The 144,179-nt window shown below is 46.3% G+C and overlaps 1 protein-coding gene across 1 annotated transcript; it reads right to left on the reverse strand.

Moving 5' to 3' along the window:
• Positions 1–29,529: 29,529 nt before the first annotated feature.
• LOC137364639 (G-protein coupled receptor 39-like) lies at positions 29,530–71,136 on the reverse strand. The gene is made up of 7 exons (XM_068027716.1): positions 71,037–71,136; positions 61,346–61,539; positions 59,872–59,926; positions 58,915–58,987; positions 54,525–54,617; positions 52,588–52,853; positions 29,530–30,449 (listed from the first exon to the last, which is right to left on the reverse strand). Exons 1-7 carry the CDS (start codon positions 71,134–71,136, stop codon positions 29,530–29,532), a joined length of 1,701 nt encoding a protein of 566 aa, XP_067883817.1.
• Positions 71,137–144,179: the final 73,043 nt, after the last annotated feature.

Here is a 144,179-nt window from a genome sequence, read left to right on the forward strand (position 1 = left end):
TGCCTGCAATGAATTTGGCCTAACCATCAACCTCAAGAAAACGAACATCATGGGGCAGGACGTCAGAAATGCACCATCCATCAATATTGGTGACCAAGCATTGGAAGTGGTTCAAGAGTTACCTAGGCGCATCTATCACCAGTAACCTGTCTCTCGATGCAGAAATCAACAAGCGCATGGGAAAGGCTTCCACTGCTATGTCCAGACTGGCCAAGAGAGTGTGGGAAAATGGCGCACTGACACGGAACACAAAAGTCCGAGTGTATAAAACCTGTGTCCTCAGTACCTTGCTCTATGGCAGCGAGGCCTGGACAACGTATGTCAGCCAAGAGCGACATCTCAATTCATTCCATCTTCACTGCCTCCGGAGAATACTTGGTATCAGGTGGCAGGACCGTATCTCCAACACAGAAGTCCTCGAGGCGGCCAACATCCCCAGCATAAACACACTACTGAGTCAGTGGCGCTTGAGATGGCTTGGCCATGTGAGCCGCATGGAAGATGGTAGGATCCCCAAAGACACATTGTACAGCGAGTTCGCCACTGGTGTCAGACCCACCGACCGTCCATGTTTCCGCTTTGAAGACGTCTGCAAACGCGACATGAAGTCCTGTGACATTGATCACAAGTCGTGGGAGTCAGTTGCCAGCGTTCAGCAGAGCTGGCGGGTTGCCATAAAGGCGGGGCTAAAGTGTGGCGAGTCAAAGAGACATGGCAGTAGGCAGGAAAAAAAACAAAGGCGCAAGGGGAGAGCCAACTGTGTAACAGTCCCGACAAACAAGTTTTTCTGCAGCACCTTCGGAAGAGCCTGTCACTCTAGAATTGGCCTTTATAGCTACTGCTCCAATCACCACTGACCACCTCCAGGCGCTTACCGATTGTCTCTCGAGATAAGGAAGCCAAAGAGAAATCACGATTCAATGTATTATTGCCCTTGTAAATGTGGGTATTTGGAAATGGCATCCATTGTTTTCAGTCCTGATCTCAAACTCCGTTCTTTGTCCACCAACCCCCTCACTCACAGACATTATCTGAGGTTGAACTACAATATTCACTATCTCGCTGATCTCTTTGCCTCTGAGTTTAGTTCAGATATACAGCACTGAAGCAGACCCTTCAGCCCACCGAGTCTGTGCTGACCATCAACCACCCATTTATACCAAGCCTTCATTTCTACCACATCCCCACTTGTCCCTATATTTCCCTACCACCTACCTATACTAGGGGCAATTTCTAATGGCCAACTTACCTATCAACCTGCAAGTCTTTGGCATGGGGGAGGAAACCGGAGCACCCGGAGGAAACCCATGCAGATACAGGGAGAACTTGCAAACTCCACACAGGCAGTACCCAGAATTGAACCCAGGTAGCTGGAGCTGTCAGGCTGCGGTGCTAACAAGTGCGCCACTGTGTTGAGTTTCAATTCCATATCATGCCCATGACCTATCCTATCTGCTACCGCCTTCATAATCAAGGCAAAATACTGTGGATGCTGGAAATCTTAAAGAAAAACAAAGTGCTGGAAATATTTAGCATGTCGGGCAAAGTCTGATGAGAGAAAAAAACAGAGTTAACGTTTCAATCCTGTGACCTTTCATCAGAACTGGCAAAGGTTAAAAACGTAATAAGCTTTGAGCAACAATGAAGCATTAGCCCAGAAAGAGTATGAATGGTAAAAATATGAAAAGCTCTGTCCAAAAGCAAAATCATGAAGAAACAAATTTAAGGCAGTTGCATGGCTAAAAATAAAGTAAAATAAAAAAGAAATTATAAAGACAATCATACTCTGAAACTGTTGAAAACAATGTTGACTCCATAAAGCTGTAGAGTGCCTCATTGGAAGATGATGTGCTGTCAGATGAGCTTGCGTTGATGTTCGCTGGAACAGTGTAGCAGACCAAGGATAGAAATGTTGTCATGGGAGCAGGGTGGTGAGTTAAAATGGCAAGCAACCAGAAGCTCGGGGTTATGCTTGCAGACTGAGTGGAGGTGTTCAGCAAAGTGGTCATCCGATCTGCAATTGGTCTCCCCAATGGAGAGGCAAATGTATTCTGAGCAGTGAATGCCTTGTACTAAATTGAAAGAAGTACAAGTAAATTGCTGCTTCACCTGGGGCCTTGGATGGTGAGCAGAGAAGAAGACAATTGGAAGGTATTACACTTCCTGCAATGGCATAGGAAGGTGTGTGGGAAGGGGATGACGTGTTAGGCAATGGCGTGCACCAGAGTGTCGCGGAGGGAGCGATCCATTCAGAATGCTGACAGGGGATGGAGGGGAAGATATGTTTGGTGGCAGGATCACGCAGGATGTGGCAGGAATGGCGGAGGATGATTCTTTAGATGGGAAGACTAGTGGGGTGGAACGTGAAGTCTTTCACCTGGTCCATCTCCCTTCACTTCCTCGACTTTCCTGTCGCCATTGCTGGGGATAGGCTGGCCACTGATATTCATTATAAGCCACAGTTACCTCGATTACATTTCCTCACACCTTTCCTCCAGTAAGGACACCATTCTGTTCTTCACGTTTCTCCAACTCAGACACATCTGCTCTGATGATGCCACCTTCCACAGTAGCGCTTCTGATCTGTCTCCTTTTTAAATATAAAACGTCGATTACCCCGCCCACTGTGCTTGACAAGACCCTCAACCATGTACGACTATCAACATTGAGTTTAACAATTTCAGAGCATGACTGCCTTTTTAATTTGATTTAATTGTATTAAGTTTGCAACCATGGGCCTGACTTAAACTTGCCCTGCTGCGTATTGCCAGCAATTTCTGCTTTTATACCACCTCTATATCAGACTCTGCCTTAACATATCTGCTGCTCAAACCACCATCCATGCCTTTGTCAAATCCTAGACTCATTATCCAAATGCTAAACTGACAATAGACCCAGTTAGAAACCTTCATAAACCGCATCCCATCGAAAGGTCTGCTGCCTGTATCCTAAGTCAGGCCAAGTCCCGCTTACTGAACACCCCGTGCTCACTGACCTTCATTGGTTCATGGTCTGGTAGCGTCACAAATGTAATATTCCACATATTGTGTTCAAATTCCTCACTGACACCACGCCTCCAATTAGTCCCATTACCATGTCCGTTTCCCATGTTCCTGCAAAATGTTTCCCTTCGAGTATTTATCCAATTCACTTCAAGTGATTTTTTTTCTCCCTAGCTGGAATTCTGGGCTCCAGAGACCCACTGGTATCGATGCTATGAAGTCTAAAGAATTCTAAATGGTGGGGCTGCACTGATGTCCACTTGCAACATCTCCCACATGCTGCTACATGCGAGTCAAGCTGTTGCAGCAGCTTTGGCGCAAGTCTTTGAAACTTGGTCTGTGCATGTCCACTGACTGCCTGTGTCAGTCACTGTCAGCTGAACATACATTCAGCAGCATGTGGAACTCCCTCTAGTGTTATTTAAAAGGAACAGACATTCGACTTACAGGTGAGGAGCTTTTGACTTACTTCTGCTGTTGTGAAGTTAGTGAAGGTGCTGTGAATGGTTTTCTGGAGTTTGTGTTGTGAGCTGCTGCAGACATTCAGGGACTACAGAGGATTTGGTGACCCAATTCTGGACGAGCTCTGGGGACTGTAGTTACAGTGTATCTGGGTCGGTAACATGACCAACAAATGGAGCAGAGGCTGCAGAGAGGGGATGCTCTGTAAAGACGGAGGAGAAGGGTGCTCTGCCCTACACACCCTGGGTTTTCCAAGAACACTTTTCCTACCTACACCTAACCCAGAAACAATGTGTGATGTGACTCTGCTTCAATAAGGAGGTGGTCACAGAGCTGTGTGACCTCTGGCAACATGGCCTGGAGCAGATTGATGGGGCGATAATTGGTCAGGTTGGATTTGTTCTGCTTTTTATGCACAGGACATACCTGGGCAATTTTCCACATTGCTGGGTAGATGCCAGTGTTTCAGTCGTACCTGAACATCTTGGCAAGGAGCGCGGCAGGTTCAGGAGCAGAAGTCTTCAGTACTATTGCTGGAATGTTGTCAGGTTCCAGAGCCTTTGTAGTATCCAGTGCCTTCAGCCGTTTCTCGATGTCATGTGGAGTGAATAGAATTGGTGGAATACTGGCATCTGTGATGCTGGGTACCTGAGGATGTGGCTGACATAGATCAACTACTCGGCACTACAGACTGAAGATGGATGAAAATGCTTCAGCCTTGTCTTTTTTTTCACTGTTTGCCACGTTGTACGTGGTGATATTTGTGGAGCCTCCTCCTCCTGTCAGCTGTTTAATTGTCCACCACCATTCACGACTGGTTGTGGCAGGACAGCAAAGCTTGGCTCTGTTCAGGTGGCTGTGGGATCGCTGAGCCTTGTCGATTGCATGCTGCTTACGCTGTTTGGTACGCAAGTAGTCCTGGGTTGCAGCTTCATCAGGCTGAGACCTCATTTTGAGGTAAGCCTGCTGCTGCTCCTGGCATGCCCTCCTGCACTCTTTATTGAAGCAAGGTTGATTCCCCGGTTTGATGGTAATGGTACAGTGGGGGATATGCCGGGTCATAATGTTACAGATTGTGGTTGAATACCATTCCCCTGCTGCTGATGGCTCACAGACTCTCGTGGATGTCCAGTATTGAGTTGCTCAGTCTGTTACAATTCTATCCCATTTAGCGCAATTTTAGTGCTACACAGCACGATGGAGGGTTACATCAATATGAAGACGGGTCATTCTCTGCACAAGGATTGTGCGGTGGTCACTCCTATCAATGCTCTCATCTGTGACAGGTAGATTGTTGACGATGAGATCAAGTATGTCTTTCCATCTTATTGGTTCCCTCACCAGTCCAGCGGCTATGTCCTTCACGGCACAACCAGTTCGGTCAGTGGTGGTGCTACTGAGCCACACTTGGTGATGGACATTGAAGGATTCCACCCAAAGTACATTTGGTGCCCTTGCTACCCTCAATGCTTCTTCCAATTGGTATTCAAAATGGAATGCACGAGTTCATCAGCTGAAGAGAGGGGCGGAGGGGTGGCGATAGTTGGTAATCAACAAGACGTTTCCTTGCCCACGTTTGACCTGATGCCATGAGACTTCATGAGGTCCAGAGTCAATGTTCAGCAAATCCCAGGGCAACTGCCTCCCGACTGTACACCAGTGTGCTGCCACTTCTGGTGGTTCTGTCCTGCCAGTAGGAGAGGACAAACCAAGGGATGGTGATGGCGGCGTCTGGGACATTGTCTGTAAGTTATGATTCTGTGACTATGGCTATGTCAGGCTGTTGCTTGACTAGCATGTGTGACAGCTCTCCCAAGTTCAGGACAAGCTCCCACATGTTAGTAAGGAAGTCTTTGCAGGGTCGGCATGTCTGGTTTTGCCTTTGTCGTCTGCGATGCTTACTTTGATGCCAGGTATTCCTTCGGTTTCTCGTGATTGTAATTTCTTTAAATTCCTCCTTTGCCTTTATCGCTCGATTTCCAAGTATTCTTGGGACGTTTTTCTATGTAGATATGCTTCTACAGTAAAAAAAAAACATGCACAAAATAACTGTTATAAAGTGCTGGAAATGCACAGCAGGTCTGGCAGCATCTGTGGACGATTTCAGGTCTATGACCTTTCATCATAACTGGCAAAGGTTAGAAAGGATTTTGGATTTAATCAAGTGATGAGGAGGGGGAGGGGAGAGAAGAAAGGGAAAGGTGTTTGATAGGGCAGGAGAAATTATAGAACAAAGCTGTCATAGGACAAAGGCAAAGAGTGTGTTATTGCTTGTGGTGAAAGAGAAAGCATTAGCCGAGAACGAGTGTAAATAGCAGAATAATGAGAAGCTCAGACGACATGAAAAGCAGGGACATGGTTAAAAATTAAAATGTTTATAAAAGGTCTGTAATACTCTGAAGTTATTGAACACAATGTTCAGTCCGCAAGGCTGCAGAGTGCCAAATCGAAAGATCAGGTGCTGCTCCTCGAGCTTACATTGATGTTCACTGGAGCAGGCCAAAGACAGAACTGTTGGCATGAGAGAAGGAGTGTGTGTTGAAATGGCAGGCAACCGGAAGCTCGGGGGTTTGCTTGCGGACTGAGCGGATGTGTTCCGCAAAGCGGTCACCCAGTCTACGTTTGGTCTCCCCAATGTAGAGGGAACGCATTGTGAGCAGCAAATACAGTATACTAAACTGAAAGAAGTACAAGCTAATCTCTGCTTCACCTGAAAGGACAGATTGGGGTCTTGTATAGTGAGGAGAGAGGAGGTAATAGGATGGGTATTATGCTTCTACCACGTCCTTCTTTCCCATTATCAATCATCTCTAAGCACTGCCAGTTCTAGTGAAGGGTCACTGACCTAAAATATTAAGTCTTATTCGCGCTCCACAGATATTGCCAGACATACTGAATATTTCCAGCATGTTCTGCTTTTACTTAACATTCTTTTCATTTTCTTTACTGTAAATATTACAATCAGATTATAACTGAGGAATCGGGAATAGAGATGTATTTGGATATTTCACCCTCTAGGATCCTTTGGAAACCAATCCAACTAGCTATAAATAGTGACGAGTATATCAATAGCCCGATCTATGCCATTCAGATCATTTCTGAGAACACAGGGTAATCTGTTCTGTCAGAAATATTGATGGAATCCATAATATCCATAATACAACATCTGCCTGTCTGCACTTTTCTGATTGGTGAGTGTGTTGATTTGCTGATCAGACCCTGGCGTACACAGAACAGTTAATGCACTCTGGATCCTGGATCTCCCTCCACCCCTGCACCAGTTGTTGGGCTCAGGATCCCGGATCTCACTTCTTCCCAGCCTCAATTACAGGGCTCCAGCCCTCACAACTATGCAGCATCAGTTACAGGGCTCTGGGACTCACTGCTCCACCGGCCTTGCTCACTTGGCTCTGGCACGCACTGATCCCCGGCCTCAGTTACTGCTCCCTGACGTCAGTTACTGAGCTCTGGAACTCAGTGCTCCCTGGCCTTGCTGACTGGGCTCTGACACTCACTGATCCCCTGCCTCGGTTACTGCTCCCTGGCCTCAGTTACTGAGCTCTGGCACTCATTGCTCCCAGGCCTTGCTCACTTTGCTCTGACACTCACTGATCCCCTGCCTCAGTTACTGCTTCCTGGCCTCAGTTACTGGGCTCTGGGACTTACTGGTCCCTGGTGTCAGTTACTGGGCTCCGGATCTCACTGCTGTCTAACTTAGATTACTGGGCTCTGGCTCTCACCGCTCCCTGGCATTGATTTCTGAGCTCTAGATCTCACTGCTCCCTGGCCTCTATTTCGGGGCTCTGGATCTCACCGCTCCTTGGCATCGATTTCTGAGCTCTGGATCTCATTGTTCCCTGGCCTTGGTTCCTGGGCTCTGAATCTCACAACTCCCTGGCCTCAGTTACTGGGTTCTGGCTCTCACCACTCCCTGGCGTCACTTACTGGGCTCTGGCTCTCACCGCTCCCTGGCCTCAATTTCTGGGCTCTGGATCTCACATCTCCCTGGCCTTGATTACTGGGCCCTGGTTGTTTCTGCTCCCCGGACTCAGGCACTCGTCTGTCGCCTTCTCCCAACGGTTGTTAATAATGATATGAGAAAGGGGTCTGCATGGCTGGGCAGAGGATGGATACTTTCGAGGGATCTGCTGCGTGTGAGTTCAGCACGGGAAAGGGAATGGATGGGGTGGCGTGAGGTTGGAGGGCATGGAAGAGCGGAGGGGGCACCATGGGAGAGGAAAACATATGACCATGCAAATTAGAAGCAGGGATAGGCCATTCAGTCCTCGTGTCTGCTCTGCTATTTGACAGGATCATGGCTGCTCTCATTGTGGCCTCAGCTTGACGTTCTTGTCCACCCCATTCCCTTTGACTCCCTTGTCAATCAGAAATCCATCTAACTAAAAGTATTCAATGACCCTGTCTCCACTTCTGTCTGGGGAAGAGCATTCCACTGACTAACCAGTATATGAGAGAAAAGATTATCCTCAACTCTGCCTTAAATGAGAGACCCCTTATTTTTAAACTGTTTCCCTTATTTCTATATTCCCCGCAACAAGAAGCATCCTTTTAGAATCCGCCCTGTCAAGCTCCCTAAGGATCTTATATCTTTCAACCAGATAACCTCTCATTTTTCTAAACTTGAATGGATACAGGCCTAACCTGTCCAACGTTTCCTCACAAGATAAGCCTTTATCCCAGAAATCAGACGAGTGAACCCTGTCTAAACTACTTCCAATTCAACAATATCCTTTTCCGTAGTGCACAAAGCAACACTGTTCACATAGTACTCCAAATGCGGCCTCATCAATGTCATGCAGAACTGGCACAAAGGTTCCCAACTTTTCTACTCAATCCCTCTTGCAATCAATGACAACATTAGGTTTTCCTTCCAAATCACTTCTTGTATCTGCATACTAACGTTTTGTGATTTTTGTGCCAGGACACCCAGCCGCCTCTGTACTGAAAAATTCTGTGATCTCTCACAATTTCCATTTTTCCTGCCAAATTGGGCATGATCACTTTTCCCCCTATTATTGCTCCATCTTCCAGATTTGTGACCACTCACTTAACATATCTAAATCCCTTTGTAAAGGCTGTCTGTCTTCTTGACACATTACGTTTTGTGTCCTCAGCAAATTTAGCATCCATACATTCGGCCCCTTCATCCGAATCTTTGATACAGATTCGAAATAGTTGAGGCCCCAGCACTGACCCCTTTGGCACTCCACTAATTATAGCATGCCAATCACAGAAATGCCTATTTTACCTTACTCTCTGCTTCCTGTTAGCTGACCAATACTCTATCCGTGCTAATATGTTACCCCTACACCATGAACTTTTATTTTGCCAAATAGCCTTTGATGTGGCTTTTGGAAATCCAAATTCACCACATATACAGATTCCCTTTTATTCACGTTGCATTTTACTTCCTCAAAATCTCTAACAAATTAGTCAAACACGACTCCCCTTGTACAAAACCTCTGTCTGATTGTGTTAACAATTTGTAGGTCCCCTGTTATAACATGTTTTTTTTCTTTGTTCGCGGGAGTCGGTAGCTCGGTGAGCATCTGTTGCACATTCGCAATTGCACTTGAACTGAGTGAATTGCTCGGCCATTTCAGATGACACCTCAGTAGTAAACCACATTGCTCTGTGTCTGGAGTCACGTCTAAGCCAGATCATTACCTTCCCTAATGGACACAAGTGAACTAGATGGGTTCTTGCAACAATGGGCAATGGATTCATAATTCCACATTTTTCATTTGACCTCAGTGTTCACAACATGCTGTGGTGGGATACAAACCCAGGTCCACAGAGATCATGTCTGGGGCTCAGAACTATTAAACCGCTGACATTACCACGACGCCAGCGGCTGGCACTTTAGAAGTGAGCTCCAGCATTTGCCCAATGGCAGAGTTACATTCACTATTTTCCAGAATAGTTAGACTTTCATTAATCTTGTCTCATTGCACATCAGCAAGTTCAGAATAGTCTGCTCTCTTGTTAGTTGTACAAAGTGTAGCTGGACGAAATTGTTCTGAAAACAATCCATGAACTCATCTTGCAGGCCAGGGTGGACAGTCTGGCAATGGGGAGAGGGGAAAGAGTGGCAGAGAAGAGAGGGAAACGAGTGGCAGAGTGGAGAGAGGGAAAGAGTGGTAGAGGAGAGTTGGAAAAATGTGGCAGAGGGGAGAGGGAAAGAGTGGCTGCGTGGAGAGGGGAAAGAGTGGCAGAGGGGAGGTGGAAAGAGTGGCAGAGAGGAGGTGGAAATAGAGGCAGAGGGGAGGGGACAGACTGGTAGAGGGCAGGGAAAGAGTGGCAGAGAGGGGGTGGAAATAGAGGCAGAGGGGAGAGGGGAATGTGCGCTCGAGCAGAGAGGGGAAATAGTGGCAGGGGAGAGGGGAAAAAGTGGCACAGCGGAGAGGTGAATGAGTGCTGGAGCTGAGAGGGGAAATAGGGGCAGTGGGGAGGTGGAAAGAGTGGCAGAGGGGAGGGGGAAAGAGTGGCAGAGCAGAGAGTGGAAAGAGTGACAGAGGGCAGCGGGGAAAGATTGACAGAGTGGAGAGGGGAAAGTGTTGCAGAGCGAAAGGGGAAATTGTGGGATAGTAGAGGGTAAAGAGTGTTAGAGTGGAATGGGGAAAGAGTGGCAGAGGCGAGAGGGCAAGAGTCGCAGTGGGCGAGGGGAATTGAGTGGCAGAGGGGAGGGGGAAAGATTGGAAGAGCAGAGAGGGTAAACTTAGGCAGAACGGAGAGAGGGAAATAGTGGCAGAGGAGAGTTGCAAAAGTGTGGCAGAGGGGAGAGGGAAAGGAGTGGTCGAGCGAAGAAGGGAAAGAGTGACTGAGCAGAGAGGGGAAAGAGTAGAAGAGGGGATGTGGAAAGAGTGGCAAAGCGGATAAGGGACAGAGTGGCAGAACAGAGAGGTGGAGCGAGTACCAGAACGGAGGGGGAAAGAGTGGCAGAGGGGAGAGGAAAGAGTGGCAGAGAGGAGTGGGCAAAGAGTGGCAGAGGGGAGGGGAAAGTGTGGCAGAGAGGAGTGGGCAAAGAGTGGCGGAGAGGAGGGGGAAAGAGTTGCAGAGCCGAGGGGCATGTTCTGCAGAGCAGAGAGGGGAACGGGTGGCAGAGAGGAGAGGGAAAGAGTGGCAGAGGGCAGGGCGAAAGTCTGCTGAGTGGGCAAAGAGTGGAAGAGGGGAGGGGAAAGAGTGGCAGAGAGGAGTGGGCAATGAGTGGCAGAGAGGAGGGGAAAGAGTTGCAGAGCAGAGGGGAAAGTTTTGCAGAGAGGAGTGGGCAAAGAGTAGCAGAGGGGAGGGGAAAAGAGTGGGATAGCGAAAGGGGAAATTGTGGTGAGCGGAGAGGTGAAAGTTTGGCAGAAGGGAATTGGAAAGAGTGGAAGAGCAGGCAGGTTGAAAGAGTGGCAGAGTGGAGAGGGGAAACCGTGGCAGAGGGTAGGTGGAAAGAGTGGCAGAGCGGAGTAGGGACGCAGTGGCAGAGCGGAGAGGGGTAAGAGTGGCAGAAAGGAAGTGGAAAGAGTGGCCCAGATTAGGGGAAAGAACGGTAGAGGGGAGAGGGAAAAATGGCAGAGGGGAGGTGGAAAACGTGGCAGAGGGGAGGTGGTAGGCATGGCGAGCAGAGCGGAGAGACTTGTAGAGCAGAGAGGTGTAAGCGTGGAAAGGGGAGTGGGAAAATGGTGGCAAGGGGAGGTGGAAGAATGGCCGAGAAAAGGTGAAAAGTGTGGTAGAGAACAGGAGGGAAAGAGTGGCAGAGGGAAGGGGAAAGAATGGCAGTGCGGGAAGGTGGAAAGCGTGCCAGAGCGGAGAGGGGAGAGTGGCAGATGGGAAAGAGTGGCAGAGAGGAGAGCGGAAAGAGTGGCAGTGGGGAGGGGCAAAGAGTGGCAGAGAGGAGTGGGGAAATTGTGGCAGAGGGGAGGTGGAAAGAGTGACTGGGCAGAGAGGGGAAAGAGTGGAAGAGGGGAGGTGGAAAGAGTGGCAGAGCGGAGGGGGAAAGAGTGGCAGAGGGGAGGGGAAAGAGTGTCAGAGGGGAGGGGAAGGAGTGTCAGAGGGGAGGGGAAGGAGTGGCAGAGGGGAGGGTAAAGAGTTGCAGAGCCGAGGGGAAAGATTTGTCGAGCAGAGAGGGGAACGAGTGGCAGAGGGGAGGGGGAAAGAGTGTCAGAGCGAAAGGGGAAATCGTGGTGAGCGGAAAGGGGAAAGAGTGGCAGAGGGGAGTTGGAAAGAGTGGCAGAGTAGGCAGGTTGAAAGAGTAGCAGAGTGGAGAGTGGAAAAGTGGCAGAGGGGAGGGGAAAGTGTGGCAGAGCAGAGAGGGGAAATAGTGGTCGAGAGGAGGGTGAACGAGTGGCAGAGAGGAGCGGGGAAAGAGTGGCCCAGAGTAGGGGAAATAATGGAGAGGGGAGGGGGAAGAGTGGCAGAGAGGAGGGAGAAGAGTGGCATAGGGGAGTTGGTAGGCGTGGCGAGGATTGGGGAAAGTTTTGTGGAGCAGAGTGGGGTATGAGTGGCAGAGGGGAGGGGGAAAAAGTGGCAGACGGCAGGGTGTAACAGTGGTGGAGCGAAGGGGGAAAGTGTGGTGAGCGAAGAGGGGAAAGAGTGGCAGAGCGGAGAGGGGGAAAGAGTGGCAGAGCGGAGAGGGGGAAAGAGTGGCCGAGGGGAGGGGAAAGAATGGCAGAGGGGTGGGGAAAAGTGTGGCAGAGGGGAGTTGGAAAGAATGGCAGAGCAGGGAGGTTGAAAGAGTGGCAAGCGTAGAGGGGAAACAATGGCAGAGGGTAGATGGAAAGAGTGGCAGAGCGAAGAGGGGAAGGAATGGCAGAGCAGAGAGGGGGAAAGAGTGGCCGACAGGAGGGGAAATGTGGCAGAGGGGAGACGGTAGGCATGGCGAGGAGAGGGGAAAGTTTTGTAGAGCAGAGAGGGGTAAGAGTGGCAAAGGGGAATGGGGAAATGGTGGCAAGGGGAGGTGGAAAGAGTGGCAGAGAGGAGAGGGGAAAGAGTGGCAGATAAGAGGTGGAAAGACTGGCAGAGAGGAGTGGGGAAAGAGTGGCAGAGAGGAGTGGGGACATTGTGGCAGAGGGGCGGGGGAAAGAGTGACTGAGCAGAGAGGGGAAAGAGTGGAAGAGGGGAGGTGGAAAGAGTGACAGAGCGGAGGGGGAAAGAGTGGCAGAGCGGAGAGGGGACAGAGTGGCAGAACAGAGAGGTGGAACGAGTACCAGAGCGGAGGGGGAAATAGTGGCAAAGGGGAGGGGGAAAGAGTGTCAGAGGGGAGGGGAAAGAGTGGCAGAGAGGAGGGTAAAAGAGTTGCAGAACCGAGGTGAAAGTTGTGTCGAGCAGAGAGGGGAACGAGTGGCAGAGGGGAGGGGGAAAGAGTGCCAGAGCAAAAGGGGAAATTGTGGTGAGCGGAGAGAGGAAAGAGTGGCAGAGGGGAGTTGGAAAGAGTGGCCGTGCAGGTAGGTTGAAAGGGTAGCAGAGTGGAGAGTGGAAACAGTGGCAGAGGGGAGGGAAAATAGTGGCAGAGCTGAGAGGGGAAATAGTGGCCGAGAGGAGCGGGAAAGAGTGGCAGAGGGGAGGGGAAAGAGTGGAAGAGGGCAGTTGGAAAGAATGGAAGAGGGGAGTTGGAAAGAGTGCCAGAGCAGGGAGGTTGAAAGTGCGGAAGGGCGGAGAGGGGAAACAGTGGCAGAGGGTAGTTGGAAAGAGTGCAGAGCGAAGAGGGAAAGTGTGGTGAGTGGAGAGGGGAAAGGTTGGCAGAGCGTAGTTGGAAGAGTGGCTGAGCAGGCAGGTTGAAAGAGTGGAAGAGCGGAGAGGGGAAACAGTGACAGAGGGTAGATTGAAAGCGTGGCATAGCGGAGAGGGCAAGGAGTGGCAGAGCGGAGAGGGGAAAGAGCGGCAGAAGCGAAGAGGAAAGAGTGGCCCAGAGTAGGGGAACGAATGAAAGAGGGGAGGGAGAACAATGGCAAAGGGGATGGGAAAAATGTGGCAGAGGGGAATGGAGAAATGGTGGCAAATGGAGGAGGAAGGAATCGCAGAGGAGAGGCAGAGGGGAGGGGAAAGAGTGGCAGAGCGAAGGGGGTAAGAGTGGCAGAGAGGAAAGGGGTAACAGTGGCAGAGTGGAGGTGAAAAGTGTGGCAGAGCGGAGAGGGGAAAGAGTGGCCGAGAGGAGGGGGAAAGAGTGGTTGATGGGAAAGAGTGGCAGAGAGGAGACGGGAATGAATGGCAGAGGGGAAGGGGAAAGTCTGGCAGAGAGCGGTGGGGAAAGAGCAGCAGAGAGGAGTGGGGAAAGAGTGGCAGATAAGAGGGGGAAAGACTGGCAGAGAGGAGCGGGGAAAGAGTGGCATAGGGGATGTGGAAAGAGTGGCCCAGAGTAGGGAAAACAATGGAAGGGGGGGAAGAGTGGCAGAGGGGAGGGGAAAGAATGGCAGAGGGGATGTGGAAAGAGTGGCTGAGGGGAGGTGGTTGGTGTGGCAGAGAAGAAGGAGACGTTTTGCAGAGCAGAGAGGGGTAAGATATCAGAGGGGAAAGGGGAAATGGTGGCAGGGTGAGTTGGAATGAATGGCAGAGGAGAGGTGAAAAGTGTGGTATAGCAGAGAAGAGGAAGAGTGGCAGACCGGAGAGGGGAAAGAGTAGCAGAGGGGATGTGGAAAGAGTGGCCCAGTGTAGGGGAAATAATGGAAGAGGGGCGTGGGAAGAGTGGCAGAGGGGAGGGGAAGAGTGGCAGAGGGGAGTTGGTAGGCGTGGCGGTGAGTGGGGAAAGTTTTGTGGAACGCAGAGGGGTAGGAGCAGCAAAGGGGAATGGGGAAATAGTGGCAAGGGGAGGTGGAAAGAATGGCAGAGGAGAGGTGCAAAGTGTGGAAGAGAAGAGAAGGGAAAGAGTGGCTGAGGGGAGGGGGAAGAATGGCAAAGCCGGGAGGTGGAAAGAGTGGCCGAGTAGAGAGGGGAAAGAGTCGCAGAGGGGAGGGGAAAGACTGGCAGAGCAAAGGGGTAAGGGTGGCAGAGCAGAGAGGGGAAATAGTAGCCGAGAGGAGGGGAAAAGAGTGGCAGATGGGAAAGAGTGGCAGAGAGGGGAGGGGAAAGAGTGGCAGAGTGGAGGGAGAAAGAGTGGAAGAGGGGAGTTGGAAGGACTGGCAGAGGGGTGTTGGAAAGAGTAGGGAGAGGGGATGGAGTGGCAGAGCGGAGAGGGGAAAGCACGGCAGAGGGGAAGTGGAAAGAGTGGTCTAGAGTAGGGAAATAATGAAAGAGGGGAGGGGGAATAATGGCAAAGGGGTTGGGAAAAGAGTGGCAGAGGGGAGTTGGTAGGCGTGGCGAGGAGTGGGGAAAGTTGTGTCGAGCAGAGAGGGGTTAGAGTGGCAGAGGGGAATGGGGAAATTGAGGCAGATGGAGGAGGAAGGAATGGCAGAGGAGAGGCGAAAAGTGTGGTAGAGGAGAGAAGGGAAAGAGTGGCAAAGGGGAGGGGAAAGAGTGGCGGAGCGAAGGGGGTAAGAGTGGCAGAGACGAGAGGTGTAACCGTGGCAGAGGGGAGGTGAAAATAGTGGCACAGAGGAGAGGGGAAAGCGTGGCAGAGGGGATGGGGAAAGACTGGCAGAGAGGATTGGGGAAAGAGTGGCAGATAAATGGGGGAAAAACAGGCAGAGAGGAGTGGGGAAAGAGTGGCAGAGAGGAGTGGGGAAGGAGTGGCAGAGAGGAGTGTGGAAAGCGTGGCAGATGGGAAAGAATGGCAGATGGGAAAGAGTGGCAGAGAGGAGTGTGGAAATAGTGGCAGAGGGCAGGGGAAAACAGTGGCAGAGCGAAGGGGAAAGTGTGGTGAGCGAAGAGGGGAAAGAGTGGCCGAGAGGCTGGGAAAGAATGGCAGAGGGGTGGGGGAAAGAATGGCAGAGCAGGCAGGTTGAAAGAGTGGCAGAGCGTAGAGGGGTAACAGTTCCAGAGGGTAGATGGAAAGAGTGGCAGAGCGGAGAGGGGAAGAAATGGCAGAGCGGAAATGGGAAAGAGTGGCAGAGGGGAAGTGGAACGAGTGGCTGAGGGGAGGTGGTTGGAGTCGTAGAGGAGAGCGGAAAGTTTTGTAGAGCAGAGAGGGTTAAGAGTGGCAGAGGGGAAAGGGGAAATGGTGGCATGGGGAGGTGGAATGAATGGCAGAGGAGAGGTGATAAGTGTGGTAGAGCAGAGAAGGGTAAGAGTGGCAGAGCGGAGAGGGGAAAGAGTGGCCGAGAGCAGGGGAAAGAATGTCAGAGGGGAGGGGGAAAGAATGGCAGATGGGAAAGATTAGCAGAGAGGAGACGGCAAAGAGTGGCAGAGGGAGGGGGAAAGAGTGGCAGAGGGGACAGTGTGGCTGATGGGAGAGGGGAAATGGTGGCAGAGGCGAGAGGGCAATGAGTGGCAGAGGGGAGGTGGAATGAATGGCAGAGGAGATGTGAAAAGTCTCGTGGAGCAGAGAAGGGAAAACGTGGCAGAGGAGAGGGAGAAGAGTGTCAGCGCGAAGAGGGGAAAGAGTGGCAGAGCGGGGAAGGGAAAGAGTGGCCGAATGGAGGGGAAAGAATGGCAGAAGGGAGGGGGAACGAGTGGCAGATGGGAAAAAGTGGCAGGCAGGAGAGGGGAAAGAATGGCAGAGGGGAGGGGGAAAGAGTGGCAGAGGGGATAGTGTGTCAGATGGGAGAGAGTAAATGGTGGCAGTGGTGAGAGGGAAATGAGTGGCAAAGAGGAGGTGGAAAGGATGGCAGATGAAAGGTGAAAAGTGTGGTAGAGCAGAGAAGGGAAAGACTGGCAGAGGGGAGGGGCGTGCGTGGCAGAGGCGAGTAGGAAGGAGTAGCAGAGGGGAATATTGGCAAAGAGAAGGGGTACAGCGTGTATGAGGGAGTGAGACAGCATGGGACAGGGGAGAAGAGGCAAAGAGAAGGGGTACAGCGTGTATGAGGGAGTGAGACAGCATGGGACAGGGGAGAAGAAAAGCATGTGATTGCGTTGTATCATGTGAAAAAGGGGAAGGGGACAGTAATGGTGAGGGGGAGGGAAAGTGTATGAGGGGACGGATCATCATGCGAGATTGGTGCGGAACAGCAGGGGTGCAATGGATTGGCGGTCGGGAATGAGAGATAAACTGAGTTCAGGTATCAGTTCGGTGACCTTTCATCAGATCTGGGAGTGCTTCAGAATGGAACAGTTTTTAAACCAGGTATGGAGAGGAGGGAGCGGGACTAGCATGCTCATTATTGAGTTCAACACTTTCAGTATCATCCTTTTGTTATTTAACCTGTTCTTCCCTGCACCCTCTGAAAGGCCTTCCCATTCATCCTTTCATATTCAATCATTACAATGCATCACTGGGCACAGGAACACATTTGTAAAGCTCAATAAGTCCTGAATCAAACTGATAATTTCGCTTCAGCCTGACATATAATTTCCCTGTTTATTTCCCTTCCTCACAGTTAACTTGCTGACCATTCGGATCCTGTCTCGGAGAAAGTGCGGTCTCTCCAAGTGTGTCTTTCGCTACCTGTTGGCCATGGCAGTGGCAGATCTACTCGTCGTTATCCTGACATTGAGACACATTCCCATTCTTTATCGGGAACACTTTGAGTTCCTGTGGTCCATCCCCATGTGTAATATCCATGCAGTCCTGCTTTACACAGCCACAGACTGCTCTGTCTGGTTCTCCGTCACTTTTACATTTAATTGATTTGTGGCCATTTGTTGCCAGAAGCTGAAACGTAAATATTGCAGTGAGAAAGCAGCGGCTGTGGTTCTGGGAACAGTGACTGTACTGAGCTGTTTAAAGAACATCACCTGGTATTTTATGTTCACAGGTTAGTATCGGCTGGTGTACTTCCCCTGGTTTTGTACGGTCGCAGTGGGTGTTTATTACTCTCGTGTCTGGGGAACAATCGAGTTTCTTCATAACATTCTAACCCCGGCAGTCCCAATTGTGGTGATACTGCTGCTCAATACTCTTACCGTCAGACACATTTTAGTGAGCATCAGAGGACGCAGGAGGCTCCCGGCTCACAGCAGTGGGGAGAGTCGCAGAGACCCACAGATGGACAGCCGAAAGAAATCCATCAGTTTAGATTAGATTAGAGATACAGCACTGAAACAGGCCCTTCGGCCCACCGAGTCTGTGCCGACCATCAACCACCCATTTATACTAATCCTACACTAATCCCATATTCCTACCAAACATCCCCACCTGTCCCTATATTTCCCTACCACCTACCTATACTAGTGACAATTTATAATGGCCAATTTACCTATCAAACTGCAAGTCTTTTGGCTTGTGGGAAGAAACTGGAGCACCCGGAGAAAACCCACGCAGACACAGGGAGAACTTGCAAACTCCACACAGGCAGTACCCAGAATCGAACCCAGGTCCCTGGAGCTGTGAGGCTGCAGTGCTAACCACTGCGCCACTGTGCCACCCAGTTTACTGTTAGTTATCTCGGCCAAATTTGTCCTGTTATGGGCAGTGCTTCTAGTGCATTCAATATAGTGGCGGATGTGGATTTTGAGGTTAGAATCTGCATTTTAGCTCAGTTCCTGAGGGAGGCTGCATTCATGCTGCAGCTCTTGAGTTGCTGCACAAATACTGAAATTTATGCTGTGACCCAGACACAGTTCAGAGAGCAGTTGAAGAATATACTGGAATATCCCTTTTCTCCAATCGTTAAATTGGTTCAATGATGAGAGAAATGGAAACACTGACTATTTCTAGCAGGTGGGAATGGTATCTGTTCCCCATGGTGATCTTTATATACTTTGTAAAACTTCATTATCCTCTGTGACCGATTATCACCCTTGATAACACTTGGTAACACTTGAAGATTCTGTATGCACCTTATTAAACATTTCTAACCATTTTATATCGAACAAAATCGCTGCCACAAGCAGATAACACTTAAAATGTCCTCCATGGACGGTTCTCATTTCAAAATGGACACAGTGCATATCACTTTAAATGGTAATAATACATATCTCTTAAAATGGTCCCACTGCATATCACTTAAAATTGCCATAGTACATCTTGCTTAAAGTGGTTGTCCTGCATTTCAATTAAAATGGCCGCAGTGCATAACATGTAAAATAGTTGCCCTGCAGACCTGTTACGACCAGCTGGAAAATGTATCTCGGGATCGCGCTCAGCTTTCACCTGGACTTTCCATAACAGGGTTTATTTTAAAACACTCCGCGTTATCAGCTCCCCCCTTGGTGAATCTTGGTTCACTGCTTTCCAATTATAAGGTAAATAAACCAGCACAAACATGTTTTCTTGGGTTTAAAGAATAAAAGTTGAAATTTATTAAACTTAAACTCTAATTCGGATGATCCCAATGGATACATGATGTGCCCACGTTGGCATGCATACGTAATACGCACATGCAAATGGAGACAGAAAAGAGCAGAAGAAAAAATAAAGTGGTAAAGCTTGAGGCAATTTCTGAAGAGTTTGTTTTACGGTTCTTCGAGCTCACTGTAGAGTCCTTGATTGTAGGTAGATCTTGCTTTACGTTGGGGCCCAGTATTCTTCTTAACTGTTGGAGACTTTTCTCTCTTGGCGTTCATGTGGATTCAGAGGCTTGTGAGAAAGAGATGGGAGCAGACAGGAGAGATCTTCTCAGTCCAGGAGCAAACAGTCTTTCTCCTCAAACTCTCTGTGGCCAGTTCAAAATACCTTGGAATAGCCAGTTAGTCAAGTGATCAGCTGCTCCGCCCAGTCCTGGTACCTATAGATTGCATCACCCCAGCTGGCCCTGAAATGCGTTTTCCTGCCCCACACTGTACGGTGATAAACGTCCATTGTGTGTTGAAATGTGTCAGGGAATCGTCCTTTGTCGATGCAAGCACCGTCTGTTAGGATGTAAATGATTTTTCCAGCTACGGCTGATCTGTTCAACAAGTCATTTCCTCACTCCAGCAACAATTCAAAATCAATATTTACACGGTAAAACCAATATGCCTCATTGTTGGCAGGTGGGGGCTTGCATGGTACCTGCACACCCAGCAGAATGAAGTGCGAGCTGAGAAAAAATGTTATTCGTTAAAAGAGTCGATAGAAAATATAAGATATAGAAAAATATGCACGCATTTTTCTCAATCATTCCCATTCATTCATAAATCCTAAAACTTATTACAGCCTATATTTTCTTGGTGCCAGTGCCGATTTAATTGCCCCCTTTTTGGCATCCCAGTAAACATGTGATTCTTTGGGACATTTCATCTACTTTTTGCCCATTTCCATGGCTGCCTAGGATATTTGCGATGGTTAGGTTTAAGCATCACTGAGTTGAATTTATTTTCCAGGAGAGTCAGTAATGGGTGGGCCTATCCTGAACTCTCTTTCAGTTCTTTGCTGAGTCATGTAAAGGCTTTTGACTTCAGAGATGGTTGGTCCGTTTTTTGTCTGACTGTGGGGGAGGATTCTATGCTAATCTCCTTTTGTCCTCTGGTGCCTTCCTGCGTACAGGCATTTGTGCAGACTCCACTGCACTCTCCTGTGGCACTTCCACCAGGTGAGTCATCACCATTTACAGTTTACCTGACCCTAGAGATATATCTTTGTCACTGCAGGTTCCTTTAAATGTTGTCAACAACTCTGCTGGAGTTATTCTAGTGTCTGCATTTACATTGCAAGATGTGGGGTCTCACTTTTCACACTTTTTGAGGTTTGCTGACATGGCATTAGGCGCTTTTATCCGGGATTCCGCCAGGATTTCCTGTAATATGCCCTCTTGGTCACTTTCCCCCTTTCCCTGTCTAACCTTTTGCCAGCCTTGTGCGCACCTGACCCTCTTTAATTTCAGCTGGGGTCCCTTAAAGTTCACCAGCGCTCCGCTGGAGGGCTCTCCTAACACCAGTATGGGACTTAAGGGTGCTGGTTTTACTGTAGGCTGGGTTTCCCCCTCAATCTGGCACATGTGACAACTCTTACACTACCCCACCACATATTTGTGAAATTTTGGCCAGTTGCAATGCTGTCTGATATGGCCTTTGGTCTTTCGTATATTGGCATGTACAGCAATTTTAGTCGGTGAGCTTTTCTTAATATTTCTCCCTGGTACGTCTGTTGCACCACCATGTGTTGAACTACAGTCCACTCCTTGCTCTCAGGTCTTGTGGAGATGGCCTGGGAATCAGCAGGGCTGGCAAGACGGGTGGAGAAGGCATCGGGTTGGGAGCTGATCTGTGTGTTGTCAAATTGTTTAACTCTGCCTAGCACATGTTATTTCCACTGCTGGGCATGCATGTAGTCCTGTGTTGTAACCTCACCAGGCTGACACCTCATTTTTAGGTATGTTTGGTGCTTCTCCGAGGAAGCCCTGCTACACTCTCATTGAACCAGGGTTGATCCCGCGGCTTGATGGTAATGGTAGAGTGGGGGATGTGACGTGCAGGAAGTTACACATTGTGGTTGAATATAATTCTGCTGTTGCTTATGACACAAAGTGCCTCATGGATAGTCAATTTTGAGTTGTGACATCTGTTTAAAATCTATGCCATATAGCATGGTGGCAGTGCCACACAGCACAATAGTGACTGTACCTCCACTGGGTATCCCATTGCTCTGCCAAATCAGTTTAACCCCTGCACCCCACCCCGAACAGCACTAGAAAATCTCCCAGCAAGAGTATTGGTAAAACACACACACACTAACACATACACTCACCAATCAGACCACACGCACTGAGCCAGACAGAAAGACAATCACATACACACAGACAGACGGAATCGCACACATGCATACCGATCAGACCCCAGGCTCTGAGCCAGACAGATATACAAACGCACACACACACACACACACACACACACACGGGGATGGGAACCTTTGCAAAGAGTCAGAGGAGGGGCGAGCAAAGGCAAGAACTAAAGACAGTAAGAAGTTTAAGAAAAGTGATAGGCAGAGAAATCAACGGCCAGAATCAAACACGGCCACTGTGGAAAATAGTGGGAAGGGGCCAGGTAATGTTAAAAAAAAGACAAGTCTTAACGCTTTGTGCCTCAACACGCAGAGCATTCGCAATGAAGTGGAAGAATTAATCGTGCAAATAGATATAAAAGGGGATAATAGAGTCGGGATTACGGAGACATGGCTGCACCATGACCAGGGATGGGAAATTAACATCTAGGGGTATTCAGTATTTTGGAAGAACAGACAAAAAGCAAAAGGTGGTGGAGGTGCATTGCTGGTTAAAGAGGAAAAAACGCAATAGTGAGAACGGATATTAGCTCTGACGATGTGGAATATCTATGGGACGAGCTGAGAAAAACTAAGGAGCAGAAAGCGTTAGTGGGGATTGTGTATCGACCCAAACTGTAGTGGTGATATTCGGAATTGCATTAAAGACGCATGCAATACAGGAACAATTGCAATTACAGGCCATCCTATACTATGTATTGTGTAATGAGAGGAATAATTAACAGTGTAGTAGAGTTGAGAGTGACATTGTTGATTCTGAGACTAGGGTCCTCAAACTTAGTAAAGGAAACTACGAAGGTATGAGGCACGAGTTTGCTATGATGGATTGGAAAAAGTTACCGAAAGGGACTACGGTGGATGGGCAATGACAAACATTTAAAGAGCGCATGGATGAACTGCAACAATTGTTTATTCCTGTCTGGCGCATAAGTAAAACGGGAAAGGAAGCCAATCCACGGCTTACAAGGGAAATTAGAGATAGCATTAGATCCAAGTAAGAGGCAGATACATTCGCCAGAAAAAACAATAGACCTAAGGATTGGGAGCAGTGTTGAATTCAGCAAAGGATGACCAAGAGTTTGGTTAAGAAAGGGAAATAGAGTATGGGAGCAAGCTTGCGGGAAACATAAAAACTGACTGTAAAAGTTTCTACAGGTATGTGCAGAGAAAAAGATTCGTGAAGACAAATGTAGGTCCCTTGCAGTCAGAAACAGGGGCATTTATCATGGGGAACAAAGACTAACTAAATGCATACTTTGGTTCTGTCTTCACAAAGGAGGACACAAATATCATACTAAAAATTTGGGGAACACATGGTTTAGTGAGAGAGAAGAACTGAAGAAATCAGTATTAGTTGAGAATTGGTGTTGGGGAAATTGATGGAAATAAAGACCAATAAATCCCCAGAGCCTGATGGTATGCATCCCAGAGTACTTAACCAAGTGCCCTATAAATTGTGGATGCATGGGTGGTCAACTTCCAAGACTCTGTAGACAGTTGAACAGTACCTATAGAGTGGAATGTAGCTAATGTAACCCCACGATTTAAAAAGGGAGGTAGAGAGAAAGCATGAAATTATAGACCAGTCTGCCAGACGTCGGTAGTGGGGAAAATTCTAGAGTCCATTACTGAAGACTTTATAGTCGAGCACTTGGAGAACAGTGGTAGAATCGGTCAGAGTCAGCATGGATTTGCGAAAGGGAAACCATGCTTGACAAATCCACTAGAATTCTTCGAGGATGTAACTCATAGAGATGTTGAGGGGGAGCCAGTGAATGTGGTTTGTTTGGACTTTCAGAAAGTTTTCGACAAAGTCCCACATAAGCGATTAGCGTGTAACATTCAAGTGCATGGGATTAGGGTAGTGCATTGTGATGGATAGAAGATTGGTTGGCAGACAGGGAAAAAGGAGTAGGGATAAATGGGTCTTTTTTTGAATGGCAGGCAGTGACTCGTGGGGTACCACAGTTATCGGTGCCAGGACCCAAGCTATTCACAATACCATTGATGATTAAGATGAGGGAACTAAATGTAATATCTCCAAATTTTCCGATGACACAACATTGGGTGGGAGGGTGAGTTGTGAGGAGGATGCAGGAAGATTTCTGGGTGATTTGGAAATGCTGCGTGAGTGTATTCGCTGGAGTTCAGAAGAGTGTAGGGGATCTCATCGAAACCAATAAAATTCAAACAGGTCTTGACAGGGTAGATGCAAGAAGGATGTTCCCGATGGTGGGGGAGTCCAGAACCAGGGTCATTGTCCAAGGACACGGGAAAAACCTTTCAGGACTGAGATGAGGAGAAATTTCTTCACCCAGAGAGTGGTGAGCCTGTGGAATTTGCTACCACAGAAAGCAGCTGAGGCCAAAATATTGTATGTTTTCAAGAAGGAGTTCGAAATAGCTCTTGGGTTTAAGGGGATCAAAGGATATGGAAAGAAAGCAGGAAAAGGTTACTGAGCTTGGTGATCAGCCGTGATCATAAAGAATGGTGGAGCAACCTCGACGGGCCGAATGGCCTACTCCTGCTCTTATTTGTTCTATGTTTCCATGACACTCAAACACAGACACACCACAGGCACATGCACACACCGATGCAACCCCAGGCACTGAGCCAGACAGATATACAAACTCACAGACACAGACAGACAGACAAACACACACACACACACCAATCAGAACCCAGGCGCTGAGCCGGGCAGATATACAAACACACAATCACAAAAAGAGACAGACAGACACAAACACCCAACACACACACATTCACTAACACAGGCACACACACACTGATCAGATCACAAGCACTGAGCCAAACAGATACACACACATGCGCGCGCGCACCTATGATACCCCAGGCTGTGAGCTGGGGTGATATAAAAATAAATACAGCCACACAGACAGACACCACAAACCCACAGCCACACAGCGATCAGACTCCCGGCATTGAGGCAGACACACACACACACACACACACACACACACACACACACACACACACATCAGAGCCCAGAGACCGAACCAGACAGATATACAAACATAAAATAAAAGCAAAATACTGCGGACATACAAACACACACTCACAAAGAGAGACAGACAGACACACGCAGACAAACACACAGATCAGGCCACAAGCACTGCGCCAGACAGATATACATTCACACACAAACACACGCACACAAACGCACAGACACAAGCACTGATCAGACCCCAGGCACTGAACCGGACCGACTTACAAGCACATACACTCAAACACAGACACAAACCACAGACCCACACATACACACCGATCAGACCCCATGCAATGAGACAGATAGACATACAAACACGTACACACAGATAGACAGAGACACACACACACCAATCAGACCCTACGATACACTAACTCACACACATAAACAGAGACAGACCGCTAATAATTTGTAGATAGCTTTAGGGACTTCACAGTATGTGGGCAAGTGAATACCACATGCAGGGATTTTCGCTGTCCAGGTGCAGTGGAGATCTGAGCTAAATATAAGAGAATAATGATGTTCGTGGATCACTGGGTGCAGGGGTGGGAGGAAGGAGTGTGGGTAACATTTGAATACATCACATGTTTAATCACTTGCTCTCAGACTTCTTATGTTACTCGCTGCTTCACCGTGCAATGCCAGTCACCACATGGTCAGTTTTTGGTGTGGTCTCCAATTCTGCCTGCACGATGACAGAGCAGTGACTGGCTCGACAGCGCCATCTCCCAGTGTGGGCTCCAGGTCTGGCTGCTATCACAGGGCAGTGAGATGGAGATATGAAATATCTGTAAAAGAGGAGAAGTGCTCTTGTCATCTGTCAATGTGGCAGGAAAGAGGAAGGTTGATCCCACGGTAACTGCTGCTGTCATGTGTCGAAAGAGGATCTCAACACCGAGTACGAACCCGCACCTCCTCCAATTCAACTTGCTCGTCCATTACCAATGCCCGCTACTCAAAAACACAGGAGCGCTTTTCAGGTGAGACTCATGCTTCTTTAACAAACTCCCTTCTTTACACTCAGTGCAGACAGACAGACAGACATATAGACAGAGACAGACAGACACAGACACACAGACACACAAACACAGACACACAGGCAGAATGAGAGAGAGAGAGAGAGAGACAGGCAGCCACACACATACAAACACATAGAAACGCACACACACATAAAGACATACACACATACATACAGACAAACACACGCACAGACATATATACACAAAGACACACAGACACGCAGACACACAGACACAGAAACACATGGAAGGAGAGATCGATGGATAGATAGATAGAGGGAGAGAGAGAGAGAGAGGCATACACACACACAGGCGCACACACAGAGTGTGATACACAGAGAGACACACACGTACAGAAACGCTCTCTCACAACAAGAGAGACACATACACAGAGCAAAACACAAACACATTGACAGCGAGAGACACACACGCATGCACATGCATGTACAAACACACACACACACACAGCGACATACACCCACACATTGAAAGACACACACAGACACAGAAGCACACATACACACACTCACACAGACACAGACAGGGGGACACAGACAGACACAGAGACAAAGAGAGAGAGAGAGAGAGAGAGAGAGAGAGAGAAAGAGACAGACAGGCACACACAAAGCAACACACTGACCTATGCACGCACATACATACAGAGGGAGACACACAAACACATGCACACAGAGACATACACTGTGTGAGAGACTGAGAGAGACACACACAGCGGTACACATACACACACACACAAATGGAGAGAGAGACACACACAGAAAGTCAAAGAGAGAGGGAGACAGACAGACACAGCCACATACACAAACACAGACACAAATACACACGCAAAAAGAGAGAGAGACGTGCACACACAAACGCACACACACGAGCGAGACGAGCACACAAACACAAAGACAGAGAGAGAAAGAGGGAGAAAGAGAGAGAGAGAGGGAGAGAGAGGACGCATAGAGACATGTAGTCGCAGAGAGACATACACACAGAAGATACAGAACGAGAGCTGGACACCACAAAGACATACAAAAGTGGACGTACACAGTGGCGCAGTGGTGCAGTGGATAGCACCGAAGCCTCACAGCTCCAGCAACCCAGGTTCAGTTCTGGGTATGGCCGGTGCGGAATTTGCATGTTTTCCCTGTGACCGTGTGGGTTTTCGCCGGGTGCTCTGGTTTCCTCCCACAGCCAAATGCTTGCGGGTTAATTGGTCATTGTCAATATCCCCTAGTAAAAGTACGGGAATTGTGGGGATGTGGTAGGAGTATGGGATTAATATAGGATTAGTATAAATGGGTGGTTGATGGTCGGCACAGATTCAGTGGGCCGAAGGGCCTGTTTCAGTGATGTGTCTCCTAAAATAAAAACGACACAGGCATACACACAGAAAGAGAGATGCCCACACAAACGCATTGAGGCAGACACCCACACACAGAGACCAATGGAGAAAGAAACGTATGCAGACAGCGATCACACACACAAAGAATTATCTATATACAGAGAATGAGACAAAAACGCATTGAGAGACATAGACACACAGAGATACAACGCGAAACACAGATGCACGCACAGTGAAAGAGTGACACGCACACACAGCGACATGCAAACAAATTGAGAAAGACAAACACACACATTCAGAGGCACAAAGACGTATACAGACAAAGAGATGCATATGTGCAGATACATGCGGAGAGGGGCATATTAACGCTCACTGTGTGAATCACTGAGAATTATATATATATATATACACATACACACACCAGGCAAATGGAGAAAAATAAACAGACAGATACTGAGCAAGACGCACTCACACAGGCAACGACACACAAACACATTGAGGAAGAGAGCGGCACACATACAGACACAGGGACACAAAGAAAGACAAACATTTACATACGAATGTGCACTGTGTGAAAGACTGAGAGAAACGGACATTCACACACCAACAGGCACAAGGAGAGAGACGCATGCACGCAAACATAGAGAGAGGCAGACAGATAAACACACACTGAATCACAGAGAGAGAGGCACAGACACAGCCACATGGAGACACACACGCAAACAATGAAAGGTGCACATACACATGGAGCAAGATGCCCACACGCACCCTTGCACAGAGAGAGACAAACATGCAGACAGAGAGAGGGGGCCGGGAGACAGAGTTAGGGACGCACACGCGAAGTCACACAGAGGCAGAAGCAATCAAAACGACATAGACACAGACATGCAGAGAGACACAGACACATGGCCACAGAGAGAGACACACACACATACAGATATAATGAGACACAAGCACACACAGAAAATTCTAATGCCAAATTGATTTTTTGAAGTGTTAGCGAGTCTTTGATTGGCTGAGGTCATTACTGGATGAAAGAGGAGTTGACGTTTTGGATGTTGGACATTTTCCTTCCCTCATCGAACCCTGGAGGACGGCAAGTGGGCTTTAATTAACGGATTGTTTATTGGGATGTGTAAATCTGCAAGGACAATACATTTTCAATTTAAAATGCTGTTTTCTTTATCTTAGTTGTGTTTCAGAGTTTAGTACCTTTTTCCGAATTAATAGCTAATTTGCTGATCGAAAGATGCCTGGTTTGCTTGGCCTCATTCGGAGTTAATACGTGGTTCAAATTTAGCTGTGGTTTTCTTTAATTCAGAAAGCTTAAAGTGATATGTTCAGCGATTTGTGGAGCAATGGGGCTGATTTGACAGTGCGTTTCTGCCACCTCAATCAGTGTCATATATTTTGATTTGGGAGCTTCCACTTGAATGGTCGGTCATAAGAACACACACGCACGCACGGACGCACGCACACACACACAAACACACACACACACATCACATCCCAGGCCCTGAGCCAGAAACACAGAGACACGCACACATCACACACGGCACACACACAGACGCATCACACTATAGGCACCGAGCCAGAAACACACGTACACAGAATAACACACAGAAACATACAAACACAAACATACATCACACCCCAGGACTTGAATCGGATATGCAGAAACATCACACCCGGGGACTGGGACAGACACACAGACACAGGCACTAAAACACACATACAGACACTGACAGACACAGACACACACACAGATGCATCACACCCCAGGCACTGAGCCAGACACAGACGTGCACAGAACAACACCCACAGACATACACATAAATGACATCACAGACACTGATGCAGGCACACACACATAGGCACACGCACAATCACATACACAGATGCACACACATACACGCAGAGATTACAAACATGTACACACATCACAGACCAGGCACTGAGACACACACACGCATTGCACTCCAGACACTGAGCCAAACACATAGGTGCACAAAATAACGCACACAGAAACAAACAGCCACCCACCCACAACACACCCCAGGCACAGAGACAGGCACACACAGACTCACACAAACGGAGATCACAACCCAGGCAGTGACATGCAGTGAGGCCAGTTAAAGTGACATGCAGTGTAGCCATTTTAAATGATATTCACTGCGGCCATTTTAAATGATATGCTCTGTGGCCTGTTTGAAATGAGAGAAATCCACGGTGTTCATTTTATGTGCCACCTGTCCAGGACAGTCAATGTGTGAGATATAACGGGTTACAAATTTAAATAAAGGCTCATAAAGGGTATTAAATGGTTTCTAAGGGTTTTAAAGGATTATCAAATATTACAAAAGATTATAAAGAGTTGCACACGATCCTAAAAGATTGTAAAGTTTTACAAAGTATTATAAATAATTATAAAGATTATAAACAGATAACAAGGATTATGGAGAATTCTAAATGGCTATAAAGGATTATAAGAGGCTACAAAGCAGCAAAAGGGATTTTAAATGTTCATCAGATATGCCAAACGTTATGAATGTTTGTGAAGGATTATAAATGTTTACGAATGTTTGCAAACATTTATAAAGGATTCTCGATATTATAAAGCTCCTAAAGGATATAAATGATTACCATGGGGAACCGGTCCCACCCCCATTCCCCCGTCACCATGGCAGCATGCCCCGCTCCACTCTATCACCATGAGTATCAGGCTCCTCCCACACTCCCCGTCGCTATATGAACAGGGTCCACCCCCACTCCCCCTCACCATGGATAATTGGCTTCTTCCCAACAGCCCAGTCACCATGAGAACAGGTCCCCTATTCCCCATCACCATAGGAACAGGCCCCGGCCCCACTCTCGTGTCACAATGGGGAACAAGACCCGGATCCACTACCCGTCACTGTAGTTACAGGATCCGCCCCACTCTCCCGTCACCAAGACGACAGGCCTCGCCCGCATCTTCACCACAACCACAGACCCTCTACCCCTGATGACGGATATAGTCAGTGATTCAGTTCACCACAGCAATGAATGAATTTAAAAATTGGTGAAATGAGATATTTCAGCACATTCTTCAACTGCTCTCTGAACTGAGTCTGGGTCACGGCATAAATCGCAGTGTTTGTGCAGCAGCTCAGCAGCTGCAGCATGAAACCCAATTCCCGCAGAAACTCGGGTAGAAATACAGAGTGATAGCCCAAATACCACATCCGGCTCCATATCGAAAACACCATAAACACTGCCCATAACAGAATGAAATTTGCCGAGATAATTAACAGTAAAATGATAGATTTCCTTCGGCTCTCCATCTCTGGGTCTCTGTGTCTCTCCCCACGGCTATGATCCAGGAGTCTCCTGCGTCCTCTGCTGCTGACTAAAATGTGTCTGATGGTGAGAACATTGAGCAGTAGAATCACCATAAATGGGACAAACGGGGTTAGAATGTAATGGAGGAACTCGATTGTTCCCCAGACACGAGAATTCCGAGCATCCTCGGTTGCATCACAAAACCATGGGATGTTCCACAGCAAATACCGACCTGTGAACATAAAATACCAGGTGATGTTCTTTAAACAGCTGAGCACAGTCGATGTTCCCAGAACCACAGCCGCTGTTTTCTCACTGCAATATTTACTTTTCAGCTTCTGGCAACAAATGGCCACAAATCGATCAAATGTGAAAGTGACGGTGAACCAGACAGAACAGTCTGTAGCAGCATAAAGAAGGACAGCGTGGATATTACATATGGGGATGTAATACAGGGACTGAAACTGTTCCTGATAAACAATGGGAATGTGCCTCAATATCAGGTCGAGGATAATGACCAGTAGGTCCGCCGTTGCCATGGCCACTAGGTAGCGAGTGACACATTTGGAGAGACCGCACTTTCCCCGAGATAAAGTCCCAATTGTCAACAAGTTAACTGTGAGGAAGGGAAATAAATAGAGAAATTAAACATCAGTCGAGGAGCCAAGTTACCAGTTTGATTGCGGACTTATTGAGATTTACAAATGCGATCCTATATCCAGTGATGTACTGAAATGATGGAAGCTGAAAGAACAAAGAGAAGCGTTGTAATAGGGTGGAAGGCAGGAGAGGTTAAATGAAAAGTGGACGATGCTGAAATGTTAAAATCAATGTTGATCATAATCCTCCCCCTCCCTCCTTTCCCTCTCCTGTTTAAACTCTGATCCATTTCTAATCTCTCCCAGTCCCGATGAAGGGTGATTGACCTGAAACAATAACTCGGTTTCTATCTCCACAGATGCTGCCAGACCTGATGAATATTTCCAGCATTTTCTGTCTTTATTTCAGATTTGCAATGTCTGCTGCACATTGCTCTTGAGTAGAAAATTAGATGTTGGACTGGCTGGGAGATTCCCTCACCTGTGACCGGCAGCACGGAATTTAATGATTTCAAAACAAAAATTGAGAATGAGTCCACTGAAAAATCAAAAAAACAAGTAATCTCAACCGTCAGTATGTCAAATGTCAACAAGGGAAATTATCAGGACATTTTCCTCCAGGTTGGGAGCATAAACAACAGTTTCAAGGAATTTAGGATGACATTTGCCCATTTGCTGTTGCATTCAGTGGATATCAAATTTGTTTACCAGCGTCAGGAATTTCTGCCGAAGAATGGAAGCATAGTAGGCTGGTCCAGAATGTTCCAACACATGGGATCCAGTGTGACCAAGCAAATTAGATACAAAATTGGCTTAGTGATAAGAGGCAAAGGGTCGTAGTGGAGGGTTGTTTTTCAGATTGGAGGCCAGTGACCAGTGGTGTGCCACAGGGATTGATGCCGGTCCCTCTGTTGTTTGCCATATATATTAATGGCGTGGATCTGAATGTAGGGGGCATGATCAGTAAGTTTGAAGATGACACCCAAATTGGTGGTATAGTGTACAGTGAAGAAGGTTGTCTAAAGTTACAACAGGATATACATCAACTGGGAAAGTGGGCAAGGGATTGGCAAATGGAATTTGATGCAGACAGGTGTGAAGTGATGCATTTTGGCAAGTGAAACCAGGGCAGGACATATACAGTGAATTGCAGGGCCCTGGGGTGTGTTGTTGACCAGAGAGACCTTGGGGTGCAGGTACATAGTTCCCTGAAAGTGGCAACACAGGTAGACAGGATAGTGAAGAAGGCGGATGGCATACTTGCCATCATCGGCCGAGGCATTGAGTACAAGAGTTGGGACGTCATGTTACAGTTGTAAATAACTTTGGTAAGGCCGCATTTGGAGTACTGAGTGCAGTTCTGGTCGCCGCACTACAGGAAAGATATGATAAAGTTAGAGAGGGTTAGAAAAGATTCACAAGGATGTTGCCTGGTTTGGAGGGCTTGAGTTATGAAAAGAGCTTGGATAGGCTGCGTCTGTTTTCCCTGGAGCGAAGGAGGCTGAGAGGGGAGATAGACAGAGTCTGTTTGCCATGGGAGGAATGACTTAAACTAGAGGGCATAGATTTAAGGTGAGAGGGAGGAGGTTTAAAGGGGATCAAAAGGGTAAAACATTCACACAAATAATAGTGGGTATCTGGAATGAGCTGCCTGAGGAGGTGGTGGAGGCAGGAGCAGTCGCCACATTTAAGAGGCATCTGGACAGGTACTTGAATAAACAAGACATAGAGGGATATGGAATTAATGCAGGCAGGTGGGATTCGTATAGATAGGCAGGGAAGCAGACTCTGGCTATGCTGCACGACTCTATGACTCCAATTTAGTGGAGCCAGCGGGGTTCCAGGTGGCGGGCTGAAAATAGTAATTCGGAGCCTGCACCCTGTGCAATTCAGTGGCTCTTCAGCAATCAACTGCCTCGTGCCGTTTCCATATCCCTTAAAGGATGGGGATCCCACCTGCCAAAGCTGCTGAACAAGCAGAGGACCAGCTGCTCAGTAGTTTCGGCAACACCATTGAGAGTTTTGGGCATGCCGGCATTATACCAGTCATAAATGCTGGAACATTCCAAGTGCCGTAGACCCATAAGTCTGGCGATGACGCCAGGCTCAGTCAGCTGGTCGGGGCCACTGTCGGTAATACACCAGGTCTGGCACCAGACCCATTGCTAGAGCCCCGGACTCCAAGTACATGAAGTGTTACAGCTTTAGACAGTCAGGGCGCAGGGACAACTGCTGGTACTGCACCCGACCTGGGACTAGGAGCTGCCTTGGAGCCCCAGACCCCAGAGAAGTTGTGTGGGATTGTCGATGCCAGTCTGGCAACCCTTGGAAGGTGGGTGATGATGCTCGCTTAGTGCGGGGGTGTTTCAGGGAGAAGCAACATTTGCTGCCAGGGGTCACTCCATGGGGCAAAGATAACCTATGGAGGACGGTGCATTTCACACTGTCACAATTTGCAGATGTCATGAAGCGTGGAAGTATGGTGATGTGCGAGGAAGATAGTAATAAAATTCAGGAAAGCGTAGACAGGGTGATGGACTGGGCAGAAACAATAACCAAAACTTGCATTTCTATAGCGCCTTTAATGTATTAAAATGTACCAAGATGTTTCATAGGCGCATTATATAACAAAATAAGACACCAGGTCACATAAGGAGATTCTTGGTAAGATGGTCAAAAGCCGGATCACAGAGGTATGTTTTAAGGAGTGTCATAAAGGCAGAAAGAGAGGTGGAGACTTGTGGAAAGGGTATGACAGAGCTCAGGGCCCATGCATCTGAAGGTACAACAACCAATGGTGAAGAGATTAAAATCAGGGATGCACAAGAGGCCATGATAACAAAGAACAAGGAACAGTACAGCACAGGAACAGGCCATTCGTCCCTCCAAGCCAGCGCCGCTCTTGATGCCTGCCTAAACAAACACCTTTGCACTTCCAGGGCCCATATCCCTCTATTCCGTTCCTATTCATATGTTTGTCAAGATGTCTCTTAAACGTCACTATCGTATCTGATTCCACCACCTCCCCTTGCAGCAAGTTCCAGGCACTCACCACCCTCTGTGTGAAAAACTTGCCACGCACATCCGCTCCAAACTTTGCCCCTCTCACCTTAAAGCTATGTCCCCTAGAAACTGACTGTTCCACCCTGGGAAAAAGCTTCTGACCATCCACTCTGTCCATGCCGCTCATAACTTTGTAAACCTCGATCATGTCGTCCCTCCACCTCCGTCGTTCCAGTGAAAACAATCCGAGTTTTCCCAACCTCCTCTCATTGCTAATACCTTCCAGAACAGGCAACATCCGGGTTAACCTCCTCTGTACCCTCTCCAAAGCCTCCACGTCCTTCTGGGAGTGTGGCAACCAGAATTGCACGCAATATTCTAAGTGTGGCCTAACTAAGGTTCTGCACAGCTGCAACATGACTTGCCTATTTTTATACTCTATGCCCCGACCGATGAAGGCAAGCATGCCGTATGCCTTCTTGACCACCTTATCCACCTGCGTTGCCACTTTCAGTGACCAGTGGACCTGTACGCCCAGATCTCCCTGCCTCTCAATACTCCTAAGTGTTCTGCGATTTACTGTATACCTCCCACCTGCATTAGACCTTCCAAAATGAATTACCTCACATATGTCAGGATTAAACTCCATCTGCCATTTCTCTGCCCAAGTCTCCAACCGATCTATATCCTGCTGCATCCTCTGACAATCCTCATCATTATCCGCAACTCCACCAACCTTTGTGTAATCCGCAAACTTACTAATCAGACCAGCTACATTTTCCTCCAAATCATTTAAATATTCGACAAACAGCAAAGGTCCCAGCACTGATCCCTGCGGAACACCACTAATCACATCCCTCCATTCAGAAAAACACCCATCCACTGTTACCCTCTGTCTTCTGTGACAGAGCCAGTTCTGTATCCATCTTGCCAGCTCACATTTGATCCTGTGTGGCTTCACCTTTTGCACCAGTCTGCCATGCGAGACCTTGTCAAAGGCTTTACTAAAGTCCATATAGACACCATGCACCGCCCTTCCCTCATCAATCATCTTCGTCACTTCCTCAAAAACTCAATCATATTAGTAAGACACGACCGCCCCTTCACAAAACCATGCTGTCTCTCGCTGATAATTTCGTTTCTTTTAAATGGGAGTAAATCCTATCCCGAAGAGTCCTCTCTAATAGTTTCCCTACCACTGATGGAAGGCTCACCGGCCTATAATTTCCTGGATTATCCTTACCATACTTCTTAAACAAAGGAACAACATTGGCTATTGTCCAATCCTCTGGGACCTCACCTGCAGCCAATGAGGATGCAAAGATTTCTGTCAAGGCCCCAGAATTTTCTTCCCTTGCCTCCCTCAGTATTCTAGGGTAGATCCCATCAAGCCCAGGGGACTTATCTACCTTAATGCTTTGCAAGACAACCAACACCTCCTCCTTTTTGATAATGAGATGACTGAGACTAGCTGCACTTCCTTCCCTAGGCTCATCATCCACCAAGCCGTCCTTGGTGAATACTGATGCAAAGTACTCATTTTGCACCTCACCCATTTCCTCTGGCTCCACGCATAGATTCCCATCTCTGTCCTTGAGTGGGCCAACCATTTCCCTGGTTACCCTCTTGCTCTTCATATATGTATAAAAGCCTTGGTATTTTCCTTAATCCTGTTTGCCAATGACTTGTCATGAGCCCTTTTTGCCCTCCTAACTCCTTGCTTAAGTTCCTTCCTACTGTCTTTATATTCCTCAAGTTCTTCATCTGTTCCTACCCTTCTGGCCCTTACAAATGCTTCCTTTTTCTTTTTGACTAGGCTCACAATATCCCGTGTTATCCAAGCTTCCCGAAACTTGCCAAACTTGTCTTTCTTCCTCACAGGAACATGCTGGTCCTGGATTCTAATCAGCTGACGTTTGAAAGACTCCCACATGGCAGATGTTCAGTTACCCTCAAACAGCCGCCCCCAATCTACATTCTTCAGTTCCTGCTTAATATTGTTATAATTAGCCTTCCCCCAATTTAGCACCTTCACCCGTGGGATACTCTTATCCTTATCCACAAGTACCTTAAAACTTATGGAATTATGGTCACTGCTTCCGAAATGCGACCCCACTGAAACTTCGACCACCGGGCCGGGCTCATTCCCCAATACCAGGTCCAGAATGGCCCCATCCCTAGTTGGAATATCTATGTACTGTTTCAGGAAGCCCTCCTGGATGCTCCTCACAAATTGTGCCCCATACAGGCCCCAAGCACTAAGTGAGTCCCAGTCAATATTTGGGAAGTTACAATCACCCACCACTATAAACCTGTTCCCTTTACATCTTTCCAAAATCTGTCTACACATCTGCTCCTCTACCTCCAGCTGACTGTTTGGAGGCCTGTAGTAAACCCCCAACATCGTGACTGCACCCTTGCTATTCCTGAGCTCCACCCATATTGTCTCGCTGCATGACGTCTCTGAGGTGTCCTCCCGCATTACAGCTGTGATATTCTCCTTAACAAGTAATGCAACTCCCCCACCCCTTTTACATCCCCCTCTATCCCGCCTGAAGCTTCTAAAGCCTGGAACATTTAGCTGCCAATCCTGCCCTTCCCTCAACCAATTCTCTTTAAAAGCCACAACATCATATTTCCAAGTCCTAATCCAAGCTCTAAGTTCATCTGCCTTACCTGTTATACTTCTCGCATTGAAACAAATGCACTTAAGACCACCAGTCCCGCTGCGCTCAGCAACATCTCCCTGCCTGCTCTTCCTCTTAGTCCGAATGGACTTATTTACGATCTCCTCCTCTTTTACTTCACTAGCTGTCCTACTGATCTGGTTCCCACCCCCCTGCCACACTAGTTTAAACCCTCCGGAGTGACGCTAGCAAACCTTACAGCCAGGATATTAGTGCCCTTCCGGTTTAGATGCAACCCGTCCTTCTTGTACAGGTCCCATCTGTCCCTGAAGAGAGCCCAATGGTCCAGATATCTGAAACCCTCCCTTCTGCACCAGCTGCTCAGCCACGTGTTCAGCTGCACTATCTTCCTATTTCTAGCCTCACTGGCACGTGGCACAGGGAGTAATCCAGAGATTACAACCCTAGATGAACATAGATATTTTAGTGTGTGGTGGAGCAGGAGGAGATTACAGCGATATGGAACTGGGCATGTGTAGGAGGCGGGCTGCCAGCGCTGGGCCAGAAAGGCGGGGGTAACAGCACCTCGGCGTTTACATGAAACCCACCCCCAACCCACGAAAGAGCGATCCTGCGTTTTTATATGTAAATGTCTAATGCTGGCATCCAAGTCCCATTTAAGATGGAGATCCAACTCCCTCCAGCTTCTGGCCAAGCAGAAAACTGTCAGCTAAGCATTATCGGCACTGGCACCGTGAGTAGTGGCCACTTTCAGTAGTGTAGATGTCATGGACACAAGCCCAGCGCTGGAACCTGGACCACAGGTAAGTGAGGTGGGGGAACCAGGGCCAATCTGAATGTTTCTGATGAGGTGAATTGAAGGGGTGGACATAAAGCTCAGAGGAAGGCGGGTCACGGGAGGATAAATGTTTCCCATCAGGTTCCTCCATGAGCCACAGATTGCCATTGGAGGAAGGAAATCCCACCAAGCCCTTATATAGGGTACTTCCCTCTTGACAGAGGTAACCCCACTCCGGCCCCCGCCCACACGTGGCTCGTTAGATCCCAGAGGTAGCGGGAATTGGCCCAGATGTGAGCAAGTTGGGTCCTCAATTGCCTTTGGGTGGGAAGGTCATCATCAGCCTAGCCTACCCCGGGCAAGATCACCCGGCGTTGGGGTGGCGACAGGCCCTCGATGGCTTTCTATCCTGCATTAGATGGATGGAATGGCCTGATCTCTGCTGTCTGACCTGTGACAGGTGAAAATGGTTTTCCATCCTGGATCAGATGGATGGAATGGCCTGGTCTCTGCTGTCAGACCTGCGACAGGTGAGAATGGTTTTCTATCCAGGATCAGATGGATGGAATGGCCTGGTCTCTGCTGTCTGGCCTGCGACAGGTGAGAATGGTTTCTTATCCCGGATCGGATGGATGGAATGGCCTGGTCTCTGCTGTCTGACCTGCGACGGGTGAGAATGGTTTTCTATCCAGGATCGGATGCATGGAATGGCCTGGTCTCGGCTATCTGACCTGCGAAAAATGAAAATGGTTTTCTATGCAGGATCGGATGAATGGAATGGCCTGGTCTCTGCTGTCTGACCTGTGACAGGTGAGAATGGTTTTCTATCCAGGATTGGATGGATGGAATGGCCTGGTCTCTGCTGTCTGACCTGTGACGGTGAGAATGGTTTTCAATCCCCTAACGGATGGTTGGAATGGCCTGGTCTCTGCTGTCTGACCTGTGACAGGTGAGATTGGTTTTCTATCCCGAATCAGATGGATGGAATGGCCTGGTCTCTGCTGTCTGACCTGTGACGGTGAGAATGGTTTTCTATCCAGGATTGGATGGATGGAATGGCCTGGTCTCTGCTGTCTGACCTGTGACGGTGAGAATGGTTTTCTATCCCGAATCACATGGATGGAATGGCCTGGTCTCTGCTCTATGACCTGTGACAGGTGAGAATGGTTTTCCATCCTGGATCACATGGATGGAATGGCCTGGTCTCTGCTGTCAGACCTGTGACAGGTGAGAATGGTTTTCTATCCAGGATCGGATGGATGGAATGGCCTGGTCTCGGCTATCTGACCTACGACAGGTGAAAATGGTTTTCTATGCAGGATTGGATGGATGGAATGGCCTGGTCTCTGCTGTCTGACCTGTGACAGGTGAGAATGGTTTTCTATCCTGGATTAGATGATTGGAATGGCTTGGTATCTGCTGTCTGACCTGTGACAGGTGAGAATGGTTTTCTATCCTGGATTAGATGAATGGAATGGCTTGGTATCTGCTGTCTGACCTGTGACAGGTGAGAATGGTTTTCTATCCCGGATCAGATGGATGGCATGGCCTGTACTCTGCTGTCTGACCTGTGATAGGTGAGAATGGCTTTCGCTACTGGATCAGATGGATGGAATGACCTGGTCTCTGCTGTCAGACCTGTGACAGGTGGGAATGTTTTTCTATATTCGATCGGATGGATGGAATGGCCTGGTATCTGCTGTCTGACCTGTGACAGGTGAGAATGCTTTTCTATCCCAGGTCGGCTGGATGGAATGGCCTGGAATCTGCTCTCTGACCTGTGACATGTGAGAATAGTTTTCTATTCCGAATCAGATGGATGGGATGGCCTGGTCTCTGCTGTCTGACCTGTGACAGGTGAGAATGGTTTTCCATCCAGGATCGGATGGATGGAATGGCCTGGTCTCTGCTGTCTGACCTGTAACCGGTGAAAATGATTTTCTATCCCGGATCGGATGGATGGAATGGTCTGGTCTCTGCTGTCTGCCCTGCGACAGGTGAGAATGGTTTTCTATCCAGGATTGGATGGGTGGAATGACCTGGTCTCTGCTGTCAGATCTGTGACAGGTGGGAATGCTTTTCTATCGTGTATCATATGGATGGAATGGCTTGCTATCTACACTCTAACCCATGACAGGTTAGAATGGTTTTCTATATTCGATCGGATGGATGGAATGGCCTGGTATCTGCTGTCTGTCCTGTGACAGGTGACAATGCTTTTCTATCCCAGATCGGCTGGATGGAATGGCCTGGAATCTGCTCTCTGACCTGTGACATGTGAGAATAGTTTTCTATCCCGGATCGGATGGATGGAATGGCCTGGTCTCTGCTGTCTGACCTGGAACGGGTGAAAATGGTTTTCTATCCCGGTCAGGTGGATGGAATGGCCTGGTCTCTGCTGTCTGACCTGTGACAGGTGAGACTGGTTTTCTATCCCGGATCGGGTGGATGGAATGACCTGGGATCTGCTATCTGAGCTGTGACAGCTGTGAATGGATTTCTATCCCGGATCGGATGGATGGAATGGCCTGGTCTCTGCTGTCTACCCTGCGACAGGTGAGAATGGTTTTCTGTCCAGGATTTTATGGATGGAATGGCCTGGTCTCTGCTGTATGACCTGTGACGGTGAGAATGGTTTTCAATCCCGGAACGGATGGATGGAATGGCCTGCTCTCTGCTGTCTGACCTGTGACAGGTGAGATTGGTTTTCTATCCCGAATCAGATGGATGGAATGGCCTGGTCTCTGCTCTATGACCTGTGACAGGTGAGAATGGTTTTTCATCCTGGATCACATGGATGGAATGGCCTGGTCTCTGCTGTCTGACCTGTGACAGGTGAGAATCATTTTCAACCCGGATCGGATGGATGGAAGGGCCTGGTCTCTGCTGTCTGCCCTGCGACAGGTGAGAATAGTTTTCTATCCAGGATTGGATGGATGGAATGGCCTGGTCTCTGCTGTCTGACCTGTGATGGTGAGAATGGTTTTCTATCCAGGATTGGATGGATGGAATGGCCTGGTCTCTGCTGTCTGACCTGTGATGGTGAGAATGGTTTTCAATCCCGGAACGGATGGATGGAATGGCCAGGTCTCTGCTGTCTGACCTGTGACAGGTGAGAATGGTTTTCTATCCTGGATCACATGGATGGAATGGCCTGGTCTCTGCTGTCTGACCTGTGACAGGTGAGAATGGTTTTCTATCCCGTATCGGGTGGACGGAATGACCTGGGATCTGCTATCTGAGCTGTGACAGCTGTGAATGGAATTTTATCCCGGATCGGATGGATGGAATGGCCTGGTCTCTGCTGTCTGACCTATGACAGGTGAGAATGGTTTTCTATCCAGGATCGGATGGATGGAATGGCCTGGTCTCTGCTGTCTGACTTGTGACAGGCGAGAATGTTTTTCTATCGTGTATCAGATGGATGGAATGGCTTGGTCTCTGCTTTCTTATCTGTGACAGGTGAGAATGTTTTTCTATCGTGTATCAGATGGATGGAATGGCCTGGTCTCTGCTGTCTGACCTGTGACAGGTGAGAATGGTTTTCTATCCAGGATCGGATGGATGGAATGGCCTGGTCTCTGCTGTCTGACCTGTGACAGGTGAGAATGGTTTTCTATCCAGGATCGGATGGATGGAATGGCCTGGTCTCTGCTGTCTGACTTATGACAGGCGAGAATGTTTTTCTATCGTGTATCAGATGGATGGAATGGCTTGGTCTCTGCTTTCTTACCTGTGACAGGTGAGAATGTTTTTTTTTCCCGGATCAGATGGATGGAATGGCCTGGTCTCTGCTGTCTGACTAGTGACAGGTGAGAATGGTTTTTATCCAGGATCGGATGGATGGAATGGCCTGGTCTCTGCTGTCTGACTTGTGACAGGTGAGAATGGTCTTCTATCCAGGATCAGATGAACGGAATGACCTAGGATCTGCTATCTGACCTGTGAGAGCTGTGAATGGTTTTCTATCCCGGATCGGATGGATGGAATGGCCTGGTCTCTGTTGTCTGACCTGTAACGGGTGAGAATGATTTTCTATCCCGGTCAAGTGGATGGAATGGCCTGGTCTCTGCTGTCTGACCTGTGACAGGCGAGAATATTTTTCTATCGTGTATCAGATGGATGGAATGGCCTGGTCTCTGCTGTCTGACCTGTGACAGGTGAGAATGGTTTTTATCCAGGATCGGATGGATGGAATGGCCTGGTCTCTGCTGTCTGACTTGTGACAGGTGAGAATGGTCTTCTATCCAGGATCAGATGAACGGAATGACCTAGGATCTGCTATCTGACCTGTGAGAGTTGTGAATGGTTTTCTATCCCGGATCGGATGGATGGAATGGCCTGGTCTCTGTTGTCTGACCTGTAACGGGTGAGAATGGTTTTCTATCCCGGTCAAGTGGATGGAATGGCCTGGTCTCTGCTGTCTGACCTGTGACAGGCGAGAATGTTTTTCTATCGTGTATCAGATGGATGGAATGGCCTGGTCTCTGCTGTCTGACCTGTGACAGGTGAGAATGTTTTTTTATCCTGGATCAGATGGATGGAATGGCTTGGTCTCTGCTTTCTTATCTGTGACAGGTGAGAATGTTTTTTTTTTTTCCCGGATCAGATGGATGGAATGGCCTGGTCTCTGCTGCCTGACTTGTGACAGGTGAGAATGGTTTTTATCCTGGATCAGATGGATGGAATGGCCTGGTCTCTGCTTTCCTTTCTGTGACAGGTGAGAATGTTTTTTTTTTCCGCCGGATCAGATGGATGGAATGGCCTGTTCTCTGCTGTCTTGCCTAAATCAGGAGGAAAGTTTATTGCTTTGATTTTAATTTTCCAAAATTCCCTAGACTCGGGGAAGGTTCCTTTAGATTGGAAAATAGCGAATGTTAAACCTTAATTCAAAAAGGGCTGGAGACAGAAAGCAGGAAACTAAAGGCCAGGTAGCTTAGCATCTGCCTTAGGGCAAATGGTACAAGCTATTTTATTAAAGCCACGCCAGGCGCAGCTCCACAAACAACTGACCACCTCCAGGCGCTTACCCAATGTCTCTCGGGACAAGGAGGCCAAAGAAGGAGAAGATTATTAAAGATTTAAGAGAAGGTCATTTCGGAAAATTCAAGGTAATCCAGCTGTTTCAGCATGGTTTTGTCAAACGTAAATCATGTTTAAACTATTTATTGGAATTATTTGAGGGAGTTACATATGCTGTGGATAAAGGGAACCTGTGGATGTATTGCACTTAGATTTCCAGAAGGCATTTGATAAGGTGCCACATCAAAGGTTATTGCAGGAAAAAAAGCTCATGCTGGCGGGGGTAACATATTGGAATGGTTAGAATTTTGGGTAGCTAACAGTTAACAGAGAGTAGGCATAAATAGATTACTTTCTGGTTGGCAAGGTGTCGCAAGTGGTGTGTCACAGGATCTGTGCTGGGGCCTCAACTTTTTTACGATTTATATAAATGACTTTGATGAAGGAACCGAAGGTATGGTTGCAAATTTGCTGATGACACAAAGATAAGTAGCAAAGTACCTTGTGAAGAGGACATAAGGAGGCTACAAAGGGATATAGATAGGTTAGTGAGTGAGCACGGACTTGTCAAATGGAGGATAATGTGGGGCAGCGTAAAATTGTCCACGTTGGCAGGAAGAATGTCAAATAATCACATTATCTAAATGGTGAGAGATTTCATAGCTCTGAGATGCAAAGGGATCTGGGTGTCCTACTGCAGGAATCGCAAAAGTTATTATGCCGGTACAGCACGTAATTGGGAAAGCTAATGGAATGTTATTGTTTATCACGAGGGCAATTAAATACAAAAGTAGGAAGATTATGCTTCAGCTATACAGGGTATTGGTGAGACCACATCTGGAGTAATGTGTACAATACTGGTTTCCTTATTTATGGCAGGATGTAAATGCGTTGGAGGCAGTACAGAGAAGGTTTACTAGACTAATACATGGAATGGGTGGGCTGTCGTACGAGGAAAGATTGGGCAGGCTAGGCTTGTATCCGCTGGAATTTAGAAGAGTAAGAGGCGACTGAATGAAACATTTAAGGTCCTGAGAGGTATTGACTGGGTGGATGTGGAAAAGATGTCTTCCCTTCTGGGACAATCTCGCACTCGGGGTAACTGTTTAACAATAAGGGGTCGCCAATTTAAGCCAGAGATTAGGAGATTTTATTTTCTCTCTGAGGGTCGTGAGTCTTTGGATTTGTCTTCCTCTAAAGGCAGTGGAAGCAGAGTCTTTGACTATTTTATGGCAGAGATAGATAGATTCTAGTTAAGCAAGGGGTACAAGCTTAACGGGGGAGGCGGTCGGTGAAACTGTGGAGGAAACTGTTGGAGAATTTTCTGAGCTTTGCTAATTATTACTTAACTTTGTAGAAATAGAAAAACAAGACGCAGCTTGTAGCTAACCTAACCAATGGTCAGGAAATGTAGAGCGAGCAACTGACCACAATCATCTGGCTTAGAAAGTGACAGAGCTCATGATGGATTTTGGGGAAGTGAACACAGACTGTTCGTTACTGACTCTTCTGCTTTTATCATGTTTGTGCAACCTAGCCAGAAGTAACGGCCAAATATAGTACCTGGAGTGTGTACGTTAAATAGGGAACAATAGCTTGTTATGCTCGAACTAACGCTGTACTGACCTCGGACTTTGCAAAGGGCACAGAGCTGCAGGTGGTCTTGTGGTTGTCCTGTGGTTAATGCTTAATTGTGAAACTGCTAGCTCTGCTTCTTCTATACTATATAAGTCCACGACGATTTGTAGCTGTCGGGAGTAGCACTGGACCGCATTTAGGTAAGGTGTCAGCCCCATGATATCATGCAATAAAGTGTTTGATTCTCAACGTCTGAGTCCGGAGAATTTGTTCAACAATTGGGCACAATCTGGATTTTCTCCAACAGAAACAGTTTAGACATGAACTGATTGAGTGGTGCAGTAGGCTCGAGGGGTCGAGTTGACTGCTGCTGCTCCTAATTTGAATGTTTGCATATCTTCGTTGGATGGATGCAATCGCCTGGTCTCTGCTGTCTCACCTGTGACAGATGAGATGGTTTTTATATCCCGGAACGGATGGATGGATTGACCTGGTCTCTGCTGTCTGACCTGCGACAAGTGAGAGTGGTTTTCAATCCTGGAACTGATGGATGGATTGGCCTGGTCTTTTCTCTCTGACCTGTGACAGGTAAGAATAGTTTTCTGTCCTAGAACGGGCGGCACTTTGGCGCAGTGGTTAGCATCGCAGCCTCACAGCATCAGCGACCGGGGTTCAATTCTGGGTACTGCCTGTGTGGAGTTTGCAAGTTCTCCCTGTGTCTGCGTGGGTTTTCTCCGGGTGCTCCGTTTTCCTCCCACAGCCAAAAGACTTGCAGGTTGGTAGGTAAATTGGCGATTATAAATTGCCCCTAGTATAGGTAGTTGGTCGGGAAACATCGGGACAGGTGGGGATGTGGTAGGAATGTGCGATTCGTGTCGGATTAGTATAAATGGGTGGTTGATGGGCGGCACAGACACCGTGGGCCAAAGGGCCTGTATCAGTGCTGTATCTCTAAACTAAACTAAACGGATGCATGGATTGGCCTGGTCTTTTCTCTCTGACCTGTGACAGGAGAGAATGTATTTCCATCCCGGATCGGATGCATGGAATGGTCTTCTTTCTGTAGTCTGCCATACTGATCTGTTCCTGTTTGAGATATGTGGGACTTTTCAATCCAGGAGAATTGATAGTTTAAATGAAATACAGGAAGCTGTGGCTTTCTTTATCCTGTTTCATGGGATCTGGGTATCGCTGACAAGGCCAGTATTTGTTCCCCATCCCAAATTGCTCTTGTGTCATTGTGTGGAGGTGTGCAGAGAATGAACTGAATCTGACCAGCATGCATTCTGAAGACCAGAAGGGTTTTCCGAGATAAGGTAACCTGTTAACAGCTGTAAGCTGTTTTCATTACAGGTTCTTCTTCTTCTTTGGCCTCCTTGTCTCGAGAGACAATGGGTAGACGCCTGGAGGTGGTCAGTGGTTTGTGAAGCAGCGCCTGGAGTTGCTATAAAGGCCAATTCTAGAGTGACAGACTCTTCCACAAGTGCTGCAGATAAAATTGGTTGTCGGGGCTGTTACACAGTTGGCTCTCCCGTTGCGATTCTGTCTTTTCTCCTGCCAACTACTAAGTCTCTTCGACTCGGCACGCTTTTGCCCCACCTTTATGGTTTCCCGCCAGCTCTGGCGATCACTGACAACTGACTCCCACGACTTCTGATCAATGTCACAGGACTTCATGTCGCGTTTGCAGACGTCTTTGAAGCGGAGACATGGACGGCCGGTGGGGCTGGAACCAGTGAAGAGCTCGCTGTACAATGTGCCCTTCGGGATCCTGCCATCTTCCATGTGGCTCACATGGCCAAGCCATCTCAGGCGCCGCTGGCTTAGTAGGATATCTATGCTGGGGATGTTGGCCGCCTCGAAGACTTCTGTGTTGGAAATATGGTCCTGCTACCTGATGCCAAGGATTCTCCGGAGGCAGCGAAGATCGCACGAATTGAGACGCTGCTCTTGTCCAACGTACGTTGTCCAGGCCTTGCTGCCATAGAACAAGGTACTGAGGACACAGGTTTAATACACTTGGACTTTTAAGTTCTGTGTCAGTGCGCCATTTTCCCACACTCTCTTGGCCAGTCTGGACATAGCCGAGGAAGCCTTTCCCATGTGCTTGTTTAATTATGCATCGAGAGACAGGTTACTGGTGGTAGTTGAGCCTAGGTAGGTGAACTCGTGAACCACCTCCAGAGTATGGTCGCCGATATTGATGGCTGGGGCATTTCTGTCGCCCTGTCCCAAGATGTTCGTTTTCTTGAGGTTGATGGTTCATTGCAGCAGCCGCAAACCTGTCGATGAGTCTCTGCAGATACTCTTCATAACTCTTCACTCTATAAGAACAAGGGTGACCGCTGTGACTGCAACAACTACCGTGGAATCTCCCTGCTCAGCACAGCGGGGAAAGTCTTCGCTCGTGTCGCTTTAAACAGGCTCCAGGAGCTGGCTGAGCGTGTTTACCCTGAGGCACATTGTGGCTTTCGAGCAGAGAGATCCATCATTGACATGCTGTTCTCTCTTCGCCAGGTACAGGAGAAATGTCGTGAACAACAGATGTCCCTCGACGTTGCTTTCATTGAACTCACCAAAGCCTTTGACCTCGTCAGCAGAGGTGGTCTCTTCAGACGACGAGAAAAGATTGCATATCCACCAAAGCTACTAAGTATCATCACCTCATTCCATGACAATATGAAAGGCACAATTCAGCATAACGGCGCCTCGTCAGACCCCGTTCCAATCCTGAGTGGCGTGAAACAGGGCTGTGTTTTTGCACCTACACTGTTTGGGATCTTCTTCTGCATGCTGCTCTGACATGCGTTCAAGTCTTCAGAAGAAGGAATTTTCCCCCACACAAGATCTGGTGACAGGTTGTTCAACATTGCCCATCTAAAAGCTAAGACCAAAGTACGGATAGTCCTCATCAGAGAACTCCTCGTTGCTGACGATGTTGCATTAGCATCTCACACATTATAGCTTCGCAGTCGTGAAAACATACACTTTAAGTCGATGTAATATTTAATAAGAAGCAGAAAAATCTTAAAAATGTGTAATGAACAATAAAGACTTACTTTCAAGTTATGTTTCACTTTGATGCCAAGTCAGAACTTTGGACAAACTTTACGTTCACAGAAAAATGCAGAGGTCACGGTAATGTCGCTCGACTATTAATGCAGAGACCCAGGCTAATGTGCAATCTGTCGATTCTCAGTCATCGGTAAAGTGATGGAAGGGGTTGTCGACAGTGATATCAGGCAGCACTTGCTTAGCAATCATCTGTTGGCTGATGCTCAGTTTGGGCTCTGCCAGGACCACTCAGCTCCTGAAATCCTTCCAGTCTTGTTCCAAACATGGTCATAGTTTGGTCAGCTATTGAACAATCGGCAGGGAGGTGATCGCCTACTGGGTGCTCATCTATGTATGATTCTCTGCAACATATTTGTGACTAATGGGCGTGTTGTCAACAGGTGTATTGCTGACTAATGTTTTACATTGTTTTTAACTAGTAGTATTCCTGCTGAATGTGCGAAAGTCATTAGAGTTTAATTTGACCTTTGAGTGTTGTCTCCTTATTTCTCACCAATGAGAAAACCAGTGCAGGAGTGAGAGCAGCGGCGGTGAGAGCGGGAACAGGCGAGAGGAGCTGGGAGATAAAAGGAGCCGAGGCCCGAGGCCAGAAGCAGCGGTGAGAGCTTTTGTTTTGGTCCCCACATTTAAGGAAGGATATACTATCATTGGAGGCAGTTCAGATAAAAGGTACACTCGACTGATTCCTGGGATGAAGGGGATGTCTTAGGAACAATGGCTAAACATGTTAGGCCGTTCTTCATTGGAGTTTAGAAGAATGTGAGGTGATCTTATCGAAACATATAAGATTTTAAGGGAGCTTGACAGGGTCGATATTGAGAATATGTTTCCACTAGTGGGGGAATCTTGAACTAGGGGACATAGTTACAGAATAAGGAGGCACCCATTTAAAACTGAAATGCGAAGGAATTTCTTCTCTCAGATGGCGGCGAATCTCTGGAATTCTCTGCCTCAGAGAGTTGTGGAGGCTAAGTCACTAAATGTATTTAAGGAGGAGGTAGATAGATTTCGGGGAGCAGAGGGTTCGGCGCAACACGCCCGAAAGAGGAGTTGAGGCCCAGGACAGATCAGCTACAATTTTATTGAACGGCAGGGCAGGCTTGATGGGCTGAATGGTCTACGAGTGCTCCTATTTCTTATGTTCTTATCCTCTTGTTCGAACCATGGCAAAAACCAGTCAAGGGTAGAGGATTACAATTTATAAGTATCAGATCTTTGGATATGTGGACATGAGACTGCGCATTATCAGGTCTAGGAATGTCTACAGATAGACCTGTGCCCATATTTATGTCCTTGACGAGATAACAAACCTTGTGAAATACTCTGAAAGAACATTCCTAGACCTTTTTGAAAAAATATATTTCCTAGGATATGGGCGGCGTTGGCAAAGCCAGCATTTGTTGCCCATCCCTAATTTCACTTGACATTTGAATGTCTTGCTTGGCCGTTTCAGAGGAAAGTTACGAGTCAACCACATTGCTGTGCATCTGGAGTCACATGTAGGCCAGAGAAGGTAAGGACAGCAAATTACCTTACCTAAAGGACACACACCTTTCACTGCATCCACATACTTCCAGCTATTCAGCCATTGCAGGAAAATCAAGCAAACACAGTGCAATATATTCCAGGCTTACCTTCATGCCCTGAGTCTGCTGGAGGAGATGGTTGTACACATCATGGGACTAGATGTGACAATACATTTAGCATCCTACATCAATGAGAGCATTCAGGATGATGCTATGGTCCCACCACCTCTCTCTCATCCTGCTCTCTTGGTTGATGGACAAGCTGCAGATGGTGGGCCCATGGGCCTCCTGCTTTCCATCCCACCCCAATCCTGCACTCCAACCCTCCCCTTCTGATTTTATACTTTCCAATGATAACCCCAAACTGCCAGCTTCCCAGTCACAGCAGCTCCAGGAGACAGAGAGAGAGCAACAGCACAGCACTGAGCGCGGAGCCCCATCGCTTGGTCTGATGCTTACAGCCACCAGCTCAAATACTGACACTGCGTTTACTTTAGAGGCTGGTATAGTGTCGGAATTATCACGTGGTGTGTCACCAAACACGTGTGGGCTGCAGCCAAGCCACATTAAATGATAGCTCGTGTGTCTGATCACTGGAGGGGGAGGTCACAAAAGAGTTATAATGCACAAAACTCAGATCAGAATATTGTTGGAACCGCATACAGGAGAATGCTGATGGATATGTACACTGAGATATTTTATCCATTGACAGGCCTGTCAGATAGTCTGTTGCCACCACCAAGAAACATAGAGGATTCTGGTTCCAACGTCACAGAGGATATGGCACATGAAGCCCATTCTTTTTCCTGTGGAGGTGGTCACTAACTCTATGATAGCACTCGCGAACCCAGCCATGACACAGCATCTGTCGGCCATTATCTCAGCTTCCACTGCAGCACAGGTGGCAGACACACAACGTTTCAGTGCTACAGTGGAATCTCAGAATGGGATCATGAGATCCATACTTGCTGCCGCATGAAGGATCAGTCGGCTGCCTTCATGGCTGTGGATCGCAGTGCTCAAAGGGTTTTACAGGCTCTCACAGCAGTCCAGCAATCTGTGATCCAGCAGATTACTAGGATTGCTGATGTGTCACCCCATGCGATTGGCAGTGGCTCCGTGGAGCACAAACCTGCTGTCCTCTCTCAGGATGTCAGTATTTGTTCTCTCTTCACCGCCACTCCACCAGTGTCCTTACTGTAACCCATCAGCCAGCCCAGGCTGCTGTTTCACATGACGAGGTGGTGCAGTCCGAATCCGAGCCCTCAAGGCCCAGAGCTGCTCGACAGCGTCCTGCAAGGCTGTCTGCAGTCTACCCCAGTGAACGTCAGCAGCCTTCCATCAGCCATGCTGCAGCCACTGGGGAAACCACTGTATAGGAGCACGAGGCAAGTCGAGGGAACCCACAAGACAGGCACTAAGAGAATACACGAGGGTGAATAGTTCAGTTTTATTTGTATAACTGAAAATGTTGTTGGATAAATATGTTAATGTAAAGGATATTGTTGGTATTTATTATTGTGGGATTATGACCAAGGAGACGCTGTGATGGAGCATCTCCGATGGGTGTATTGGTGAAGAATCGGGAATCCATGGTGGGAAAGGACATGAGGAGGTTGCAGACCAATATAGATAGGTTGAGGGAGTGGGGAGAAATCTGGCAGATGAGTATAATGTGGGAAAATGTTAAGTTTTTCACTTTGTCTAGAGGAATAAAGAAGCAGAGCATTACTTAAAAAGGGAATGACTGCAGAATTCTGAGGTGCAGAGGGATCTAGGTGTTCGGGTGCATGAGTCACAAAAGGTTAGAATGCAGCTCCAGCAGGTAATAAAGAAGGCTAATAGAATGCTATCCTTTATTACGAGAGCAATTGAAAATAAAAGCAAGGATGTTATGCTACAGTTATGGAGGACGTTGGTGAGAATATTGCGTGCAGTTTTTGTCTCCATATTTAAGGAAGGATGTAAATGCGTTGGAGGCGGTTCAGAGGAGGTTTACGAGATTGATACCTAGAACGATCAGGTTGTTTTATGAGGAGAGATTGGACAGACTGGGCTTGTTTTCACTGGAGTTTCGAAAAGTGAGGGGAGAATTGATTGAAGTTCATAAGATCCTGAACGGTCTTGACAGTGTGAATGTGGAGGGGATGTTTCCTCTTGTGAGTGAGTCCAGAGCTAGAGTCCACTGTTTTAAAATTGGGCGTCACTCTTTTAGGACAGAGACGAGGAGAATGTTCTTTTCTCTCAGAGGGTCGTGCGGCTTTGGAATTTTCTGCTTCAGAAAGTGATGGAGGCGGAGTCATTGAATACCTTTAAGGCTGAGGTAGATCGATTCTTGTTGGGAAGGGGGATCACAGATTATCGGGAATAAGTGGTAGTGTGGAATTTGAGATTGAAACAGATCAGCTATGATCTTATTAAATGGTGGAGCAAGCTCGATGGGCTGAATAGCCTAGTTGTGCTCTAAATTCGTATGGTTATATGGTCGTATGATCGTATTGGAACCAGAATCTTATCAGGAATTCTCTGACAGATTGTCCGGGTGGAAGGCTTCCAAGAAATATTCTCTCTGCCTCCTCATGCTGAGGTGGCCTTCGGATTCCTGGTGCCAATCCCTGTGTGCTCATGACAGTGATGATATGAAGGGCGGAGCAGAACACCATGAACTTGGACACCTGCTCCAATCTGTACTGGAGAGCTCCCCACGAGCGGTTCAGTCATTGGAAGCTGATGGTCCGTTCCATGATGTTCTTAGTGACTACATTGCTCTAGCTATATACTTGTCCTTGCAATTTTGGGTGATTGGGTAGGGGTAATGGTTGGTGGGTGGGTGGGAAATGAACTATGTCTCCGAGGAGCCAATTCCTCTTTTTACACAGAGAGCCGAAGACGCTGTCTGTTTCAGAATGAAGGGACCGTGGCTGCTGCCAGGATAGTGGACATTCACCAACAAGATGCACTGGGCATGGTGACACACCAACTGTACATTAATGGAGTGAGAGTTCTTTCAGTTACTGTACCTCTCCCCGTTGACATGGAGGCCCCACCTACACCAGCGGGAATCCTGCTATCCTGTTAAACCCACAGGTCTGCTCATCCTGCCTCTCCCAGCTGAGGGGAAAAACCATATAGGGGACCTCCATCACCTCCCGGCTACATCGAGGGATTACATATTGGAAGATGTTGAATACGCAGTCTGCTCCTCCCTGGAAAGATCCAGATACACAGAGATTCAATGAAACTGTGAACGTAACGGCCACTGGCAGCTCTGTCATCACCTTGGTGTGAGGCTCCATGTCGTCATGTAGCAGGTGACAAAGCTCTGTAACCACCTCCTTATTGAACCAGAGACGCCTCACACACTGCTCCTGGGTTACGTATAGGGAGGAAAAGTGCTCTTGGGAAACCCGGCTGGCTGGGGCAGAGCCCCCTCCTCCTCCCTCTTTGCAGAGTCTCCCCTTGCTCCAACCTCTGCTCCATTTGTTTGTCATGTTGCAGACAGAGATGCACAGTAACTATAGTATGTTCAGCTGATAGTGACTGACACAGGTGGTCAGTGTACACATACAGACCAAGTTTGAAAGCTTCTGGAATGCCTGATTGATGCCAAGTTCAGACCATGTTCACGCTACCGGTCCATGCAGGTTACTCCGGGACTAGCACCCTCTCCATCATGGGTAGCGTGCAGGCCACACCAGAAGTGAGCACTGGTGTGGATTCCACAGGAACTGCACCAAGTGACTCTATTGAGGTCAAAATCATGGCAGAGAGATCCATAGAGAAAGAAATTCACTTTAAAAATGGAATTGATAAATAATCAAAATACAGTAAATGCCTGGAGTATGGGAAATGTACAGGGGAATTGGGCTAATTGGAGGGTGGAGGCCATTGAGAGATATTCACCCAAGAATTTTTTTTTCAAATTTAAATTGTCACACTGCCAGACCTGGAGCCAAGATAAGTTAATGAGCACAGGGGTGATGGGTGAACTGTATTTGGTGTGAGTTAGGCAGCATTGTTCTGGATGAACTGACGTTTAAGGAGGCTTGTAATTGTGATGGTGGCCAGGAAAACAGTGGAATATTTGACTGGATTTGACAAAGGCAAGTATGACGGTTTATGCAGCAGATGAGCTGAGAGAGAGGTGGAGACGGGCAATATTATGGATGTGGGAGTAGGCAGGTTTGCTGATGGGGAGGCTATGAGTTTCGAACTTCGCTTAGGTTCAAACGTCAGCGAGGTTGTTAACTGTCTGGTTCATTCTCAGACACTGGCCAGGACGTGAGAGGGAGTGGGTGGATTGGGAACAGAATTTGTGATGGAAATCAATGACGATGGATTTAGTGTTCCCAAAGTGTAAGGGCCAAGAAAAGCAATACAGTGAAAACAAATATAAAGATCTAATAGCTGGATACAGGGAATTACCAGGAACAATTATAGCAACAAGCAGGACAGAGCAAATGACAAGAACAGTACTGCAGTTATGCTTAATTTATAGAATCAATAACTTGTGAGAGGCACTTACCAGGGACACCAACAATAGCAAGGATCGGATAATAAATCGTTTGCATTGTTAAAAGGGCGAAATAGATTCGACGATCCAATGATAACCAATCATAAAATGCAGAAAGAATGTCAAAGGCCGAGGAGAAACTCCTGACCATTGTTGTAACATTCCAATCCATTGTTCTCAAATTCTGATCCATTGCGGTAACATTCCAATCTATTGTTTTCAAATTCTGATCCATTTTTCTAACACTCCAATCTATTACTCTCAGTTTCCGATGTATCCTTTACCTCTCTCCTGAGCCGCTTATCCCTGTTAGTGCCAGGCGTGATGCCTCTGCTGACACGATGGTACAACACATTGTAAAGAGTCCCTTATTAATAGAAGAGGGAAACCCTCCAGTGGCAAAATTAGGGTCCATTGAGACTGATATTAATTACAAACTGAACAAACAGGTTCAGTTAACTCCTTTCAATCCAACACTTTTTGTACAACGATAAAGTAGACCATTTACTCAGTCTGGCCGGTTGTAAAAATTACAGTAGTGGACTGAACATGAAATTTGATGAGTGATAGGAAACAGAAAGCAGTGTTGACTGTTGTGAAGTATACAGTGGAGATCTCCAGCAGACAGTGGTAGCACGCCTTCTTTTCCAGATAGATATTAATGATCTAGATTTGGGTGTCTCGGGGATTATTTCAAACTTGGAAAACTTGGTAGTATTGTGAACTGCGAGGAGAATATTTATAAAGGTTAAGAGGTCAGAGACAGCCTGGTGGAATGGGTGAACACTTGGTAGATGATGCTTAATGCAGAGAATTGTGATTTGATTTATTTTGGTAGGAAGAACGAGAACAGGTAATATAAAATAACGGGTACAATTGTAATTGGCCTGCAGGAGAAGAGAGACCTGGGGGTATATGTGCACAAATCATTGAAGTTGAAAGGGCAAGTTAAGAAAACGTTGAATGAAGCATGCAGGAACCTTAGCTTTATAAGCTGGGTCATAAATTACAAAAGCAATGAAGTTAAGACAAATCTGCATGAGAAACTGGTTGCCTCTTAAGTAAAGTATTGTGTCCAGTTCTGGGCAACGCAACTTAGGAAGCATATGAAGGCATTAGAGCGGGTGCAGAGAGGATTCAATAGAATAGGTCGAGGAAAGAGGGAATTCAGTTATGTGGATTGATTGGAGAAGTTAGGCGTGCTCTCCTTCGAGAAGGGAAAGCTGAGAGATGATTTTATACAGGTGTTCAATATCAAGAGTTGTCTGGGCAGTGCAGATAGTGAAAGACTGTTCCCTTTCGTGGAAGGATCGAGTAGGCGAGGGCACCGTTTTAAGGTGATTGACAAACGAAATAACAGCACCATAAGGGCAAACCTTTGCATCGCGAGTGGTTAGAATCTAGAATAAACTGTCTGAGATAGTCGTGGAGGCAGATTCAATCGTGGCTTTCAAAAGAGAATTGGACAATTATGCAGAAAAAGAATAGGGCTACAGAGAAAAGCCAGAGGATTGGGACTAGGTGAGTGGTCCTAGCAAAGAGCCAGCAAGGACAAGAGAGTCCAAATGACTGGCACAGGGATCGGTGCTGGGCCCTCTGTTGTTTGTCATATATAATAATGACTTGGATGAAAATGTAGGGGGCACGATCAGTAAGTTTGCAGATCACACCAAAATTGGTGGTATAGTGGACAGTTAAGGAGGTTACCACAGGATATAGATCAACTAGTAAAGTGGACATGGGATTGGCAAATGGAATTTAACGCAGACAAGTGTGAAGTGATGCATTTTGGAAAGTGAAACCAGGGCAGGACATGTACAGTGAATGGCAGGGCCCTGGGAGCGTTGTTGAGCAGAGAGACCTTGGGGTGCAAGTACATAGTTCCTGAAAGTGGCAACACAGGTAGACAGAATGATGTAGATAGCGTATGTCATGCTTGCCTTCATCACCGAGGCATTGAGTACAAGGCTTGGGACGTCATTATACAGTTGTACATAACGTTGGTTAGGCCACACTTGGCGTACTGTGTGCAGTTCTGATCGCTGCACCAAAGGAGAGATATGATTAAACTAGAGAGGATGCAAACAAGATTCACAATGATGTTGCTTGGTTTGGTGGGCTTGAGTTAAAATGATAGATTGGATAGGCTGGGTCTCTTTTCCCTGTAGCGAAGGAGGCTGAGAGGGGACATGATAGAGGTATATAAAATTATGAGAGGCATAGATAGGGTGGATAGCCAGAGTCTGTTTTCCATGATAGGGGTGACGAAAACTAGAGCTCACAGATTTAAGGTGAGAGGGAGGAGTTTAAAGGCTATCAAACGGTTACATTTTTCAAACAAAGAGTAGTGGGTATCTGGAATGAGCTGCCAGAGGAGGTGGCGGAGGCAGGAACAGTGGCAAAAGTTCAGAGGCATCTGGACAGGTACTTGAATGAACAAGGCATAGAGGGATATGGAATTAATGCAGGCAGGTGGGATTAGTTTTGATAGGCATTATGGTCGGCATGGATGCGGTGGGCCGAATGACCTGTTTCTGTGCTGTACGACTCTATGACTCATTTGGAGCTGTTCTATGATTCTGTGATTTTTTAGATTTGTTTTAGATTTTAGATTTAGATATGCAACACTGAAATAGGCCCTTCGACCCACCAAATCTGTGCCGACCATTAATCACCCATTTATTAGAATTAGAATTAGAACATTACAGCGCAGTACAGGCCCTTCGGCCCTCGATGTTGCGCCGACCTGTGAAACCATCTGACCTACACTATTCCATTTTCATCCATATGTCTATACAATGACCACTTAAATGCCCTTAAAGTTGGCGAGTCTACTACTGTTGCAGGCAGGGCGTACCACGCCCCTACTACTCTCTGAGTAAAGAAACTACCTCTCACATCTGTCCTATATCTATCACCCCTCAACTTAAAGCTATGTCCCCTCGTGTTTGCCATCACCATCCGAGGAAAAAGACTCTCACTATCCACCCTATCTAACCCTCTGATTATTTTATATGTCTCTATTAACTAACCTCTCCTCCTCCTTCTCTCCAATGAAAGCAACCTCAAGTCCCTCAGCCTTTCCTCGTAAGACCTTCCCTCCATACCAGGCAACATCCTAGTAAACCTCCTCTGCACCCTTTCCATAGCTTCCACATCCTTCCTATAATGTGGTGACCAGAACTGCACGCAATACTCCAGGTGCGGTCTCACCAGAGTTTGTACAGCTGCAGCATGACCTCGTGGCTCCGAAACTCGATCCCCCTACTAATAAAAGCTAACACACCATATGCCTTCTTAACAGCCCTATTAACGTGGGTAGCAACCTTCAGGGATTTATGCACCTGGACACCAAGATCTCTCTGTTCATCTCCACTACCAAGAATCTTCCCATTAGCCCAGTACTCTACATTCCTGTTACTCCTTCCAAAGTGAATCACCTCGCAAGTTTCCGCACTAAACTCCATTTGCCATCTCTCAGCCCAGCTCTGCAGCCTATCTATGTCCCTCTGTACCCTACAGCATCCTTCGGCACTATCAACAACTCCACCGACCTTCGTGTCATCCGCAAATTTACTAACCCACCCTTCTACACCTTCTTCCAGGTCATTTATAAAAAAGATAAACAGCAGTGGTCCCAAAACAGATCCTTGCGGTACACCACTATTAACTAAACTCCAGGATGAACATTTGCCATCAACCACCACCCTCTGCTTTCAGCTAGCCAATTTCTGATCCAAAGCTCTAAATCACCTTCAACCCCATACTTCCGTATTTTCTGCAATAGCCTACCACGGGGAATCTTATCAAACGCCTTACTGAAATCCATGTACACCACATCCACCTGTTTGGTCACCTTCTCGAAATATTCAATAAGGTTTGTGAGGCACTCCCTACCCGTCAAAAAATTTATAATAATCCTGCACTAATCCCATATTCCTACCACATCCTCACCTGTCCCTATATTCCCCTGCCACCTACCTGCACTAGGGGCAATTTATCATGGCCAATTAACCTGCCAGACTGCAAGCCTTTTGGCTTGTGGGAGGAAACCGGAGCACCCGGAAGAGCGGTGCATGTAGTGTCTATGTATTTTAGCAAGGCGTTTGATAAGGTTCCCCATGGTAGGCTTGTTCAGAAAGTAAGGAGGCATGGGATTCAGGGAAAGTTGGCTGTCTGGATAAAAAAATGGCTGACCCATAGAAGTCAGAGGGTGGTAGTAGATGGAAAGTATTCAGCACGGAGCTCGGTGACCAGTGGTGTTCCACAAGGATCTGTTCTGGGACCTCTGCTCTTTGTGATTTTTATAAATGACTTGGATGAGGAAGTGGAAGGCTGGGTTAGCCAGTTTGCCGATGACACGAAGGTTGCTGGAGTTGTGGATAGTGTGGAAGGCTGTTGTAGGTTGCAACGGGACATTGACAGGATGCGGAGTTGGGCTGAGAAGTGGCAGATGGAGTTCAACCTGGAAAAGTGTGAAGTGATTCATTTTGGAACGTCGAATTTTAATGCGGAATACAGATTCTTGGTGATGTGGAGGAACAGAGGGATTTTGGGGTCCATGTCCATAGATCGCTCAAAGTTGCCACCCAAGTTGATAGGGTTGTTAAGAAGGCGTATGGTGTGTTGGCTTTCATTAACAGGGGGATTGAGTTTAAGAGCCGCGAGGTTATGCTGCAGCTCTGTAAGGCCCTGTTTCGACCACACTTGGAATATTGTGTTCAGTTCTGGTCGCCTCATTACAGGAAGGATTAGAGAGGGTACAGAGGAGATTTACCAGGATGCTGCCTGGACTGGAGGGCATGTCCGACGAAGAAAGATTGAGGGAGCTAGGGCTTTTCTCATTCGAGGGAAGAAGGATGAGAGGTAACATGATAGAAGGGTACAAGATGATGAGAGGCATAGATAGAGTGGATAGACAGAGACTTTTTCCGAGGGTGAAAAGGGCTATCATCAGGGGGCATAATTTTAAGGTGATTGGAGGAAGGTTTCGGGGAGATGTCAGAGGGAGGTTCTTTACACAGAGAGTGGTGGGTGCGTGGATTGCGCTGCCAGCGGTGGTAGTAGAAGCAGATACATTAGGGGCATTTAAGCGACTCTTGGATAGGTACATGGATGATAGTAGAATGAAGGGTAGGTAGTTAGTTTGATCTTAGAGCAGGTTAATGGTTCGGTTCAACATCGTGGGCCGAAGGGCCTGTACTGTGCTGTACTGTTCTATGTTCTATGTTCTCCCGGAGGAACCCCACGCAGACAAAGGGAGAACTTGCAAACTTCACGCAGACAGTACCCAGAACTGAACCCGGGTCACTGGAGCTGTGAGGCTGCGGTGCTAACCACATGTTGAAAAGATTCTTTGAGTTATTTTTTGATGAACTAACAGGCAGGGTTGTGGATGGACGTGTCGTTGATGTCATGCAAATAGACTTTCCAGAGCAGTTTGATCAAGTGACATTTACTAAACGTGTCTGGAAAACTGAAATCCATGGATTGAATGGTCAGTGACAGTTTGAATATCATGTTTGCTAAGGAAGAGAGTGCAAAGAGAAGTGGCAAGCAGTTGTTCTTCAAATTGGAAGTATAAAGTCCTGTTCCCCAGGCTTCAGTCGTGGGACCACTGCTCTTTTTTAAGTACAGTTTTCTGTTATTAGTTCATGGGATGCAGGCAGCAGTGGCTTAACAGCATTTGTTGCCCATCCCTAATTGTTGTCGAGAAGGTGGTGGTGAGCTGCCTTCTTGAACTGCTGCAGTCCATGTGAGGTAGACACAGCCACAGTGCTGTAAGGGAAGGAGTTCCAGGATTTTGACTCTGCAACAGCGAAGGAATGGTGATGTATATAGTTCCAAGTCAGGACGCTGTGTAACTTGAAGGGAAAGTTGCAGGTGGTGGTGGTCCCATGCATCTTCTGCCCTTGTCCTTCTAGGTGGCGGGGTTCGCCCGTTTGAAGGGTACTATCGAAGGAGCTTTGGTGAGTTGCTGCAATGTGTCCTGTAGATGGCAAACACTTCTGCCACTGTGCGTCGGTGGTGGAGGGGGTGAACGTTTGTAGATGGGGTGCCAATCAAATGGGCTGCTTAGTCCTGGATGGTGTCGAGCTTCTTGAGTGTTTTTGGAGCTACACCCATTCAGGCAAGCGGAGAGTATTCCCTCATACTCCTGAAATGTGCCTTTTGATAGTGGACAGGTTTTGGGGAGTCAGGAGGTGAATTACTCGCCTCTGACCTGCGCTTGTAGCAACAGTATTTATATGCCTGTTCCAGTTCAGTTTCTGGTCAATGGTAACCCCCAGGATGTTAATAGTGGGGGATTCATCAATCGTTATGCACTGACTGTCAAACTATAAAGGGCTTAATTTCAACATCTGCAGATGACACAGAACTCGAAATGTAACAGTGGAAGAATAGCAGGAATCTTCAGGGGGACATAAAGAGATAATGTCATGAGCAGGTACGTTGCAGATGAAATTTTAATTGGTGAAGTGTGAGGGATATATTTGGCAGGAAGAATGAGGATAGGAAATAGAAACTAAAAGGTACCATTTTAAAGAAGGTATCGGGACAGAGCAGCTGTTTGATCACAGATCTTTGACGGTCGCAGGACAAGTTGATAAGCCAGTTAAAAAGGCAGATTGGATAATTGTCTTTATCAATAGAGGGACAGTGTACGGAAGCAAGGATTTTATGTGCAAACTTCACTGGTTTGGCCTCAGGTGGATTATTTTAATCAATAATGGGCACCAGACTTCAGGAACCACATCAAATGATTGAAGCAAGTGCAGAAGATTTTTAGAAGAATGTTACATTTATGTGAATGACATGGTTAAAGGGACCAAACGTTGATAAATTTGCTGATGACACAAAGATAGCTCGGAAAGTAAGCTGTGAAGAGGGCATAAGGTGGCTACAGTGGGATATAGACAGGTTATTGAATGGGCAAATATCTGGCAAATGGAATATAATGGGGCAAATCTGAAATTGTACATTTCAGCAGAAAGAATAAAAAGGAAACATATGATCTAAATGGTGATGGAATGCAGAGCTCTGGATTTCAGAGGGAACTAGTTCATGAATAACAAAAGGTAATTATGCAGGTGTGGCAAGCAATTATGAAAGCTAATAGAATATTACTGTTTATTGCAAGGGGAATTGAATACAAAAGTAGGAAGTTAATGCTTCAGTTGTGCAGGATATTGGGCAGACAACAACTGGGGTACTGTGTACAGTGTCCGTCTACTTATTTAAGGAAGGATGTAAATGCTTTGGAGGCAGTTCAAAGAAAGTTTACTGGACTAATACCTGGAATGGGCGGGTTCTCCTTTGAGGAACGGCTGGGAGGCGAGGCGTGCAACGACTGGAGTTTACAAGAGTAAGAGGCGACTGAGTGAAACATATAAGATCCTGAGGGGTCTTGACAGGATGGATGTGGAAAGGACGTTGCCTCTTGTGGGAAAAGTTCGAACAAGGGGTCACTGTTCAAAACAATGGACCACCCATTTAAGACAGAGATTAGAAGATTTTTTCTCAAAGACTCGTTAGTTTTTGGTACTCTTCGTCAAAAGGCAGAGTCCTTGAATATTTTTACAGCAGTGGTAGATAGATTTTTGATATGAAATGGGGTGGAAGGTTATTGGGAGTATGCGAGAATGTCGAATCCAGGTTCCAGTCAAATCAGCTATGATCTTACTGAATGGCGGTGCAAGTGTGAGGGTCTGAATAGCCTCTTCCTGCTCCTAATACGTATGTTTATATGTTTGCATGTCAATATGAGGAACTTGAGTTATATGGAGTAACTGGAGAATCTGTGAGTGTTCCCCTTAGAAAAGAAATGGTAATTAGGAGGATTAAACATTTTGTCTGATTTTGACAGATTCTGGGTACTGCCTGTGCGGAGTTTGCAAGTTCTCCCTGTGTCTGCGTGGGTTTTCGCCGGGTGCTCCGGTTTCCTCCCACATACAAAGACTTGCAGGTGATAGGTAAATTGGCTGTTGTAAATTGCCCCTAGTGTCGGGAGGGAATATGGGATTACTGCAGGGTTGTTGGTCGGCACAGACTCGGTGGGCCGAAAGGCCTGTTTCAGTGCTGTAGCTCTAAATAAATAAGGAGAATCCAGTTCCACTGGAACAAGGGTCAATAATCAAAGGAGGTATTTTATGGTGAATAGCAAGAGGACCGAGAGCGAAAGGAAGCCAGCTGCAAGAATCTGGAATTCATGGCCTGAAGAGCTGCTGGAAGCAGACTTAATAATAACATTTAAAATGGAGTTGGATAAATGCAGGTGGACACAAAGGTGAGTGGGGGGGGGGTGTGTGGGGGGGTTGGGGGGGGAATGGTTGAGTGAGGTTTGCAGGACGATGGAGAAAGAGTCGGAGATAGGGTCTAATTGGATAGCACTTTCAAAGAGCCACTGCAGACATGACGGGCCGAATGACTTCACGGTGGGCTGTGTAATTTTCTGATACTGTGATAACAATGGTCCGATTCCCATCTGCACAATTGACATTCAGTAGGTTTTGACCCAGAGCTTAATCATTATTGTATTTTTCTTTGATAAAGGTAACAGCAGAACAGCAAACACTATGGACTGGTGAATCAAACTGTGAGGAAAGTATCTTAGCAGAGTATGTGATCCCACGTTGATCACAGGCCTCGTCTGGTTTCAACACGTCAACTATAAACTCATTGATTTGATTCCTATTTTATTTCCTGCCTATTTCTTCTCAGGAAATGGGTGACACTGGCAAGGCCGCTATTACTTCATTTCCCTGGTTACCATGAGAAAGTAATGGGCTTTAATCTTGAACCACTGCAGTCGGTATGGTGAAGGTGCTCCCACAACACTGTTAGTGGAAGAATTTCGGTCTTTCAACCCAGTGACGGTGAAGGAACAGTGATATACGTCCCAGTTGGTGCATGTGGCTATGGATTGCTTCATTATCTGAGGCAAATACTGCGGATGCTGGAAATCTGGAAACCATCGAGCGTGCAACAATTGAATTTGGAAAACATCGAATTGAATCACTAACTCTGTTTCTCTCTCCACAGATGCTGCCTGACCTGCTCAGTATTCCAGCAATTTCTGCTGGGATTTCATTATCTGAGGAGGTGCGAATGGAACTGAACACTGTGCAATCATCAGTGAACATCCCCATTTCTGACTTTACGATGGAGGGCAAGTCATTGAGGAAGCAGCTGAAGATGGTTGGGCCTCGGACACTACCCCGAGGAACTCCTGCAGTGATCTCCTGAGACTGAGATGATTGACCTCCAACAGCCACAACCATCTTCCTTTGTGCTCGCTATGAGTCCAAACAGCAGATTCCCACTGACTTCAATTTTATTTGGGCTCCTCGAAGCCACACTCGGTCAAACGCTGCCTTGATGTTAAGGTCAGTCTCTCTTCCCAGTAGCAGACAGAAGTGACCCGTTGTGTACTGAACATGCTCTGCTTCTTCACAGCCTGATACAGGACTGTACACGGCCGATTAATGTAGCCCATCAAACACTCTGAGAGCAGGTGCAGCACAGCTTGGAAACAGAGTACAGTTCCTAAAACATTCTCTCTCTGTCTTCCTCTCTCTGTCTCTCCCTTCTGCTATCTCTGACACGAGGAGAGAGACAGAGGGAGAGAGGGTTAGATATGCAGAAAGAGAGAATGCTGTCGAGAAGGGCAAGGTTGGAGAGAGAGAGATTGTTCGGGTGGATTGAAATGAAGGATGTAAGATATATGAATTTGATGTAATCCTTCACTGCTGTGAGAACAAACGTATAGGTATGGAGAGATAAATATCGCGAGAGATCCAGAGGGAACATCCTCCATTTTAAACATCCCTAAAGCTCTACTACTGTGGGGGCCATCACGCCCTCATGATATTAGTTGTGGACATTTTGAAATCTATGTCCCTGCTTATCAACCTCTGTGTGAAGGGAAATAGGTCCTTCCTATCCACTCTATCGAGGCCCCTCAATTTTATACACCTCAACTCAATTTCCCATCAGCCTCCTTTGTTTCAAAGAAAACAACTCCAGCCTGTCCAATCATTCCTTTGGATTTCTTTGCAATTTTGGAACTCTCTTCTGCAAACAGGAATTCATGCTGGCTGAAGTGTTAATTTTTAAATCTGGGATTGATAAATTTTTGTTAACACAAGGTATTAAGAGATAAGGGGAAAAGTCAGGCCACATGGTGCCAGTTAGAATTAGAATTAGAACATTACAGCGCAGTACAGGCCCTTCGGCCCTCGATGTTGCGCCGACTTGTGAAACCATCTGACCTACAGTGTTCCATTTTCATCCAATTTGTCTATCCAATGACCATTTAAATGCCCTTAAGGTTGGCGAGTCTACTACTGTTGCAGGCAGGGCGTTCCACGCCCCTACTACTCTCTGAGTCAAGAAACGGCCTCTAACATCTGTCCGATATCTATCACCCCTCAACTTAAAGCTATGTCCCCTCGTGTTTGCCATCACCATCCGAGGAAAAAGACTCTCACTATCCACCCTATCTAACCCTCTGATTATCTTACATGTCTCTATTAAGTCACCTCTCCTCCTCCTTCTCTCCAACGAAAACAACCTCAAGTCCCTCAGCCTTTCCTCGTAAGACCTTCCCTCCATACCAGGCAACATCCGAGTAAATATCCTCTGCACCCTTTCCAAAGCTTCCACATCCTTCCTATTAAGCGGTGACCAGAACTGCGCGCAATACTCCAGGTGCGGTCTCACCAGAGTTTTGTACAGCTGCAGCATGACCTCGGGGCTCCGAAACTCGATCCCCCGACTAATAAAAGCTAACACACCATATGCCTCCTTAACAGCCCTATTAATCTGGGTAGCAACTTTCAGCGATTTATGTACTTGGACACCAAGATCTCTCTGTTCATCTACACTACCAAGAATCTTCCCATTAGCCCAGTACTCTGTATTCCTGTTACTCCTTCCAAAGTGAATCACCGCACACTTTTCCGCATTAAACTCCATTTGCCATCTCTCAGCCCAGCTCTGCAGCCTATCTATGTCCCTCTTGACCCGACAACATCCTTCGGCACTATCCACAACTCCACCGACCTTCGTGTCATCCGGAAATTTACTAACCCACCCTTCTACACCCTCTTCCAGGTCATTTATAAAAACGACAAACAGCAGTGGCCCCAAAACAGATCCTTGCGGTACACCACTAGTACCTAAACTCCAGGATGAACATCTGCCATCAACCACCACACTCTGTCTTCTTTCAGCTAGCCAATTTCTGATCCAAAGCTCTAAATCACCTTCAACCCCATACTTCCATATTTTCTGCAATAGCCTACCGTGGGGAACCTTATCAAACGCCTTACTGAAATCCATATACACGACATCCACTGCTTTACCCTCATCCACCTGTTTGGTCACCTTCTCGAAAAACTCAATAAGGTTTGTGAGGCACGACCTACCCTTCACAAAACCGTGCTGACTATCGCTAATGAACTTATTCTTTTCATGATCACTATAAATCCTGCCTCTTATAACCTTTTCCAACATTTTACCCACAACCGAAGTAAGGCTCAGAGGTCTCTAATTACCAGGGCTGTCTCTGCTCCCCTTCTTGAACAAGGGGACAACAGTTGCTATCCTATCCTCCAGTCTTCTGGCACTATTTCTGTCGACAATGACGACATAAAGATCAAGGACAAAGGCTCTGCAATCTCCTCCCTGGCTTCCCAGAGAATCCTAGGATAAATCCCATCTGGCCCAGGGGACTTATCTATTTTCACAGTTTCCAAAATTGCTCACACCTCCTCCTTGTGAACCTCAATCCCATCTAGCCAAGTAGTCTGAATCTCAGTATTCTCCTCGACAACATTTTCGTTCTCTACTGTAAATAGTGACGAAAAATATTCATTTAACGCTTCCCCTATCTCCTCTGATTCCACACACAACTTCCCACTACTATCCTTGATTGGCCCTAATCTAACTCTTGTCATTCTTTTATTCCTGATATACGTATAGAAAGCCTTAGGGTTTTCCTTGATCCTATCCGCCAATGACTTCTCGTGTCCTCTCCTCGCTCTTCGAAGCTCTCCCTTTAGATCCTTCCTGGCTAGCTTGTAACTCTCAAGCGCCCTAACTGAGCCTTCACGTCTCATCCTAACATAAGCCTTCTTCTTCCTTTTGACAAGCACTTCAACTTCTTTAGTAAACCAAAGCTCCCTCGCTCGACAACCTCCTCCCTGCCTGACAGGTACGTACTTATCAAGAACACGCAGTCGCTGCTCCTTGAATAAGCTCCACATTTCGATTGTGCCCATCCCCTGCAGTTTCCTTCCCCATCCTACGCATCATAAATCTTGCCTAATCGCATCATAATTTCCTTTCCCCCAGCTATAATTCTTGCCCTGCGGTATATACCTGTCCCTGCCCATCGCTAAGGTAAACCTAACCGAATTGTGATCACTATCACCAAAGTGCTCACCTACATCTAAATCTAACACCTGGCCGGGTTCATTACCCAGTACCAAATCCAATGTGCCATCGCCCCTGGTTGGCCTGTCTACATACTGTGTCAGAAAACCCTCCTGCACACACTGGACAAAAACTGACCCATCTAAAGTACTCGAACTATAGTATTTCCAGTCAATATTTAGAAAGTTAAAGTCCCCCATAACAACTACCCTGTTACTCTCGCCCCTGTCGAGAATCATCTTCGCTATCCTTTCCTCTACATCTCTGGAACTATTCGGAGGTCTATGGAAGACTCCCAGCAGGGTGACCTCTCCTCTCCTGATTCTAACCTCGGCCCATACTACCTCAGTAGACAATCCTCAAACGCCCTTTCTGCCGCTGTCATACTCTCCTTGATTAACAATGCCACACCCCCTCCTCTTTTACCATCTTCTCTGTTCTTACTGAAACATCTGAATCCCGGAACCTGCAACATCCATTCCTGCCCCTGCTCTACCCATGTCTCCGAAATGGCCACTACATCGAGATCCCAGGTACCAACCCATGCTGCAAGCTCACCCACCTTATTCCAGATGCTCCTGGCGTTGAAGTAGATCATGGATCATCCCTGACCTTATCGAATGCTGGAACAGGGTTGAGGGGTTAAATTACCTCCTCCTCTTCCTATGTCCGATGTTAACTATCCTTCTTTCGCTCTCCGTCACTCTGTCTGATCTCACTGTTTCTCTCTTTCTGTCTCTATCTCTGTCTGTTTCTGACAGCGTCGAGTGAGATTCACTCTGTATCCACTTCATGATGTTCCTGCCATGCGAGTGGTCTCTGCTTCTGCTGCGTTTCACCCGGTCTCAGTTTGTACTGCACAAGACCATTTATCTGTTTATAACACAATGGGCCCTGTCCTAACTCTGCATCTAACCCGATGCTGCCCCTGCCCTGGGAGTATGTGATGGGACAGTGCAGAGGGAAATTTACTCTGTGTCTAACCACACATTGTGCTTGGCTTGGGAGCGTTTAATTGGACAGTGTAGATGGAGCTTTACTCTGTATCACTGGAATTTAGAAGGTTAAGGCTTGATTTGAAAAAAATGTTTGCAGAATATGAAGGGAAACTGATTAGGTAGACAGAGAGAAGCTATTCCCACTGGCTGCAGAGTCTAGAACTTGTGGACATAGTCTAAAAATCTAAACATAGTCTAATAACCATTCAGTAGTGAAATGAAGAAACATTTTAACACACCATGTGTGGTATCAGTTTGGAACTCTCTTCCACAATCAGGAATTGATGCTGAAACACTTGTTAATTTTTAAATCTGAAAGTGATAGATTTCTACTAACAAAGGTTATTAAGTGATAGGGGGCAAAGACGGGGATATGGAGTTAGATCACCGAAATGTGAAGTGATTAATTTTGGTAGGAAGAACATGGAGAGACAATATAAAATAGAGGTTTCAATTCTAAAGGGGGTGCAGGAGCAGAGAGACCAGGGTGTATATGTGCATAAGCCGATGAAAACAGCATTACAATTTGAGATAGTGGTTCATAAAGTATACAGTATCCTGGACTTTATTAATAAGGCCATAGATTACAAGAGCAAGGAAGTTCTGTTTAACTTGTATAAGACACTAGTTTGGATTGTAACCAGAGAGGATTGGAAAATGATGATCAGAGCCCCTGCTATTTCCTTCCTTACACCTCTTAACAGCCTGGTAACCTATCAGCTTTCAAGGATGTTAAACCCGTTAATATTTCTTCTCAATATGTTTATCCCATCCAATATTTCAAACTCCTCCTCCTTGACTACAATGTCTGTGTCGTCCCCTCTTTTGTGAAGAGAGATGCAATATCTTCATTCTGAACCATGTTCACATTTTCCACCTCCACAGGCAGGAAGAAGGAGGAGAGGCAATCTAAAGTAAAGAATACAATTCTAACAGGGGGTGCAGAAACAGACAGATCTGAGGGGTATTTGTTCACCAATTACTGAAGGTGGCAGGGCAGGTTGAGAAAGTGGTTAAAAGGCATAACGGGTCAGTCCTGAGATTTCTAAATAGAGACGTAGAATACAAAAGCAAGGAAGATATGATGGACCTTTGTAAAACACTGGCTTCGCCTCTACTGGAGTATTGTCCAATTCTGGACACCACACTTTAGGAAGGATGTGGGGGCATTAGAGAGGATGCAGAAACGATTCACGAGCAAGGTTCCAGGGATGAGAGACCTAAGTTACGTGGATAGATTGGAGAAGCTGGGGTTGTTCTCTGTGTCTCTCTCTGCCCTCCCTCTCTCTATCTCTCCCTCATGCTATCTCTGACACTAGGAGAGAGACAGAGGGAGAGAGGGTTAGATATGCAGGCAGAGAAAGAGGGCTGTAGAGAGAGACAAGGTTGGAGAGAGATATATTGTTGTGGTGGATTGAAAGGGTGAATGTAAGGTCTATTAATTTGATATAATCCTTCACTGCTGTGTGCACAAGCATATAAGAGATAGATATGGAATGAGAAACATCGGGAGAGATCCAGAGGGAATATCCTCCATTTTAAACATCCAGCAAGCTATTCCACTGTGGCAGCCATCTCACCCTCATGATATTGGTTATGGACATTTTGAAATCGAAATCCCCGCTTGTGGACCTCTGTGTGAAGGGAAATAGGTCCTTCCTATCCACTCTATGTAGGCCCCTCATAATTTTATACACCTGAACTCAATCTCCCCTCAGCCTACTCTGTTTCAAAGAAAACATCCCCAGCCTGTCCAAATCTTTGGATTTGTTTGAAATTTTGAAACTCTCTTCTGCAAAGAGGAATTCACGCTGGCTTATTTTAAAATTTTTTAAATCTGAGATTGATAGAATTTTGTTAATCAAAGTTATTAAGAGATAAGGGGCAAAGGCGGTATATCCGGTGTTAGTTAGATCACAGGTCAGCCCTGATCTCATTAAATGCTGGAACAAGCTTGAGGGGTTAAATTGCCTTCTCCTCTTCCTATTTCTGATGTTAAATATCCTTCTTTCTCTCTCAGTATCCCTGTCTGTCTTTGCCTCTCAGTTTCTCTCTTTCTGTCTCTCTCTGTGTCAGTTTCGGACAGTGGCGAGCGAGATTCACTCTGTATCCACCCCACGATGTTCCTGCCCTGGGCGTGTTGGATGGGATAGTGTGGAAGGAGCATAACTCTGTATCCAATCGATGCTGTTCCTGTCTGGGGAATTTTAATGGGAGAGTGCAAACACATAGGTCTCGGAACAGTGTCCTCATGGGGAGGACTTAATGGTGCCTCCGAATTGACTAGTTAGCAATACTGGTGCTCCATGGATGAAAAGGGCAGTGATTGAGTGGATACGACATTGGCTGAGACAGTGGACAATGGTTGCTTCAGACTGGAGGGAGCTTAATAGTGGAGGATCATATTAGGACCACTGATCTTTTTGAAATATTCGAATGAATTTGACTTGGGTTTACAGTGCAGAACTTCAATGTTTGCCAATGTTTGTGTCATCTGTAATGTAATAAACAGGGAAGGGACTAGTAACAGACTTAAGGAGGATAGCGGTAGTCTGGTGAAATGAAACATTACAAGAACAAAAGGATTAGGAGCAGGATTCGGCCATTCGGTCCATCGAGTCTGCTCTGCCATTCAATGGCTGATCTGATTGTGAACTCAACTGCTACTTTCCTGTCTGCCCCCCATAGCCCTAGACTCCCTGGTTGAATAGAAACTATCTCACTCAGCCTTGCATACATTCAATGATCCAGCCTGCACTGCTCTTTGGGAAAGAGAATACCACAGACTAACAAGCCTCTGAGAGAAAAAAACATTTCTCCTCATCTCAGTCTTAAATGGGAGAGCCTTCATTTTAAACTGTGTCCCCTCGTTCCAGACTCCTCAACAAGGGGAAACATCCTCTCAACATGCACCCTGTCCAGTCCTCCCAGGACCTGAGCTGCTTCTATATATCACCTCTCATTCTTCTAAACTGCCAGAGAATTTCCCACAGTGTCTTCCCTGCTGACTCCGGCAATCTTCCCTTGAGGGCACCCGAAGGAATTACCTCCCTAAGCCTCTCCGCCTTGCTCCTCCCTCTACCCATTCAGGAGCCCCTTGCAGTACAATGGATGAACTGTATCGATAAAGAACAAAGAACAAAGAAAATTACAGCACATGAACAGGCCCTTCGGCCCTCCAAGCCTACGCCGATCCAAATCCTCGATCAAAACCTGTCGCCTATTTTCGAAGGGTCTGTATCTCTTTACTTCCTGCCCATTCATGTATCTGTCTTGATAGATCTTAAAAGACGCTATCGTGCCCGCGTCTACCACGTCCACTGGCAATGCGTTCCATGCACCAACCACCCTCTGTGCAAAGAACTTTCCACGCATATCCCCCCTAAACTTTTCCCCTTTCACTTTGAAGTCGTGTCCCCGAGTAATTGAATCCCACACTCTGGGAAAAAGCTTCTATCCACTCTGTCTATACCTCTCATGATTTTGTACACCTCAATCAGGTCCCCCCTCAACCTCCGTCTTTCTAATGAAAATAATCCTAATCTCCTCAACCTCTCTTCATAGCTAGCGCCCTCCATACCAGGCAACATCCTGGTGAAACTCCTCTGCACCCTCTCCAAAGCATCCACATCCTTTTGGTAATGTGGCGACCAGAACTGCACGCAGTATTCCAAATGTGGCCAAACCAAAGTCCTATACAACTGTAACATGACCTGCCAACTCTTGTACTCAATACCCCGTCCGATGAAGGAAAGCATGCCGTATGCCTTCTTGACCACTCTATTGACCTGCGTTGCCACCTTCAGGGAACAATGGACCTGAACACCCAAATCTCTCTGTACATCAATTTTCCCCAGGACTTTTCAATTTACTGTTTCGTTCACTCTTGAATTGGATCTTCCAAAATGCATCACCTCGCATTTGCCCTGATTGAACTCCATCTGCCATTTCTCTGCCCAACTCTCCAGTCTATCTATATTCTGCTGTATTCTCTGACAGTCCCCTTCACTATCTGCTACTCCACCAATCTTAGTGTCGTCTGCAAACTTGCACCTATACTTTCCTCCAAATCATTTATGTATATCACAAACAACAGTGGTCCCAGCACGGATCCCTGTGGAACACCACTGGTCACACGTCTCCATTTTGAGAAACTCCCTTCCACTGCTACCCTCTGTCTCCTGTTGCCCAGCCAGTTCTTTATCCATCTAGCTAGTACACCTTGGACCCCATGCGGCTTCACCTTCTCCATCAGCCTTCCATGGGGAACCTTATCAAACGCCTTACTGAAGTCCATGTATACGACATCTACAGCCCTTCCCTCATCAATCAACTTTGTGACTTCCTCAAAGAATTCTATTAAGTTGGTAAGATATGACCTTCCCTGCACAAAACCATGTTGCCTATCACTGATAAGCCCATTTTCTTCCAAATGGGAATAGATCCTATCCCTCAGTATCTTCTCCAGCAGCTTCCCTACCACTGACGTCAGGCTCACCGGTCTATAATTACCTGGATTATCCCTGCTACCCTTCTTAAACAAGGGGACAACATTAGCAATTCTCCAGTCCTCCGGGACCTCGCCCGGGTTTAAGGATGTTGCAAAGATATCTGTTAAGGCCCCAACTATTTCCTCTCTCGCTTCCCACAGTAATCTGGGATAGATCCCATCCGGACCTGGGGACTTGTCCACCTTAATGCCTTTTAGAATACCCAACACTTCCTCCCTCCTTATGCCGACTTGACCTGGAGTAATCAAACATCTGTCCCTAACCTCAACATCCGTCATGTCCCTCTCCTCGGTGAATACCGATGCAATGTACTCGTTTAGAATCTCACCCATTTTCTCTGACTCCACGCATAACCTTCTTCCTTTGTCCTTGAGTGGGCCAATCCTTTCTCTTGTTACCCTCTTGCTCCTTATATATGAATAAAAGGCTTTGGGATTTTCCTTAACCCTGTTTGCTAAAGATATTTCATGACCCCTTTTAGCCCTCTTAATTCCTCGTTTCAGATTGCGCCTACAATCCCGATATTCTTTCAAAGCTTCGTCTTTCTTCAGCCGCCTAGACCTTATGTATGCTTCCTTTTTCCTCGTGGCTCGTCTCAAAATTTCAACTGTCATCCATGGTTCCCTAATCTTGCCATTTCTACCCCTCATTTTCACAGGAGCATGTCTCTCCTGCACGTTAATCAACCTCTCTTTAAAAGCCTCCCACATATCAGATGTGGATTTACCTTCAAACAGCTGCTCCAAATCTACATTTCCCAGCTCCTGCCGAATTTTGGTATAGTTGGCCTTCCCCCAATTTAGCCCTCTTCCTTTAGGACCACTCTCGTCTTTGTCCATGAGTATTCTAAAACTTACGGAATTGTGATCAATATTCCCAAAGTAGTCCCCTACTGAAACGTCAACAACCTGGCCAGCCTCATTCCCCAACACCAGGTCCATTATGGTATGAAAGATGATATCAGTACAACCTCTCAGATTCGATGGTGTTGGACAGGGTCTGTTTACCAATGGAGTTAGGGTACAGATGAGCCAGGGTTGAACTGAATGGTAGACCAGGTTTGAGGGTTTGAATTTCCTCCTCCTGTCCCTATGTTACTGAGAACTCTCTGCCTACTCGGTCTTGTTTTCATAACCTGCTCCAGTTTGCCCAGCTGGTTACCAAGCACTGTTTGCCCTGGCTGGAAAATCTAGAACACTGGCCGGGGGGAGGGATTCTCGGGATAATCCCCGATAATTTTAGGCTGAGATGAAGTGGAGTTTCTTCACTCAGAGAGCTGTGATTCTTTGGAATACTTTATCCCAGAGGGCCCTGGATGCCCAATCTGTGGGTATACTCAAGGCTGAGACTGATAGGGATTTGTGGAATCCATAGTCTGGGAGATTGGAACTGAAGCCAATGATCACTCACGATCTTGTTGAATGGCGGAGCAGGCTGCAGCTCCCCTCTGGACTACTCCAGCTTGCATTTTGCTCTTGAATTGCCGATACTGCAGATAATGCTGGGATACAAGGAAGTTTTTCCAACCCACTGTGCATCCATTGTCCATTATGAGGCTGGCTGACATGAGCGTGGCCCTGTGACCAACAGATTTGACTATTCAATGCTGCGTGTCAGAGGCGAGACGTTGAGAGCCTTTACAAAGTCTGAGGTTGTCGTGTTTAGCAGTGACTGAGGGCATTGCACTGCCCACGTCAGAGGTACAGATCTCCCAAGACGGCAGACTGAGCAAGTTATGAAAACAAGACCGAGTAGGCAGAGAGTTCTCAGTAACATGGGGACAGGAGGAGGAAATTCAAACCCTCAAACCTGGTCTACCATTCAGTTCAACCCTGGCTCATCTGTACCCTAACTCCATTGAGCTGCCTTTGTATTGCAACCCTTAATCTCATTCCTGATTAAGTGCCCATGAATCTCAGTGTAGACATGTTCAAATGACTCCCAGCCTCAATAGCTTTCCGCTACCCTTTATGTAAAGAATTGCTTCCTGACATCACCTCTCAACGGTCCAGCTCTAACTTGAAGGCTATTGTCCCCTCAGTGATCTCAGTTCATTAGCAGCAGCCAACTGCGCTGTGGTGATATGTGTATCAAAAGGATCAGTTTAAAAACCCAACGCTAGAGAGGCATGGACAGATGCAGACGGACAGAGAGGAAGATAGAGAGGGAGAGGGAGAGACAGAGAAAGCAAGAAAGGCGGAGATGAAGAAAAAAAATGAAGAGAGAAAAGGTGAGAAACAGAGAACGAGAGAGAATTTTGGACAGATATAAAGATAGTGGCAGAGAGAGAGAGAACAGAAAGAGAGGGATCACGAGAAAGGGAAAACGAGATAGGGACAGGGGGAGCGTGAGTAGGACAGTGAGAGAGGCAAAACAAAGAGAATTCTGGACAGAGAGTCAGAGAGAAAGACAGAGAGAGAGACTAAGAAAGAGACAGAGAGAGACAGAGAAAGACGGAGAAAGACTAACAAAAAGAGAGACAGGGAGAGAGAGACAGAGACAGAGAGAGAGAAAGACACAGAGACGGAGTGAGAGAGACAAACAGAGACGGAGTGATGGAGTGAGAGGGTAAGTGAGAATGAGTGAGAAGAGACAGATGATGTCCCAGAAATACAGAGTGAAAGACAGAGAGAGATGCAGAGATTGAGGGATAGAGAAATAACAGTGTGAGGCAGCCATAGAGAGAATGAAACGGCAAGGCATCGCGAGAGCCACATAGAGATAAAGCGAGAGAGGGATGGAAATAGGGAGAGAGAGAAAGAGAGACAGAGAGCGTAGGACAGAGAAAGATAGTGAGACAGAGATACACAGGGACATCGGGTCATAGAGACAGAGAGAGGGGGATTGAGAGAGAAAGATGGAATGAGAAATATAGAGAAGCAGAGAAAGGGAGACAGAGGGAGACAGACACTCAGGGAGAGAGAGAAGGATAGAACGGGAAGAAAGAAGGAGGGAACAGAAAGAAGGACAGGGAAAGCTAAAGAGATAGAGTGTCAGACAGGGAAAGAGATAGCGAGAGAGAGGCACAGAAAAAGGGAACAAGAGGTAGATGGACAGACAGAGCAGAATGTAAGGGGACTGATTCACTCCCATCTGGTAATGAACAGGCCGCGTGGGTCCCAGTTCAGGTCCTGTACATGTGCAGTACACTGAACAAAAGGGAATGTTTCACACCCCTCAGGTCCTGTGCAGACCGTGTCTGTCTCAATGTCGGCTCCTGTACAAGTACAGTGCAAAGCAGGTAAAAGGGAATGCAAGATTGCAAAGGTTACCCTTTCAAAAAAGGCGAGAGGGTTAATTCCGGCAACCACAGTCCAGTCAGTGTAAAGTCAGTTTTGGGTCCACAGGTAGAAAGACCTGCGTGCAATGCTCATTCCCCGCCACCAGGTGTAAGCAGTAGATGCCGCAACAGCAGCAAATCCACAAATTCAACAATGACTTCAGGGGAAAGACACCAAGAAATTCAACAGCAACTTTCGGGGAAAGACACCAACACATTCAACAACAACTTCGGGGGAAAGACACCAACAAATTCAACAACAAATTGAGCAGAACAAAAACACCAACAACAACCTCAGCAAGAGCACAGCCTAACAAATAAAACAACAACTTCAGCAGGAGAAAGACACGAACAAATTCAACAACAACTTCAGGAGAAAGACACCAACAAATTCAACAACAACTTGAGGGGAAAAACACCAACAAATGCAACAACATCCTCAGCAGGAGAAAAACAACAGCAACTTTAATAACAGCCTCAGCAGATGAAAAAAAATCAGCAAATGCAACAAAAACGTCCCCAGGAAAAGAATACCAACAATTGCAACAACAACCTGAAAAGGAGGGAAACACAAAGAAATTCAACAAAAACCTCAGCAGGAGGAAAAAATAACACCAACAATTGCAACAACAACAGTAAAAAAATCTTCAGCAGGAGAAATACACCAATAAATTAAACATCAACCTCAACAGGAGAAAAACACCAACAAATTCAACAGCAACCTCAACAGGAGAAAAAACACCAACAATTTCAACAACAATTTCAACAGAAGAAAACGAGCAAAAAATTCTAGAACAACTTCAGCAGGAGGAAAATACCAACAAATTCAACAACAACCGCATCAGGATAAAAACAACAACAAATTCAACAACAACTTCAACAGGAGAAAAAACACCAAAAAGTCAACAACCTCAGCAGGAGAAAAACACCAACCAATTCAACAAGAACTTCGTCAGGAGAAAAAACACCAAACGTTCAACGACCTCAGCAGGAGAAAAAAACACCAACACATTCAACAACAGCCTTGCCAGAGTTCTTGTATCTCCTATAGCTCTGCCCATTGATATGGGGACCCCGCAGAGTCACCGACACCATCAGGAATCCTGCTGTCCTGACACGGGAACTCTCATCCTGATTCTCCCTGCTGATGAACAAAATGATGAAATAGATAATCACCCTCACTTCCCAGATTTATCAATGGGCAACACATAAGCCTCGTAACTACTGGTCAGTTATTTTAATATCAGTGGAGAGTCAGGGAAGGCAGTAGATGCTGCGTATATAGTTTTTAGGAAAGCGTTGGAGAAGGCACCACATAAAAGACTGGTTAAAAAGTTGAGCCTCATGGAATAGGAGGGTTAGTGCACAATTGCATCAAAAAGTGGCTTAAGGACGGAAATGTGTGAAATGGTTGTTTATCAGACTGGAGAATGGTCAGCCATGGTGTCTTCCAACGGTCAGTGCTAGGAGCTCCACATTTTTTTTGCCTTTATCTTGGATCTTGGAATTCAGAATAGAATCTATGAATCTTCTGACGATACCAATCTTGGAGGAGTGGCAGACCAGTGAGGATGATAGAAACCGCCTGCAACGGGACATAAATGTGAGGCAATCCATTTTTACAGAAGGGACAGTGTGAGGCTATGCAGACTTAATGGCACAGTTCTAGAGAGGATACAGGGAGAGAGGGAGCTGTGGGTGCATGTACATAGACAGTTGAAGGTGGCAGGACACATTGATAGAGTGATTGCAAAACATCTGTCATCTTGGGCTTCTTAAATAAAGGCATTTAGTACATAAGTATGGAAATTGTGCTGGGTAGTCCCCAAGTGGAGTGTTACGTCCAGTTTTGGTCATCGCACTTTAGAAAGGTTTAATCCAAATGGGACATGTTATCAGGTGAACAGTATAAGCCAGGTGAGTGTGTTCCCCTGATGGTTTAATACACACGGGACATATTACCAGGTGAACAGTGTAAATGAGGTGAGTGTGTTCCTGGAACCGATCCCTGTGGTACCCCAATAGTCACTGTCTGCCATTTGGAAAAAGACCCACTTATCCCTACTCTTTGTTTCCTCTCCGCCAACCAATTTTCTATCCATCGCAATACACTGCTCCCAAACCTATGCACGTTACTTTTACACGCTAATCTCTTATGTGGGACTTTGTCAAAAGCCTTCTGAAAGTTCAAATAAACCACATCTATTGGCTCCCCCTCATCATCTCTACTAATTGCATCCTCGAAGAATTCCAGTAGATTTGTCAAGCATGATTTCCCTTACGTAAATCCATGCTGACTCTGCCTGATTCTGAAACTGTTCTTCAAATGCTCTGCTAGAAAATCTTCGATAATGGACTGCAGAAATGTAACCACTACCGACGTCAGGCAGACTGGTCTGTAATTCACTGATTTCTCTCAACCCCATTTTTAAACAGTGGGGTTACATTAGCTACCCTCCAATCTGTAGGAACTGTCCACTTCTACAGGTTATATCTATTCTGAGCCTGTCTCCACACGGTTCCCATTGGAGCCGCTGTTTTGGTGGAAATATCCAGCTGTCCACCGGTTCCCTGCTCGTTTGCACCGTTTATTAGTATTTCCCTCTCTTGTTTCATATTTACTTCGGATTTTATCAGGGTTTGAGGCACGGACTGATGGGCCTATCATCTCATCCCTGGTGAATGGGGAGGGTCCTGCGCTGGGAACCTGTGGGTTTAACGCACTATAAGCGCTTGGTGATATATCTGATATTTTACAGAGATGGTGAAGCTGAAACTGGTGAATGAGGGCAGCTGGTTCGCTGGGAGAGTGCAGATTCATTACAGGGGACAGTGGGGGAATGTGGCTGCCCTTCTCTGGGACCTGCCACACGCCTCTGTGGTGTGTCAGGAGCTGGGCTGCGGGAACGCGGTTTCTGCACCGAGTGTAGCTCACTTTGGGGAAGGGTCTGGACCCAGTGTGACGTTGCTTGTACAGTGCAGCGGGACGGAGGCAGTTCTGCGGGACTGTAAGTCAGTTACATGGAGTGACGATACCATGCCAAACTCTAGGGATGCCGGCGTCACCTGCTCAGGTAAAAGTCGTTCTCAGTCTCTCATCTCCTGCCATGTCTGATAGAACCTGGGAAGACGTGTACGTAAAACAATCCAGGACGGTCAGTACCCGGAAAGTCAGACGATAATAATTCCAGTAATCTCCGGTTTGAATTAATGTTAATATTAGGATCACTGTCTGAAAGTATATCATTAGTACTATATTTAATAAACATTCTATACCGGGAGCAGCAAATACCTGATACTCAGCACATTTACAATTCAGACAGAGCAGTTTCCATTGAGATTTTCCCTAAAGTCGCAGTGAATCATCTGAACTGCTGGGAATGTCACAATCTCAATCAAGCTCTCCATTCATCAACCCAACAGCCGCTACCGGGCATGCACTGTCAGCCCGGCTGTCCACCTGCAATGATCGCTTGGCCTCAGATCGGATATATCACACAGATTGCGAAGCTGAAACTGGGGAGCAGGGGGAGGGAGAGAGGAAGGTTTCCCAGCCTCGGGGAGCCGAAGTAATTGGTCCGCAGTTATTGTGAGTATCACAAGCGGAAACTGTGTTGTAAGATCTCACCACTGCCTGCGCATTGCCATTTAAATGTTGGGAAATATTGAGAAAGTAAAATGCACAGAATATTACACTGAAGAGCGAAGATAGTTCGGGAAGCAGTTGCAACGATTAAACTCAACACCCTTAAACTATTCGAAGAAAAGCGGCGTGTTTTCCTGAAATCCTGGATATTTATTGTAAGGAGAATAGTGATGGACTTCAAGAGGGTAAGGAGAGGCTGGTGAAATGGGCGGACTGGTGGCAGATGATATTTATTGCAGAGAAGTGTGAACTGATACATACTGGTTGGAACAAGGGGGAGAGGCAATATCACAGAATCACTGAACTGTGAAAGTGCAGAAGGGGGCTATGCGGCCCATCATGTCTGCATGGGCTCTCTGAAAGAGAAATTCACTCAGGTACATTCCCCTGCCTTCCCTACATAACTCTGCATATGCTTCCTTTTCATATGGTGAGACCGCACCTGGAGTATTGCGTGCAGTTCTGGTCACCGCATTATAGGAAACGATGTGGAAGCTTTGGAAAGGGTGCAGAGGAGATTTACTAGGATGTTGCCTGGTATGGAGGGAAGGTCTTACGAGGAAAGGCTGAGGGACTTGGGGTTGTTTTCGTTCGAGAGAAGGAGGAGGAGAGGTGACTTAATAGAGACATACAAGATAATCAGAGGGTTAGATAGGGTGGATAGTGAGAGTCTTTTTCCTCGGATGATGACGGCAAACACGAGGGGACATAGCTTTAAGTTGAGGGGTGAAAGATATAGGACAGATGTCAGAGGTAGTTTCTTTACTCAGAGAGTAGTAGGGGCGTGGAACGCCCTGCCTGCAACAGTAGTAGACTCGCTAACTTTAAGGGCATTTAAGTGGTCATTGGATAGACATATGGATGAAAATGGAATAGTGTAGGTCAGATGGTCGGCGCAACATCGAGGGCCGAAGGGCCTGTACTGCGCTGTAATGTTCTAATGTTCTAAAAAAATATATATAACTGTCTATTTCCCTTTTGAATGCTTCAATTGAACCAGCCTCCACCACGTTCTCAGATAAACATTCCAGATCTGAAATACTCGTTGCATGAAAAATATTTTCCTCCTGTCACTTTAGCTTTTTTTTTACCAAATGCTTTAAATTTCTGCCCTCTCCTTCTCGATCCTTTCACCAGTGGAAACAGTTTTTCTCTATCTACTCTGTCCAGAACCCTCGTTATTTTGAATACCTCTATCAAATCACCTCTTCGCCTTCTCCTCTCCAAGGAAAACAATCGTGACTAATCCAATCTATCTTCATAACTGAAATTCCTCATCCCTGTATCATTCCCAAGAAAAGTATCGGTACTCTCAGCAATGCCCTCATGTCTTTTCTCAAGTACGGCGTCCAGAACTGGACACAATACTGCAGCTGAAGCCGAACTCGTGTCTTATACAAGTTCAACATAACTTCCTAGCTCTTGCACTCTGTGCACCTATTAATAAAGCCCTGGACAGTGTATGCTTTATTTAACGCTCTCTCAACCTCGCCTGCCACCGTCAATGTCGTATGCACTATTAAACCAAGGTCCCTCTGCTCCTATAACCCGTTCAGAATTGAACCCTTCATTTTATATTTTATCTCCATGTTATTCCGACCAAAATGAATCACTTCATATTTCTCTGCCTTGAACTTCATCCACCAAATATCTGCCCATTCCACCAACTTGTCAATGTCCTTTTGAAGATCTGCACTATCCTCCTCGCAGTTCACAATGCTTCCAAGTTTTGTATCATCTGCAAACTTTGAAATTGTGCCCTATACACCAAGGTCTGTGTCATTTATATATATATAGACTGGGACCTGAATATTGAAGTATACATGACATTTAGGAAGGGCAGGACGTTAGGAATAGGTGGAGGGGTAGCTCTGTTAAGTAATGATGGTATTAGTGCAATAGTGAGGGATGATCTAAGCTCAGGAGACCAGGATGCAGAAGCCGTTTGGGAAGGGATGAGAAATCATAAAGGCAAGAATTCAGCCACCTAACATCCAACACACTGTGGGACGGGGTAGAACATAGAACACAGAACATTACAGCGCAGTACAGGCCCTTCTGCCCTCGATGTTGCGCCGACCTGTGAAACCATCTGACCTACACTATTCCATTTTCATCCATATGTCTATCCAATGACCACTTAAATGCCCTTAAAGTTGGCAAGTCTACTACTGTTGCAGGCAGGGCGTTCCACGCCCCTACTACTCTCTGCATTTCGAAACTACCTCTGACATCTGTCCTATATCTATCACCCCAAACTTAAAGCTATGTCCCCTCGTGTTTGCCATCACCATCCGAGGAAAAAGGCTCTCACTAGCCACCCTGTCCAGCCCTCTGATTATCTTATATGTCTCTATTAAGTCACCTCTTCTCCTCCTTCTCTCTAACGAAAACAACCTCAACTCCCTCAGCCTTTCCTCGTAAGACCTTCCCCCCATACCAGGCAAGATCCTAGTAAATCTCCTCTGCACCTTTTCCAAAGCTTCCACATCCTTCCCATAATGCGGTGACCAGAACTGCATGCAATACTCCAGGTGCGGCTGCACCAGAGTTCTGTACAGCTGCAGCATGACCTCGTGGCTCCTAAACTCGATCCCCCTCCTAATAAAAGCTAACACACCATATGCCTTCTTAACAGCTCTATTAACCTGGGTGGCAACTTTCAGGGATTTATGTACCTGGACACCAAGATCTCTCTGCTCATCTACACTACCAAGAATCTTCCCATTAGCCCAGTATTCTGCAATCCTGTTACTCCTTCCGAAGTGAATGAATAAATAATGGCAGCTTGTCAGAAAGGTACAGTGACAATTATGGGGTAGATTTTCACCGGCACACAGAATGGAAAGATCAGATGGACAGATGTAGCCTAGATGAGGACTGCATAAAATTTTTTCGGGATAATTTCTTGTAACAATACGTTGTGGAGCCAACCATAGAGTATTCTATGCTAGACCTGGTATTGTGCAACGAGATAGCAATAATTAATGACCTCACAGCTAAGGCGCCCCCAGGCAGCAACGATCAAGTTATGATTGAATTTTACATTCAGTTTGAGGGAGAGAAGAGTGGGTCCAAGACTAATATTTTAAACTTAAATAAGGTAAATTATGAGTGCATGAACGCAGAGCTTGCTGAGGTGAACTGGCTAATCAGGTTAAGGGATAGGTCCATAGAGATGCAGTGGCAGACATTTAAGGGAATATTTCAGAATACACACATTTCAACGAGAAGGAAACATTCCAATGTCGGGACCCGCTGTCCGTGGTTAAGTAAAACAGCCAAAGTCGTATCAAACTTAAATAAAAGCCTATAATTGCACAAAGATGGGAGGCAGGTCAAAATGTTGGACAGATTTTTTTTTCAAAGCAAAGAATGACTAAAATATTGAGAAGGCAGATAACATTAGAGGAAGAGAGAAAGCTAGGTAGATATATAAAGTCAGATAGTAAGCGTTTATTTGTTAAAAAAACGAAAAGAGGTAACAAAGTGAGCGTTGAACATATAAAGTGAGAATTTGGGGAATTAATAATGGATCATAAGGAGATGACAAATGAATGAAACAGATATTTAGCATCGGTCTTCATACTGAGGACAAAAGTAACATCCCAGTGTTTGCTGTATGTTAGGAACTGGAAGGGAGGACGGAATTCAAGCCAATTGCAAGCACCAGGGAAAAGGTAGTGAGCAGATTATTGGAGCTGCAGGATGACAGGTCCCCGGGACCTGATGCACTTCATCCTAGGGAGTGAAAAGAAGTGGCGAGCGAGATAGTTGATGCGTTAATTTTAATTTTTCAACATTCCGTAGATTCGGGGAAGGTTCATCTATATTGGAAAATAGCGAATGCAACTCCTTTCGTCAGAAAGGGAGAGAAACAGAAAGCAGGAAACTACAGGCCAATTAGTTTAACAACTGTTTTAGGGAAAATATTACAAGCTATTATTAAAGATGTTATAGCAGGGCATTTAGAAATATTCAAGGTAATCAGGCGTTGTCAACATAGCTTTGTGAAAGAGAAATCATGTTTAACCAATTGAGTGGAGTTCTTTGAGGGAGTTACATGTGCTGTGGGTAAAGGGGAACTGGTAGACGCGTTGTACTTAGATGTCCAGAAGGCCTTTGATAAGGTGCCACATCAAAGGCTAGTGCAGAAAATAAAGAAACTCATAGTGTCGGGGGCAGCTTTTTCGGGAGCAGAGAGTGCGAGCGAGTGAGCAGCTGAGAAGGTCAGTTTCAAAGTAAACATAATTTCCTTTTGTTTTCGGTGGAGACCAGGGGGCTGCTAGGTAAGTAAAACCCTATATATTTGGGCTGTTTAAAATAACTTGCCTTTCATTGCAGCAGCTTTTTCGGGAGCAGAGAGTGCCAGCGAGTGAGCAGCTGGGAAGGTCAGTTTCAAAGTCATTTCATTTTGTTTTCGGCGGAGACCAGAGGGCTGCTGGGTAAGTAAAACCCTATATATTTGAGCTCTTTCTGAACCCGAGACACTACAGTTGTAGTGTCTCCCACCCGCACACCTCCTCGAACCAAAAAGAAAGGACTCGGTGGGGTGCAGATAAGGTAAGGCTTTTTCTATTTCTCTTTTTGTTTTATCGTATGATTGGTAAAAACTTTTCCTTCCTTTTTCATTTAACTAAGTTCAGCTTAAGAATAAAAATGGCAGGAGATCTCGGACCCGTGTCATGCTCCTCTTGCTCAATGTGGGAGCTCAGGGACACGGCTGATGTCCCTGAATCCTTCACGTGCAGGAAGTGTGTCCAGCTGCAGCTCTTGTTAGACCGCATGACGGCTCTCGAGCTGATGATGGACTCACTTTGGAGCATGCGCGCTGCTGAGGAAATCGTGCATAGCACGTTTAGCGAATTGGTCACACCGCAGATTAGGATTGCTGAGGGAGAAAGGGAATGGGTGACCAAAAGGCAGAGAAAGAGCAGGAAGGTAGCGCAGGAGTCCCCTGCGGTTCTCTCCCTCCAAAACAAGTATACCGTTTTGGATACGGTTGAGCGAGATGGCTCACCAGGGGAAGGCAGCAGTAGCCAGGTTCATGGCACCGTGGCTGGCTCTGCTGTTCAGAAGGGCGGGAAAAAGTGTGGAAGGGCTATAGTCATAGGGGATTCGATTGGAAGGGGAGTAGATAGGCGGTTCTGTGGTCGAAAACGAGACTCCCGAATGGTATGTTGCCTCCCAGGTGCACGGGACAGGGATGTCTCAGATCGGCTACAGAACATTCTGATGGGGGAGGGTGGACAGCCAGTTGTCGTTGTGCACATGGGCACCAATGATATAGGGAAAAAACGGGATGAGGTCCTACAACCAGAGTTTAGGGAGTTAGGAGCCACGTTAAAAAGTAGGACCTCAGAGGTAGTAATCTCAGGATTGCTACCAGTGCCACGTGATAGTCAGAGTAGAAATGAAAGAATAGTCAGGATGAATGCGTGGCTTGCGAGATGGTGCAGGAAGGAGGGGTTCAGATTTTTGGGACATTGGGACATGTTCTGGGGAGGTGGGACGATTGCAAATTGGATGGTCTAAACATGGGCCGGACTGGAACCAATGTCCTTGGGGGTGCTTTTGATAACGCTGTTGGGGAGGGTTTAAACTAATGTGGCAGGGGGATGGGAACCAAATGAAGCGGTACGTTGACAGTAAGGAGGTAGTAACTAAAGCCTGTAAGGAACTAGATAATGAAGTCTGCGTGAATAAGGGGAAGAGTAGGCAGGGAGCAGATGATGAACGCAAAGGGACTGGTGGTCTGAGGTGCATTTGTTTTAATGCAAGAAGTGTAGTAGGTAAGGCAGATGAACTTAGGGCTTGGATTAGTACCTGGGAGTATGATGTTATTGCTATTACTGAGACTTGGTTGAGGGAAGGGCATGATTGGCAACTAAATATCCCAGGATATCGATGCTTCAGGCGGGATAGAGAGGGAGGTAAAAGGGGTGGAGGAGTTGCATTACTGGTCAAAGAGGATATCACAGCTGTGCTGAAGGAAGGCACTATGGAGGACACGAGCAGTGAGGCAATATGGGCAGAACTCAGAACTAGGAAGGGTGCGGTAACAATGTTGTGGCTGTACTACAGGCCTCCCAACAGCGAGCGTGAGATAGAGGTACAAATATATAAACAGATTATGGAAGGATGTAGGAGCAACAGGGTGGTGGTGATAGGAGATTTCAATTTTCCCAATATTGACTGGGATTCACTTAGTGTTAGAGGTCTAGATGGAGCAGAATTTGTAAGGAGCATCCAGGAGGGTATTCTAGAGCAGTCTGTAAATAGACCAACTCGGGAACGGTCGATACTGGACCGGGTATTAGGGAATGAGCCCGGCCAGGTGGTTGAAGTTTCAGTAGGGGACTACTTTGGGAATAGTGATCACAATTCCGTAAGCTTTAAAATACTCATGGACAAAGACGAGAGTGGTCCTAAAGGAAGAGTGCTAAATTGGGGGAAGGCCAATTATAGCAAAATTCAGCAGGAGCTGGGGAATGGAGAATGGGAGCAGCTGTTTGAAGTTAAATCCACAAGTGATATGTGGGAGGCATTTAAAGAGAGTTTGATTAGCGTGCAGGAGAGACATGTTCCTGTGAAAATGAGGGATAGAAATGGCAAGATTAGGGAACCATGGATGACAGGTGAAATTGTGAGACTAGCTAAGAGGATAAAGGAAGCATACATAAGGTCTAGGCGGTTGAATGAAGACGAAGCTTTGAAAGAATATCGGGAATGTAGGACCAATCTGAAACGAGGAATTAAGAGGGCTAAAAGGGGTCATGAAATATCTTTAGCAAACAGGGTTAAGGAAAATCCCAAAGCCTTTTATTCATATATAAGGAGAAAGAGGGTAACTGGAGAAAGGATTGGCCCACTGAAGGACAAAGGAGGAAAGTTATGCGTGGAGTCAGAGCAAATGGGTGAGATTCTAAATGAGTACTTTGCATCGGTATTCATCGTGGAGAGGGACATGACGGATGTTGAGGTGAGGGACAGATGTTTGATTACTCTAGGTCAAGTCGGCATAAGGAGGGAGGAAGTGCTGGGTATTCTAAAAGGCATTAAGGTGGACAAGTCCCCAGGTCCGGATGGGATCTATCCCAGGTTACTGAGGGAAGCGAGAGAGGAAATAGCTGGGGCCTTAACAGATATCTTTGCAGCATCCTTAAACACGGCTGAGGTCCCGGAGGACTGGAGAATTGCTAATGTTGTCCCCTTGTTTAAGAAGGGTAGCAGGGATAATCCAGGTAATTATAGACCGGTGTGCCTGACGTCAGTGGTAGGGAAGCTGCTGGAGAAGATACTGACGGATAGGATCTATTCCCATTTGGAAGAAAATGGGCTTATCCGTGACAGGCAACATGGTTTTGTGCAGGGAAGGTCATGCCTTACCAACTTAATAGAATTCTTTGAGGAAGTGACAACGTTAATTGATGAGGGAAGGGCTGTAGATGTCATATACATGGTCTTCAGTAAGGCGGTTGATAAGGTTCCCCATGGTAGGCTGATGGAGAAAGTGAAGGCGCATGGGTTCTTTGTTCTCTTTGACATGGATGGAAGATTGCCATTCACGAGAATCTGGGCTCTTTTCCCCATTTTTCCATGTTTTTGTTTTCTTTTATAATTATGATGTTACTGTGTCTTGCACGCCAGTCCAGAATAGATGAGGTGAGTTTAGAATTTGACCATTCAATTTGGTGGTCATTAAGTTGAGCTTGCTTGTCGATGGCAGGCTTGTCCCATTCACTGCATCAGGGAAGCTATGGAGATCTATAAACACCATACAGTCCCCCTAACATTGGCCTGTCCCTCAGTGGATATCTGGTTGTCTCTCCTGAAGAGATGCACCATCACCTGCTCTGCAACCAACATACCACTACCGGAACAATAGTATGAATTGACTTGACACGATACACAGTAGCTGATCAAACAGCAGCAAGAACAATGGCATATACCAACCTATCAAGGAATATCATTAACAGACCAATAGCAGCCAGAACAAGAACATGTAATAACCTATCAGTAGTATGATCCTGTCCATATTCCCATTCTCCATTACATATAAACCGATAGCTTCCACCAGTTCCAGCTGTTTTTCCAGGCAATGGGAAGAGTACAATGGCCAAAACGTCGAGGCCTGCCAGTATTTCCAACAAATCTTTTTTCAAGAAAGCAACTGCTGCTTTCAGAGCAAATTCATGTGGTGTAAAACCGGAATATCGTCTTACTCAAATGTTGCATCTTTTAGTTTTTCCTCTCCCGTTAGTGCCTATTTATGTTAGATCTCCAACTGTGCTCTACCCCTTCCCGCCGCCCCCCACCAGCCTCCCTTCACCCATTTATTGGTTTAAGATTCCTGTAACAACCCTATTTATCCTTTATTCTCGGACCCTAATCCCAACCTGGTTCTGGTGAAGCACATTCCAACAGCACAGTTATTTAATATCCAAGTACAAGTGGTGGGTACCATGAAAAGTAACACCTCTTTCCAACATTAACACCTTCAACCACGTGTTGACCTCCTTAATCGTTCCCTCCCACCCCCATACAAATGTGCAAACGGCTTGTATAATAATCCAGTGATTATAATCCTTGAGATCGTCTTATATTTCAGCTCCTGGTAATCTCGGAAAAGAGCATATGGCCTAATCTTTCCTATGCTGTTGGTCCCTACATGGTCCACAACGACTGCATATTTTCCCTCCATTCTTGCAATCTGATTTGAGAAATCCCTCACCTCGCACAAGTTGGGCAAATACTGTGTGGGGCTCCTAATACCCTAATTATTGAATCATTTAAAAGAATCACATTATGCTCCACTCCTCCACCTGTTCCAATGTATCACAGTCTTCATCCTTATCCTCACAAATAGTCAGTACATTGTTCCTGTTGGATAGATTCACTTTCTGCATATCCTCGGTCTCCATCACATCTGGATTTCCATTACTGTGCACCAAAAGCTGCAACAACCTCATTCCGATCCTGCAGCTCTCCACAAGTCGTGACTGAAATCTGCAGCAAACTGTCCAATACTCCTCTTGCTGCCATATGTGTTGGAGTATCTCCAATTCCCACTCCAGCTCTATGACCTTGAGCAGAGAGTTTCCAGGTGGAGATATCTACCACAGAAATGTTGCCTCGGGATAATTCCGTTATCCACAACATCTTATATCCAGAGAAAATTAACTGCTCTGCCAATTGGAGTCTCTCTTTATTTTAGAGATAAAATTATTTGTAGCTGCTTTTTAGCTTTAAAGCTATTTTACTGGTTAGCTAACGCCGAAACACGAATCACTCACCAGTTACCTTCGCACTTATTTGCAATGTACCCACTTCCCCTCATATTCTGACCTGACAATTGCTTCCCTCTATTTGTCTGGTGTCACCACAATCTTTGCAAGGGCAATTCGGGTTGGGTAATAACTGCTGGCTGAGCCAGAAACTTCCACTCCTGGTGAAAAAATTTAAAAAAACTCCTTTTCCCCCTCTGCACCGAATTCTTACTCTGAGAAAAAAAAAACTCTAACTTCCCACTATGTTCATAATCTATTCAGTTAACATTGCAATCTGTGGTTACACTCTGCCTTACTAGAAGTCAAAAAATAGAAACTTAGAAAATAGGAGCAGGAGTAGGCCAGTCGGCCCTTCGGGCCTGCCAAACAATGAAAAAGAATCTTGACTGAACAACTAATTCAGTACCCTGTTCCGCTTTGTTCCCCACATCCCTTGATCGCTTTGGCATGAAGAAAGATATCCATCTCCTTCTTGAAAATATTTGATGGTTTGGCCTCCCCTGCCTTCTGCGGTAGAGAATTAAGCAGGTTCACCACCCACTGAGTGAAGACATTTCTCCTCATCACGGTTCGAAATAGCATACCCGGTATCCTGAGACTGAGATCCCTGGTTCTGGACCCCCCAGCCATCGGGAACATCCTAACTGCACTGTTCGAATTTTATAGGTTTCTATGAGATCCTCTCTCATTCTTCTAAACTCCATTAGTTTATAGGCCTAGCCAACCTAATCTTTCCTCATACGTGAATCCTGCCATCCCAGAAATAAGCCTAGTAAATCTTCTTTGCACTCTGTCCATGGCAAGGGCATCCTTCCTCAGATAAGGAGATCAAAACTGTACACAGTACTCCAGATGTGGTCTCACCAAGGCCCTGAAGTAAGACATCCCTGCTCCTGTACTCAAACCCTCTTGCAATGAAGTCTATGCCTTTTCAGGCACATTCAAGTTGCAACAGTTTAGACAGTTTCCAGCTGACAGTAATTACCCCAGTTCGGACAATCACAGCTGATTGACTGCTGACTGCGAACTTGACTGACACTGTTAACTGCTAACAATGAACTGCCTTGCAGCTTTTTTGTATTCCAAGTTAAATTCTAAATGTTAAGGCGAGATTTCAGTCTTACACACTAATTACCAAATTCTAAACTTCCCACTCTGTTTACAACACATGCAGCTAAAGGTACAATCTATGCCTAAAACCTTTGCCTTAAATCTATCTACCTTGCAACTTGCAGAAGAACATTGCCCCTGCAATAAATTTCAGTTCATGAAGAAGGTCATAACAACGGTTTCAATGGAAAATAAAGTTGAGCTAATGCTGCCAGAGATGTCCACATCCCTCATGAAGAAAAGCAGTTCCTAAATGTCATTGTTTTGTATTTGTTCTCGTGATCTTCTACAGCGCATCTATCAAACCCCTTCAACATTTTAAACACATCAAGTGGATAAGGTCTAATCCTTCGAAACTCGATCTACCACAAACAAAGTTTATGCAACTTGTCTTCATAATATAACGCTTTAAGCATTGTTGTTATTCTAGTGACTCTGTCCGATACCACTTCCAAAGCCAATGGTTTTGTGAAGTGCGGTGCCCAAAAGCGACAACAGATACAACGGAAACATCACATCCTTCTGAGTTTTATGTTCTAATTCCCAAGAGATAAAGACCAACAATCGATTAACGTTAGAAAGAAGAGCTGTTAGCTTTTGAGTCTTCAGCCAACTTCTTAAAGAGGTCCTGCAGTAATTATTGTGAGGAAAGGATACAGACCTGAAACATCACTCTTTTGCTCTCTCCACAGATGCTGTTAGCCCTGCTCAGTATTTCCAACATGTTCTACTTAATTTCAGATCTCCAACATCCGCATATTTTGCTTTTGTGTTGCTGTAGTAATTCCAATTGTGTTTGATACATAATTTGTGTCAAGTATGGATAGCTAATCGTTTGGATAAAATTCTACTTTCTTTTTTTACTCATTTTCTATTTTGCTGTTTCTATGTGGAGGATGATTCATAAATCATTTGGATCTGTATTTGTATCCAATACAGGGAAACCTGAACCTCGATCGGTTGGTGGGAAGAACGGATGCTCTGGCTGAGTGGAGGTGCTACATGGAGACCAGCGGTGGACGCTGTGTAACCTCTACTTTGATATGGAAGACGCCAACGTGGTCTGTCAACACCTTCAGAGTGGGGCAGTAAACTCAATCCCGGGAGGAGCTGACTTTGGGAATGGATCCGGTCCAGTGTGGAAGGAAAATTGCTGGCGTCGGGGGAACGAGACACGATTGTGGGATTGTCCTGTTTCATCCGCGGACATTTCGCTTCTCACATGAAAATGACGCAAGTGTCATCGGTACGGGTGAGTCATCCCAGTCAATTGAACTGAAATACACCAACCGTTCAGCCGTCAAGCACCATTGACTAGTTCCACTGGTCCCTGATTCACTAGTTTTGCTGATCCCATGACTCCTTTGTTACTAAGATTCTGAGATGTGTTTGTGGGATTATTGTGCTGAATTAAATTACAAATGAATCAAAGAGATTCACTCCAGTAAATATTTTATACACACCATGACTAGTTGTTCGTACTTCTCGTCATATAATATCTATTTCCGGGTAAATCTGGGCACTATTCAAGGCCTTTCGAATCAGCAAGATGCTCCCAGGAACCCTGCCATAGAATGCAAATGTTGCTTGAGCATTGAAACTGTTATCAATGTAGGCCGTTGAAATATGAATTATAATGGAATTCTCTGCAAAGATCAGCTGTTTTATAGAAAACACTGTGAACTTGTTGCCAGATAAATAATGTGAGATATATTTTAGTTTCCATTACACCAAGTGCAATAAAATGACAGTGAGTGATGGAACAGGTTATTTCACCAATGTGCTGTGTCTTTGATTATTTCACAAACTTGATGTACATTACAGTTCTCCCAGTTTCCAGGATTACATTTACCCCACAACCAGCTCCCTCATGTAACCGATGATCTGCTCAGTTATCTGATCACTGTATGTGGGACATTGCTCAATGCAAAAGTGCTCCCACGTTTCACAATTTAAAATGTAGGTAATAAAAACAGCAAGTGCTGGAAATACTCAGCAGTTCTGGCAGCATCTATGGTGAGAGAAGCAGTATCAACCATTCAGTTTGCGGATCTTTCATCAAACCTTAGAGATTTAACAGTATTTTAAAGAAAGGAGAAACAAGGAAAGAACAAAACGAATGCTCTGTGATATGGTAGAAGACAGGAGAGATGAAATGGTAAAAGGGAAAATGCAGAGCAAAAGTATGTTGGAATGGGCCAAGTAAAAAGCACATTTCTAGAGGAGGTGCAAATTAGAAGGCAAAATATGGTCCCAAAATGAAAAAAGGGGGACGGAATCTGATCTGCAATTGCTGAACTCAGTGATCATTCCAAAATGCTGTACAGAGTCTGGAGGAAAGAGGAAGTGCTGTTTCTCAAACTTCTGTTATCCTGCATTGTAACTGTGCAGGAGAAGGAGGAGGGAGAGGTCAGAGTGGGAACGGAGTATACAATGAAAATGACAGGTAACTGGAATCTAAATGTAAAGCTTGCAGATTGAACAGAGGTGTTCTGCAAAGTAATCACTCCACTGTGTTTGGTCTGCCAATGTAAAGAAAACGCATCATGATCAGTCAATACAGTAAATACAGTATACTAAAGAGAAAGCAGTACGAGCAAATCGTTGTTTCCCTTGGAAGCAGTGTTTTGGGGCTTGGGTGGTGAGAAAGGTGGAGGTAACTGGGCAGTGGTTGCATCTCCTGCGTTTTCATGGGAAGTTCCTGTGGGAAGGGGTGTTGAGAATGATTGAAGAGAGTATCAGGATACATTTTTTTGTACTAAATAAAAAAAATAGGAGGCTTATTGAAGCAGGAATATTCGGAAGAGATCACACATTTGGAGCATTTGTTTGATGGTTCGCATTGCTGTAACCCTCTCAAGTCGTTTTTTGTTGCGAATACAGTATTCTACATTGAAAGAAGTACAAGGAAATCGCAGTGGGGGGAATCCTCGGCTGAGGAAAAAGGAAGACATATCAGAAATGCTGTCATGGAAGGTAGCATCATCAGAGCAGATGCGTCGGAGACGGAGAAACTGGGAGAATGGAATGGAGTCCTGATAGGAGGTCCTTACACCCACTGTGGCTTACAGGGTCCTCAACCGTGTCCGGCCTATTTCCTGCACCTCTACCCTCTCCCCTTCCCCTCCCTTCCAGAACCGTGACAGGGTTCCCCTTGTCCTTACTTTCCACCCCATCGGCCACCATAGCCAAAGGATCATCCTCCGCCATTTCCGCCACCTCCAGCGTGATGCCACTACCAAACGCATCTTCCCCTCCCTTCCCCTGTCAGCATTCTGAAGGGATCGTTCCCTCCGTGACACCCTGGTCCACTCCTCCACTACCGTACCACATCATCCCCTTCCCACGGCACCTTCCCCTGCAATAGCAGGAGGAGTAATACCTGCCCATTTATATCCTCTCCCCTCACTATTCCAGGCCCCAAACACCCCTTACAGGTATAACAGCGATTTACTTGTACTTCTTTCAAAGTAGTATAATGTATTCGCTGCTCACAATGTGGTTTCCTCTACAATGGGGAGACCAAACGCAGACTGGGTGACTGATTTGTGGAACACCTCCACACAGTCTGAAAGCAGGACTCTCAACTTCTGGTTGCTTGCCATTTCATCACTCCCCTCCGCTCTCATGCTAACATCTCTGTCCTTGGATTGCTGCAGTGTTCCAGTCATCATTAACGCAAGCTCGAGGAACAGCATCTCATTTACCGATCAGGCACACCACAGCCTGCCGGACTGAACGTTGAGTTCAATAATTTCAGAGCATGACGGGCCCTCCATTTTACTTTTATTTTTAGTTATTTTTTCTTTTTCCTTTTTTAATTTTTTTGTGTTTATTTTATTTCATTTTATTTCATCTTAGTTTGTTCAGTTGGTTTACCCACTTTTTTCATGTTTGTACTTGTGGTTGTCCAATTTTCAGTCCGTTAACACCCTTTCTGTACAAATGCTTTGTCTTTCAACATACCATTAACACATCTTTGCTCCTTGCCCTTCTGGTCAGCTATTCTTTAACCTCGTCCTATCTAAACCTTCTCCTTTGTTATCTCTTGCCCCACCCCCACTTTACTTGCTTATAACATTTACATTTATAATATTTGTCAGTTCTGAAGGCGGGTCACTGATCTGAAACGTTAACTCTGCTTCTGTCTCCACAGATGCTGCCTGACCTGCTGATTATTACCAGCATTTCTTCCTTTTATTTCAGATTTCCAGCATCCGCAGTATTTTGCTTTTAGTTTGCTGTTTCTCAAACTTTTGCTCACATTCATTGGAACTGTGTAGGAGAAAGAGGAGGGAGAGGTCAGATTGGGACTGGATATACAATGAAAATGACAGGCAACTGGAAGCTAAAGGTAAAGCTTGCAGACTGAACAAAGGTGTTCGGCGAAGTAATCACTCAACTGTATTTGCTGTGCCAATGCAAAGGAGACGCATCATAATCAGTCAATACAGTAAATACAGTCTACTAAAGAGAAAGCAGTACGAGCAAATCGTTGTTTCACTTGGAAGCAGTATTTGGGGGCTTGGATCGTGATAAAGGTAGAGGTAACAGGGCAGTGGTTGCATCTTCTGCGCTTGCCTGGGATGGTCCTGCGTGAAGGGGAGCTGAGAATGATTGAAGAGTGAATTAGGGTGTCACAGAGCGAATGGTCCCTTTAGAATGTTAAATGTGGAGGGAAGGGGAAGATGTGCTTGGTAGTGGAATCACATTAAAGGTGGTGGAAATGGCGGAAGATGATCTGTTGAATATGGAAGCTGGTGGAGTGGAAGATGAGGATATGTAGAATCCTATCATGGTTCTGGGAGGGGGGAAAAGTTTAAAGCAGAAGTATAGGAAATGGAATGGACGTGCTTGAGGGCCCTTTCAACCATGGTGGGTGGATGAGGAGGTGGGGAGTGTCCTCGGTTGTGGAAAAAGGAAACACTGGTATGATAGGTTGCATCACCAGACAGATACAATGCAGATGGAGAAAGTGGAAGAATGTGATAGAGTCATTAGAGGAATCGGGGTGTGAGGAAGCATAGACAAGGTAACTGTGAGAGTCACAGGGCTTACTCTTTATATTGGTTAATAGCCTATCCCCAGAATCAGAGACAGAGATGTTGAGGAAGGGAACGGAAGAGGTGAGGATGGACCATTTAACGATGAGGGGGAGAAATTGGAAGAAACGTTGATGATACTTCAAGTACAGGGTGAGAGCAGGAAATATCAGTACATGTGGACATGAGAACGACCTTCAGTCCCTCGGGTCTGTCACCTATTGCATGTGTGACTGCAGACCAAAAGTGCTTCATTGCCTGTGAGGCGATTTTAGACGTCATCGGAAGTATTGTGTCAATTAAACGTGTCTGTTTCTCTCCATGTGGGATAAAATTAACTGTCATCTGTCAGGAACCATTTAAAGTACCTACTCCAACCTTCGGTCTCATCACTTATCAATAGGCGGTATGTGCCGCACTCATCCCCAGTTCATTTTACCCTTTATCTCCAGTTCAGCCAGCGGAAGTTACTCGGCATGTGTCTAAAATGCATTTACTGAGAAAAGGTAATGGTTAATAACATCTTCCGACAAGACTTCTGAACAATTGTGACAGAAATAGTAAACATTAAAATTAATAACTTTTCTGGTGGCAGTAAATTATGAGATATTTTGTTTCAGTTTCACCATTCTCAATGTGTTTCATATTGTAGATGATAATAGGTCACTAAGGCTGACTATCGGGGGAAGATGGTGTGACATATGAGTGGAGATTTATTACAATGGCAGCTGGGGGAGAGTGCAGGACAGACTCTGGACCCCGAATGATGCCAATGTGGTCTGTACACAGCTGGGCTCCGGTGAAGCGACAGCCGCTTAGATCTATTCAAAGGACGGAAAGAGTGAAGGACCAGTCTGGGTGAATGATGTCCAGTGTGTAGGAAACGAATTGCAGCTCCAGAACTGCAGTTTATTCAGATTGAATTCGTCTCTCACTGACAGTATGGATGTAGGGATCCTGTGTTCAGGTGAACAAATTGTTCACTGCTTTAACAAAATCAGAAAAGTGAAATGTCTAATCTGTTGAGAAAGTGATAACACAGGTTACTTGTTCCTGGGTTTCTCAAACCAGTAATTTTACTCGGGGGCAGGGTATGAGGATGGTTGGCGGTGGGGCTAGAGCTGGGGATGGATCGGGTGGTGTGCAGAGAGAGAGGACACGAGAACTTTCAAAAAACACATCCATACATCACATTTATCAAGAATGTAATCGGACAGAAAATTGACACAGAGCCAAACAAAGAGATGTTAGAGTGGGTGACTAATTTCTTAGTCAGATGGTTGGATTTGAAGAACCGGAGACACAGAGATGTTTGGGGTGGAAATTCTCATCTGGGGGGTTAGATGGTTAAAGGCTGGACTGAAAGTTGTGGGGGATGAAAGCGGGTGATGCACAAGAAGCTATATTCAGAGATAAGCAGAGCTCTTGAAATGATAAACTCTTGAAATAAAGCTGGCGGCGGTTATACTGATGGCAGGGGGAGGATGAAGGTGTCTGAATATGAAGATCATAATTGAAAACTCGAGGAATTGGTAGCAGGGGAAACCAGTGAGTGCAGTGGCGCTCCTGAGAGAGGTTTCATGCAGGACAGGCAACAACGCTTTGGATGAGCTGATGTTTCTAGAGGGTGCAGGATGGGTGATCCCCCGGGAGAACATTGAAATATTCGGTTCTACAGACAACAAAGCATGGGTGAGCATTTCAGCAGCAGATGGGCTGCGGCAGGAAGGCAGGTGAATGATGATGGAGGTGAAAGATAACGGCCTTGTGATAAATAGAATACGGAATTGGAATCTCATCTCTGGTATCAAATTCGGCGCCGAGCTTGCAATAAGTTCTGCTGTACAGTATATAAGTGGAGGTAGCTGTGTGGGAGTTGTGCTGGTGTAAGTTTCAGTAGGCTGTGTATAAAAGTAAACAGATGTTTTGGACTATACGCTTGAAAGTTCCATTGTGCAGCATGTCAATGCAGGCATATGTTCTGGGGAAGTTGCATCATGCAGAATGTAAGTCTCGTCAGATGTTTTGGGGTTGTTCCAACGAACATTTATTTAAATATGACTGAGTGGAACTTACAACATATGAGATAGTGAATGATTCAGATTTGATACCGATTGGTTACAGTAAGTATTTTTTTCGGACACAGCGGCATTCAATACATTCCAGAGTTTCACGTCAGAGGTTTACAGTGCCGAATGTTTATTACACACTCAGTCACTGGACAGAGTAGAGTATGTCATCTTGTTCTTCAGTTAGGTAGATGCCCAGCTCCACCCAACATTTATGTCCGCCGACAGAAGCCATGTGTCTTCTCCTTGTCTTCTACTTCTCTATCTGATGGGTCACATCCTGATTCTTATTCCCCAAAGTGTCTGACGCAATTAGTCCAATCATTTTAGTCCAGTCCAGTTTAAATACTGGTTTCCTGCTCAGCCAGGAGGTCGACACATCTGGAGTTCAATTGTGACACTTCCTTATCCTGTCATATATTGATATAATTGGTAGTTCAGTTCATTGATATTTTACAGACAACAGCAATTGATAATGTGCCTCACAAGTTTCTTCTGCTCATTGAACATATTATCAGCAGCCCGTCTGGACAGGGAGGTCTGCATATTCTCTGTTCAGACTTGCTGTTTATCTCTAAAATTACTCAAATATCTTCATTGTCAAAGACAGAGTCTTATCCTGACAAAAGTAAGTGATTCTGTTATGCAATTAATATTACATTGATTTTTGATAATGTTATAATAAATAGAACCCTAGAACATAGTTCTCCACGAAGATCCTGCATATTGCAAGGCGGATGTTCAAGGGTAGAACTTGTGGACGTTACATTCTCCAGTGAGAAGTGGAAGTAATAAATTGATAAGATTAAACAAATGCTGCCCTTGCCAGTGACACCCACAGCCCAAGAAAGAATTTTAAAAAATAGAAAGGCATCGTGACATCTGACGAACTATCTGGTAATATAATCCTGAATGGATGAATCACATAAAGCATCATCGGGTCCTGCTCTTCTTCTCTAAGACCACGCGTTAGAGGAAGATCATCAAGGAAGGCAAGACAGCGCACAGCATATCTTCTCTATCATAAATCTTCCTCCTGAACCCCTCCCCTGCCTCGTCCACCCTCAACTCCAAAAATAAGTGTAGCAGTTCGTGCACTTTTTTGCCACAAAGCTCAAAAACATCCATTCAGTCGCCTCCACTACTTCCCTTTCTTCGCCAACCCATCAGGCCTCACTTCCTATCTGTTTCCCACCCGAACCCTACCCCATGCTATCAACCTGAATTCGCATTTCTTGCTTCACTCCGACAGTCCTTCACATATCCATACCATAACGAACACTGTCTATTTTCACCTCCAGAACTTCACCCGACTTTGTCCTTAACTAGTCTTTGTTCCCCCTCGCGTCGATGGTTCTAATGCACTCCTGGCTGGCTTCCCTAGTTACAACCTCCGCAGACTCTGCTGTGTTGACCAACTGCCACTCAGCCATCTGCCCTGTGCTCACTGAACTACATTGTCCAGCAATGCGCGATTTTAAAACTCTCATCCTTCTTTTCAAATCCCTTCCTGGCCTCACAGCTCCTCTCTTTGCAATCGGCTCCAGTCTGACAGCTCCCAGTTCTGGCTTCTTGAGCATTCCTGACTTTAATTGTGGACCATTGGCGGTCGTGCCTTTACCTGCGAAGGCCACACACTCTAGAATTACTTCCTTAAATCCCTAGGCCTGTCAACCTCTCTTTCCTGCTTGAAGAACGCTCCATGAAAACTAACTCTTTGACTTAGCTTTTGGTCAACTGACCTAATATACACTTTGGTGCTCCGTGTTAAAATTCCTTTGACATCACTCCTGTATCGCGCCTTGGGATTATGCATTATGTTAAATGCAAGTCACATGTAATTCAAGATAAAGGAAACAGGAGATAACAGTAAATGTCTCACGAAGATAACAAATAAGGGTAACATACATGGACAAGGATCAGATACAGTTACATAACATGAGTATAAATTGACTGTTAATCGTGTGAGTGATTGCCTGTCCAACAACGTACACAGCGTTCAAAATATAAAAGGGGAACTGGCAACCAAAACTTGTCAAAGCGAGATGCAGTAGGATATCTGAAACATTTCTGTTTTTTACATTCTATGTAAAAAAGTAAGTCTAAACGGATATTCTGCTGTATAGTTTTATTTACCTGTCACAGGCGCATTAAAAAAAATTAAGCTGGTGATGGTACAATGAGTTGTCTTGAGTGATGAGGTGAATGTGTATTGAAAGTGTGATCCTCATGTACTGTTGTCCAACAGAACACGTGCAGTTAAGGCTGTCTGACAGTGGAAGCGCATGTACTGGCCGAGTGGAGATTTATTGCAATGGGACATGGGGCTCAGTTTGTGATGATTACTGGGATCTGGCGGACAATGACATGGTTTGCAAACAGCTGGGTTGTGTAAACGCATTGGACCTGGCACTTCCTGCATCTTGTGGACCAGGCTCAGGACCCGTTTGGTTGGATGAACTGAAGTGTTCCAGCAACGAATCATTTCTCTGGGAATGTCTCACAGCATCGTAGGATAACCACGACTGTTCTCATGAAGAAGATATGAGGATCATGTGTTCAGGTAAAGGTGCTTCCATGTGCCCATTTTCCATAGTGTTGTGCACGTGGCTTCACAGGGAAGATATTGCATCAAATTACATACAACGTTTAGCACAGAATCTGGCCATTCGGCCTAACAGGTCAATGTGGTGTTTATGTTGGCCACGAGTATCGCCCCACATTACTGCATCTAACCCTCTTTGCATATCCGCTTACTTCTTTCTCCCTCATGCACCTATGTAGCTTTCCCTTAAAGGCATCAGTGCTATTTACTTCAACAATTGCATGTGTTCGCAATTCCAAATTCAAACCACTTTCTAGGTAAAACAAAAATTCCCCTGAATTTCTTATTAGGTTTATTCATGATTATCCTATATTTATGATCACTCACTTCGGTCTCTGTCAGTTTATTATTGATCTGTGTCTCTGTATCCCGAGATCTCTTTGCTGCTATACATCATTTTCACTGTTATTTTCCAAGAAAGTACGTGGCATCTTTATTCTTCCTGCCAACACACACCAACTTAGATTTATCTGTATTAAAAGTCATTTGGCAATTCTATGCCCATTCCGTCCGTTTATTAACGTCTTCCATATTTTGTCCCTGTCTTTCTTAGTGTGAACTATATCTCCAAATTGCTGTCATCTTAAATTTTGAACTTTAGACCTTGTCTAAGTCCAAATCGATCATGGAAATTTGAGCAGCAGTGAACCCAGCCCTGTGGAACACCACTTCCCACCTTCCACCATTCTGGGTTACCATCTTTAACAATGATGGTGTGCTTTGTAGCTAGTTATCTACCATTCTGCCACTGATCTCTTGACTCCACATGCTCTGACCCCAGTCATGATCCAACTATGTGGGACCTTGTCAGAGGCCTTTCGAAAAAGAAACACGCAAACTGCATCGACTACATTATCTTCCTGTAACTTCTTCAAAGAATTCAATAACGTTGTTTGTCTTTCTGTTGTGAAATCCGTGTTGATTATTCTTTATCACATTATGGGCTGTCTGTGTTTTTCTATCACTTTTCTGAAATTCTTTCTTTCTTTTTTCTTTTCTTTTGGGCCTCCTTATCTCGAGAGACAATGGATACGCGCCTGGAGGTGGTCAGTGGTTTGTGAAGCAGCGCCTGGAGTGGCTATAAAGGCCAATTCTGGAGTGACAGGCTCTTCCACAGGTGCTGCAGAGAAATTTGTTTGTTGGGGCTGTTGCACAGTTGGCTCTCCCCTTGCGCCTCTGTCTTTTTTCCTGCCAACTACTAAGTCTCTTCGACTCGCCACAATTTAGCCCTGTCTTTATGGCTGCCCGCCAGCTCTGGCGAATGCTGGCAACTGACTCCCACGACTTGTGATCAATGTCACACGATTTCATGTCGCGTTTGCAGACGTCTTTATAACGGAGACATGGACGGCCGGTGGGTCTGATACCAGTGGCGAGCTCGCTGTACAATGTGTCTTTGGGGATCCTGCCATCTTCCATGCGGCTCACATGGCCAAGCCATCTCAAGCGCCGCTGACTCAGTAGTGTGTTTCTGAAATAATTACCGGCTTTCAGTGAACACACTGGTGCAGCATGTGTTGAGCTGTGCAGTATGAACATACAACGTGTTATCTAACATTTGGATGTTTCTTGTGTCATTGTGATCACAAAGAGCACAAAGAGCTGCGACTGGTGAATGGGAAGCATCGTTGTGAGGGGAAAGTGGAAGTGTTCTACAATGGCACCTGGGGAACCTGATGCAGAAGTGATCTGGAAACAGTTAGAGTGCGGTCCCCTCACTTCTTTCGATTATTTATCTCAGTCATTCGGAGCAGGATTCGGACCCATGTGGCTCGATGGAATGGAGTGCATTTCACACAAATCGTTCCTTTGGCACAGTCAAACAGAACCGTGGGGTCATCACAACTGTGAACACTGGAAGCATGCTGGTGTTGTTTTTACAGGTAACACAACAAACTTCTCAATATGCAAGTGTCAATTCAAACATTGGTATCTGATACAGTGAGCATGTTTCTCTTCTGAACAGAAGGAAAAGTAACTAAGGAGCAGCCACACATATCAAAGGACTGCATTCGAGAATATGATTGTCAACGTGTACTTTCACCAGGTGCTAATTCCTCTTTATTATACCAACTATCTGAGTTGTAATCCTGTCATTGATTCTCTTTGACAGAATCGGGACAATGGTGGCGCCTGTTTGGAGGGGACACCAACTGCTCCGGGAGAGTGGAGACATTGTGCAACAGCAGCTTGGGCACGGTGTGTGATGACTCCTGGGATATGGCTGATGCCAATGTTGTCTGCAGAGAGCTGGGTTGTGGCCACGCTCTATTGGCCCCAGGAGGGGCTACGTTTTCCCAGGGTGACGGTGTTATCTGGCTGGATGAGGTGAAGTGCACTGGAAGCGAATCTTCTCTGGCCGACTGTCCTTCCTCATCGCTGGCTCAATCTGACTGTGATCACAAGGAAGATGCCAGTGTGATTTGTTCCGGTGAGGGTGGCAGGGTTTGGAGAGTGGGGTTAGGGTTCCTTGTTTTGTTAAATTGACTCATTATTTCGGGAAATTAAGAACAGTATTAATCGTTCAAATGGAAAGTGCTGAAATTTCATCTTCCTGAACTTTATGTACAATATTTTCCACAGGACTCGATGTGCCTCCAATTGTTTTCGCGTCCACATCTGCAGGTACTTACCATTATTACTATTCCATCTAGCGTTAGTGTTTGTATTAGTTGAATTGGTATTGTTGCCATTTTCTGAAGATACTATGAGCACGTTCTCATTGTCCAGAACATTTTTCCCTCACCGCATATTTCAAATCCCTCGATTAAAATTCTGCTAATTGCAGTTTCTGACTGTACCTGAACTGTCCTGTACTCATCAGAAATATGGGGGCACTACCTCTGTAATTTAGACTGGCTCACACTTTCCTCTGGTGCAATGTGCATCACACATCCTGGGGAATGTTCAGCCAGACTCATTGCCCGGAAGCAGTGGATAAAATTATTAAATACTTCTTCTAAATATTTTATCATGCAAGACAGACTGTGCCTGTGTTAAACCTTTCTGATTGTTGTCATTAAGAACTGGGATATAAGACTACTTCCATCCTAGTTGCGGTCTGCTTCGGAGTCCTGCTAATCTGTGTGTTGATCTCACTGATGGTGCTTATACAGAAAAAGTCAATCAGAAGAGGTGAGGCTCATATCTTACCGCGGATCCAACACAAAATCCCAGAAATTGTGTCATATACTTGCAAAACTCTCGTTCATTGCAGCTTTCCATGGACTGTCAAATGACCTTGTTAGAAACACATTGTAATCATTTTTGTTGGTTTTCTCCATTCAAAGTGCTCAGGAATTAATAAAATGTGACATTTAAAATGGAGAGTTATTTGAAGTGTTCACATTCACTTTTTAGTTATACAGCACTGAAACAGGCCATTCGGCCGACCGAGTCTGTGCCGACCATCAACCACCCATACATACTAATCCTACACTAATTCCATATTCCAACCACATCCCCACCAGTCCCTATATTTCCCTACCACCTACCAATATTAGGGGCAATTTATAATGGCCAATTTACTTACCAACCTGCAAGTCTTTTGGATTGTGGGAGGAAACCGGAGCACCCGGAGAAAACCCACACAAACACAGGGAGAACTTGCAAACTCCACATAGCCGGTACCCAGAATTGAACCCGCGTCGCTGGAGCTGTGAAGCTGCGGTGCTAACCACTGCGCCACAGTGCTGCCCACTGTGAGAGTTCATCACATAATTCATGAAATTCTGGAAAATTTACTTATTGTAACAATGGATCAGGAAGTCTAATTGAAATTTTTGGGCTGTGCATTCAGCTATTTATTTGATTGTTAATCTTCCTTCATCCATCGGGTATCAATTCCAGCCCTTCAGATTCCAGCTCTGGACATCCAATATCGAGCTGTCTAACCGGGTTTGTCCGTTATTCTTTGCAAGAGATAATTGTACAGGACCTTCTGTATTCACCAGTGGTGAGTATACATTCCAAAACAACGCTTCCACTCATATTTCACCCATCCAACTCACTCCTGATTTATTGTAAGATATAGGCCTCCATAAAAAAAACACTTTTCATAATAATATAGAGTTCGCACTGTCTCTATTATTAAGAAAGCTTCTATGCTCGGTCAGCACAGGCCTGTTCTGTTTGCCAATGACCCGACCGGAACAGGCTCTGAAACAAGACAATCCTAAAGCTGTTAAGATCAAGCTTTGGAACTTCACTGGACTGGCAGACATTTACAAACGATCACAAGCACATAATCAGGTCGCAGAGTCATAGAGACATAGACTAACAGAGTTATACAGTGCAGAAATAGTCCTTCAGCCCATCGTGTCTGTGCTGGCCATCAAGCACCTATCGGTTCTAATCCCATTTTCCAGCACTTGGCCCTTGTATGCTATGGCATTTCGTGTGCTCATCTGAATACCTTAAATGTTGCGAGAGTTCCTGCCTCTACCATCTCTTCAGGCAGTGCGTTCCAGACTCCAACCATCCTCTGGGTGAATATTCTTTTCCTCACATCCCCTCTAAACTTCCTGCCCCTTATGTTAAATTTAAGCCCCCCAGTAACTGACCCCTCCGCTAAGGGAAAACGTTTCTTCCTATCTATCCTATCAATGCCCTTCATAATTTTGTATACCTCAATCAGGTCCCCCCGCAGCCTTCTCTGCTCTGAAGAAAACAGCATTAGCCTATCCAGTCTCTCTACATAGCTAAGATGCTCCAGCCCAGACAACATCCTGGTGAATCACCTCTGCACCCTCTCCCGTGCAATCCCATCCTTCCTATAGTGTGGTGCCCGGAACTGTACACTATACTCCAGCTGTGGCCTAACTAGCATTTTATTCAGCTCCATCATAACCTCCCTGCTCTTATATGCTATGCCTCAGTTAATGGAAACAATAATCCCATATGTCCTTCCTAACCACCTTATCTCCCTGTGCCTTCAGTGATTTATGAACAAGTCCACCAAGGTCCCTCTGACCCTCTGAACTCCCTCAGGTCATACCATCCATTGTATATTCCCTTGCCTTGTATGTCCTCCCAAAATGCAACACCTCACACTTCTCAGGATTAAATTCCATTTGCTACTACTCCACCCATCTTACCAGCCCATCCTGTAATATAAGGCGCTCCTCCTCACTGTTTACGACACCACCAATATTCGTGTCATCTGCAAACTTGCTGATCATACTTCCTACATTTACATCTAAATCATTAAGGTACAGTGCAAACAGCAAGGGTCCCAGCATGGATCCTTGTAGTACACCACTGGTCACTGGCTTCCACTCACAAAAACAACCTTCGACCATCACCCTCTGCCTCCTGCCACTAAGCCAATTTTAGATCCCCTTTGCCAAATTGCCCTGGATCCCATGGTCTCTGACCTTCAAAAAGGAAATAGTGAGAGCTCAGTGCCAACATGTTCCCGTAAAGTTGAAGGGTAGGACCAACAGGTCCAGGGATATAATGGATGTCAAGGGATATAGAGGATTGGATAAGGAACAAAAAGGAGGCTTATGGCAGATTCAGAGCACTGAAAACAGTGGAGGCTCTAGAGGAGTATAGAAAGTTTATGGGGTACTTAAAAAATGAATTAGGAGAGCGAATAGGCGACATGCAAAACACTGGCGAGCACGCTAAAGGACAATCTCAAGGCGTTTTTTAAGTATGTTAAGGGAAAGAGGATGGGTAGGGCCGATTAGGGATCAAAGGTGCCATCTGTGTGCGGAGCCGGAGGACGTAGATTAGCTTTTAAATGATTAGTTTCCATCTGCGTTCACCATGGAGATGGACGATGTAGATGTAGAGATCAGGGAGGGGGACTGTGATAGAATGGAACAAATTAGCAATGAAAGGTAGGACGTATTATCTGCTTTAGCGGACTTAAAATTGATAAATCCCAAGGTGCAGATGAGATGTGACCCAGGCTGCTATCTGAGAGAAGGAAAGATCTAGCAGGGGCTTTGACACACATTTTCAAATGCTCTCTGGCCAGAGGAGATGTACCAGGGAACTGAAGGACAGTGAATGTGGTACCATTATTCAAGAAGGGTAGCAGGGATAAAACAGGTAATTACAGGCAGGTGAATCTAGCATCAGTGGAAGGGAAACTATTGGAAAACATTCTGAGGAACAGCATTAATCTCCACTTGGAGAAGCAGGCATTAATCGGGTGTAGTCAGCAGGGCTTTGTCAGGGGGAGATCGTTTCTAATAAACTTGATTGAACATTTCCTCAGTGAACACAAGTGTCCCCAGTCTGTTGCACGTGAACATATGAGTATGCAGAAAAATAGACACATAGATATATACAAAAATACGCACAAAAAAACTACTCCACAGCCAAATAGGCAAAAGAAAGAGCTGCAATCTCTGCAGCAGAGAACTATGGTCTAGCGCAGCAATGCCAGTGTGCATCGATCATTTTATTTGAGGGGCGATCATTTCAAGACTCAACAAAGCTTTATTTGTGCATAAACGCTAGAATTGTTAAAATGCCTTGACAAACACCTGGCTTTGTCTCTTTACTTTCACCATCTCTGTGATTTGGATGTATTCGCAGATAATTTACTATTAACCGCTCGTGGGTTGTAACTAAACTTTAACCTCCTCACCATCCATCTGACAGGTTTTGTCACGCGTGGCAAGATTTCACCGGCTGGTTTGTACCAAGCAATTTATGAAGAGATTGGGAATATTCCACCTGGCAAGGATTCCTATCAGATCCGGCGTTCAGGTCTGTGTTTCATATTTCATACCTAATTTTCACGAGACAAATGTCACTTCCACTTAAATACCCCATTTTAATAGTCAGTTGACTGACTGAACACTGTCAGAAATCCCTTCACTATCACCATGTGAAGGAGTCCGATCACAGTGTGAGTGTGTCTATATCTGTGTGTATAGTAAGATGAGCAATGGGCTTGGGAAGATTCCCACCCGTCGCTACTGCTCAAAGAAAGTGATTTCTGTTTGCAGCTATCATGTCAGTCTATTCCATTTAAACTAGACCATAAATGATCACTACTCTCAGGAGGAGGCAGTCACATTGACTCAGATTTTATTTCTCTCGGTGACTGGATATCAGGATCAGAAACACGTTCGCATCAGGAACTCCTTACCTGAAATCGGTGGTTTCGACAAAAAAAAAACTTATTCTGACAGTTTGTATTCTGAAGTTTAACATGCAATCGACAAATTCTGCTTCATGCTACTGGGGCAGCAACACTACCATACCGATATAAGTTCTGTCCTGAGATATATTTGGAGGGCGATTTAACCATTGCGATAAATTACTCAGGTTGCAACAAAAGACACAAAGACGATTTCCCTGGCAGATAAGATAAAGGAGAATCCTAAAAGATTCTATGAGTATATTAAAAGTAAAAGGGTAAATAGGGAGAGAGTAGGTCCCCTTTAGGATCAGTGTGGTAATCGATGTGTGGAGCTTTGGGAAATGGGCGAGGTCTTAAATGAATACTTTTCATCGGTATTTACCGTGCAGAAAGTCATCGAAGATAGTGAGTTCAAGGCAGGGAACAGCGATATCCTGGAGCATATCAACATTGCAAGGGAGGAGCTATTGGAGGTTTTGAAGCCCATTCAGGTGGATAAATCTCCAGGGCCCGACCAGGTGTATCCTAGGATGCTATGGGAAGCAAGGGAGGGAATTGCTCGTGACCTGTCAGAGATTTTTGCATCATCGTTAGCCAGAGGTGAGGTACAGGAAGACTGGATGACAGCTGATGTTGTGCCTTAATTTAAGAAGCGGACCAGGGATAAGCCAGGGAACTACAGGCCCGTGAGCCTTACATCATTGGTGGGAAAGTTATTGGAAAGGATTTCTGAGAGACAGGATTTATATGCATTTGGAAATGCAAGGTCTGATTAGGGATAGTCAGCATGACTTTGTGAGTGGGAACGCATGACTCACGGATTTGATTGAGTTTTTTAAGGAGGTGACCAAGAGAATTGATAAGGGCAGGGTGGTGGATGTTGTCCACATGGACTTTAGCAAGGCCTTTGCCAAGGTCCTTCATGGTAGGTTGGTCCGGAAGGTTCGAACACATGTGCTCCAGGGTGAGGTTGCCAATTGGATACAAAGTTGGCTTGGTGATAGGAGGCAGAAGGCAGTGGTGGAGGATTGTTTTTCAGATTGGAGGCTGGTGACCAGTAGTGTGCCGCAGGGATTGGTGCTGGGCCCTCTGTTGTTTGTCATATATATGAATGACTTGGATGAGAATGTAGGGGGCATGATTAGTAAGTTTGCAGATGATACCAAAATTGATGGTATGGTGGACAGTGAAGACGGTTGTCTAAGGTTACAACAGGATATAGATCAACTGGAAAAGTGGACATCGGATTGGCAAATGGAATTCAACGCAAACAATTGCAAAGCGATGCATTTTGGGAAGTTAAACCAGGACAGGACATCTCCAGTGAATGGCAGTGCCCTGGGGAGTGTTGCTGTGCGGAAAGGCCTTGAGGTGCAAGTACATAGTTCCCTGAAAGTGGCGACGCAGGTAAACCGGGTTGTGAAGAGGGCGTATGGCCTTCATTGGCCGAGGCACTCAGCACAAGAGTTGGGACACCATGTTACAGTTGTACACAGCGTTGGTTAGGCCGCATTCGGAGTACTGAGTGCAGTTCTGGTCCCTGCAGTACTGTAAAGGTGTGAGTAACTTAGAGAAGATGCAGAAAAGATTCACCAGGATGTTACTTGCTTTGGAGGGTTTGACGTATAAAGAGAGAATGGAGACCCTGGGTCTGTTTTCCCAGGAGCGAAGGAGGCTGAGAGGGGACAACATAGAGCATTATAAAATTATGAGAATCATAGATAGGGTCGTTAGCCAGAGACAGTGTCCCATGGTAGGGGTGACTAAAACCATAGGGCATAGATTTAAGGTGAGAGGGAGGAGGTTTAATGGGGATTAACGAGGTAACTTTTTCACACAAATAACAGCGGATACCTGGAATGTGCTGCCAGAGCAGGTGGTGGAGAGTGTAACAGTAGCAACATTTAAGAGGCATTTGGACAGGTACTTGAATGAGCAAGGCATAGAGGGATATTCAATTAGTGCACACAGGTGGGATTCGAATAGATATGCATTATGGTCAGCAGGGATGTGGTGGGCCATTGGGCCTGTTTCTATGCTGTACGACTCTATGACTCTAAGAAAAAATCCATTATTAGCCTCCTTGCACTCCTTCCTGCACCACTATCCGGGGTGGAGTTGGGTTTTAGAGCCACCATCGGCCGTTTGAGACTGAAAGGGGAAGAGGCGAGAAAAGGGTGGACGGATTCTGGATTAAGAAACTGTGCTATCTGACTATGTTTTACACTATTGTCTCTGCTCTGATGTCTGAAATCTGAACTACCAGCTGCACTGTGTTTTGTTTGAACTGCTCGCTGTTTGGGCCAAAGTTTATGGTCCATCCCTAGTTGCTCTTGAACCACTGCAGTCCCTGTGATGAATGTTCCACAATCACGTCAGATACAAAGTCCCAGGACATTGTCACCAGATGATAACTGTATTATGTTATTTATTCGAACGTCCTAATCAATCTCTCCAATAACCATCCATGTTTGTGTTTTACAGTTGCTGATTCCATTGAGTCCCTCAATCAGATTGAATATTACACCAGTCACAGTTTGGGTGACACGGATCCTGGATCAGAATATCCTGAAGGTAACTCCTCCAGTATTCAGGGTGGGTACAGTTTTACTTGTTACCATAACGTTTTTTAATCCATCACTCTGTCTGCTATCTAAAATCAACAATTAAATCAATCAGAACTTACTCGCCCTAAAATGATGCTGCTGAAGACATGGAGATATGCTGAGTGAGTTTAGTTTAAAAAAATGGAGAAATAATTTGGATTTCTACAAAATCATCCCGATTGTCCCCAGTAGTATAATGGAATGAAACTTTCAGTTCATGATGTTTTCTGACACTGTTGGCTGGGCGATGAAATGTGAAATTTGTGTGCATGTTGGTTGGGTGATTCAATGGGATACATGTGAATTTAAAATGGAGGGCAGAATTTTGCTACACATTGACCACAGTCTGGGATTGAAAATGTCGCTGGATAGCGGTGCAAAGGAAACCCGACGTCCTTACACAGTTAGGTGATATTCCCGGAGTTGACCGAGCTCGTGGGTGGAGGCTCCACTTTAAGACGCTGGGCAGATAACTGAGCAAAGAAAACAGGAAATTCATGGCAGTTTTCCAAACTATTCACAATTTAGTGAAAGGCGGGCGAACTAACAGTTTCAGAGACTCGCCATCGATAACCAAGGGGAAGTTCAGAGGAAGGTCAGTTTTGGCCGTGAAAAGCATTGTGGCACTGGAGGGAGGGGGAGAGATATTGAATCACGGTATTGGCAATCTGGAGGCTGACCGATCTTGGCGATCACAACAGAGGTAGTCAGGATGAGCATCCTCTCTGACTTACAAGATAGGTATAAAAATAAAAACAATGAAGGGCTTGAGAAGTGAGTGCATCAATTTACAATAGGTGTCATCCACTCCTGTCTTGAGTTCTCCCATAGTGGAGGGGCATCAGAGATGGAGAGAACAGCAGTCCCTAAGAGTTGGTCTGCTGCACCCAGAGGGCGACAGGAATCGTGAGGCTGGAACAGAGTGTGGATTAGCATTGCAGCACAGTAGCACGCAAGCAGCTTCTTGAGTGCAGATGATGCTATCCACGAATGGGTCTACCATCAGAGGCTCTGCTTCCTGCAAATGTCAGAGCAGCAGTGTCACTGAAGATTGAGCCAATCCAGGGAGGCGGTCACTGAGCTGTCCACGTTGATGGAGGAGGATCTTAACCAATGAGTGGGGGCACCCCTCTTCCAATTTCATTTTCATATTTTGTGACATTTAAGGCTGCCAGCCTAATGTTAGGCATTGCACTCACCTTGCCAAACTACATCAGGGCATTGATCCTGTTACTGCACTGAAGCCTCTTACATGGGACTACCTCACGTCTGCTCATCTCCTCCTCAATCTCCTGTCAGGCCCTGCCTGCCTGCCTAGCCGGCCTCCTTCATCCATCCTGATGGAAAAGCGCTTCCCTCCTGCCCTTGCCGCTTGGAGGAATACGTACAGGGAGACATGAGAAAACCTGGACGCCACCCTTGCTCTGACTGCTGCCATCTGACAAACACACCAGTTGTCAGTCCTCCCACCCAATGTCCTACAGTGCTCCTGTCTTTCAATCGATTGCTGGCTGCCGTTTAAAATATATCACGGGCCTATGGAGACTTAACTGCCGTGGCACGACATGGTCCTACCATTCGTTAGCCTCTAATCTCACTCCAGCGGAAGATCACAGTCAAAACTGGCCGGCCTGGGTAGATTGGCGTCCAACAGTATCATTCTAAATATTCAGTGTTACCATTTGATTTTTGTGAAAATCATTATTTCCTCTCAGGTCTGGTCCTCGGTGATTATGATGATGTTCAGACTGGAGCCATTGACACTCAGGATGGTCATTTGTTTCTGGACAGTGGTCCTGATGATCTTTTCCCACTGACAGCTGCCGGCGGTGATCTCTCCACTCTCGGTGAGTCAAACTCTCACAGTCACCAGCTCTCTGTCACTACTTTGAATTTCATTCCAATCGGCGATCTCACAGGCTGCTGGTTGATTTAAATTCATGTTGTGATTAAAGCAAATTAGTTCTATCAATGCTGGACTTATTTTAGAAAATACATCCTGACGTTATTCGGTGTGTGATATCTCTCTTATGAACACACTCACTGGAAATCCTTCAGGTGCTCAATCTAAACACCCTGATTCAGGCTCAGCAGATCCACTTCATCTGCTATCACCCAGCGGGAAAATAACAACACGGTGAATGGAGCTGGAAACCATTCAAATTCCAGTCCCCATCACCTCATTGACACTTATACAGATGACCCGCACTGAACTCGCTTTTAGTTCAATAATTAATCCATCATCTTTCTCTCCACAGTATACAGCTCCCAGACCCGCACTGATCCCGGTTTACCGGTTCCCTCCAATCCTGAAAACAATGAGGATGTTCACTGTGACACGTTCACAACAGCAGACATTCCACCAATGATGGGCAATGAGTGTGCGGTTCAACATCTTCCATCGACATCAACCCGGTAAGACCAATGCTGTATAATTTGTTCCATTTATTTGTGCTGACAGAGTGCAGTCCCGGCTGGTTCTTATATTAATATGATAATGAGTTTTGTTTTCAACAGTCAGTGATTCTAAAGTATCAGAGTGAACATTCTGCGTACTTACTATTGAAATAGGAGGCTTATTGAAACAAGGATGTTCTGAGTAGAGAACATAAACTGTATTTCATCTGTTTGTGTGATGGTTGGCATTGTTTTAACCCTCTTAAGGCAGTTTTGTTTTTCCTTTCAGGTAAATGTCACCCTCAGATCCTGTGTATGATGCCTCGAGGCGGATCACAGACTGATGTATTAAATCTGAGAGAATGGCATGAACTTTTCCAACAGTGTGAACATGCTGAATGTGCATTACATCACGATATAAACATCACGATATGTTCATCAATGACCAGATTAATTGGTTTTGAAATAACTAGATTTGGGTTTTCTCCACATTTTGTCTGAAAGTGTGTGTATTCTGTTTCATTAAAATACAAAAGAGAATTGATTTCGGATCATTTCTCTGTCTGTACAAATACTGAGATATATTACTCCGCATGTAATTACCAACACTGTCACAGAGATTAAAACCATTGCTTATTAATAAAGAGTTTGTACGAAGTTCGTTCTGTAAACGCTTCACATTTTCATATCCTATTAAAGAAGGTTTAGAATACGTCAGGTGGCAAATAAATGGTCTGTCTCTTTTATCTGCATTTATTGTAATTGCCTCCTCCACCGCTATATGATCGATGTGGACATATTACTGCAGTTTATAATGTAAGTGTTGATAAAGAATGGAAATTATGGAAAATTAATAAAACATTTATTCCATGTTTTAGTTGCAATGTGTTCCTTTGTCAATATTGATTCCTATATTATGGTTCAAGTGCTAAATATACACCAATTACAAGATACAATACAATGTTGTTTTGCTGTGCTGCACTCTCCCACAATATAGTGGGGGAGCAGGAGAATCTGATCAGAAATTAACATGTTTTTGCACTTTAATTCTAAATATTTCAATTAGTCATCAGTGGAGTGCAATTGTTACTCAGTCGGGAGAACGACTAGATAAAGCATTAGTGTCCAGCAGATTGTGATTTTTGTGTTTGGTTGGCTTACTGAAATGCCCGTATTGACCAGCAGAGGGCGACCATTATTAGAATTGAGAACAGATAATGCTGGAAACACTTAAGAGGTCAGGTATCATCTGGAGCGAGAGACACAGAACTAGCATTGCACGTCAATGCGATTTCTTCAGAAAATTATATGATATCAGAGATTAACTACTTTTAGCAAATACAGAACCAGGGATAAGGGGGCGTGCAGAGAGTAAAAGAGTTAAGGTTTGTATTCAGATGGTGGCAAGTGTAATTAAATGAACCCCCACCCTCATTAATATCTCTTTTCTAAGTCCTCTGATCTGCAGCACCTCATTGTCTCAACCCTGACAATGTCATTGATCCTGCTGACCATGGAATCTCTTGTTGTTATTTGCTGAAAAGACCTCTACCTTGGGAAGCCTACACTCTAACTCTCTGACATATTATCCCACCTCCACCTAGACCGTGACACCACCACCGAACATCATGTCATCCTTTCCCAGCAGTGAACTCACCTCCTCTTGATATCTTCACATCACAGCTTGAAACCGCACAGTCTACCAACCTCACTCAGCCCCCTCTAACTCTTTCTGAACATCAACGAACAAGGCTACCTCCATAGACATAACATTTCAACCTGTTCCTTTTCAATGGATCTTAATTCTTCCTATCGCAACACTACTTTCTCCCCTTGTCTTCTTCTGTCGCCATCCATGATTTAACTATTCCGGTTTCCTGGGCAGAACAGTCTCCTTTTCACCATGGGCATCCCGCCCACCACTGCAAACAGGATACTTAGATTCCTACAACTCCATACCCCACCAGGCCGTCTAATCACTCTACATTTACATCTCTCACCAAGATGTACTTTCTGTCTATACTTCACTCCCTCTCTCCGGAGTATGTAATTCTGCTGAAACGCTATCGCTCAGCGGGACGATCAATCCCTTTAAAAATCAATCCATTCAAGAAATGTCACGACTGAGATGACTGAGATGAGGAAACATAGAAATATAGAAAATAGGAGCAGGAATATGCCATTCGGCACTTCGAGCCTGCTCTGCCATTCATTATGATCATGGCTGATCATCCAACTCAGTAACCTTTTCCCGCTTTCGCCCCATATCCTTTGATCGCTTTGGAACCAAGAGCTATATCTAACTCCTTCTTGAAAACATACAATGCTTTGGCCTCAACTGCTTTCTGTGGTAGTGAATTCCGCAGACTCACCATTCTCTGGGTGAACAAATTTCTCCTCATCTCGGTCCTGAAAGATTTACCCCGTATCCTTAGATTACGACTCCTAGTTCTGGACTCTCCCACCATCGGGAACATCCTTCCTGCATCTACCCTGTCAGGTTCTGTTAGAATTTTGTAGGTTTCTAGGAGATCCCCCCGCGCTCTTCTGAACTCCAGCGAATATAATCCTGACCGATTCAGTCTCTCCTCATACGACAGTCCCACCATCCCAGGAAACAGTCTGGTAAACCTTCCCTGCAATCCCTCGATAACACGAACATCCTTCTTCAAATAAGGAGACCAAAACTGCACACAATATTCCAGGTGTGGCCTCACCAAGGCCCTGTATAACTGCAGCAAGTAATCCCCACTACTGTACTCGAATCCTGTCGCTATGAAGGCTAAAATAACTTTAGCCTTTTTTACTGCCTGTTGCAACTGCATGCTTACCTTCAGCGACTGGTGTACGAGAACACCCAGGTCTCGTTGCCTATTCCCCTCTCTCAGGTTATAGCCGTTCTGATAATCACTTGCCTTCCTGTTTTTGCTACCAAAGTGGATAACCTCACACATATCCACATTATACTGCATCGGCCATGCATTAGCCCACTCACTCAACTTGTCCAAATCACCCGGAAGCCTCTCTACATCCTTCTCACAATTCACTCTCCGGCCCAGTTTTGTGTCATCTGCAAATTTGGAGATATTACATTTAGTTCCCTCATCTAAATCATTAATGTAGATTGTGAATAGCAGGGATCCTAGCACCGGTCCCTGTTGTACCCCACTGGCCACTGCCTGCCATTCAGAAAAATACCCATTGATCCCTAAACTTTGTTTCCTGTCCGCCAACCAACTTTCTATTCATCGCAATACACTAACCCCAATCCCATGCGCTTTAATTTTACATGGTAATATCTTGTGTGGGACTTTGCCGAAAGCCTTCTGAAAGTCCAAATAATCCAATGGCACTCCCTCATCAACTCGACTAGTTACATCCTCCAAGAATTCTAGTAGATTTGTCAAGTAGATTTCCCTTGCGTAAATCCATGCTGATGCTGTCAGTTTCTACCACTGTTCTTTAAGTGCTCTGCTATAAATTCTTTGGCAATGGACTCTAGAATTTTCCCCACTACCGACGTCAGGCTAACTCGAATGCAATTCCCTGCTTTCTCTCTGCCTCCCTTTTTAAATAGTGGGGTTACATTAACTACCCTCCAATTTGTAAGAACTGTTCCAAAGTCTATAGAATCTTGGATGATGACCACCAATCCATCCACTACTTCGAGGGCCACTTCCTGAAGTACTCTGGGATACGTACCATCAGGCCCTCGGGATTTATCAGCCTTCATCCGATCAATTTCCCTAACACCATTTCTCTACTGACGCTGATTTCTGTCATTATATCGGTCTGGCTCAGTGCCTGGTGTCTGATCGGTGTTTGTGTGTGTATGTGTGTGTTTATCTGCCTGTCTGCGATTTTGTCTTTGTCTTTGTGTATCTGACTGGCCAGTGCCTGTGGTCTGATCGGTGTGGTTGTGTGTGTGTTTGTTTTTGTATATCCTGGGCTCTGATCAGTGTGTGTGCATGCGTTTGTATGCATGTTTGTATATCTGTCTGGCTCAGTGCCTGGGGTCTGATCGCTGTGTATGTGTGTATGTATGTGTGTGTGTGTGTGTGTGTGTGTGTGTGTGTGCGTGTGTGTGTGTGTGTGTGTGTATCTGCCTGTCTGCGATTATGTATATGCCTTTTTGTATCTGTCTGGCCAGTGCCTGTGGTCTGATCGGTGTGCTTGTGTGTCTGTGTGTGTGTGTATGTGTGTGTGTGTGTGCTTGTATGTGTGTCTGTGTGTGCGTGCGTGTGTTTTCATTTCGGACTGGCTCAGTGCCTGGAGTCTGATAGGTGTGTGTGCATGTGCGCGTGTGTGTATGTTTGTCTGTCAGTCACTGTTTGTGTCTGTATGTTAGTATATCTGTTTGGCTCAGTGCCTGGGGTCTGATTGGAGTCTCTACGTGTGTATATGTGTGCGTGTTTATTTCTATATATATCCGGCACTGTGCCTGGCGTCTGATTTATGTGTGTGTGGTGTGTATCTGTCTGTCTGTCTGTGTTTGTGAGTGTGTGTTTCTATATCTGTCTGGCTCAGTGCCTGGAGTCTGATTTATGTGTGTTTCCTGTGCATCTGTCTGTCTGTCACTGTTTGTGAGTGTGTGCTTGCATATCGGTCTGGATTACAGCCTGGTGTCTGTGTGTGTGTGTGTGTGTGTGTGTCTGACTGTCTCTGTTTGTGTCTGTGTCTTTGGATATCTGTCTGCCTCAGTGCTGGCGTTTGTTCGGTGTGTGGCTGTGAATGTGTGGTGTCTGTCTCTGTTTGTGTGTATTTATTTGTATATCGCTCCAGCTCAGTACCTGGGGGCTGATCAGTGCGCTCGTGTGTGTGTGTGTGTGTGTGTGTGTGCGTGTGAGTTGTGAGTGTATCTGCGTGCGTGTGTGAATTTGTCTGGCTCTCACTGTTTGTGTCTGTGTTTCTGAATCGGTCTGGCTCAGTGCCTGGTGTCTGATCTTTCTGTTTCTGTGTGTATGTGGTGTGTTTCTGTATGTGTCTGTGAGCGCGCGTGTGTGTTTGTGTTTGTGTGTGTGTATGTGTGTGTGTGCATGTGTGTGTGTGTGTGTGCGTGCGTTTGGACAAAGAACAAAGAAGAGTACAGCACAGGAACAGGCCATTCGGCCCTCCAAGCCTGCCCCGATCTTGATGCCTGCCTAAACTGAAACCTTCTGCACGTCCAGGGACCATATCCCTCTATTCCCATCCTACTTATGTATTTGTCAAGATGCCTCTTAAACGTCGCTATCGTACCTGCTTCCACCACCTCACCCGGCAGCAAGTTCCAGCACTCACCACCCTCTGTGTAAAGAACTTGCCTCGCACATCCCCTCTAAACTTTGCCCCTCGCACCTTAAACCTATGCCCCCCCCCCCCAGTAACTGACTCTTCCACCCTAGGAAAAAGCTTCTGACTATCCACTCTGTCCATGCCTCTCATAACTTTGTAAACCTCGATCATGTCGCCCCTGCACCTGCGTCGTTCCAGTAAAAATAATCCGAATTTATCCAACCTCTCCTCATAGCTAATGCCGTTCAGACCAGGCAACATCCTCGTTAACCTCTTCTGTACCCTCTCCAAAGCCGCCACGTCCTTCTGGTAGTGTGGCGACCAGAATTGCACGCAATATTCTAAGTGTGGCCTAACTAAAGTTCTGTACAGCTATTCTAAGTGTGGCCTAACTAAAGTTCTGTACACCTTGTTTGTGTGCGTGTTTGTGTGTCTGTCTGGCTCAGGGCCTGGGGTCGGATTGGTGTGTGTGTATCTCTTTCTGTCGGTGTGTGTGTGCTGCTATATCTGCCTGGCTCAGTGTCTGGGGTCTGTTTGGTGTGTATCTGTCCGTCTCTGTTTCTAAGTGTGTGCTTCTAAATCTGTCTGGCTCAGTGCCTCGGGTCTGATTTATGTGTATTTAGTGTGTAGATGTCTGTCTGTCTCAGATCATGAGTGTGTGTTTGTATATCGGTCTGGCTCAGAGCCTGGTGTCTGATATTATCTATGTGTGTGTGTGTGTGTGTGTCTGTGTGTTTCTTTGGCTGTGCCTGTGTGTTTGTATACCTGTCTGCCTCAGTGCTGGGGGTCTGATCGGTGGGTGGCTGTGGATGACTGGTATCTGCCTCTGTTCGTGTGTATTTATTTGTATATTGCTCCAGCTCAGTGCCTGGGGCCTGCTCAGTGTGTGTTAGTGTGTGTGTGCTTGTGTGTGTGTGTGTGTGTGTGTGTGTGTGTGTGTGTGTTTCTGGCTCAGTGTTTGTGGTCTGATTGGTGTGTGTGTGTCTGTGTGCGCGTGTTTGTGTGTGGCTGTGTGTTTCCAGATCTGTCTGCCTCAGTGCCGTGGGTCTGATCGGTGTGTGACTGTGGATGTGTGGTGTCTGTCGGTGTTTGTAAGTGTTTATTCGTGCATTGCTCTGGCTCAGTGCCTGGGGTCTGATGTGTGTGTGTGTGCGTGTGTGTGTGCGTGTGTGTGTGAATATATGTGTGTGTTTGTGTGTGTGTGTTTCTATATCTGTCTGGCTCAGTGCCTGGGGTCTGATTTATGTGTGTATGGTGTGTATCTGTCTGTCTGTCTCTGTTCATGTGTGTGTGTTTGTATATCGGCCTGGCTCAGAGCCTGGTGTCTGATCGGTGTGAGGCTGTGGATGTGTGCTGTCTGTCTTTGTTTGTGTGTATTTATTCATATATTGCTCTCGCTCAGTGCCTGGGGTCTGATCAGAGTGTGTGTGTGTGTGTGTGTGTGTGTGTGTGTGTGTGTGTGTGTGTGTGTGTGTGTGTGTGTGTGTGTGTGTGTGTGTGTGTTTGTATATCTGTCTGCCTCAGTGCCAGGGGTCTGATCGGTGTGAGGCTGTGGATGTGTGCTGTCTGTCTTTGTTTGTGTGTATTTATTCGTATATTGCTCTCGCTCAGTGCCTGGGGTCTGATCAGAGTGTGTGTGTGTGTGTGTGTGTGTGTGTGTGTGTGTGTGTGTGTGTGTGTGTGTGTGTGTGTGTGTGTGTGTGTGTGTGTGTGTGTGTGTGTGTGTGTGTGTGTGTGTGTCAGTTTGTGTGTGTGCATATATCTGTCTCGCTCAGTGTTTTTGGTCTGATTGATGTGTGTGTGTGTGTGTGTGTGTGTGTGTTAGTGTATGTGTGTGTGCCACGTCTTTTTTTCTGTCTGTTTCAACTTGTGAGTGCGTGTTTGTATCTCTGCCAGGCTCAGAGCCTGTGTTCAGATCGGTTTGTGTGCGTGTGCGTGTGCGAATGTGTGTGTGTGTATGTATATCTGTCTGGTTCAGTGCCTTTGGTCAGATCGGTGTGTGGCTGTGGATGTGTCGCGTCTGTCTCTGTTTGTGTGTATTTATTTGCATATCGCACTACCTCAGTGCCTGGGGTCTGATGAGTGTGGATGGAGCTCCCGCTCTATGTACAAAGTGGATGGAGCTCCCTCTCTGCATATAAATTGGAGGGAGCTCCATCTCTATGTATAAAGTGGAGGGGGCTCCCTCTCTGTGTATAAAGTGGAGGGAGTTCCCTCTCTGTGTATAAAGTGGATGGCGATGAATGACAGAGGAGAGAGGGAAGTGAATACAAATGGAGAGCGGCACAAAGTGAAAGATATTGAGAGACAGAAGGGATAGTGAAATGGGAATTTGACAGTACCCCAGTAACAATCCCCATTATCTGCTCAGTCTGTTATTCGGGATTTAGTGTGAATGTTTTAGGGGTAGTGTTGGATCATTGTTCGACATTTCTAACTGCAGTGACAATCCAAACAAATGCAAGTGTTACAACTTGAAAATTCACCAGGAAATGGCTCAAAGCATTGCTGCCATGGAGAAGAGGGAGAGAGAAATGGAGGGAGAGAGACACCGACAGAGTGGGACAGAGACAGATGGAGAGAGTGAGAGAGATAGAGCTAGAGGGAGAGCGACAAAGAGAGAAACCGAGACAGATGGAGAGAGACAGACAGAGAGGGCGACAGGCAGATGCAGAGGGAGAGAGACAGGGATAAATCGAGAGAGACAGATACAGAGGGAGAAAGACAGATGCAGAGGGTGAAAGACAGATGCAGAGGGACCAAGACAGATTCAGAGGGCGAGAGAGAGAGACAGACACAGAGGGAGACAGGCAGATGCAGAGGGAGAGACACAGGCAGAATGTGAGGGAGACAGATACAGAGGGACAGAGAGAGGTGCGAAGGGAAAAAGGGACAGAAAGAGAGAGAGAGGGAGAGATTAGAGGAGAAATTTTACATCTAATAATGTTTTAAAAAAGATCACATTAAAAATTTAAACTGGCTGTGTGCAAGAACTAAATTTGAAAGGAAACATTGGGGTTTAGTGTGAGAGTGTCGGGGGCAAGTGCTGGATCGGTGTCTGGTGTTTTCAAACTGCAGTGACTTTTAATGTTGTTGAACAATGTTACTAAACACTGACTAACTGAGATGGGGGGGCGAGAGATGGGGGAGAGGGAGATGGGGCGAGAGAGATGGGGGCGAGGTAGATGAGGCAGAGAGAGATGGGGAGAGAGAGGAGATGGGGAGTGAGATGGGAAGAGAGAGATGGGGAGAGTGAGATGGGGAGAGAGAGAGATGGGGAGAGAGAGAGATGGGGTAGAGAGAGATGGGGAGAGAGAGACATTGTGAGAGAGAGATATGGGGGAGAGAGAGATGGGGAGAGAGAGAGATTGTGAGAGAGAGAGATGGAGAGAGAGAGATGGGGAGATGGAGAGTAGTGGAGAGAGAGAGGGAGAAGGGGAACAGAGAAAGAAGGGGAGAGAGAGATATGGGGTGAGAGAGAGACATGGAGAGAGAGAGAGAGATGGGGAGAGAGAATTTGGGGGGAGAGAGATGGGGAGAGAGAGATGGGGAGAGGGAGATGGGGGAGTGGGAGATGGGGAGAGGTGGGAGGAGAGAGAGAGATGGGGAGAGAGATGGGAAGAGAAAGATGGGGAGAGAGAGTTGGGGAGAGAGAGAGATGGGGAGAGAGAGAGATGGGGTAGAGAGAGATGGGGAGAGAGAGACATTGTGAGAGAGAGATATGGGGGAGAGAGAGATGGGGAGAGAGAGAGATTGTGAGAGAGAGAGATGGAGAGAGAGAGATGGGGAGATGGAGAGTAGTGGAGAGAGAGAGAGAGAAGGGGAACAGAGAAAGAAGGGGAGAGAGAGATATGGGGTGAGAGAGAGACATGGAGAGAGAGAGAGAGATGGGGAGAGAGAATTTGGGGGGAGAGAGATGGGGAGAGAGAGATGGGGAGAGGGAGATGGGGAGAGGGAGATGGGGAGAGCGAAATGAGAGGCGAGAGATGGGGAGAGAGAAGGGGAGAGAGATGGGAGAGGAGAGATGGGGAGGGAGATTTGGGAGGAGGGAGATGGGAGGGGAGAGATGGGGAGAGGGAGAGATGGGGAGGGAGGGATGATGGAGTGAGAGATCGGGTTGGGAGAGATGGGGAGAGAGAGATTATGGAGAGAGAGATGGGGCAGAGAGATGGGGAGAGAGAGAGATGGGGAGAGAGATAAGGGAGAGAGAGATGGGGAGAGCGAGATGGGGAGCGAAAGAGATGGGGGAGAGAGAGTTGGAAAGAGAGAGATGGGGAGAGAGAGATGGGGAGAGAGAGATGGGGAGAGAGAGATGGGGAGAGAGAGAGATGGGGTAAAAGAGAGAGATAGAGAGAGAGTGAGATGGGGAGAGAGAGTTGGGAGAGAGAGAGTAGGTGGAGAGAGAAGGTAGACAGAGAGAGAAGGGGCGAGAGAGAGGTGGGGTGAGAGAGAGACATGGACAGAGAGAGAGAGATGGGGAGAGAGAGTATTTGGGGGAGAGTGATGGGTGAGAGAGAGATGGGTGAGAGGGAGATGGGGAGAGCGAAATGGGAGGAGAGAGATGGGGAAAGAAAAGGGGGGGAGAGAGATGGGAGAGGAGAGAGGGTAGAGGGAGATTTGGGAGGAGAGAGATGGGAAGGGAGAGATGGGGAGAGGGAGAGATGGGGAGGGAAAGATATGGGGAGGGAGTGATTGGGGAGAGAGAGATGAGGGAGAGAGAGATGGGGAGGCAGAGATGCAGAGAGAGAGAAATGGGGACAGAGATAGGGGAAAGAGAGTTGGGGAGAGACATGGGGAGAGACAGATGGGGAGAGAGAGTTGAAGGAGAAAGAGATGGGGAGGGAGAGATGGAGAGAGAGAGAGATGGGGAGACACAGATGGGGAAAGGGAGATAGAAAGAGAGGGATGCGGGAGAGAGAAATGGGGAGAGAGAGAGGGGTGAGAGAGTTGGGGAGGGAGAGATGGGGAGAGAGAGATGGGGAGCGAGATAGGGGAGAGATAGATGGGGAGAGAGAGATGGGGAGAGATAGATGGAGAGAGAGAGATGGGTGGAGAGAGATGGGGAGAGAGAGGTGGGGAGAGAGTTATGGGGAGAGAGAGATGGGGAGAGAGAGATGCGGGAGAGAGAGATGGGGAGAGAGAGATGGGGAGAGGGAGATGGGGAGGGAGAGATGGGGAGAGAGAGAGAGATGGGGAGAGAGAATGGGGGGATGGAGAGAGATGGTGAGAGGGAGATGGGGAGAGGGAGATAAGGAGGAGGGAGATTGGGCAGTGCGAAATGGGAGAAGAGATGGGAGAGAGAGATGGGGTAGAGAGATAGGAGGGGAGAGATGAGGAGAGGGAGAGATGGTGGCGGGAGTGATGGTGAGAGAGATGAGGGAGTGTGAGATGGGGGATGGAGAGTTGGGGTGAGAGAGATGGGGCAGAGAGAGGTGGGGAGAGAGAGAGATGGGGAGCGAGACAAGGGAGGGAGAGAATGGGAGAGAGATGGGGACAGAGATAAGGGAGATAGAGATGGGGAGAGCGAGATGGGGAGAGAAAGAGATGGGGAGAGAGAGATGGAAAGAGAGAGATGGGGAGAGAGAGAGATGGGGTAAGAGAGAAAGATGGGGGAAGAGAGAGATGAGGAGAGAGAGATGGGAGAGAGAGAGATGGGGAGAGAGAAAGATGGGGTAGAGAGACATGGGGAGAGAGATACATTGTGAGAGAGAGATATGGGGGAGAGAGAGATGGGGAGAGAGAGAGATTGTGAGAGAGAGAGATGGAGAGAGAGAGATGGGGAGATGGAGAGTAGTGGAGAGAGAGAGAGAGAAGGGGAACAGAGAAAGATGGGGAGAGAGAGAGATGGGGTGAGAGAGAGACATGGAGAGAGAGAGAGAGATGGGGAGAGAGAATTTGGGGGGAGAGAGATGGGGAGAGAGAGATGGGGAGAGGGAGATGGGGGAGAGGGAGATGGGGTGAGCGAAATGAGAGGAGAGAGATGGGGAGAGAGAAGGGGAGAGAGATGGGAGAGGAGAGATGGGTAGGGAAATTTGGGAGGAGAGAGATGGGAGGGGAGATATAGGGAGAGGGAGAGATGGGGATGGAGAGATGTGGGGAGGGAAAGATCGGGTTGGGAGAGATGGGGAGAGAGAGATTATGGAGAGAGAGATGGGGCAGAGAGATGGGGAGAGAGAGAGATGGGGAGAGAGATAAGGGAGAGAGAGATGGGGAGAGCGAGATGGGGAGCGAAAGAGATGGGAGAGAGAGAGTTGGAAAGAGAGAGATGGGGAGAGAGAGATGGGGTAGAGAGAGTTGGGGAGAGAGAGATGGGGAGAGAGAGAGATGGGGTAAAAGAGAGAGATGGAGAGAGAGAGAGAGATGGGGACAGAGAGATGGGAGAGAGAGAGTAGGGGGGAGAGAAGGTAGACAGAGAGAGAAGGGGAGAGAGAGAGGTGGGGTGAGAGAGAGACATGGACAGAGAGAGAGAGATGGGGAGAGAGAGTATTTGGGGGGAGAGTGATGGGTGAGAGAGAGATGGGGGAGAGGGATATGGGGGAGAGCGAAATGAGGGAGAGAGATGGGGGAAAGAAAAGTGGGGGAGAGAGATGGGAGAGGAGAGAGGGGAGAGGGAGATTTGGGAGAAGAGAGATGGGAAGGGAGAGATGGGGAGAGGGAGAGATGGGGAGGGAAAGATAAGGGGAGGGAGTGATTGGGGAGAGAGGGATGAGGGAGAGAGAGATGGGGAGGCAGAGATGGAGAGAGAGAGATGGGGAGAGAGATAGGGGAAAGAGAGATGGGGAGAGAGATGGGGAGAGACAGATGGGGAGAGAGAGATAGAAAGAGAGGGATGCGGGAGAGAGAAATGGGTAGAGAGAGAGATGGGGTGAGAGAGATGGGGGAGGGAGAGATGGGGAGAGAGAGAGATGGGGAGAGAGATAGGGGAGTGATAGATGGGGAGAGAGAGAAGGGGAGAGAGAGATGGAGAGAGAGAGATGGGGGAGAGATATGGGGAGACGGAGATGGGGGAGGGAGAGATGGGGGGAGAGAGAGAGATGGGGAGAGAGAATGGGGGGAGGGAGAGAGATGGTGAGAGGGAGATGGGGAGAGGGAGATAAGGGGGAGGGAGATGGGGCAGTGCGAAATGGGAGAAGAGATGGGAGAGAGATGGGGGTAGAGAGATGGGAGGGGAGAGATGAGGAGAGGGATAGATGGTGGAGGGAGTGATGGGGAGAGAGATGAGGGAGTGTGAGATGGGGATGTGGAGTTGGGGCGAGAGAGATGGGGCAGAGAGAGGTGGGGGAGAGAGAGATGGGGAGCGAGACAAGGGAGGGAGAGAATGGGAGAAAATGGGGACAGAGATAAGGGAGAGAGAGATGGGGAGAGCGAGATGGGGAGAGAAAGAGATGGGGGAGAGAGAGATGGAAAGAGAGAGATGGGGAGAGAGAGATGGGGAGATAGAGAGATGGGGTAAGAGGGAGAGATGGGGAGAGAGAGCGCGATGGGGAGAGAGAGAGATGGGGAGGGAGAGAGACATGGACAGAGAGAGAGGTAAGGAGGGAGAGTATTTGGTGGGAGATAGATGGGCCAGAGAGAGATGGGGGAGAGGGGGATGGGGGAGCGCGTATTGGGAGGAGAGAGATGGTGAAAGAAAAGGGGAGAGAGAGATGGGAGAGGGGAGAGGGAGATTTGGGAAGAGAGAGATGGGAGGGAGAGATGGGAGGGAGAGATGGGGAGGGTGAGATGGGGAGAGGGAGATTACGTAGAGAAATGTGGAGGGAGAAATGGAAGAGAGAGAGATGGGGAGAGAGATAAGGGAGGGAGATTGGGGAGAGAGAGTTGGGGATAGAGAGAGATGAGGAAGAGAGAGATGGAGGTGAGTGAGATGCCGAGTGAGAGGTGGGGAGTTAGAGATGATGAGAGAGAGTTGGGGAGAAAGTGACGGGGGAGGGAGAGATGGGGAGAGAGAGAGAGAGATATGGGGAGAGTGAATTGGGGGGGAGAAAGATGGGTGAGGGAAATGGGGAGAGGGAGATGAGGGGGAGGGAGATGGTGAGAGCGAGATGGGAGGGGAGCGATTAGGAGAGGGAGAGATGGGGAGGGAAAGATGGGGTAGGGAGAGATGAGGAGGGAATGATGGGGGAGGGAGAGATGAGAGAGAGAGAGATGGGGAGAGAGAGGTGGGGAGAGAGAGATAGGGAGAGGGAGATGGGGAGAGAGAGATGGGGAGAGGGAGATGGGGAATGAGAGATGAAGGAGAGAGTGATGGGGAGGGAGAGATGGAGAGAGAGAGATGGGGGAGAGAGATGGGGAGACGGAGATGGGGGAGGGAGAGATGGGGAGAGAGAGAGAGATGGGGAGAGAGAATGGGGGGAGGGAGAGAGATGGTGAGAGGGAGATGGGGAGAGGGAGATAAGGGGGAGGGAGATGGGGCAGTGCGAAATGGGAGAAGAGATGGGAGAGAGAGATAGGGAGAGGGAGATGGGGAGAGAGAGATGGGGAGAGGGAGATGGGGAATGAGAGATGAAGGAGAGAGTGATGGGGAGGGAGAGATGGAGAGAGAGAGATGGGGAGAGAGAGGTGGGGAGAGAGAGAGATAGGGAGAGGGAGATGGGGAGAGAGAGATGGGGAATGAGAGATGAAGGAGAGAGTGATGGGAGGGAGAGATGGAGAGAGAGAGATGTGGAGAGAGAGGTGGGGAGAGAGATTGGGGAGAGAGAGATGGGGAGAGAGAGATGCAGGAGAGAGAGATGGGGAGAGAGAGGTGGGGAGAGGAAGATGGGGGAGGTAGAGACGGGGAGAGAGAGAGAGATGGGGAGAGAGAATGGGGGGAGGGAGAGAGATGGGGAGAGGGAGATGGGTAGAGGCAGATAAGGGTGAGGGAGCTGGGGCAGATCGAGATGGGAGAAGAGATGGGGGTGCGAGATGGGGGTAGAGAGATGGGAGGGGAGAGATAAGGAGAGGGAGAGATGGTGGAGGGAGTGATGGGGAGAGAGATGTGGGAGAGAGAGATGGGGCAGAGAGAGGTGGGGAGAAAGAGAGATGGGGAGAGAGATAAGGGAGGGAGAGATGGGGAGAGAGTTGGGGACAGAGATAAGGGAGAGAGAGATGTGGAGAGAGAGATGGGGAGAGAAAGAGATGGGGGAGAGAGAGATGGGGTAAGAGCGAGAGATGGAGAGAGAGAGAGATGGGGAGAGAGAGATGGGGAGAGAGAGAGTAGGGGGAGAGAGAGAAGGTGGACAGAGAGAGAAGGGGAGAGAGAGAGATGGGGAGAGAGAGGTGGTGAGAGAGAGAGTGATGGTAAGATCGATAGGGGAGAGAGAGATGGGGAGAGACAGATTGGGAGTGACAGATGGGGAGAGAGAGATGGGAGAGAGAGATGGGGAGAGAGAGATGGGAGGGGAGAGATGAGGAGAGTGAGAGATTGGGAGGGAGTGATGGGGAGAGAGAGATGAGGGAGTGAGAGATGGGGGAGGGAGAGATGCGGAGAGAGAGATAGGGAAAGAGAGATGGGGAGGGAGAGATGAAGTGAGAGAGAGAGAGATGGTGAGAGAGAGATGGGGAGAGATAGATGGGGATAGGGAGATGGGGAGGGAGACATGGGGAGAGAGAGATAGGGCGAGAGATAGGGGACAGGGTGATTGGGAGAGAGAGATGGGAGAGAGAGATGGGGAGAGAGAGATGTGGAGAGAGTGACATGGGGAGAGAGACAGGGGAGAGACATATGGGGGAGAGAGAAATGGGAAGTGAGATGGGAGAGAGAGAGATGCGGAGAGAGATGGGAGAGAGACCCCATCAATGTGGGGTTTGACACAAAGTAAATTTCCATCCACGCTGTCCCATCACACACCCCCAGGACAGGAACATCATGGGGTGGATACAGACAGAATCTCGCTCTGCAATGCCCGAAACGGACAGAGAGGCAGACAGAAAGAGAGAAATAGAGAGACACAGGCTGACAGAGTGACTGAGAGTGAAATAAGAATATTTAACATCGGACATAGGAAGAGGAGGAGGCAAATTAACCCCTCAACCCTTGTTCCAGCATTCAGTGAGATCAGGGGGAATTTGTGATCTAACTTGCACCATATATCCCACCTTTGCCCCGTTATCTCTTAATGCCTTTGGTTAACAAGAATCTATTCTTCTTTCTCTCTCAGTCACCCTGTCAGTCCATGTCTCTCTGTTTCTCTCTTTCTGTCTATCTCTCTGTCTGTTTCGGACAGTATAGAGTAATATTCACTCTTATCCACCCCATGATGTTCCTGCCCTCGGAGTGTGTGATGGGACAGCGTAGATGGAAATTTACTTTGTGTCAAACCCCACATTGATGGGGTCTCTCTCCCCATCTCTCCCTCCCCCATCTCTCTCCGCATCTCTCTCTCTCCCATCTCACTCCCCATTTCTCTCTCCCCCATATGTCTCTCCCCTGTCTCTCTGCCCATGTCCCTCTATTCCCTTCCTATTCATATATTTGTCAAGATGTCTCTTAAACGTCGCTATCGTACCTGCTTCCACCACCTCACACGGCAGCAAGTTCCAGGCACTCACCACCCTCTGTGTAAATAACTTGCCTCGCACATCCCCTCTAAACTTTTCCCCTCGCACCTTAAACCTATGTCCTCTAGTAACTGACTCTTACAACCTGGGAAAAAGCTTCTGACTATTCACTCTGTCCATGCCGCTCATAACTTTGTAAACCTCTATCATGTCGACACTCCACCTCCGTCTTTCCAGTGAAAACAATTCGAGTTTTTCCAACCTCTCCTCATAGCTAATGCCCTCCAGACCAGGCAACATCCTGGTCAACCTCCTCTGTACCCTCTCCAAAGCCTTCACGTCCTTCTGGTAGTGTGGCGACCAGAATTGCACGCAATATTCTAAGTGTGGCCAAACTAAGGTTCTGTGCAGCTGCAACATGACTTGCCAATTTTTACACTCTGTGCCCCGACCGATGAAGGCAAGCATGCCGTGTGCTTTCTTGACGAGCTTATCCACCTGCGCTGCCACTTTCAGTGACCTGTGGACCTGTACGCCGAGATCTCACTGCCTGCCAATACTCCTAAGGGTTCTGCCATTTACTGCATTCTTCGCACCTGCATTAGACCTTCCAAAATGCATTAGCTCACATTTGTCCAGACTGAACTCCATCTGCCACTTCTCCGCCCAAGTCTGCAACCGATCTATATCCTGCTGTATCCTCTGACAATCCTCATCATTATCCGCAACTTCACCAACCTTTGTGTCGTCCGCAAACTTACTAATCCGACCAGCTACAATTTCCTCCAAATCATTTATATATACTACAAACAGCAAAGGTCCCAGCACTGTTCCCTGCGGAACACCACCAGTCACATCCCTCCATTCAGAAAAACACCCATCCACTGATTCCCTCTGTCTTCTTTGACCAAGCCAGTTCTGTATCCATCTTGCCAGCTCACCGCTGATCCCGTGCGACTTCACCATTTGTACCAGTCTGCCATGCGGGACCTTGTCAAAGGCTTTACTAAAGTCCATAAAGATAATATCCACTGCCCTTCCTTCATCAATCATCTTCGTCTCTTCCTCAATAAACTCAATCAAATTAGTGAGACACGACCTCCCTTCACAAAACCATGCTGTCTCTCGCTAATAAGTTCCTTTGTTTCCAAATGGGAGAAAATCCTGTCCCGAATAATCCTCTCTGATAGTTTCCCTACCATTGATGTAAGGCTCACCAGCCTATAATTTCCTGGATTATCCTTGCCACCTTTCTTAAACAAAGGGACAACATTGGCTATTTTGCATTCCTTTGGGACCTCACCTGTAGCCAATGAGGATGCACAGATTTCTGTCAAGTCCCCAGCAGTTTCTTCCCTTGCCTCCCTCGGTATTCTCGGGTAGATCCCATCAGGCCCTGGGGACTTATCTACCTTAATGTTTTGCAAGACACCTAACACTTCCTCCTATTTGATAATGAGATGACTGAGACTATCTGCACTCCCTTCTCTCGGCTCATCATCCACCAAGCCCTTCTCTTTGGTGAATACTGATGCAAAGTACTCATTTAGCACCTCGCCCATTTCATCTGGCTCCACACATAGATTCTCATCTCTGTCCTTGAGTGGGCCAAACCTTTCCCTGGTTACACTCTTGCTCTTTAAATATGTATAAAAAGCCTTGGGATTTTCCTTCATCCTGTTTGCCATTGACTTTTCATGACCCGTCTTAGCCCTCCTAACTCCTTTCTTAAGTTCCTTATGTGAGAAACGTAGCCCACTTAATAATAATTTGCACCAAGTCAAACTCTGAAGAAGTAAGTTTATTTAACGTTCTTGCAAGATCGGGTGACCAACAAGCAGGCACACCGATCAACATATTCAGTTCATGCTTATACAATACAAATCCATTTGTCCACGCCTTTATTTTACATTATTGGTTATAACGTATTATGACACTAACCTATCCTATGGTTGCAACAGTCTCCTCCTCTGTTTACTTCTCCCCCTACTCTAACTTTCTAGCCCCTAACTCTTGTTTTTGTTTTACCTTATTTGGCTCTCCATTATGTGTTTTAACTTGCAGCTGTCAGCCTTTATCTTAGTGGGGCAGTTTCGTATTCACTACATCCTTTGTTCTAACTCTTGCTGTTTCTCTGTTATCTGCCTAAGCACAATTTTTAAGTGATGTACTGTCCCAAGGTCTGTACTTACATACCCTTATCAATTCTCTTTGTCAGTGATGTACTGTCTTAAGGTCTCCACTTACAGACCCTTATCAGTTTACTTTTTCAGTGATTTCATTATGTTGTGCACAAATGACTTCTTGGTAACTTTCCACAAGCTGTAGAAACAACATTTCAGTATTTCTTATTCTCACACTTACTACTGTCTTTATAGTCCTCAAGTGCGTCGTCTGTTCCAAGCCTTCCGGTCCGGACAAATGCTTCCTTTTTCTTTTTGACTAGGCTCACAATATCCCTTGTTATCCAAGCTTCCCGAAACTTGCCAAACCGGTCTTTCTTCCTCACAGGAACATGCCTGTCCTGGATTCTAATCAGCTGACATTTGAAAGATTCCCACAAGTCAGATGTTGATCTACCTCAAACTGCCGCCCCAAATCTAAATTCTTCAGTTCCTGCCTAATATTGTTCTAATTAGCCTTCCCCCAATTTAGCCCCTTCACCCGAGGATTACTCTTATCCTTATCCACAAGTACCTCAAAACTTATGGAATTATGTTCACTACTCCCGAAATGCTCCCCCACTGAATCTTCGACCACCTTGCCGGGCTGATTCCCCAATACCAGGTTCAGAATGGCCCCAGCCCTAGTTGGACTTTCTACATACTGTTTCAAGAAACCCTCCTGGATGCTCCTCACAAACTCTGCCCCATTCAAACCCCTAGAACGAATTGAGTCCCAGTCAATATAGGGGAAGTTAAAATCACCCACCACCACAACCCTGTTACCTTTCCATCTTTCCAAAATCTGACTACATATCTGCTCCTCTACCTCCCACTGGCTGTTGGGAGGCCTGTAGTAAACCCCCAACATCGTGACTGCACCCTTCCTATTCCTGAGCTCCTCCCATATTGCCTCGCTGCATGACCACTCTCTGAGGTGTCCTCCCGCAGTCCAGCAGTACAATAAAAAATAAATCTGGAATAATAAATCCTCCAAGATGAAATGATTCCCTCTCACTGCTCTGACACTGATTTACCTTCAAGTAGCTTTTTCCAGTCCACTTTTTCTTACTCGCCTTCCATCGGCCCAGCTTCATTCCCGAAAACGAAGTGTGAAACTGACCTATCTCCTGTTGGCCTTGCGACGTAATGGCCTAATAATGTTTCCCTGAATGCATTTGAAGAATTAAGCTTCCTCGTTACCTCTGTCACTGGGCTCGGTTATCAATGCACTAGTTAGTACTGCACTAGACCCCATCTTACACATGGCCCTGTCTCTGCTTTGAAAATTGTTTTAAAATGTGTGAGGTGTATGTGGGCCCGCCCTCAATTTTACACATCTGGCGAGAGCACCCTCCAATTTATACACAAGAGCAGAAGAAATAGGTGTAGGAGTAGGCCATTCAGCCCCTTTGGCATGCTCTGCCATTCAATAAGATCATGACTCATAACGTTGACTCCCTTGTTGATCTTAAATCTGTCTAACTCAGCCTTGAATATATTCAATGACCCAACCTCCGCTGCTCTCTGCGGAGGAGAATTCCAGAGTCTGAACAACCACTGAGAGAAAAAAGTTCCTCCTCGTCTTTGTCATAAATGGGAGACCCTTTATTCTTAAAGTGTGTCCCCTAGTTCTGGACTCCCCTGCATCCCCGAGGAACATCCTCCCACCATCCGCCCTGTAAAGTCTCCTCAGAATCTTGTATGTTTCAATAAGATCACCTCTCATTCTTCTAAACTCCAATGAGTATCGGCCCAACCTGGTCAACCATTCTTCATAATAAAACCCCTTCATCCCAGGAATCAGCCAAGTGAACTTTCTCTGACCTGATTACAATGCATCCTGGCCTGACCATTTATCCACTTTCAAAGATGCCAAACACCTTCATATTTACCTCTCACTCTGTTTCTCCATCCAATATTTCAAACCCTCGTCTTTAACAACAATGCCTGCATAGTTCCCCGTCTTTTATGATGACAGATACAAAGTATTCATTAAGAACCATGCCCACGTCATCAACCTCCACAGGTAGGGGGAAGGAGGAGAGGCAATCTATACTAAAGGATGCAGTTATAAAGGGGCTAACGTTGTATGCCTCTTCCTTTGCTCTGATATAATCCTTGATTTCTATCGTTAGCAACGGTTGTAAAAATTTACTGAGGTTTTGTCAAGGTCCCCTGACATCCTTTATCTGTGTCTCTCTGCCTCAGAGAGATGGTGAAAAAACTATTGATGTGTTTTGTTCATTTAAGTTTGATGTCAATGTTTCCCCAGGATGTTGACGCTGGTGGATTCAGCGATGGGATAATGCTTTGAATGCCAAGGGGGGGTGGTTGGATTCTCTCGCGTTGCAGATGGTCATTGCCTCGCACTTGGGTGACGTGAATGTTACTTGCCATTGGTCGGCCCAAGCCTGAATGTTGTGCAGATCTTGTTGCATGCGACTCTGGATTGCTTCATTATCTGAGGCAAAATACTGTGGATGCTGGAAATCTGGAAACCATCGAGCTGAATCACTAACTCTGTTTCTCTCTCCACAGATGCTGCTTGCCCTGCTCAGTATATCCAGCATTTTCTGCTGGGATATCAGCTGAAGATGGTTGGACTGACGACACTACCCTGATAAAATGCGACAGTGAAGGCCTGGGACTGAGATGATTGACTTCCAACACCCACAATCATCTTCCTTTTTGCTCGATATGAGTCTACCCAGCGGATTACCACTCACTTCAATTTCTTTCGGGCTCTGCGATGCCCCACTCGGTCAAAAGCTGCCATGATGTTAAGGTCAGTCTCTCTTCCCAGTAGCAGACAGGAGTGAATCGTTTCCTTTGATCCGTTGTGTGCTGAACACGCTCTGCTTCTTCACAGCCTGATACAGGACTGTACACTGCCGATTAATGTAGCCCATCAAACAATCCCAGAGCAGGTTCAGCACAGCTTCGGAACAGAGTACAGTTCCTTTAAGATTCTCTCTCTGTCTTCCTCTCTTTGTCTCTCCCTCTTGCTATCTCTGACGCTAGGAGAGAGACAGAGGGAGCGAGGGTTAGATATGCAGACAGAGGGACAGAGGCTGTAGAGAGGGACAAGGTTGGAGAGAGAGAGATTGTTGGGGTGGTTTGAAAAGGAGAATATTAAGATATATTAATTTGATGTAATCATTGACTGCTGCGTGCACAAACATTTAAGAGATAGGTACGGAGAGAGAATCATCGGGAGATATCCAGAGGGAATATCCTCCATTTTAAACATCCATCAAGCTATTCCAATGTGGGAGCCATCATTCCCTCATGATATTGGTTGTGTTCATTTTGAAATCTATGGCCCCGCTTATGAACTTCTGTGCTAAGGGAAATAGGTCCCTCCTATCCTCTCTGTCGAGGACCCTCAGAATTTTATACATCTCAACTCAATCTCCCCTCAGCCTCCTCTGTTGCAAAGAAAACAACCCCAGCCTCTCCAATCATTCCTTTTGATTTCTTTGCAATTTTGGAACTCATTTCTGCAAACAGGAATTCATGCTGGCTTAATTGTTAATTTTTAAATCTGGGATTGATAGATTCTTGTTAACCAAAGGTATTAAGTGATAAGGGGCAAAGGTGGGAGATATGGTGTCAGTTAGATCACAGATCAGCCCTGATCTCATTGAATGCTGGAACAGGGTTGAGGGGTTAATTTGCCTCCTCCTCTTCCTATGTCTGATGTTAAATATCCTTCTTTCACGCTCAGTCACCATGTCTGTCTCTCGTTCTTTCTCTCTCTGTCTGTTTCGGACAGCGTAGAGCGAGATTTACTCTGTATCCACCCCATGATGTTCCTGCCTGGGAGTGGTCTCTTCTTCCGTTGCGTTTCACCCGGTCTCAGTTTGTACTGCACAAGACCATTTCTCTGCTTATAGTACAATAGGCCCTGTGTTTACTCTGTATCTAACCCCATGCTGCCCCTGCCTGGGAGTGTGTGATGGGACAGTGCAGAGGGAAATTTATTCCATGTCTAACCCCACACTGTGCTTGTTTTGGGAGTGTTTAATGGCAGAGGGTCGATGGAGCTTTACTGTGTATCCCTGGAATTTAGAAGATTAAGGGGTGATTTGATCAGAGTTTTCAGAATAATAAGGGGAACTGATAGTGTAGACAGAGAGAAACTATTCCCACTGGCTTCGGAGTCTAGAACTTGTGGGCATAGACTAAAAATCTAAACATAGTCTAAAAGCATTCAGGCGTGAATTGAAGAAACATTTCAACACACCAGGTGTGGTATCAGTTTGGAACTCTCTTCCACAAACAGCAATTGATGCTGAGACACTTTTCAATTTTTAAATCTGAGATTGATAGATTTTTGTTGTTAAAGGTATGAAGAGATATGGGGCCAAGACGGATATGTGGACTTACATCACAGATCAGGAATGATTTTTAGAATGAGAGGACAGGGCTGAGGGGCCAAATGGCCTCCTCCTCTTCCAATGTTCTCTGACAAATATACTGCTATCATTTTCTGTGGCTGGGTCACCCTCTCGGTCTGTGTCTCCCTCTTCGTCTCTCTTTTCATCTGTCTGTCTCTTTCTCCCTCCTCTCTCAGAACAAAACAAAGAACAAAGAACAGTACAGCACAGGAACAGTCCGTTCGGCCCTCCAAGTCTGCGCCGATCTTGATGCCTGCCTAAACTAAAATCTTCTGCACTTCCGGGGACGGAATCCCTCTATTCCCATCCTATCCATTTATTTGTCAAGATGCCTCTTAAACGTCGCTATCATACCTGCTTCCACCACCTCCCCCGGCAGCAAGTTCCAAGCACTCACCACCCACTGGGTAAAGAACTTGCCACTCACATCCTGACTAAACTTTGCCCCTCGCACCACTGTAGATCTCCACAAACATTAGTCAGCTATTTTAAGTTTGTTCACGTTGGCCATTTTATGTAAGCACAACACTGGGGCATTTATTTCAGAGACTGATTCCTCACTAATGTAGTGTTAGTGCTTTAAACGTGACGGAGACTCAGACATGGAGACACTGAGACACATAACACCAGACAGGAGTGGATGATTCCATTGTACCCATTGTGTACTGTATGTGTACAGGCGCTGACACTGTATTAAATTCATTCACGGGATCTGGGCATCACTGGCAAGTCCAGCATTTATTGCCTAATTTCCCTGAGAAGGTAGTGATAAGCTGCTCCTCTCATCGACCCTCCGAGCTACCCCCACAAAAAATACAGTTCAGCGAGAATGACATGATCTTCACTTTACAAATCCATGCTGATTGTGCTTGTTTAATCTGCACCTCTCTACATGACCATTACTACTGTTTATCAGAATTTATCCCAATCATTTCCCCTCCACTGAGGTTAGGCTGAGTGGCCTGCAATTACTCAGTCTATCCCTTTCTCCCTTTTTAATCAATGTACAACGTTAGCAATCCTCCAGTCCTTTCCTTCTTTAATTCTCCCTGGTCTCTCCATCTCTCTCACACTCCCTTCTTTATCTCTCTCTCTCCTTCCCTCTTTTGGTGTTATCTCTCCCGCCCTCTCTCTCTGTTCCACTCTCTCTCTGTCTCTCCTTCTTTCTCTGTCTCTCCCTCACTCTTTCTTTGCCTCTGTCCACGATTCTGTGTCTCTCTCACACCATCTCTCCCTCTCTTTCTGTCTCTCCATCTCTCTCTGCCTCTCCATGTCTCTCTCTTTTGCTCTCTCTCTGTCTGTCTCTCTTTCCGACTCTCTGTCCATGTTTCTCTCTCCTTCTTTTAATGTTTCTCACGATCTCTCTTGCTCTCACTCAGTCCAAGACTCAGTTTGTCTCTCTCTCACACCATCCCTGCCTCTCTGTCTCTTTCTCTCTGACTCTTTATCTCAGCCTCTCTCTCTCTCTCTCTCTCTCTGCCTCTCTCTGTTTGTCTCTCTCTCTCTCTCTCCCTCTCATTAACCAGTTCTCAATCTATGCCAGTGCATTCCCCGCCCCCCAATCCCATGTGCTCTAATTTTGTTTACTAACCTCCTGTGTGGGACCTTACCAAATGCTATCTAAAAATCTAAATCTACCAGATCCACAGGTTCCCCTTATCTATTCCGCTAGTTTCAACCTAAAAGAAACTCCAACACGTTTGTTAAAGATGATTTCCCTTTCATATATCCATGTTTACTCTGACCAATCCGACCATTATTTTTCAAGTGTCCTGTAATCATATCCTTTATTATCGATTCAAGCATTTTCGCTATGACTGATGTTAGACTAACAGGTCCGTAGTTCCCCATTTTTTCTCCCCCTCCTTTTGTAAACAGTGGGGTTACATTTGCTACCTTCCAGTCTGCAGGAACCATTCCAGAGTCTATCGAAATTTGAACGATGACCACCAATGCATCAACTTTCTCTACAGCCACCTCTTTCAACACCCTGGGATGCAGATCATCAGGTCTAGGGGATTTATTTACTTTAAGACCCAATCATTTGTCTAGTACTTTTTTTAACGAATATTTATATCTTGCAGTTCCTCACTTACACTAGTTCCTTGATTCTCCATTATTTCTGGGAGGTTTTTCGAATTTTCCTCTGTGAAGACAGACAAAAAGTATTTGTTTAGCTTCTCTGCCATTGTCCGATGATGAGAGGCTGAGTAAGTTGGACCTGTATTCTCTGGAGTTTAGAAGAATGAGAGGTGATCTCATTGAAACATATCAGATTTCAAAGGGACTGCATAGCGTTGACACTGAGAGATTATTTCCGCTGGTCGAGAAATGAAAGTCTCCCTTATCCCTTCCTAACCAGCTTATCCACCTGTCCTGTCAGCCCCAGGAATCAGTGAACATCAGTCAGCTTTACTCTGTATCCCTGGAATTGAGAAGGTTAAGGGGTGATCGGATCAAAGTTCAAAGTAGTGGATGGGGTGACAATCAAGTGGGCTGCTTTGTCCAGATGTTGTCGAGCTTCCAGAGTGCTGTAGGTGTTGCACTCATCCAGGCAAGTGGAGTGATACCATCAAACACCTGACTGGTGACTTGTAGATGGTGGAAAGGCTTTTCGAACTCAGGGAGTGAGTCACTTGCAGCCACAGCACTGATGTGATTTCTTCAGTTCAGTTCCTGGTCAATGTCTCTCCAGGATGCTGATGAAGGGGGATTCAGCGATGGGATAATGCTTTGAATGCCAAGGGAAGGTGGGTGGATTCTCTCTTGTTGCAGATGGTCATTGCCTGTCTGTGTGTTTTTCTGTGTGGGCTTTTCTGTGCTCTGGGACCAATTTCCTCATGGGAAGGTCATAATGGTGCCTCATAATTTATTAGTTAGCAAAAAGAATGCTCATGGAATGAACGGAACAGAGGCAGGATGGATGCGACATTGACTAAGGGACAGAACACAGAGAGTAGTGGTGAATGGTTGCTTCAGACTGGAGGACGGTATTTTTGCCTGACATAATCTTATACGCTTCTATTCAATCTCCCCTCAACCTCCTTTGTTCCAAGGAGACGAAATTAAGCTTTCCCATCCTAACCTTGTCGTTAAATCCCACATCTCTGGAACCATTCTGGTAAATCTCATCTGCGCTATCTCAAGGACCCTCACCTCCTTCCTAAAGTGTGGTGACCAGAACTGGACACAATTCTCCAATTGGGGCCTAATCAGAGCTTTACAAATGTTCAGCATAACCTCCCTGGTTTTGTACTCACTGTATACAGTGTACATTGTGGTACAGGTGTATTCCCCAGGGGTTTGGATTAGGACCACTGATGTTTTTGATATATATTAATGACTTGGACTTGGATTTACAGGGCATAACTTCAACATTGTGCCATCTGCAATGTAAAAAACAGGGAAGGGAATGGTAGTAGACTTCAGGAGTATAGAGGCAGTCTGGTGAAATGGACAGACACATGGCAGGTTAACTTCAATGCTGAGAAATGTAAAATGAAGCATTTTGGAAGGAAGGCTGCGGAGAAGTGATATAAACTAAATGGTACAATGTTAAAATGGGTGCAGGGACAGAGAGATCTGGGGTTTCATTTCTGTCATATATATATCTTAAAGCTTCAATTTGGGTCTTGCAATCTTGTCAGTTGAATTTAGCTTCATCCCGAAAAGTGTTAGCAAACGTGTTGGGAAATGCATCAAAAGCTGTTTCCATTCAGACAATTCTGCATTGGGGAAGTGTGAGCTATCGTTGCAGAGACAGGAAATAAGGGTATTTGAAAGGACCTGAAGGCTTTGGTTGATGCAATAAGGTGAGAATTTGAATTGTGTCACTTGCATATACACAGAATTGAAGGTATTTACATAACACCACATGAAGTAGTTTACCAATGTCTGACAAACTTCAAAGACTTCAGACACATGGAAGAAGAGAAGAAGCGAACAACATACAAAATCTGAGACAACCAGAAAACAGCAGTAGGAAAATGAAGCTCTTTTTATGGATTTTAATTTGAAGGCTTGAGGTGATGATTGAAAAAGCAGGAGTTCAAATCCCATTCTGGGCTTTTGTGAATTTGAATTCTGTTTTTTCTGTAAAAAACACATACATCTGGAATTAAAAAACCTCTCGGATGGAACGATTCAGTCCTGTCTACTAGTGCAAAGCCTGTGTGTGTCTCAGTTTTGCTGTATTTATGAACGATTTAAGATGATGGGATAGAATGCCACATACCCAAGTTTACCAAAGACACATAAATAGGCAGCATTGTAAGCAGTGTAGCTGGAAGCTACATTTAATATCTTAAATGAAGGGCAAAACTGTGTAGATAGATTTCAATGTCAGCAAAAAAGACCAGAACAGAGTACTTTATAAATGGTAATCAAGTAGAAACACTGGAAGTCCAAAGAGACTTAGGCGGTCCATGTCCTTTTGAGTGCAGTGTAGATATACCAGAATAATAACTCGATTCCAAGGGTTAAATTACGAGGTGACATTACACAAACTAAGGAGTTGTTCCCTGGAATTTAGGAGGATCAAGGTGATTTGTTCAATGATGTTGAGATATTAAGGGGAACTGATAGGGTAGTTTGGGAGAAACTATTTCAGCAGCTTGGGAACATAGGAACAGGAGTAGGCCATTTAGCCCATCGAGCCTGCTCCACCATTCAATACGATCATGGCTGATCATCCACTATCCCTTTTCATCTCTGTCTGTCTCTGTCCATCTCCCCTTGTAGTCTATTTGTGTGCTCCTCACAGCTTACTGTCCCACCTAAACCTTGTATCTAGCTCCTTCGCTCCGTCTCGCTCTCTCTGTCTCTCCCTCACCCCAATGCACTGGTTAAGACAGTATTTGACCATGCCTCTGTTTATATTATACTCCACCCTGTCTCTGGTATACAAATGGTTAAAAAGTGTTTTAAAATGGGTGAGGTATGTGTTGGATCCCCTCCATTTTATATATACAGGTGGCACTCCCTCCATCTTATATGTAGAGGGGGAGCTCCCTCCATTTGTTATATAGACAGGGATCTCCCTCCATTTTCTGTGTAGAAGGGCATCTCCCTCCGCTTTATATGTATAGGGGTGGCGCCCTCTATTTTATATGTAGACGGTGAGCTCCCTCCATTTTATATGTAGAGGGGGAGCGCCCACCATTTTATGTGTAGAGGGGGATCGCCCTCCATTTTACATGTCGAGGGGAGCTCCCTCCATTTTATATATAGAGCCGCATCTCCCTCCACAGTATACTTTATACATAGAGAGGGCGCTCCCTCCACTTTATTCATAGAGAGGGTGTTCCCTGAACTTTATACATAGAGAGGGTGTTCCCTCCACTTTATACATAGAGAGGGTGTTCCCTCCAGTTTATGCAGAGAGAGCGAGCTCCCTTCACTTTATGCGTACAGAGGGAGCTTCCTCTATTTTATACAGCTGTCATGGTGGGATGTGAACACCTGTCACCAGGCCACTAGGTTAGGCCTATGGATTAATTGACCAGTGATATTATCACCATGCGACAGCCTCCGCAATGGACGTGAACAGTGTCTGTCCCCTAATATCACCCAGAGTAGTTTATAGGCTGTATCCCTGGACATTGTCTCGAATCAGATCCCCAAAGTTTACATTTTAACTGGGAAAAGACAGGAACAGGGTGAAACGGAATTGCTTTTGTCCCCGGATTCAATGCCAACTGCAGACAGATCACTTACATTTACAATAGAAACCTGAGAGTGAACAAGGTCAATGCAATAATGTGGAAAATGTAAATGATACCACCCATAATTGTAGCATCTATCCTGAATGAGTACCGATTTCAGATTTATTCTCGAGAGAGGTCTTACCAAGAAAATGTCATTGACATTGAAATGATTGTGTTTTATCCACCACATTATTGACATCAGAGTCAAAGCTACTGATGTAATGTGTTTGTTCAAGTGAGTGTAACTAATAGCAATGATCAGGGGTATAACATGTCAGTGGAGCCTTGTCACCTGTCTAAATCAGGACCATTGGAATGGATCCGCTCAGAGTGCCTGCTGGAGCTGCGGATTACAGGCTAACAGAAGACTCCGCTTCTCACAGAAATGGGATATCCAGTAATCATTCAGTTCATATCCATTTACTATCCAGCAGTTGCAGCAATTGGAGTTCATGGTAAGCCTAAATCTCGGCTGTTCATGGTGTCAATCGATGTTAACTGTCCTGCTGTACTCGGTATTACTTCTCACTGCATGTGTTGCACAGCCACCTGTTCTTTTTTTAGAAATTTAATGATGGAATCTCCTCATTGTCCACTCCTCCAGTCTTGCAGGAGCAGTATTACGTCTTTAATGTTATTGGCTTTGGCAACTGTGGCATTGCTACGAGATTATTCTGTGCATTGAGAGCATTCAAATCAAGCATCTCGGCTAGGATCAAGTATCAGACCATCAGGAGCTTTTAACAGATTCATGATGTGGATCTAACCCGTCCTGGAATATGTTTATGATTTTTTTCATTGATTGATAATAAGGCATCTCACGGTCTCAGCGTTACAAGGGGACAGCACAATGTCCTCCCTCCCCAATAACATGGCTCAGTTTAACTGGGATTTCAATGTATTTATTGGTTATCACTGTTATCAAATATTATTTCATTATGTGTGGGTCTGAAACTGCTTCAGATGTCTGGCTACTGAACTAAGTTTGCTGCTGACTCTTTCACATCTCCTCGGAGGGCGGAGTTCCGGAGCAGTGACTATATAAAAAAAAAACTTACCGCGGTGATTCTCGGAGCAGACTCGGAGGGCGGAGTTCCGGAGCAGTGAGAATATAAAAAAAAACTTACCTCGGGGATTCTCGGAGCAGACTCGGAGGGCGCAGGTCCAGAGCGGTAAGTATGTAAAAAAACTTACCTCGGGGATTCTCGGAGCAGACTCAGAGGGCGGAGTTCCGGAGCGGAAAGTATGTGAAAAAACGTATCTCGGGGATTCTCGGGTAAGACTCAGAGGGCGGAGTTCCAGAGCGGGAAGTATTTAAAAATAACTTACCTCGGGGATTCTCGGAGCAGACACAGAGGGCGGAATTCCAGAGTGGTGAGTCCACAGAGTAAGTCACCTCGGGTGGAAGAAAACTGAAAAAAGTGACGTCACCAGAAAGCTGTGACCTGATTGGCTGGTAGGGAATCTGTACCGAATTTGAAAATAAAACTGATAGAATTGATTAAAACACTAATTAACTCATAAATAAGTAGAGTAACTAAACCAGAGAGCGGAGATTACTGCATTTAGATAGCATTTCATGTTTATTGTAGAAATCTAGCACTGGGGACTACATAGTGAAGTGTATCATGATTTAGTAAGGATTTAATAAGTATTTATTTGTTTCATATAATTAACTAATTAGTGATAGAAATGTCAGTTAGAGGGGTGAAGTGCTTCACCTGTGACATGTGGGAAGTCCGTGATGCTTCCAGCGTTCCGGGCGACGACATCTGCAGGAAGTGTACTCAGTTGCAGCTCCTCGCAGACCGCATGGATCGGTTGGAGCGGCAACTGGATGCACTTAGAAGCATGCAGGTGGCGGAATGCGTCATAGATAGGAGTTTTAGAGAAGTTGTTACACCCAAGGTGCAGGCAGATAGATGAGTGACCGCTAGAAGGGGCAGGCAGTCAGTGCAGGAATCCCCTGTGGCTATCCCCCTCTCTAACAAGTAAACCGTTTTGGATACTGTTGAGGGGGATGGCCTATCAGGGGAAAACAGCAGCAGCCAGAGCAGTGTCACCACAGCAGGCACTGTTGTTCAGCAGGGAGGGACAAAGCGCAGAAGAGCAATAGTTATAGGGGACTCGATAGTCAGGGGCACAGATAGGCGCTTCTGTGGACGTGACAGAGACTCCAGGAAGGTATGTTGCCTCCCTGATGCCAGGGGCAAGGATGTCTCTGAACGGACAGAGGGCATTCTGAAGGGAGAGGGTGAACATCCAGAGGTTGTGGTCGACATCGGTACCAACGACATAGGCAAGAAGAGTGATGAGGTGTTGCAGGGGGAGTTTAGGGAGTTAGGTAGTAAGTTAAAAAACAGGGCATCTGGGGTTGCAATATCTGGATTACTCCCTGTGCCACGTCCCATTGAGGCTAGAAGTAGGAAGATAGTGCAACTAAAAACGTGGCTGAGTAGCTGGTGCAGAAGGGAGGGTTTCAGATATCTGGACCATTGGGCTCTCTTCAGGGACAGATGGGACGTGCACCAGAAGGACGGGTTGCATCTAAACAGGAGGGGCACTAATATCCTGGCTGCACGGTTTGCTGGAGGGTTTAAACTAGTGTGGCAGGGGGGTGGGAAACAGAGCAGTAGGACAGCTAGTGAAGTAAATGAGGAGGACATAGTAAATAAGGCCAGTAGGACTAAGAGGAAGAGCAGGCAGGGAGATGTTGCTGAGCACAGCGGGACTGGTGGTCTGAAGTGCGTTTGTTTCAATACGAGAAGCATAACAGGTAAGGCAGATGAACTTAGAGCTTGGATTAGTACTTGGAAATATGATGTCGTTGCTATTACAGAGACTTGGATGAGGGAAGGGCAGGATTGGCAGCTAAATGTTCCAGGCTTTAGAAGCTTCAGGCGGGATAGAGGGGGCTGTAAAAGGGTGGGGAAGTTACATTACTGGTTAAGGAGAATATCACAGCTGTACTGCGGGAGGACACCTCAGAGAGGTCATGCAGTGAGGCAATATGGGTGGAACTCAGGAATAGGAAGGGTGCAGTCACGATGTTGGGGGTTTACTACAGGCCTCCCAACAGCCAGCGGGAGGTAGAGGAGCAGATATGTAGACAGATTTTGGAAAGATGTAAAGGTAAAAGGGTTGTAGTGGTGGGTGATTTTAACTTCCCCAATATTGACTGGGATTCACTTAGTGCTAGGGGCTTGGATGGGGCAGAATTTGTGAGGAGCATCCAGGAGGGTTTCTTGAAACAGTAAGTAGATAGTCCCACTAGGGATGGGGCCATTCTGGACATGGTATTGGGGAATGAGTACGGCCAGGTGGTCGAAGTTTCAGTGGGGGAGCATTTCGGGAGCAGTGGTCATCATTCCATAAGTTTTAAGGTACTTGTGGATAAGGATAAGAGTAGTCCTAGGGTGAAGGTGCGAAATTGGGGGAAGGCTAATTATAACAATATTAGGCAGTAACTGAAGAATTTAGATTGGGGCGGCTGTTTGAGGGTAAAACAACATCTGACATGTGGGAGTCTTTCAAACGTCAGCTGATTAGAATCCAGGACCAGCATGTTCCTGTGAGGAAGAAAGACAAGTTTGGCAAGATTCAGGAAGCTTGGATAACACGGGATATTGTGAGTCTAGTCAAAAAGAAAAAAGAAGCATTTGTAAGGGTTGGAAGGCAAGGAACAGATTAAGCATCCTGAGGAATATAAAGGCAGTAGGAAGGAACGTAAGCAAGGCATTAGGAGGGCTAAAATGGGTCATGAAAAGTCATTGGCAAACTGGATTAAGGAAACTCACAAGGCTTTTTATTCATATATAAAGAGCAAGAGGGTATCCAGGGAAAGGGTTGGCCCACTCAAGGACAGGGATGGGAATCTATGCGTGGAGCCAGAGGAAATGGGTGAGGTGCTAAATGAATACTTTGCATCTGTATTCACCAAGGAGAAGGACTTGGTGGATGATGAGCCCAGGGAAGGGAGTGCAGATAGTCTCAGTCATCTCATTATCAAAAAGGAGGAGGTGTTGGGTGTCTTGCAAAACATTAAGGTAGATAAGTCCCCAGGGCCTGATGGGATCTACCCAAGAATACCGAGGGAGGCAAGGGAGGAGATTGCTGTGGCCGTGACAGAGATCTTTGCATCCTCATTGGCTACAGGTGAGGTCCCAGAGGACTGGAGAATAGCCAATGTCGTTCCTTTGTTTAAGAAGGGTGGTAAGGATAATTCAGGAAATTATAGGCCGGTGAGCCTTACGTCAGTGGTAGGGAAACTATTAGAGAGACTTCTTCGGGGAATGATTTACTCCCATTTGGAAACAAACGAACATATTAGAGAGAGACATCTTGGTTTTGTGAAGAGGAGGTCGTGTCTTACTAATTTGAATCAGTTTTTTGAGGAAGTGACGAAGATGATTGATGAAGGAAGGGCGGTGGATGTTGTCTATATGGACTTTAGTAAAGCCTTTGACAAGGTCCCGCATGGCAGACTGGTGCAAAAGGTGAAGTCACACGGGATCAGAGGTGAGCTGGCAAGATGGATACAGAACTGGCTCAGTCACAGCAGACAGAGGGTAACAGTGGATAGGTGTTTTTCTGAATGGAGAGATGTGACTAGTGGTGTTCCGCAGGGATCAGTGCTGGGACCAGTGCTGTTTGTAGTATATAAAAATGATTTGGAGGAAAATGTAGCTGTTCTGATTAGTAAGTATGCGGACGACACAAAGGTTGGTGGCATTGCGGATAATGGTGAGGATTGTCAGAGGATGCAGCAGGATATAGATCGGTTGCAGACCTGGGCGGACAAATGGCAGATGGCGTTCAGTCCGGACAAATGTGAGGTAATGCATTTTGGAAGGTCTAATGCAGGTGGGAGGTATACAGTAAATGGCAGAACCCTTAGGAGTATTGACAGGCAGAGAGATCTGGGCGTACAGGGCCACAGGTCACTGAAAGTGGCAGCGCAGGTGGATAAGGTGGTCAAGAAGGCATACGGCATGCTTGCCTTCATCGGTCGGGGCATAGAGTATAAAAATTGGCAAGTCATGATGCAGCTGTACAGAATTTTAGTTAGGCCACACTTAGAATATTGCGTGCAATTCTGGTCGCCTCACTACCAGAAGGACTTGGAGGCTTTGGAGAGGGTACAGAGGAGGTTTACCAGGATGTTGCCTGGTCTGGAGGGCATTAGCTGTGAGGAGAGGTTGGAAAAACTCGGATTGTTTTCAGTGAAACGACGGAGGTGGAGGGGCGACATCATAGAGGTTTACAAGTTAGGAGCGGCATGGACAGAGTGGATAGTCAGAAGCTTTTTCTCAGGGTGGAAGAGTCAGATACTAGCGGACATAGGTTTAAGGTGCGAGGGGCAAAGTTTAGAGGGGATGTGCGAGGCAAGTTTTTCACACAGAGGGTGGTGAGTGCCTGGAACTTGCTGCCAGGGGAGGTGGTGGAAGCAGATACGATAGCGACGTTTAAGAGACATCTTGACAAATATATGAATAGGAAGGGAATAGAGGGATATGGGCCCCGGAAGTGCAGAAGGTGTTAGTTTAGGCAGGCATCAAGACCGACGCAGGCATGGAGGGCCGAATGGCCTGTTCCTGTGCTCTACTGTTCTTTCTTCTTTGTTCTTTGTTTTGTTCTTCTCTGCTTCATTGTGCATTCTTCCCTGTCACTGGACTACATTGTGAAATAGAAAGTACTGGTGTGATGTTTTATTGGTTTACACTCTATCAGTTGGAATCAAGAGTCTTTCCATTTATCTGTAGATTATCAGCTGCAGGGTTGATGTTGTTGTTTAATTAATTAAGCAATCCCACATTCTAACGGATTATTTTATAATTCCAGGAGAAAGAATTTCAATGATTGTAAATTATGTTTGGAAGAAGCTTTCGGTCCTGTTTATTCCATGCATTGCAGATGAAGTGAAGATTGCAGGTGAACTTGGGTGTTCTCTAGATACATTAAACTATTCAGAGAGGTTTCACCATTGAACAGACTGACTCTCAGAATACAATCATTGAACCTGGGGCAGGTGAACAGAACACAGGGGCAGAATGCTGGGAATAATCTCGGTGTGAACAGGAGCATTAAGTAACAGTTTGTCGAGTGTGAGTACTCCAAATAAATAGGGAAGGAAAAAAGTAGCAGGGAGAACGAAACCGGGGGAAGGAGATAAGCAGAAGTAAAGAGAAAGAGAAAGAATCAGCAGTGTGAATAATTCACTATCATAAAGTGCTCGGATGTCTGGAGCAATTAGTAAGAGAAACTGTGAGTTGAAGTTGTCTGTTGTCAGATTTTGTTCATTTTCCTGTTGGACTTGATCCTCTGTGTTGATTTCTGTCAGATCCTCATTTGATTTTGGAGAAAGTTCCTATTCCTTACTTCGTGACTGAATAAACAGTATAGAATCAGTTCTTCACTGTTTTTTTAAATTCATTTATGGGATGTGGGCGTCACGTTAAATTATTCACAGAGGTTTCACCATTGA

Source organism: Heterodontus francisci, unplaced genomic scaffold (genome assembly GCF_036365525.1).
Source record: "Heterodontus francisci isolate sHetFra1 unplaced genomic scaffold, sHetFra1.hap1 HAP1_SCAFFOLD_341, whole genome shotgun sequence".
NCBI classification, from domain to species: Eukaryota; Metazoa; Chordata; class Chondrichthyes; order Heterodontiformes; family Heterodontidae; genus Heterodontus; species Heterodontus francisci.

Excerpts from the sequence above, each read along its gene's own strand:
- LOC137364639 (XM_068027716.1), bottom strand. The coding sequence starts at position 71,136 with ATGACAGTTGAAATTTTGAGACGAGCCACGAGGAAAAAGGAAGCATAC. Across the intron at positions 59,927-61,345 it reads AAGCCCATTACTTTCTCATG|TCGTTGCACGCCTCGCCTCC; the intron begins GTAACCAGGGAA and ends TGTAAACTCCAG. Across the intron at positions 30,450-52,587 it reads TGCTATTGTTGGTGTCCCTG|TTAACTTGTTGACAATTGGG; the intron begins GTAAGTGCCTCT and ends CCTTCCTCACAG.